At 35.2% G+C, this 144179-nt stretch overlaps 8 protein-coding genes and 3 pseudogenes across 12 annotated transcripts in view; all 11 read left to right on the top strand.

The window, feature by feature from the left end:
* The first annotated feature begins 15078 nt into the window (after nucleotides 1-15078).
* Nucleotides 15079-22787, top strand: LOC18040212 (disease resistance protein At4g27190). Its single transcript, XM_006432939.2, is given in 6 exon segments — nucleotides 15079-17923; nucleotides 18666-18755; nucleotides 19477-19914; nucleotides 20247-21068; nucleotides 21070-22495; nucleotides 22599-22787. Coding segments are annotated over 5 exon segments (5127 nt in total). The 5' UTR covers nucleotides 15079-15517; the 3' UTR covers nucleotides 22441-22495; nucleotides 22599-22787.
* Nucleotides 22788-29743: 6956 nt separating this feature from the next.
* On the top strand, nucleotides 29744-37531 carry LOC18040211 (probable disease resistance protein At4g27220). 4 transcript variants are annotated; one of them, XM_024183905.1, is made up of 8 exons: nucleotides 29744-32652; nucleotides 33388-33477; nucleotides 34451-34885; nucleotides 34956-35390; nucleotides 35619-36122; nucleotides 36714-36980; nucleotides 37099-37221; nucleotides 37312-37531. In XM_024183905.1, exons 1-7 carry the CDS (start codon nucleotides 30271-30273, stop codon nucleotides 37201-37203), a joined length of 4218 nt encoding a protein of 1405 aa, XP_024039673.1. In that variant the 5' UTR covers nucleotides 29744-30270; the 3' UTR covers nucleotides 37204-37221; nucleotides 37312-37531. The 4 variants fall into 4 exon arrangements, 1 of the variants encoding a protein (XP_024039673.1); XR_002905298.1 differs by lacking the exons at nucleotides 36714-36980; nucleotides 37099-37221 and adding an exon at nucleotides 36499-36603 and having other exon boundaries at nucleotides 35619-36389; nucleotides 37312-37440; XR_002905299.1 differs by lacking the exons at nucleotides 37099-37221; nucleotides 37312-37531 and adding an exon at nucleotides 36502-36603 and having other exon boundaries at nucleotides 35619-36389; nucleotides 36694-36802.
* A 1366-nt stretch (nucleotides 37532-38897) lies between these two features.
* LOC112098234 lies at nucleotides 38898-43385 on the top strand (annotated as a pseudogene).
* Nucleotides 39287-41490, top strand: LOC112098137 (zeta-carotene desaturase, chloroplastic/chromoplastic-like). Its single transcript, XM_024183757.1, has 7 exons — nucleotides 39287-39416; nucleotides 39956-40056; nucleotides 40389-40523; nucleotides 40790-40862; nucleotides 40998-41071; nucleotides 41239-41325; nucleotides 41428-41490. Exons 1-7 carry the CDS (start codon nucleotides 39287-39289, stop codon nucleotides 41488-41490), a joined length of 663 nt encoding a protein of 220 aa, XP_024039525.1.
* An 18942-nt stretch (nucleotides 43386-62327) lies between the features above and the next one.
* LOC18040758 (probable disease resistance protein At4g27220) lies at nucleotides 62328-90358 on the top strand. Its single transcript, XM_006432937.2, has 7 exons — nucleotides 62328-64907; nucleotides 65637-65726; nucleotides 66352-66786; nucleotides 66965-67240; nucleotides 88336-88836; nucleotides 88949-90204; nucleotides 90319-90358. Exons 1-6 carry the CDS (start codon nucleotides 62523-62525, stop codon nucleotides 90179-90181), a joined length of 4920 nt encoding a protein of 1639 aa, XP_006433000.2. The 5' UTR covers nucleotides 62328-62522; the 3' UTR covers nucleotides 90182-90204; nucleotides 90319-90358.
* Nucleotides 80746-85671, top strand: LOC18040756 (disease resistance protein At4g27190). The gene is made up of 2 exons (XM_006432935.2): nucleotides 80746-80831; nucleotides 83136-85671. The coding sequence occupies exon 2, from the start codon at nucleotides 83174-83176 to the stop codon at nucleotides 85568-85570; it is 2397 nt and encodes a 798-aa protein (XP_006432998.1). The 5' UTR covers nucleotides 80746-80831; nucleotides 83136-83173; the 3' UTR covers nucleotides 85571-85671.
* A 12686-nt stretch (nucleotides 90359-103044) lies between the features above and the next one.
* Nucleotides 103045-104940, top strand: LOC112098136 (zeta-carotene desaturase, chloroplastic/chromoplastic-like). Its single transcript, XM_024183756.1, has 3 exons — nucleotides 103045-103174; nucleotides 103681-103805; nucleotides 104791-104940. Exons 1-3 carry the CDS (start codon nucleotides 103045-103047, stop codon nucleotides 104938-104940), a joined length of 405 nt encoding a protein of 134 aa, XP_024039524.1.
* Nucleotides 104941-105930: 990 nt separating this feature from the next.
* Nucleotides 105931-107975, top strand: LOC112098232 (annotated as a pseudogene).
* Nucleotides 107976-119837: 11862 nt separating this feature from the next.
* LOC18040755 (importin subunit alpha-1a) lies at nucleotides 119838-130896 on the top strand. 2 transcript variants are annotated; one of them, XM_024183903.1, is made up of 6 exons: nucleotides 119838-122271; nucleotides 122976-123065; nucleotides 124046-124480; nucleotides 128523-129293; nucleotides 129406-130765; nucleotides 130859-130896. In XM_024183903.1, exons 1-5 carry the CDS (start codon nucleotides 119845-119847, stop codon nucleotides 130708-130710), a joined length of 5028 nt encoding a protein of 1675 aa, XP_024039671.1. In that variant the 5' UTR covers nucleotides 119838-119844; the 3' UTR covers nucleotides 130711-130765; nucleotides 130859-130896. The 2 variants fall into 2 exon arrangements, with proteins under 2 accessions (XP_024039671.1, XP_024039672.1); XM_024183904.1 differs by lacking the exons at nucleotides 119838-122271; nucleotides 122976-123065; nucleotides 124046-124480 and adding an exon at nucleotides 128163-128212.
* Nucleotides 130897-134369: 3473 nt separating this feature from the next.
* On the top strand, nucleotides 134370-138307 carry LOC112098235 (annotated as a pseudogene).
* LOC112098233 (zeta-carotene desaturase, chloroplastic/chromoplastic-like) overlaps nucleotides 137020-144179 on the top strand; it is a 57801-nt gene continuing 50641 nt past the window's right edge. Inside the window, exon 1 of the mRNA XM_024183911.1 lies at nucleotides 137020-137048. The gene's annotated coding sequence lies outside the window, so the exon portion shown is untranslated. The remainder of the gene's footprint in view (nucleotides 137049-144179) is intronic.

Raw genomic sequence — 144179 nt, 5'->3', positions numbered from 1 at the left:
CCCTTTGTTAACTTCAATCTTCTGAACTCAACAACTCTACTAATCCACATCTGTTCATTTGTTGTAATCTCCACTATTTAAAATAGGTCAAACAACCTATACATATATGGTTAAAAAATGCTAAGTCAAGTCTTAAAATATTTTGAAAAATAGTGTTTGTGGATACAAAATTTATTTCCATACCTACAGCCGATATTATGCTTCGCATGATGAATTCGATCGAGCCTATATTAGTTAGTAATGATGCTCTTTTGATATCAAATGATGCGAAGTCATGGTACTCACTCACTCTGAATTCAAATTGGTTTAATTATCATTAATTTAATTATCTTGTATCATCATCATCATCATCAACAACAACTATAAAAATAAGAATAATAACTATAACAATATTTTAATTGAGAACAAAAGTGAAATTATGAAATTTCGGTGAGGTACAATTGAGAGTTTAAATAATGAGAACTTGATTTCCAACACTTCCCATGAAAAATAAAGTTCTTGTTTTTTAATTTCAAAAATATGTAGGCTTCATATATTTTATTTTCATTTTAGTAAATAAACAGTATCAATCATTCTTATTCTGAATTTTGATTTTTCAAAATGAGGAGCAATATATTAATTTTAATGAAGAAAAACTAACAATTCTTTATAGTTTTGGTGGGTTATATAATTCAATTTTTTAAAAAATGTGAGAGAAGATGCTGTTAATTTCACGAAACAAGTTGCTCACTAGTCGCTATAAGGGAGACTGTTGTCATTATTAATTATAGCTATCTTGGAAAGCAAGTTGTAAGGGTATTACAAGTTTGAAAATGCCGACAGCACTTGCAAGTTGAAGCCGCGTAACTCTATCAACTGTTGAAGGAATAGAACTTTGTTTCATTATTTGTACTTTTTTTAAAATTTTTTAAAAGGGAATGCAGATTCAATAACGATGACAAGTTTGAAAATTGGGTGATCAATAAGTCTGTTCCCACTCAATAATGATTTGCTTTTATAGTTGACCGGGACGACAAAAGCTCAAGGGTGTGGGATCCAGCTCTTAACAGGGAAGTAATATAGCCACTCGGTCTTTGGCCGAGTGGTGAGAGCTGCTGCAGCAGTTCGAACCCCCACAATGCATGTGGGGTGTTTTCTTCTTCAAATAAAATTGAGTGAAGGCAGTCTGCTTCCTTGCCCCAGTGCGAGGAGTAGACATCCCTCGAATATTTGAGAGGGTTAAAATCTGGGCAGCGCTCCATTAGCTTTGATGTATGTTGGTCCCAGTTATAGTCTGATTTGTATATATCAGTTATATTCTCATGTAATATGAGTTGTGTTTGGGAGAAATACGTCGACGAGACCAGGCATGGTGAGCAGGTATCTGATGGCAGAGTTCTGCGGACCGGTGTGTTCCGTAAAAGCCTGGTGCGCGGGGGAACAGGAGCAGAAATATCTTGTTCGTCCACGAGCACGTCATCCGCGAGGCCAACTTCCTGTGAGAGGTATAAGGTCATTTCGGCTAGAGGCCGAGTGGCGAGGAGACCCGGCCGACGACAGTTGACAAGACATGCTCTCCAGCTCGAGAATCTAGGCGCGACAGCCACGCTTTCCCCAGACCCATGACGTAACACGCAAGATCTCACAGAATCACGACAGCCACGCTTTCCCCAGAACCGTGGCGTAACACGCAAGATCCCACCTTTGCCCATAACGCAGCAGTCAGAGTCCCATACCGTCTGGCAAAAAGCGGAAAACTGGGATTCAGAGGCAGCCTACAAAAAGGTAGCGAACGAAGGTAAAGGGGTTGGCAATTTTTTGAGATAAAAGAGAGACTAAAGAAATTCTAGAGGGAGAGAACGGACCTAAAGGCCATAAGATTTGTGGCAAGTGTTCCCCAAACCTGGATATCTGACTTGAGCGTCGGAGGGTTTGCGCCGGGAAAACAACCGGCGTACTCTGACTTGTCTGTGTGCGCAGGAACCTCTGGAGAAGGAGCCTTACGAGGAGACTTCCTGGTCGTGGTGAAGTTGATCGAGTAGAGATCCTGGTCGTAGAATGAGGAGAACCAGAATCTCGCATCAACATTTTGGCACCGTCTGTGGGGACCTTACAAAAAAGCTTCTGTAGATAGCAAGAAAAGGAGTGAAGCAAGTGAAAAGTAATGGAGATAGGAGGAAATAGTGCACAAGGGGGTGATGTGAGGCTTAACGATCCCGTGACGCTGAGGGAGATAGTCAGTGAAGCACGGGAAAAAGTCATGTTCGACCGGATGGAACGGATGGAAAAGCAGATGGAGACCTTGACAACCATCCTGCATGAGCTGCGGAGCGAGCGAAGGGTGGCCCAAGAGGGAAGGTTGAGAGGCGGAGGGGTGGCACCAGGTCCCGATGGTGCGAGGAGAAGTCAAACCACCGGGGGATATGGTGGGGAGAGAGGTAACGTACCTCTGCGGGGAGAATCCCATAGAGAAAGAGAGCAGTCCCCGGCAAGACAGATTTCTGACGAGGCCGACGGGGTGGTGAATGCGGAGGAAACAAAGTTGAGGCAACACTTGCATGATGTAGAGCAAGAGCGCGATCAAGTTGAGGCACGTGACCCTGGTCGTGCAGGGCAGCTGGAGGAGGAAGTGCGCAGACTAGCGCAGATAATTGACGACATGCAAGGAAGGAACAGAGCCCCTGGTTGGAGGATAATGCTGGACGGAGAATCACCGCTCGCAGCAGAGATCATGAGGGCGGTTATTCCGAGAGATTTCCGCCTCCCAGACCTCAGATACTCGGGAAGAACTGATCCGCTGGTGCACATAGAGCGCTTCAACGACATAACTGGGGTACAAGGATTATCTCAGTCCCAAAGGTGCAGGGTGTTCCCACTATCCCTTGAGGGACGTGCACGAGAATGGTACATGAAACTTCCTCGGGGCAGCATTAAAACCTTCGAGCAGATGTGCCAGGAATTCGCCGAGCAGTTTAGTGGGGCAATGGCACCAGAGGATGACATGATGGAGCTGAAAAGCATGAAACAGGGGGAGCAAGAAACCCTTCGGGAATTCATCAAGAGGTTTCATCGGGCTGTCCTCGACTTGGGAGCCTTCAACCACCCTCAGGCGTTAAGGGGGTTGAAAGAAGGGGTGAAGATAGGAAGGCTGTGGTACAATTTGAGAAGCCCAGCTATTCAAACGTACGCAGCCGCATACGAGCAGGCTAAGAGAGACATCGAGATTGAAGAGGAGAAGGCCGCACGGATTAAAACAGATCAGTTAGAAGGGTTGGGGAGGAAAGAGAAGAAAGCATTACCGGGGAATGGGCCGATCAGGAGGAGGGACCACCAGGCCTCCGGTAGTGGAGCAGGAGGTCGGGTAACTGCTTACCAGCCTCATCAGCGGCCACCACAGTATCAGCGCAGCGGGGCGCAACCTCCTCGTTCCCCAGCTAGGGAGCCTTGGAGAAGGCATGATTCAGCATCTAGTGGTCTTCATCAATATTCCCACGGTAGCAGAGCGAGCAGACCAGAAGTACTTCCACCGCCCACAACTCAGAGCGGGGCAAATAGAGAAAGACCAGTGCACCTGATCGACCAGAACCAGGACTATGGGCGGTACACTTCCTTGAAGATGTCCCTGGATGAGGTGTACGAGGCCATAAAGGATCGAGGGCTGCTGCACCTCCCTACACCAATAACAAAGCTACCCAACAGGAGGGATAGATGACGTTATTGTAAGTTCCACGACACCCATGGCCATACCACAGCAGAGTGTAGAGATCTCAAGACCCAGGTCGAAGATCTGGTGAGAAATCGGTACCTGGACGAGTTTGTGGATGGGACTTTCCCGATGGTGGCCACAACAGGTGAAGGGGAGCAGAGCGATAGAAACTTGAGGCGCGAGCAGCCCGCAGTAAGGGTGATAGCTGGGGGCCCAACATTGGCCGGAGATTCCAACAGATCGAGGAAAAATTATGCTAGGTACGCCATGACCAGTAAAGAGGTACTCTTCAACACCCCAGCAGCCAAACGAGCAAGGGTCAGGCAAGTGCCAATCATATGGACGGATGAGGATGAGGAAGGGATTCTATACCCCCACGAGGATGCTTTAGTCATCAAGGCTACCGTCGCTAGCAAGAAGTTTGACCGGATACTGATTGACACAGGGAGCTCAGTTGATGTGTTATTTAAGTCAACCCTGGAAGAGATGGGAATAGCCGACCGGAAGTTGGAATACACCAATACCTCCTTGAAGGGGTTCGGAGGAGGGAAGCTGGTCCCTCTGGGCGTGGTCGAACTGCCTATCACAATTGGGAGTTCCCCGACAGAAAGGACAATGATACTGGACTTTGTCGTGGTGGATGAGGAAGGTCCTTACCAGATGATCCTAGGTCGGCCATTTTTAAGGATGAGCAAAGCGGTGTTGTCCAACCATTATCTGGCTCTGAAGTACCGGGTGAATGGGGTAGTAGGAGTGGTACGAGGAGACCAGAGGATCGCAAGAAGCTGCTACTCCTCGGCAGCAAGGGAAGCAATGCAGATAACATCCCTCGATACCCGAGTGGAAAACAAGAATGGCAGGCAAGAACCTGTAGAGGATCTGGAAACAGTGAGCCTGGGACCAGAGAACCCGGGAAAGACGATCAGAATCGGGTCGAAACTTAAGGGGGAGCAAAAGCAGGAGTTGGTGAAATGCTTACAGGCTCATGCTGATGTGTTTGCTTGGACACATGAAGACATGCCAGGGATTGACCCTGAGGTAGCATGTCATAAGCTGGCAATAAAGAAAGGTGCTCGGGCAGTAAGGCAGAAGAGGAGGTGCTTCAACCAGGAGAGGTATGAGGCTATAAATGGCGAGGTGGAGAAGCTCCTGAGAGCAGGGTTCATTCGGGAAGTCAGTTACCCTGAGTGGATATCGAATGTGGTGTTGGTAAAGAAGGCAAACGGCAAGTGGAGGATGTGTGTGGATTTCACAGACCTCAATAAGGCATGCCCGAAAGACAGCTTCCCTTTGCCAAAGATCGATCAGCTAGTAGATTCAACGGCTGGGCATGGCCTGCTTAGCTTCATGGACGCGTTCTCGGGATACAACCAGATCCCCATGCACGAGCAGGATGAGGAGAGCACGGCTTTCATCACTAACCAAGGTCTGTTCTGTTACAGGGTAATGCCATTCGGTCTCAAAAATGCCGGGGCCACCTATCAAAGGCTGGTGGACAAAGTCTTTAAGCCATTGATTGGGAGAACCATGGAGGTGTACGTGGATGACATGATCACCAAGTCCAAAATCCCGAAGGAACATGTCAGACACCTCGAGGAGACATTCGAGCTTTTGAGGAAGTATAAGATGAAGCTCAACCCGGAGAAGTGTGCTTTTGGGGTCGAGTCAGGGAAATTCCTTGGATTCATGGTGAGCCATAGGGGGATTGAAGCAAATCCCGAGAAAATCCAGGCGATTGTGCAGATGACGTCTCCTCGTAACCTGAAGGAGATGCAGAGCCTCACGGGGAGGTTGGCGGCGTTGAGCAGATTCATATCCAAGGCTACAGATAAGTGTCAGCCATTCTTTCAAGTGATAAGGAGGGGAAAGAAAACAGAATGGACCCCAGAATGCGAGGAAGCCTTCCAGAACTTGAAACAATACTTGCAGCAAGCTCCGCTGCTGTCCACACCGAGGGATGGGGACAAGTTATATCTGTATTTGGCGGTATCGGATCGGGCCGCCAGTTCTATTTTGGTGAGAGAGGAAGAAGGAGTGCAGTATCTGATATACTACACCAGCAAGGCCCTCCTCGACGCTGAGACCAGATACCCACCGCTGGAGAAATGGGCACTCGCCCTTGTGGTTGCCGCTCGGAAGTTGAGGCCATATTTTCAAGCATTCCCGGTCACGGTAATAACAAACCAGCCATTGCGTCAAACTCTGCACAAGCCAGATGCTTCTGGTCGGCTCGTCAAGTGGGCTGTAGAGCTGAGCGAGTTCGACATAGACTATAAACCCCGCGCAGCGATAAAGGCCCAGGCAATGGCCGATTTCGTAGCTGAATTCACAGAACCCGAAGTATGCTTAGATCAACAAGATGCAGTTATAGGCAGTGATGAAACTCAAGTATGGCAGATGTCTGTGGATGGGTCGTCAGGGGAGCGAGGTTCAGGAGCAGGGATTGTCTTGGGAGGCCCAGAGGGGGAGGAGATCTCTTATGCTGTAAAGTTGGAATTTACAGCCACAAATAACCAGGCAGAGTATGAAGCCTTGATAGCAGGTCTGGAATTGGCTAAGGCCGTGAAAGCAGACAGAGTTAAGATCAGAACTGATTCCCAGCTGGTTGCGAATCATGTCAATGAAAGATTCCAACCAAGAGAGGAGAAGATGGAGCAGTACCTGAAGATAGTCAAGCAGATGATGGGGAAATTCGAAGCAGTGGAGGTGATACAAATCCCTAGGGAGCAGAATAGTCGAGCAGACATTTTGGCTAGGATGGCAGCAGTAGCCGACCCAAAAATGCCAAAGTCGGTCCCTCTCGAGGTGAAGTCCAGTCCAAGTATCGAGCAGAATTGGGGGGTGTTGCGGATAGAACAAAAATGCTCGTGGAGGGACCCGATAGTTTCATTCCTTAGAGACGGGGTATTACCATCAGATAAGCTGCGAGCTCGGAAGATCAGAGCCCAGGCCTCGAGATACACGATGATTGATGGGGTACTGTATCGGCGAGGATACACACTACCGTTCCTTCGGTGTTTGGATGAGGACGACGCGGATTACGTACTGAGAGAAGTACATGAAGGAATTTGCGGAAATCATTCTGGCGGGAGGTCCCTGGCCCACAAGGTTCTAAGGCAGGGATATTTCTGGCCGACAATGCACCGGGATGCGCAAGAGAAGACCAGGAGTTGTGTAAGCTGCCAGAGTTTTGCAAATTTCTCTAACCAACCACCAGAGAAGCTCACCTCTATGGCCTCCCCTTGGCCATTCGCTCAATGGGGAATTGATCTGATCGGCCCATTGCCAAAGGGACGAGGAGCAGCAACACATGCAATAGTTGCTATAGATTACTTCACGAAGTGGATAGAGGTAGAAGCCCTTAGCAGGATCACAGAGAAGAAAACAACAGACTTCGTGTGGAGAAACCTGGTCTGTCGATACGGGATCCCTTATGCCTTGGTAACGGATAATGGCAGGCAGTTCGATAATCACAGCTTCAGGGATTTCTGCCAGAACCTCGGGATACAGCTGAAGTATTGCTCGCCTGCTCACCCTCAATCGAATGGACAAGTAGAAGCAGCCAACAAGACCATCAAGAGGCTTTTGAAAACCAGGCTTGGAGCAAAAAAAGGTGCTTGGGTTGACGAGCTGTCAGGTGTGCTATGGGCGTACAGAACAACCCACAAAACCGCAACTGGGGAGACACCGTTCGCTTTGGCTTTCGGACATGAAGCGGTCGTGCCGGCTGAGATAGGAACGACCACACACCGGACAGATCATTTCAATGAGCAGGAGAACGACGAGCAGATATGTTTGAATCTTGATCTGCTAACGGAAAGGAGGGAGCAAGCAGCCGAGCGATCAGTCATTTACCAACAGAGGGTTGCTCGGCATTATAACCAGAAGGTGAACATACGGCAATTCAGGGTCGGGGACTGGGTACTGAGAAGAGTGAATCAGAGCACCAAAGATTCGACTCAAGGAGTGCTGGGACCGAATTGGGAAGGGCCATATAGAGTCAAGCAGATAGCGGGACCCGGAGCTTACCAGCTGGTTCGCACGGACGGCCACGAGGTGAAACGCCCATGGAACGCAGCACACCTCCAAAAATACTTCCAGTAATACTTGTTCACATTTGAAAGTTACTTTTGCTCACATTCATTATCGTTTATCTTGCACGCTTTATGTCCAAGCAATTTTATGTAAGTCGAACACTGTCATTAATGGAACGTCGAGGAATTTCATTCGCGTGAAACCGAAAAATCTAAGGCATGCAAAGGCTCGACAAAGTCTCAAAGCCTGTCTTATGGCGAGACAGGAGCCCAGCATGCCAGGATCTGCTCGGCCACGAGAAGGCAGCAGAATCCCAAGCCTTGAAGAATCTAAGGCATGCAAAGGCTCGACAAAGTCTCAAAGCCTGTCTTATGGCGAGACAGGAGCCCAGCATGCCAGGATCTGCTCGGCCACGAGAAGGCAGCAGAATCCCAAGCCTTGAAGAATCTAAGGCATGCAAAGGCTCGACAAAGTCTCAAAGCCTGTCTTATGGCGAGACAGAAGCCAAGCATGCCAGGATCTGCTCGGCCACGAGAAGGCAGCAGAATCCCAAGCCTTGAAAAATCCAAGGCATACAAAGGCTCGACAAAGTCTCAAATCCTATTTATGGCGAGACAGAAGCCGAGCATGCCAGGATCTGCTCGGCCAAGAGAAGGCAGCAGAATCCCCGAGCATCCGAATATTTTCTAAGGCATACAAAGGCTCGTCAAGTTTCAAAACCTGTTTTATGGTGAAACAGAAGCCAAGCGTGCCAGGATCTGCTCGACCACGTGAAGGCGAGCAGACTCCAAAGCATTCAAAGCCTGTATATGGCAAAACTAGAAGCCAAACTCGCCAGGATCTACCCGACCACGCGAAGGCGAGCAGAATCCCAGGCGTCGGAATATTTTCTAAGATGTATGGCAAAACCATACGCCGAGCCAGATCCTGCTCGATCAGACAAAGGCGAGCAGAGTTTCAGACGAAAAATAACTATGATAACAACATAAGAAAGTAATCAACAACATTTTTATTAATGTGTTAATGGCTAACAGAGGAGATAAATTTCATTAACGTTGTTCATTACAATACAAAAGAAATATGTCAAAAAGATGGTGGATCAGCGAGCCGAGCAGCATCGGTTGGCTGGACCTCCTCAGGTGCAGGGGGGTATCACCGGTTGCGTCCGGGGGGGTGCTCGCCTCGCCCCCGTCAGCAGGGGCTGCATGAGGAGGAGAGTTATCCTCCTCAATCACGATCGGCTCTACCTCTTCAGCACCTTCCTTGGCCGCCTCCTCGTCCATATGTTGAGCAACACCAGCTGCAAGGTCATCCATCTTCAGATCCGGGTGCTGCTTCCCGAGGACGGCCATGATGCAACGGTAGGAATGCCGAAGTCCCTGGTCGTACTGGTTGTCGGCCTCCCCCTCCAAGTTCTCGACCTGGGCTCGGTGGGAGTCGCGGAGAGATTCGAGCTGAGCCTCATACATAGCCTTCTGCCTTTGCAGATCCTCCTTGACCTTGGTAAGCTCCTCTTCAAGGGTAATGGCTTTTGCTTGAGCAAGTGATTCTTGCTCTACCAGCTTCAGGTTCTCGAGATTCAGCTCCCCTGCTTTCTTCTCGGCAACGTCAGCTCTGGTCGTCGCCGATTGAATATCCTCCTTCATCTTCCGGTCGTAACGGCCGACCTTAGCCTTGTAATAGGTGGTCATGCAGCTGAGGTGGAAAGCGCTATGCTGCATGGCCCCCACCAGCTCACCCAGGGTGCAGCCGTCAAAGTCCTCCAGGTCCTTCTTGCTCACGAGTTTAGATAACTCATTGAGGTAGGGGACCAGGTGTTCCGCTCGGCTGTCAGGTAAGCGAGGTCGAGGCCCGACAGGAGGCGAAGAGGAAGCAGGATCTGTGGCTGCTCCACTGGCTTCCCCGACTTTTACAGGAGCGGGAGGTAAAATCTTCAAGGGTGGGACCTGCTGCACGATGTTGGCCCGCTTTGCAGTAGGGGCATCCTTACTCTGGTCCCTCTTCGTGGTCGGAGGTCGAGAACGTTTTCGGGTCAGAGCCCCAATCACAGCGTCCTCCATCCTATGGCCGGGAAGTATCAGGCGAGACTCGAGCAAGTTATATGTGGTTAACAGCTCTCGGCTCGAGCAGGAATTGACTAGCACAGCCTCGACCCGTTTGAGCTGTCCCGGTTTGAGTGAGAAGTGGACACCCCAAGAAACTACAACACAAACAGACACTGGGTTAGAGACAAACCAATAAAACAAGAACAATTATGGATACAAGACATCTGAAGCGAGCAGGCAACCTGGGACCGTGAAACGGGGTGAGACCCGATAATCCTTCCCATCAACCTGTGCAACCTGACCCCAGGGACCCCCTGCGAAGAAGAACTTCCTCTTCCAATTCCCACCACCACCAGTAGGGAGATCGGTTATGGGTTTCCTGGTCTTGGTACTTGATTGGAAGTAATACCAGCCGGCGTCTTTTGGGCTGCTTTTCAGCTGGTACAGGTGCATCACCTCGTCGACCGTGGGCTCGCTTTGGCAGCATCTGTCCCACAGTATGAACAGACCAGAGAGCACTCTCCAACCGTTTGGGTTCAACTGACCAGGAGATAGATTCAACCCGCTAAGTATCCGGGCAAAGTAAGGTTGCAAGGGACACCTCAGCCCGTACTTAAAGCTATCCAGATACAGGGTAACATATCCCCTAGGAGGTCGGCTAGGAGAATCCTTCTTTCCTGGGACCTTGAGAAGTATTTCACCAGGAATGCTATACCTCAGCCGGAGGTCGTCGAGCTCATTAAACGTGGTCGTGCACGTCATATAATCGATAGCGTAATCCTGCGATAGGGCTCTACCTCCTATCGTACTCCTCACTTCGGGTCGCGGCGCTCCTGATGGAGACGCCTCACCAGAATCATCTCCTCGACCCTCACTCAGGGTGTTCTCCGATCCAGAAGACCCCTCCTCATCGTTTTTTTCGCTCGAGGAGGTCGTTTGGGGAGACATCCTCCTAGCGCTAGTACCAACACTGGATCTAGTGGGCTCTAAGGGGATCCCGGGGTCAAAAGCAGGATCGGTGAGCAGACTAGGCAGGAAGTCCAACTCATCGTCGTCAACCTCAACGACCTTCTCTTTGCCTTTCGACATTCCCTAAGTTCTAACCACAACACCACCAACTACTACCCAAACAGAAGAGAAGAGAAATTATCTACAACTATCCGAGACCAAGGAGATAGAAGAAATACCTGAAGTAATGGTTCAGTCGGTGAAAGTCAGAGATGGAGGCTTTTATGCCGGAACTGCTTTGCCGGAGAGACGGAGACGGAGTGAATAATGAATATGCCGTTCGAGAAGATTTGGTTTTCCTAATGAGGACGGATTCTTGGGTTGCCAGCATTTAACAGCGCCGAATCCCGAGAGTCTCATAACCGTCGGTTTGAAATTCAAATGGAGGGGGGGATTTCTGTCACGTCACCTCGTCCGCAATTAAATGCGACATGACTCTTGGCAGCCTTTTCCCATCCCACGCGAGCGAGTACTGTCGAGTTTCTACTGCTGGTCCACTACATTACCCAACACCAGAAACTGGGGGACCGGTGTTTGGGAGAAATACGTCGACGAGACCAGGCATGGTGAGCAGGTATCTGATGGCAGAGTTCTGCGGACCGGTGTGTTCCGTAAAAGCCTGGTGCGCGGGGGAACAGGAGCAGAAATATCCTGTTCGTCCACGAGCACGTCATCCGCGAGGCCAACTTCCTGTGAGAGGCATAAGGTCATTTCGGCTAGAGGCCGAGTGGTGAGGAGACCCGGCCGACGACAGTTGGCAAGACATGCTCTCCAGCTCGAGAATCTAGGCGCGACAGCCACGCTTTCCCCAGACCCATGACGTAACATGCAAGATCTCACAGAATCACGACAGCCACGCTTTCCCCAGAACCGTGGCGTAACACGCAAGATCCCACCTTTGCCCATAACGCAGCAGTCAGAGTCCCATACCGTCTGGCAAAAAGCGGAAAACTGGGATTCAGAGGCAGCCTACAAAAAGGTAGCGAACGAAGGTAAAGGGGTTGGCAATTTTTTGAGATAAAAGAGAGACTAAAGAAATTCTAGAGGGAGAGAACGGACCTAAAGGCCATAAGATTTGTGGCAAGTGTTCCCCAAACCTGGATATCTGACTTGAGCGTCGGAGGGTTTGCGCCGGGAAAACAACCGGCGTACTCTGACTTGTCTGTGTGCGCAGGAACCTCTGGAGAAGGAGCCTTACGAGCAGACTTCCTGGTCGTGGTGAAGTTGATCGAGTAGAGATCCTGGTCGTAGAATGAGGAGAACCAGAATCTCGCATCAACAAGTTGTAATCTGAGCAATAGTCTCATGTAATCAAAAAAAAAAAAAAACAGGGAAGTAATATGAGGTGGGCGTTTGGATTGGGTTAAATTTTTTTTTTTGTTTTAACTTTTAAAAATTATATATATATATATAAACTCACACACACCACGTTACCTCCCTGCTCCCTCTTCTCCTTTCTCACACCCTCGGTCGACGGTCTCACTCAGCCCCACACGGTCACGATTTGACACTTAGTTTATACTTATATTTGGATTTTGTAGTGGGTTTATTGCTAACTTGCTCTTGGGTGTTGTTATTAATTAAATTGGATATTTTAAATTAATTAATTAATAATTGTTCAATTATTTGGAGTGGGTTTGTTGTTGTTGATTGATAATTGAACAATTAGAGGTTGTTCGTGACAAATTGGAGAGGGTTTGTTACTGTTGACTGATAATTGAACAATTGGAGATTGTTATAATTAAATTGGAGTGGGTTTGTTGCTGTTGACTGATAATTGAACAATTTGAGACTGTTATTAATTAAATTGGAGTGGGTTTTTGCTGTTATTATAAATTAAATTGGAGATTGTTAATTAATTAATTAATTAATTTGTGTTTTTTTAATTTAGAATATGGCAATATGCTGAATTGTTGATTCATAGTTGTTATTATTATTATTGTTGTTGTTATTATTGTTATTGTTATTGTTGAAATGTTGTTAAAGATGGTTTGTAGTTGATATTTGTTGTTAAGGATGTTTGGAATTTAGATTTTTAGATTTTAAGTGGTTGTTGGTAGAATTTTTGGATTAAATTGTTCCAACCCGTTTTAAACCGAACTAACCCAAAATTTTAGATTGAATTATTCTAATCCGAATTAACCCGAACCGAAATTTTAACCTGAATTACTACCCAGTCCGATCCGAATTATGAACCCGAACTGAACCAAACCGAATTAAATTTGGTTCGGTTCGGTTGGGGTTGGTGTTTTCAACCCGATTGGGTTCAATTCTCCAATCCGATTGGGTTGAAACCTAAACCGAAACCCGATTGCCCACTCCTACTTCAAAGATCTCCTAATAGAATCACTTTGAAAATACACCCTTAGCCTTTCCTTATTTTCGTCTTCCGATTTCGAGGACGCTTCACTCTTTTGAAATTTCCCTAGATCAAGAAACCCTTAATTTTCTTTACTTCAATCTTCTGAACTCAACATACTACTAATTCACATATGTTTGTTTGTAATCTCCACTATTTAAAAGAGATCAAACAAACTATATCTACATAGTTAAAAAATATTTAGTTAAGTCTTAAGATATAATATTTTGAAAAATAGTGTTTGTAGATAAAAAAAAAATTATTATCAGGCCTATTGATTGAGCCTATATGAGTTAGTAATGATGCTCCTTTGATCACGAAGGGTAAAAGCCCACGTAGTCCCTGTATTTTAAGATTAATATCCATTTAGTTCTTATATTTTAAAAAATACCTTGAAACATCCCTGCCGTTAAAGTATTGATACCCCTACCATTACTTTTTATTTCTTTTGGCTTACTTTTACAATATTATCCTTTTATAATATTTTTTTGTTTGGACATTAATAAAAAGAAAATAATTAAATTACCAATTTAACCCTAAAAAATAAAAAATTATATTAATTTTTAATTGTCAAAAATTAAATTGTTACTTTTTATTTCTTTTGGCTTACTTTTACAATATTACCCTTTTATAATAATTTTTTTTGTTTGGACATTAATAAAAAGAAAATAATTAAATTACCAATTTAACCCTAAAAAAATTATATTAATTTTTAATTATCAAAAATTGTATGCAAACTAACAAGTGAGCAAATGGTGCTTGCAAAAAACTTAATATAATTTTTATTTTATTTTATAGGGTTAAATTGATAATTTAATTATTTTTTTTTAATGTCCAAACAAAAAAATTATTATAAAAGGGTAATATTGTAAAAGTAAGCCAAAAGAAATAAAAAGTAACGGTAGGGGTATCAATACTTTAACGACATGGATGTTTCAGGGTATTTTTAAAAATATAGGGACTAAACGGACACTAATCTTAAAATACAGGGACTAAATGAGCTTTTACCCGATCACGAATGATGCAAAGTCATGGTATCAACTCACTCTGAGATCCGATTGGTTTAATATGTGAGAAAAGAAGGACATTATAGTATATATAGCTTAAGGGTCTACTGTGCTGGTTAAAAAATTTAAGCCAATACTTTAGCATTTATTAGAGAAGAAGTATGAGTCTTCACTATAAAGGAGAAATATGGAAACATAATATAATATAAGGTTTCGTAATTTTGTAGCAATAAAGTATAGGATATAATATTTGTTATACTAAGTTATTATTTCCCAATAACTTAAAGATTATTTTAATTTAAAGTTTTGACTTAAAATTTTCACACAAATTTATAATCATTGATCTTCAAATTCAATAAAAGAGAATGCAGATGAGTTGGCAACTTGAAAAATAAAAGAATAATAATTCTAATTTAAAAGATGATAAGGCAAGTAATGGTAAAAGCTCTGTTTTTTTTTTTTTTAATTTAACTTCAAAATATACCATATCTACTTTGTTTACCATCACAAGTAATCGCATACATTAACAAATAATCACAATTTATTTTTTGAATTAGTGATATGTATATATGTATATTCAAAGGTCATTAGTAATTAAAAAAATAAATAAATATTTATATAAGATATTTATTGAAAATTAATTACATTTATTTTATGATGAAATAGTCTAAATATCTACCTTAAAACATTTATTTTTGAGGAGGATATATAAATCTCCTTAAGAAACTGCAGCCCAGCACTCCCTTTGCTCTTGAATTTTATTCTCCAAGTATATATATCCACCGTTGGATTTCTATATGCTAATCCAACGGACACCGGTTACCGGCCTTCAAGCTATAAGGCATAGGCTAAGATGATTAGTTCCAAAAGACATGGCCCACAAATAAAAAGTAAAAGAAGGCCACAAACAATAATTCAGCGAAAGTTCAATTATTCCTTCGCTATTGACATCAGTTTTTAACATCAGTCTTTCGTTGCATTCATTCATTTTCAATCAACAACCGCTTTCCTTACTTCCGTCTGTCGATCACAAACACACTTTGCTTCTGTTTATTGCGTTTATTGTTGTTTTGTTATTCAGCATCTGCCATCAACTCTTTTGAATTTTCCACCTTCTGATCTCAACAATAATACTTGGCCTCTGTTTGTTGTAATCTTAAGTCTTGTTATTTGGTTTTCCTCTGTTCTCTATCTAGTTGTGTCCAGCTGTGCCGCTGTCTCGGTTTTATTCTCCATCCACTCTTTCTATTTTTTTCCTCTGTTCTCTATCTTGTTGTGGTCACTTGTGTTCAATCACTCAGTGTGCTTCCTAAATAGTCAATTGTTTTTCAAAAATTCAGAAAAAGAGAGATAGAGAGACAGGGACAAAGGACTGAAGATGGCTGAAATCATTCTTACTATTGTTGTAGAAGTTGTGAAGTGCTTGGCTCCTCCCGCATATCGCAAAATTAGCTATTTGCGTGAGAGTAAGTACACGACCAACTTACAGAATCTCAAGGCAGAAGTTGACGATCTGAAGTCTGAGAGGGAGTCATTGTTGAGGCAGGTTGATGAGGCTGAACGAAACGGGGAAGAAAGTGAAGAGAACGTTAGGAATTGGCTTGAAGGGGCCAACAAAGTCATTGAAGAGGCAGATAAATTTACAGAAGATGAAGCCGCTGCAAGTAAGCGTTGTTTCGGGGGATTATGTCCTAATTTGAAGACCCGCCGTCGACTTAGCAAGGAAGCAGAGAGGCAGAAGGAGGCTGTTGTCAAAGTCCGAGGAGATCGAAGATTTGATAGAATTTCCTACCGTACTGCTCCAAAGGATATTCGGCTTATCCCTAACAAAGACTACGAGGCCTTTCTATCAAGAACGCCCATTCTGAATGAAATAATGGATGCATTAAAAAATCCCAATGTCAACATGCTTGGGATTTATGGAATGGGCGGAATCGGAAAGACGAACCTGGCGGAAGAAGTTGCTAGGAAAGTCAAGAGTGAACTCTTTTATCAAGTGGTTCTTGTTGAGGTATCCCATAATAAAAACATACGAGAGATTCAAGGAGAAATAGCAGATAAATTAGGCCTGAAGTTTCATGAGGAAAGTGAATCAGGAAGGGCAAACAGCTTATTTAAACGTATAGAAGCAGAGAAGAAGATCCTGATAATTTTAGACAACATTTGGGAAAATCTTGATTTGCGGGTTGTCGGAATTCCTCATGGAGATGGTCATAAAGGTTGTAAAGTATTGCTGACGGCCAGAAGTCTAGATGTATTGTCTAGGAAGATGGATTCTCGACCAAATTTCTCAATTGGTGTTTTAAACGAAGAAGAAGCTTGGAATCTATTCAAGAAGATGGCAGGTGATTATATTGAAGGCAGTGAATTCCAATCGGTAGCAAGGGGTGTGGCAAAGGGATGTGCAGGTCTACCACTTTCCATTGTGACGGTTGCAAGGGCATTAAGGAACAAGAGCATACAGGAATGGAAGGATGCATTGGAAAAACTAGGAAGGCCTTCTTCATCGAATTTTAAGGATGTACAGCCAGATGCATATGAAGCCATAAAGTGGAGTTACGACAAATTGGTAGGGGAGGAGCTGAAGAACATCTTTTTGCTAATAGGATATACAGCCATAGCATCTATTGACGAACTGTTAATGTTTGGTATGGGATTGACTTTATTTCAAGGTGTGAATAAGATGGAAGCAGCACGAAATCGAGTACATACATTGGTGCACCAGCTCAAAGATTCTTGTTTGTTGCTTGACCATATAAGCCAGAAGAAAGAGTTGTTTTCTATGCATGATGTAGTTCGCGATGTCGCCGTATCAATTGCATCTACTGAACGAAATGTGTTTACTGCTACAAATGAGCAGGTTGATGGTTGCAGGGAATGGTCAGACGGAAGTGCAATAAAGCATTGCACTTCAATCGTCTTACATGGTATCAAGACTAATTTGCTTCCTGAAGTACTGGAATGTCCTCAACTCGAACTTCTTTTTATACGTGCTGATCGTCGTGAATCTTCATCATTAACAATGCCAAACAACTTTTTCGAGAGGATGATCGAGGTCAGAGTTGTAAACTTGACTGGCATGTTTCTACGGTCACTGCCTTCATCACTTGGTCTCCTGTCAAACCTTCGAACACTGAGTTTGTGTCGCTGCAACTTGCGTGATCTAAGTGTTGTAGGAGACTTGAAGAAACTAGAAATCCTTTGCTTAAGAGGTTCTAAAATTAAGAAGTTGCCGGTAGAAGTAGGTGAATTGACTTGGCTAAAGTTGCTTGATTTGAGAGAATGTTGGAACCTAAAAGTTATTCCGCCAAATATACTGTCAAAATTATCCCATTTAGAAGAACTATATATAGGTGGTAATAGCTTTGATGAATGGGAGTGGGAGGTGGAGGTGGAAGGGGTTAAGAATGCAAGCCTTGAGGAGTTGAAGCATTTGCCCAACTTGACCTCTTTGGAATTAGACATCCGTGACGTCAGCACTCTGCCCAGAGGCCTGATCTTGGAGAAGCTGGAAAGGTACAGAATAAGCATTGGACATGGAGGTTGGTTTCGGGAGAGAACCAACTTTTGGTGTCGTGAATTCAGAGTCGAGCTATATGACAAGATTCGCTTGAAGGATTCGCTGATCGTGCAACTGCAGAGAATTGAATTCCTTCGCTTATGTGGATTGCAAGAGCAAGATGTCGATTATTTTCGTAATGAATTAGTCAAAGTGGGCTCTTCCCATCTCAAGCGTCTCGAGATGAGGGGTTCACGCCTCGCCCTCAGTTCGCCAGAGTCAGAGGTATGATCATTCCTAATTTAAATAATTGGTGTGAGAGGGTTCTTTTCACCTGGGATTCTAATATCGTTTTGTCAATTTATACATTAGACTAAAGCTAGAAATTTCTAGTGCATCACAGTAATTAATTTTGAAAAGTCTTCAAATATTATATTATTCTCATTTTCAAAGCAACCAATTTTGGAAAAAAAATCTTTAATGTTTGCAATTTAATTAATATTTTAATCTTTTAGCTTCAGAATCTTACCATTTTAATTTAAAGAAAAAACCATAATTGCCCTCATATTGCACGAGCTTCATGCTTTGTAATATCCTTCTTCTCTTTTCTCTCAACAAAAAATGAAAAAAAGAAAAAGAAAAAAAAAAGTGAAGTTAACTGTCTTATATATTTTCAGTCCTCCTACAACCACCCAAGTTTGAATCATGGGAGAGTAAGGGACTAAAAAAATGAATTTGGGCTTTGTATGCTCCTTTACCTTTTAAAAAAAATATAAAGAGAACATTCATTATTTATCAAAATTAAATCCATAATTGCAAGTCTAATTTTTCATATTTAATTTTTATTTTTAAATTAACTCAATTAAATTTTTATTTAAAAAATCTTAATCATGGAATCCGAAATATCAAATTTGGATTTAGTGCTAAGTTTATTATACTAATTTTTAAACATCTTGTATCTATGCATTAAGATTGTGTTCACAATTAAGTTTACACTCTTAAATCAAGACACCTGCAATGTCAACAGAGACAAGAGGAATCAGCTAATGATTTGCAGTCACATGAAATCATTTTGGAGGACAATGTCCAAATTTCTAATACGCTTTTCCCTGAGAAGGTCAGTTATTAATAAGTCAATCGTCTTATTAATTCTCTATAATTTTTGTTTTTTTTTCTTTGTTATATTCCTGTTTGATAACAAATATGGCAAAGAGTGATTAATAATTATATTTCACAATTATTCTAAATTTTTCATCCGATGTATAGTAGGGTGTAACAAATACATTCTTAGAGAAAGAAAAGGTACTCTAACACAATAAGTGAATTAATAATAATTATTATTATAAACATCATGTTATGGAATACTAAATATGTTGTAATCACTGAATATATTATATATATATATATATAAATATGTTGTAATCACTGAATAAACATCGTGATATCTGCTTATTGATTGTTGATGAGACTCTTCTCGCCTAATTTGCAAGGGGGAATTATGTGATTTCCTTTGAAAATATTCCAAATTTTTATATAATCGAGGTGCCAGTAGTTAAATCCCCGAGAACTGCTCGCGCTGGATAGTAGGTCCTATTGCGAATCAACCAAAATTTAATATTACAAAATTCGTTACAATCAAAGAATATTTTCAATATGAATTATATTAGCCGCCGTCTAAATCTATACATTTAGTAAGGAATAATTTGGAAAACTTGATTAACGGTTGTTTGTATGAAAAACTGAAAAGAACTATAACCAGAGAAAGAGTAATTTTATTGATTTGTCGATCAACAGAAATGATTGTTGCTTGTAATTAACAAGTTAATTTTTTGATCGAGCAGGTTCCGTTACTAGAGTTAGAGAAGTTGGAGTTGGTGTCAATAAATGTTGAGAGGATTTGGCAAAACCAAGTTACAGTCATGTCTTGTGGTATTCAGAATTTAACACACTTGACCCTGTGGGACTGTGAGAATTTAAGATGTCTATTTTCATCTGCTACTGTTAGTAGCTTGGTTCGACTCCAACGCATTGAGATAGTCAGATGTCCCGTCTTGGAAGAGTTAATAGTCGTGGACAACCAAGAAGAAATGAAGAATAATATTGTAACGTTTCCCCAGTTGCAATATCTGAGGATGTCTGGTCTTGAAAAGTTCACAAGCTTCTGCACTGGAGATCTTGATATTCTTGAATTTCCATCCTTGAAAGGATTAATGATATCTGGATGTCGTGAATTGATGGCGAGATACAAAAGAACTACTAATATCTTGATGGAAAGGGTACGTACAAGAATTTTATAATCAATTTTTCAATTCTTATGTATGTACCGTGAGAGTTTATATCATAAAGCTTTAGAGTTATATTGCCTTTGCCTTTATCGCTTGGTTTCTTACTAAAAGTCAAATTGTCAGCAACGTAACTCTCTTACAGATTAGTGTATAGTATTCATTCATAATTATTCTAGATGTTAGGCGTATTATTATTACTATTTTTTTTAAGTTTAAGATTTATTGAATAAAATATATTTTATAAATTAGTGGTAACTTATATTTCTCATCAATTGATTCATCTTGCATTTTTTTTTTTTTTTGGGTTCTGATTGATCTCCCAGGTATTTCCTAATTTGGAAGAGTTGAATATTGATGCAGAGCACTTAGTAACAAATAAATATCTATTTTCTGAAGGCTTGCTTTGCAAACTAAAATATCTTTATGTGACGTTGGGTGATGAGCGGACTATTTTATCACTTGGTGACTTCCTCCAGAGACTTCACACAATGAAAGTCCTCCAAATACGAGGATATAGTGCCCCGTTGGTGTATGAGAAGGTTGAAAATGGGATGTGGGTAGAAATAAGAGAAGCAAACAGGCTTTATCCTATGGAGCACATTTTGATAGAGGAGTCCTCTGTTGCGAACAACTTGGTTATTCTACGTGTAGTGGGGTGTGACCGTTTGGTCAATCTAGTGCCATCATCGACATCCTTTCAGAATCTTACAAATTTGGTGGTATCGCATTGCAACAACTTGAAAATCGTATTAACATCCTCAATTGCAAAGACTCTGGTGCGACTTAGATATATGGAGATAGCATCATGCTATATGATAACAGAAATAGTACTGGTGGATGATGTTGTAGCAAAAGATGAGGTTATTAGTTTCAGAGAATTGAAGGAGTTGAAGCTTTTACACTTAAAAAGTCTGACAAGCTTCTGCTCTGGCAATTGTGCTTTCAAGTTCCCATCTTTGGAAAGATTAGTGGTGGATGATTGCCCCGATATGAAGATTTTCTCTGAAGGAAAATTAAGTACGCCCAAATTACACAAAGTGCAGGGGCGGGGTAAAGCATGTTGGGCTTGGAAGGACGACCTTAACACAACCATACGAAAGGTATATATTTCTCAACAATCAGCTTTTTCCCTCTCTTGCTTTTTCTCCACTTTCACTCTCACTCCAAATCCCTAACTTAATTTCCTCCTCTTGCTCCTGCTCCTAAAATAAGTAGGCGAGTTTACCCGGGATGGTTGCTGGGGTTTGGTCAGATGACAGCGGCCTACAGCTGGAAGCAACTACTCAGTTCAGCAAACTGCTTTCGATTGCGAGGAGTCCACAAATTGATAAAGTCATACAATCTGGCGTTGTCCAGCGCTTTGTTGAGTTTCTTATGAGGGAAGACTATCCGCAACTTCAGTATGAGGCTGCTTGGGCTCTTTCAAACATTGCTTTTGGAAATTCAGAGAACATTAAGGTGGTGATTGACCACGGTGCCGTTCCAATATTCGTGAAGCTGCTTGCTTCCCCAAGTGATGATGTCCGCGAGCAGGCTGTTTGGGCATTGGGAAATGTTGCTGGTGACTCATCTGGATGCCGTGATCTTGTGCTTAGTGAAGGAGCTTTGATTCCATTGCTGGCAGAGTTAAATAAGCATGCTAAGCTTTCAATGCTGAGAATTGCCGCAACGACATTGTCTAATTTATGCAAGGGCAAGCCAGAACCACCATTTGATCAGGTAAGGCCAGCTCTTCCGGCGCTTGCACAGCTTATTCGTTCAAACAATGAAGAGGTCTTGACTGATGCCTGCTGGGCACTCTCCTGTCTTTCTGATGGTACGAATGACAATGTTCAAGCTGTGATCGAGGCAGGTGTCTGTCCACGACTTGTTGAGCTCCTTGGTCACTCATCATCCTCAGTGCTCACTCCTGCCCTGCGGACTATTGGAAATATTGTGACGGGGGATGATTTCCAGGCTCAGTATATAATTAACTGTGGTGCACTGCCATACCTTTTGGGCCTGTTGATCCATAATCATGGAAAACGCATTAAGAAGGATGCATGCAGGACTATTTCAAATATCGCATGTGGAAACAGGGAACAGATTCAGGCGGTAATTGATTCCGGCTTAATTGGTCCCACTGTCAATCTACTTCAAAATGCTGAATTTGATACAAAGAAGGACGCCGCTTGGGCAATTTCGAATGCCACCAAGTTTGGCACTCATGAGCAAATCAAGTACCTCGTGAAAGAGGGGTGTATAAAACCATTGTGTGATCTGCTTCTATGCGCTGATCCAATGATCGTCACTGTTTGCTTAGAAGGATTAGAGAACATTTTGAAGGTCGGGTTAGCTGAAATGAATACGGGTACCGCCGTTGGAGATTTTAATCAATATGCCCAGTTGGTTGAGGAGGCTGAGGGATTAGAAAAGATTGAAAATCTACGAAGTCATGACGACAACGGGATCTCTGAGAAGGCAGTAGAGATTCTCGAGACATACTGGTCTAGCCGTGTGATTGGAAGAGGACGATGATACAAAGGAGGAAGATGCAAAAGGCAGAGACAACTAGTAGTAATTATTAACAAAGGTCTATTACTATTACTATTACTATTATTATTATTATTATTTGGAATCGGCTTTCAGACCGTAAAACAACACTCATCTTATTTCTTTTTTTTTTATGATTTCAGATTTAATGGTGGAAGATTCATGCATGCTTGTGTGCCCCTCTCGTGTTAAGTGTATTGTGGATTGCTGCTGTGTTTCGACACAGTTAATGATGAAACTCCTCATCAAATGATCTTTAATCATTCTAATCATGCTTTTTTTTTTTTTAATGGAGATCGTTGAGTATTTTAGTATATAGTAATAAAATTCATTGAAGCATTACATTCAATATAATATCATTTTCTGATACTAGAAATGTGTCTTACCAAAGTGTGTGTATTTAATGCTTAATTTGGGTACATATGAAAATTTATGTAAACATAAATGAGATCGTATATAAATAGAAAGCGAAAAAAGTTGTTCAAACATACAAGTACAAAGTTTTTGAAAGCATTGGTTACAGAGTAAAATATATATATAAGAAATTTATATTATATTGATGTACGTAATATAATACTAGTCAAATTTTGAAAATCTTAATTTACTTATAATCTTTTCTAATTTGGTATGCACAAAACGATTTTTATTATAAAACCAACCTTTAATTTGCAATTGTGAACCATGGATCTCATTCAATTATTATATATAAATTTTTTTATTACGATTCGCCAATTTTAAAATGAATATGTACGTATCAAATATTATTAGACGAAAGCAGGCACGAAGGGTACATTGTTTCATTATCACAGGCATTTTGTGCCGTTGTTTTTTTTTTTTTTTGAGAAGGAAATAAACGATTTCAAAGCAAAGATGATAACACAGATTCGACTTCCACTGGAATTGGTTCCAGCCATACAACAGTTTCATTGTTCCTTAGAGCTAACTTAGCTAAGGAATGGGCATGAGTATTACATGATCTAGGAGTGTGATAGCAGTTGAAATTCTGGAAATCCTTGCTAAGACTTTGAATTTCTGAGATCACCCACATAACCTCTGTCCTACTGCCCTCTTTGTTGTTAATTAACTTCACTTCTTGACAATCTGACTCCACCATTATGCATTGAAAAGCTGCACTTTTTGCCACCACTAACCCCCATTCAACAGCTTCAGCTTCTGCAGTCTTTACATCCCCTGTAAATAGAGTGGATTTCACAACAGCCACTTTAACTTTGTTGCATGAGTCTCTAATAACAACCCCCAGGCCGGCCTTTTGCCTTTCAAAATTAACAGCAGCATCAACATTAACTTTGAATGTGCCGTTGTTAAAAGTGTTCACTTTCACATTTCGGAAAATTTGGCAGAGTTTCTGCTAGCAAATAAATGTACTCATAAAGTTTAATTTTGCGTGTAAATTAGTTGGTTGAAAATATTGCATGACCCAGGCGTGTATTATTTTTATTATTTTTTTAATTTTATTAAGGCCAATCATTTTATACCATATAATTAAGTTTATATAAAATATTTTCTTCAAAAGAATTGTGAATCTGTCATCATCACTTGCATCCTTGGACTTCTCTCTTGACTATAGTCAATAGTCCAATGTCACGTGAATGTCCTCAGAAAACTTGAGAAAGTATCGTACTATCCTCACTCAACCTCGAACGATTGAGTTATATAAGTGTTCAAAGTAATTATATAATGTTGACTTATAATATATTGTCCAATTAAAGTTTCTTTCTATTTTAAAGACTTGCAGATTGGTCCCCATTTTCCCCAATTGATAACTAGATTTGAACGGCAAAATACTACAACGAGATGGGAAGACGACACGAATAGTCTAATGGCTCAATAAAGACGGTTTAAATGGCGGTTTAATGGACACAGATTTTTTTTATGCTGTATGAGGTTGACGACATTGATGGACTGACTGGGGTTGGTTTATACACTTACTTCTGGGTTAAGAGTATTGCTCGGTGAGAGTGTAGAAATTGATGCCTTTGATCATTTTTTTGTAGTTTTCTTGAAGGAAATATTGGAATCTATGGCCACCATCCAAAACACTTAAATATGATGTGAGAGAGAAAAGCAAAGAGCCAACTTGGAACATAAACACACAAACAAGAGATCTTGTGAATTCAACCGGAATAACCGGTCACTTTAACAGTCTTTATTGCAAGCATGTCAGAATTTAATTGACTGTATGTCATGTCACAAGGAATCATGCATACACCAGCTGCATAGTAGAAAGATCCAACAGTTAAATATGATGTGAGAGAGAAAAGCAAAGAGCCAGAAACGGACAGAGCGTCGTCATCATTCGTGTTTGACGTAATGAGGACAATCCGAGAGGAAATTTACTTTTGGTAAAAGGAAATTCATGTTTAACTAGATGTTTGAAAGTGAGGCGAATACCGTTTATTTATACTTTTTCTTTTTTTCTTTTTCATTAACTTTGGATTTGCTTTTCACTTCAAAATATCTACCCTATGTACCTCTATAAAAGAAATGACAAAAGATATGAATGACCCACGCCACATATTTTTGTCTCGTTTAATTTTTTTTCTTTATATTTTCTTTTGTATTCACTTTTTCTTTTTCTCTTCCTTCTCCGTTAACTTTTAAGAATTTTCATACATTAATAATTTTTTAATATAAAAATAAATAATAGAATATTGAAATTTAATGGACTTTTACCCAACCATCAATTATATTAAATGTACGTTATGGACACCCCCCCTAACTTTAGATTTTGTAAATAAAAGCACATGTGGGTGTCCTAACTTTCGGCGCTTTGGCGGGCCTCAGGTACTTTGCAGAATGAGTCTGGATATTTTTTCAAAACAATTAAAAAAAAAGAAAAAAAGAAAAGGCAATTGCTGTGAAATTAGCGATGATCAGTTGAGCCCTTCACGGCCAATATCCAAAAATCTTCTTAATAACAAAAATTTAAAGGAAAAAAAATGAGTTAATGAATCGTTTACTTAATAATTTATTTTGAGAATATAAAATAAATATTTATTATAATAAAAATATTTAAAATATATAAGAAAAATATTTTATTATTAATTTTTTATTCAAACCAAAACATATATTTTTTCATTTTTATTACTTAAATTTTTATTTAATTTTCATTGATATAATTTAATTAATTTATAATAAACACGAATAAAAAATATATTTTAAAATAAGGATAATCCTATAAGAATTGTGAGGAGAATCATTAGTTATTATTAAAGTAGTAACAATGTAATTTTTAATCGGTAATTAGAATTGGTTGGAATCAGAATCAAATGGAATTAGAATAGAATAAAATAAAATAAAAAATAAAAATCAGAATAAATTATTTACTTTACCTGTAAAAATTAGAATCGAAATGACATATATTATTATTGATATGGTTACTTTATCTTGAAATAAAAAATGAATTGTTATAAGTTATTAAAATGACATTAGTTAATTATTGTTGTTGTTTGTTATAATAATTGTGATTATTATTATTTAAAATAATTATTTAATAATAATAATAATTGATGATCAATCATTTTCATTTTAAATTTTAATTTTTTAATATAAAGAGTAATTTATTAATTTTTATAAGGAAAGACTCCTTATACTTTGGTGGGTTATATAATATAATTTTTTTTTTAAATGTGGGAGAAGATGCAGTTAACTTTTGCTCGGTGGGAGTAATGTTGTCAATTGTCATGATTAATTATAGCATGTGATCATTTTTTATAATTTTTTTTTTTAGAATTGTTGGTAATTTTGTTCCTCACTCGCTCGCTACTACAGTGATGAACTACTGCTAAGAAATGCCGTTTCTCTCCTGCTTGTGATAAAAAAATTAGCTTTGTGAAATAAGATCAAAATTCTAAACTTTCACCTGAACGAGCAAAAGGCAAAGGTGTTCACGTGGGGGGAGAGAAAAGAGAAACGCGTAAAAAATGTGAAAAGAGAAAGTCTTCACGTGGAGTGGGGCCGAGACAAACTGTATGCCGTTTCTCTCGGCATTCTCGCTGAGTAGCATTTTCCATCTTCGAAAGCAAGTTGAAGGGTCTTACATGTCTGAAAATGCCGACAATTTTGTTTCATTATTTGCAATTTTTTTTTTTTTTTCACTTTTGCAAAGGGGAACGCAGATTCAATGAGGATCACAAATTTAAAAATTTGGTGATCAATAAGTCGGACTGTTCACACTCAATCATAAAGTTATTATTATTAACAACAATAAAAAGTATTATAATTAATTAATATATTAACAATAATTAATAGTAACTTTTTAGTTTAATGGTTAATAATAATTAACAATAATATTAATAATAATTATTTTTTGGAATAATAATAATAATAATCACAATAATTAAAAATATAAAATAATAATTATGATAAAAATTAATTAATGATTTTATAGTAATTTATTATAATTTAACTCATTCCAATTTTGATTCTAAGACGAGATAAACACATTAATGACCATACAACTTATTTCAATTACCATTTATATAGTTCCAGTAAATAACTTATTTTGATTTTAATTTCTCATTTTGATTTCACCTCATTTCGATTCTCGTTTAGTGAACGCACTATAAAATTATAAAAGGTTCATATATTTTTTCTCGTTTCTTCTTCCTTTCTCTTACTCTCTCTTTATGATGAGTCTAATGGTGGTTTTAATTGTCGATAAAGGTTACTGATGAAGAGAAATTAATAGTGGAGAGGAATGTATTCTATGGGAATTTATTTTTTATTTTGTCATGAAAGTATTAATTATTGTGATATGATATTATAAAGAAGATGAATGGTTATATCCTTAAAAATTTTGTTGAGGATGAGTGGTGGAAGATGAGATACCGTAATTCCTCAAAAGAAGAAAGTATTTTTTTTTGTTTTAATTTAAGGATGTCTTTGTCTTTTTATTAATATTAGAGTGGTATGATAATTAATATATCATGGTTGTAAATATAAATTCTTTTGATACTACAAAAAAATAGTAAATGAACAAGAGTGTAAGGAAACAAATTAAATTTTTATATAATATGTAAGCAGAAATGTTTATAATACTTATAAATAAATAGTAAATAATATCGAGTACAAGGGGCTCAGCAAACGTTTACAGCAATTGAGTCAGAAAAGACAAAACCTGTTGTACAGTGATAACATAGGCGGACCCCTATCATAAATTATATTAAATGTACGTTATGGTCCCCTAACTTTAGATTTTGTAATTAGAAGCACATGTGGGTGTCCCATCTTTTAGCCATTTGGCCTCGGATACTTCGCTGAATGAGTCTGGATATTTTTCAAAACAATTTGGGGAGAAAGAAAAGGGCAATTGCTGTAAAATTAGCGATCAGTTGAGCCCTTCACGTTCAATATCCAAAAATCTTCTTAATAACAAAAATTTAAAGGAAAAAATAGTAAATGAATCATTTGTTTGATAATTTATCTTGAGAATATTAAATATAAAAATTTATAATTTATAATATTTATTAAATTTTTTTATAAAATATAAGATAATACAGTGTAATTAAAAAAAAAAGACAAATTCAGTGGTATCTTGCAAGTAGAAGGGTCTTCCAAGTCTGAAAATGCCGACAGCACTTGCAGTCAAGGAACAGAATTTTGTTTCGTTATTTGCCCTTTTTTTTTTTACTTTTGTAAAGGGGAATGCAGATTCAGTAGGGATCACAAGTTTGAAAATTTGGTGGTTAATAAGTCTGTTCACACTCAATAATAATTTGTCTTATGGTTGATTGGAGGACAAAGGCATAAGAGTATGGGACCCAGCTCTTGACGGAAGTAATCTTCAAAGATCTCTGAACTCTCAATAATTCACTTTGAAAATACATCCTTACCCTTTCCTTAATTTTCTTAACTTCAATCTTCTGAACTCAAGCGTCACTACTAATTCGCATCTGTTCTGTTGTAATCTCCACTATTTAAAAGACATCAAACAAACTGTACATATATGGTTAAAAGATATTTAGTTAAGTTTAAAGATATAATATTTTCAAAAATAATGTTTGTAGATAAAAAAATTTATTATCATGCCTATTGATCGAATCTATATTAATTAGTAATGATGCTCCTTTGATGGCAAATGCAAACTCATGGTATCAACTTACTCTGAGATCAGATTGGTTTAATCTGTGAGAGAATAGGGATATTATAATATATATAGCTTAAGGGTCGACTGTGTTGGTTAAAAAATTTAAGTTAATACTTTAACATTTATTAAAAAAGAAGTATGGTCTTCACTATAAAGGAGAAATATGAAAACATAATATAATATAAGGTTTCGTAATTTTGTAGCAATAAAGTATAGGATATTTTTTTTTTTTGAAAGGAAAGTGTAACTAGGAGAACAAGTACAGCAGATGGGTTGGGCAAGTTTCCAACCAAATAGTAGGTTACACAACTTTTAAAGCAAAACCAGCTAAAGTATGAGCAATACTATTACAGCTTCTGGGGGTATGTTGACAAGTGACTTGGTTCAGACGTTTCAGCCTTTCATGAACTTCCGAGATAGTCCAAAAAATCTCCACCTTGCTACTCTTCTTTTTTGTGATTAAATTCACCACGTCTTGGCAATCTGATTCAATAATCAGTGGGATGCATGCTGCATTTTCTGCAATTTCCAGCCCCCAATTTGCTGCTTCAGCTTCTGCATATTATAGGATATAATATTTGTTATACTAAGTTATTATTTCTCAATAATTTAAAGATTATTTTAATTTAAAGTTTTGACTTAAAATTTTTACACAATTTTATAATCATTGATCTTCAAATTCAATAAAAAAGAATGCGGATGAGTTGGCAACTTGAAAAATAAAAGAATAATAATTCTAATTTAAAAGATGATAAGGCAAGTAATGGTAAAAGCTCTGTTTTTTTTTTAATTTAACTTCAAAATATACCATATCTACTTTGTTTACCATCACAAGTAATCGCATACATTAACAAATAATCACAATTTATTTTTTGAATTAGTGATATGTATATATGTATATTTAAAGGTCATTAGTAATTAAAAAAATAAATATATATTTATATAAGATATTTATTGAAAATTAATTACATTTATTTTATGATAAAATAGTCTAAATATCTACCTTAAAACATTTATTTTTGAGGAGGACATATAAATCTCCTTAAGAAACTGCAGCCCAGCACTCGCTTTGCTCTTGAATTTTGTTCTCCAAGTATATATATCCACCGTTGGATTTCTATATGCTAATCCAACGGACACCGGTTTACCGGCCTTAAAGCTATAAGGGATAACCTAAGATGATTAGTTCCAAAAGACATGACCCACAAATAAAAAGTAAAAGAAGGCCACAAACAATAATTAAGCGAAAGTTCAATTATTCCTTCGCTATTGACATCAATTTTCAATATCAGTCTTTCCTTGCATTCATTCATTTTCAATCAACAACCGCTTTCGTTACTTCCGTCTGTCGATCACAAACACACTTTGCTTCTGTTTATTGCGTTCATTGTTGTCTTGTTATTCAGCATCTGCCATCAACTCTTTTGAATTTTCCGTCTTCTGATCTCAACAATACTTGGCCTCTGTTTGTTGTAATCTTAAGTCTTGTTATTTGGTTTTCCTCTGTTCTCTATCTAGTTGTGTCCAGCTGTGCCGCTGTCTCTGTTTTATTCTCCATCCACTCTTTGTATTTTTTTGCCTTTTTATTTTGTTCCATCTTGTTGTGGTCACTTGTGTTCAATCACTCAGTGTGCTTCCCAAATAGTCAATTGTTTTTCAAAACTTCAGAAAAAGAGAGATAGAGAGACAAGGACAAAGGATTGAAGATGGCTGAAATCATTCTTACTGTTGTTGTGGAAGTTGTGAAGTGCTTGGCTCCTCCCGCATATCGCGAAATTAGCTATTTGCGTGAGAGTAAGTACACGAGCAACTTACAGAATCTCAAGACTGAAGTTGACAATCTGAAGTATGAGAGGGAGTCATTGTTGAGGCAGGTTAATGAGGCTGAACTAAACGGGGAAAAGATTTATGAGAACGTTGAGAATTGGCTTGCAGGGGCGAACAATGTCATTGTTGAGGCAGAGAAAGTTACAGACAAAGCCACTGCAAGTGAGCGTTGTTTCGGGGGATTATGTCCTAATTTGAAGACCCGCCGTGAACTTAGCAAGGATGCAGGGAGGCAGAAGGAGGCTGTTGTCAAAGTCCGAGGAGATGGAAAATTTGATAGAATTTCCTACCGTACTGCTCCAGAGGATATTCGGCTTATCCCTAACAAAGACTACGAGCCCTTTGAATCAAGATTGTCCACTTTGAGGAGTATACTCAGTGCACTAGAAGATCGCGATGTCAACATGCTTGGGATTTATGGAATGGGCGGAATCGGAAAGACGACGCTGGCCGAAGAAGTTGCTAGGAAAGTCAAGAGTGACAAACTCTTTGATCAGGTGGTTTTTGTGGAGGTGTCTCAGAAGCAAGACATACGAAAGATTCAAGGAGTAATCGCAGATAAATTAGGCCTGAAGTTGCATGAGGAAAGTAATGAAGGAAGGGCAGGCAGGTTATGTGAAGGTATAAAAAAAGTGAAGAAGATCCTGATAGTTTTAGACAACATTTGGGAAAATCTTAATTTGGGGAATGTCCGAATTCCTCTTGGAGATGGTTGTAAAGTATTGTTGACGGCCAGAAGTCTAAATGTATTGTCTGAGAAGATGGATTGTCGAACAAATTTCCCAGTTGGTGTTTTAAACGAAGAAGAAGCTTGGAGTCTATTCAAGAAGATGGCAGGTGATTATGTTGAAGGTAGTGAATTGGAAGAGGTGGCAAGGAATGTGGCAAAGGAATGTGCAGGTCTACCAGTTTCCATTGTGACGGTTGCAAGGGCATTAAGGAGCAAGAGCATACGTGAATGGAAGGATGCATTGGAACAGCTAAGAAGGCCTTCTTCATCGAATTTTAAGGATGTACAGCCAGCCGCATTTAAAGCTATCGAGTTGAGCTACAATAAACTAGGAAGGGATGATCTCAAGAACATCTTTTTGCTAATAGGATATACAGCCATAGCATCTATTGATGACTTGTTAATGTGTGGTATGGGATTGGGTTTATTTCAAGGTGTGAATAAGATTGAAGAAGCACGAAATCGAGTACATACATTGGTGCGCACACTCAAAGCTTCTTGTATGTTGCTTGACCATGAAAGCTTCTTGGATGAAGAGTTGTTTTCTATGCATGATGTAGTTCGCGATGTCGCCATATCAATTGCATCTACTGAACGAAATGTGTTTACTGCTACAGATGAGCAGGTTGATGGTTGCAGGGAATGGTCAGACGGAAGTGCAATAAAGCATTGCACTTCAATCGTCTTACATGATATCAAGACTAATTTGCTTCCTGAAGTACTGGAATGTCCTCAACTCGAAATTCTTTTTCTACGTGGTGGTGGTCGTGAACCTTCATCATTAACAATTCCAAACAACTTTTTCGAGAGGATGATCGAGGTCAGAGTTGTAAACTTGACTTACATGTATCTACAGTCACTGCCTTCATCACTTGGTCTCCTGTCAAACCTTCGAACACTGAGTTTGTGTTACTGCGGCTTGCCTGATCTAAGTGTTGTAGGAGACTTGAAGAAACTAGAAATCCTTCGCTTAAGAGGTTCTACAATTAAGAAGTTGCCGGTACAAGTAGGTGAATTGACTTGGCTAAAGTTGCTTGATTTGAGGGATTGTTGCTATCTAGAAGTTATTCCACCAAATATACTGTCAAAATTATCACATTTAGAAGAACTATATATAGATCAAAGCTTTCGTTACTGGGAGATGGAGGTGGGAGGGGTTAAGAATGCAAGCCTTGAGGAGTTGAAGCATTTGCCCAACTTGACCTCTTTGGAATTACACGTCTATGACGTCAGCACTCTGCCCAGAGGCCTGCTCTTGGAGAAGCTGGAAAGGTACAGCATACGCATTGGAGATGATGAGGAGAGCAACGGCAGTTGGTGTCGTGAATTCAGTCTCGACCTCAATGACAAGATTTGCTTGAAGGATTCGCTGATCGTGCAACTGCAGAGAATTGAAGACCTTGAATTACGTGGATTGCAAGAGCAAGATGTCGATTATATTCGTAATGAATTAGTCAAAGTGGGCTCTTCCCATCTCAAGCGTCTCCGTATGAGGGGTTTAGACCCCGCCCTCAGTTCGGCAGAGTCAGAGGTATGATCATTCCTAATTTAAATAATTGGTATGAGAGGGTTCTTTTCACCTGGGATTCTAATATCGTTTTGTCAATTTATACATTAGACTAAAGCTAGAAATTTCTAGTGCATCTATCACAGTAATTTATTTTGAAAAGTCTTCAAATATTAATATTATTCTCATTTTCAAAGCAACCATTTGAAAAAAAAAATCTTTAATGTTTGCAATTTAATTAATATTTTAATCTTTTAGCTTCAAAATCTTACCATTTTAATTTAAAGAAAAAACCATCATTGCCCTTATATTGCACGAGCTTCATGCTTTGTAATATCCTTCTTCTCTTTTCTCTCAAAAAAAAAAAAAAAAAAAAAGTGAAGTTAACTGTCTTATATATTTTCAGTCCTCCTACAACCACCCAAGTTTGAATCATGGGACAGTAAGGGACTAAAAAAATGAATTTGGGCTTTGTACGCTCTTTTACCTTTTAAAAAAAAATATTAAGAGAACATTCATTATTTATCAAAATTAAATCCATAATTGCAAGTCTAATTTTTCATATTTAATTTTTATTTTTAAATTAACTCTATTAAATTTTCATTTAAAAAAAATCTTAATCATGGAATCCAAAATATCAAATTCAGATTTAGTGCTAAGTTTATTGTACTAATTTTTAAAGATCTTGTATCTATGCATTAAGGTTGTGCTCACAATTAAGCTTACACTCTAAAATCAATACACCTGCAATGTTAGCAGAGACAGGAGGAATCAGCTAATGATTTGCGGTCACATGAAATCATTTTGGAGGACAATGTCCAAATTTCTAATACACTTTTCACTGAGAAGGTCAGTTATTGATAAGTCAATCGTCTTATTAATTCTCTATAATTTTTGTTTTTTTTTCTTTGTTATATTCCTGTTTGGTAGCAATTCTGTCAAAGATTGATTAATAATTATATTTCACAATTATTCTAAATTTTTCATCCGTAGTATAGTAGGGTGTAACAAATTCATTCTTAGAGAAAGAAAAGGTTCTTGACACAATAAGTGAATTAATAATAATTATTATTATAAACATCATGTTATGGAATACTAAATATGTTGTAATCACTGAATATTATATATATATATAGAATAATAAGTTGATTGAAATTATGGTTAGTCATTTTCTTTAATATACGTCATTAGAATACATATAAATTATATTAGCCGTCGTCTAAATCTATACTAAATATGTTGTTCACTTTATAATATAAATTTTTTAAAAGATCTCAGTGAGGGATGCTCTAAGATAATGTGTCCACTCCTGCATGAGCGGAAATCACGTTGATTCTCTAGCATCTGAGGAAATCATGATGATCTGCCAAACGTGATATCTGCTGATTGATTGTTGATGAGACTCTTCTCGCCTAATTTCTTAGAATTATATGTGAACCCGCGGCAATTGATGATAATTACTATTTGCAAGGGGGAATTATGTGATTTCCTTTGAAAATATTCCAAATTTTTATATAATCGAGGTGCCAGTAGTTAAATCCCCGAGAACTGCTCGCGCTGGATTGTAGGTCCTATTGCGAATCAACCAAAATTTAATATTACAAAATTCGTTACAATCAAAGAATATTTACAATATGAATTATATTAGCCGCCGTCTAAATCTATACATTTAGTAAGGAATAATTTGGAAAACTTGATTAACGGTTGTTTGTATGAAAAACTGAAAAGAACTATAACCAGAGAAAGAGTAATTTTATTGATTTGTCCATCAACAGAAATCATTGTTGCTTGTAATTAACGAGTTAATTTTTTGATCGAGCAGGTTCGGTTACCAGAGTTAGAGAAGTTGGAGTTGCATTCAATAAATGTTGAGAGGATTTGGCAAAACCAAGTTACAGTCATGTCTTGTGGTATTCAGAATTTAACACACTTGACCTTGTGGGACTGTGAGAATTTAAGATGTCTATTTTCATCTGCTACTGTTAGTAGCTTGGTTCGACTCCAACGCATTGGGATAGTCAGATGTCCTGTCTTGGAAGAGTTAATAGTCGTGGACAACCAAGAAGAAATGAAGAATAATATTGTAACGTTTCCCCAGTTGCAATATCTGAAGATGTCTCATCTTGAAAAGTTCACAAGCTTCTGCACTGGAGATCTTGATATTCTTGAATTTCCATCCTTGAAAGAATTATGGATATCTGCATGTCATGAATTCATGGCGAGATACAAAAGAACTACTAATATCTTGACAGAAAGGGTACGTACAAGAATTTTATAATCAATGATCGTTTACTTGCAATTAACAAGTTAATTTTTTGATCGAGCAGGATCGGTTACCAGAGTTAGAGAAGTTGACGTTGGATTCAATAAATGTTGAGAGGATTTGGCCGATCCAAGTTACAGTCATGTCTTGTGGTATTCAGAATTTAACGCGCTTGACCCTGCACCGATGTATGAATTTAAGATGTCTATTTTCATCTTCTACTGTTAGTAGCTTTGTTCGACTCCAAAGCATTGAGATAGCCGGATGTCCTGTCCTGGAAGAGTTAATAGTCGTGGACAACCAAGAAGAAATGAAGAATAATATTGTAACGTTTCCCCAGTTGCAATATCTGAGGATGTCTGGTCTTGAAAAGTTCACAAGCTTCTGCACTGGAGATCTTGATATTCTTGAATTTCCATCCTTGAAAGAATTAATGATATCTGGATGTCCTGAATTCATGGCGAGATACAAAAGAACTACTAATATCTTGACGGAAAGGGTACGTACAAGAATTTTATAATCAAATTTTCAATTCTTAAGTATGTACTGTGAATTTTATTCATTCATAATTATTCTAGATGTTAGGCGTATTATTATTACTATTTTTTTTAAGGTTAAGATTTATTGAATAAAATATATTTTATAAATTAGTGGTAACTTATATTTCTCATCAATTGATTCATCTTGTATTTTTTTTTTTTTTTTGGGGTTCTGATTGATCTCCCAGGTATTCCCTAATTTGGAAGAGTTGGATATTGATGCAGAGCACTTAGTAACAAATAAATATCTATTTTCTGAAGGCTTGCTTTGCAAACTAAAATATCTTTATGTGACATTGGGTGATGAGCGGACTATTTTATCACTTTTTGACTTCCTCCAGAGACTTCACACGATGAAAGTCCTCCAAATAGGAGGATATGGTGCTTGGTTGCTGTATGAGAAGGTTGAAAATGGGATGGGGGTAGAAATAAGAGAAGCAAAATATCCACTGGAACACATTTTGATAGAGGAGTCCTCTGTTACGAACAACTTGGTTATTCTACGTGTAATGGGGTGTGACCGTTTGGTCAATCTAGTGCCATCCTCGACATCCTTTCAGAATCTTGCAAATCTGGTGGTATCGTGTTGCGAAGGCTTGAAAATCGTATTAACACCCTCAATTGCAAAGACTCTGGTGCGACTTAGATATATGGAGATAGAATCATGCGATGAGATAACAGAAATAGTACTGGTGGATGATGTTGTAGCACAAGAGGAGGTTATTACTTTCAGAGAATTGAAGGAGTTGAAGCTTTTACACTTAAAAAACCTGACAAGCTTCTGCTCTGGCAATTGTGCTTTCAAGTTCCCATTTTTGGAAAGATTAGTGGTGGATAATTGCCCCAATATGAAGATTTTCTCTGAAGGAAAATTAAGTACACCCAAATTACACAAAGTGCAGCGGCGGGGTGAAGCATGTTGGGATTGGAAGGACGACCTTAACACAACCATACGAAAGGTATATATTTCTCAACAATTAGCTTTTTTCCTCTCTTGTTTTTTCTCCACTTTCACTCTCACTCCAAATCCCTAACTCAATTTCCTCCTCCTGCTCCTGCTCCTAAAAGAAGTAGGCGAGTTTTTGGTCAGATGACAGCGGCTTGGAAGAGGACGATGATACAGAGAAGGAAGATGGACAAGGCAGTGACCACTAGTAGTAACTATTAACAAAGGTCTATTATTATTATTATTATTAGTATTTCGAATCGGCTTTTAGACGGTAAAACAACCCTCATCTTGTTTCTTTCATTTTATGATTTCAGGTTTAACAGAAATAGTACTGGTGGATGATGTTGTAGCAAAAGATGAGGTTATTACTTTCAGAGAATTGAAAGAGTTGAAGCTTTTACACTTAAAAAGTCTGACAAGCTTCTGCTCTGGCAATTGTGCTTTCAATTTCCTATCTTTGGAAAGATTAGTGGTGGATGATTGCCCCGATATGAAGATTTTCTCTGCAGGAAAATTAAGTACACCCAAATTACACAAAGTGCAGCGGCTGGGTGAAGCATGTTGGGATTGGAAGGACGACCTTAACACAACCATACGAAAGGTATATATTTCTCAACAATCAGCTTTTTCGCTCTCTTGCTTTTTCTCCACCTTCACTCTCACTCCAAATCCCTAACTTAATTTCCTCCTCCTGCTCCTGCTCCTGCTCCTAAAACAAGGAGGCGAGTTTTCCCAGGATGGTTGCTGGGGTTTGGTCAGATGACAGCGGCTTGGAAGAGGACGATGATACAGAGAAGGAAGATGGACAAGGCAGTGACCACTAGTAGTAACTATTAACAAAGGTCTATTATTATTATTATTATTAGTATTTCGAATCGGCTTTTAGACGGTAAAACAACCCTCATCTTGTTTCTTTCATTTTATGATTTCAGGTTTAATGGTGGAAGATTCATGCATGATTGTCGTGTTAAGTGTATTGTGGATTGCTGTTGTGTTTCGACACAGTCAATGATGAAACTCGTCATTAAATGAACTTTAATCATTCTAATCATGCAATTTTTTTTTTTTTTAATGAAGATCGTTGAGTATTTTAGTATATAGTAATAAAATTCATTGAAGCACTACATTCAATATAATATCATTGTCTGATACTAGAAATTCAATGTCCATGATAACTATACTACTACAACAACTTTACAATATTTGGTGAAAAATTATGATGAGTGACGTTGCTGGTCTTAGATAAAGGATTGTATTTGTATAAGAAATTATTAAGATTAATTATTACACGAGTCTTAACAAAGTGTCTGTGTATTTAATACTTAATTTGGGTAGATATGAAAATTTATGTAAACATAAATGATACCGTATATAAATAGAATGCAAAAAAAAATTGTTCAAACATACAAATATAAAGTTTTTGAAAGCATTGGTTACAGAAAAAAAAATATATATAACAAATTTATATTATATTGATGTACGTAATATAACATAAAGATTTTTATTATAAAACCAACTGTTAATTTGAAATTCAATGTCCATGATATTATATTGATGTACGTATCAAATACTATTAGACGAAAGCAGGCACGAAAGGTGCGGCCAACCCATGTAAGTTTTTGTTTTGTTGCGGATTTTAAAATTTTACGCTTTACAACTATCTGTCGCGTAAATCAAAACAAAGAAGAAAACAAATTCTAACAAAAACTTATCACATGCATTTTGTGCCGTTGTTAAAAGTGTTCACTTTCACATTTCGGAAAATTTGGCAGAGTTTCTGCTAGCAAATAAATGTACTCATAAAGTTTAATTTTGCGTGTAAATTATTTGGTTGAAAATATTGCATGATCCAGGCGTGTATTATTTTTTAATTTATTGAGGCCAATCATTTTATACCATATAATTAAGTTTATATAAAATATTTTCTTCAAAAGAATTGTGAATCTATCATCATCACTTACATCCTTGGACTTCTCTCTAACTATAGTCAATAGTCCAATGTCACATGAATGTCCTCAGAAAACTTGAGAAAGTATCGTACTATCCTTACTCAACCTCGAGTAAAATTACTTTGATTGTCAAGTACTCGACTTACTCTATAATAACTTCTTTAGCTTAATCCATCTTTTTTTTTTTGACAGTTAATTAACAGAAATTTCATTTCTTTACAAACCCGTTATTATGCATGATTTACTTTTAAATTAAAAGGAGAGAAATATTATAGCGTATGTGGTAGGGGATCTATCAAGAATAACTTAAAAATCTGTGGTAAATACTTATGAACATTTACAAAGGTAAATTTCGATTCTCTATTGTAGACTTGAACTCTGCAGTTTGGCCATCCAGCCAATGCCACTTTTTAGTACAAAATTACAAAAGCCTCATTTAAGCCGAAACAAGAAACGGTCGGCCCAAAAATATGTGACAACACAACATCGTCATCTTTCAGCTGCCTTGTACAAAGATAAGGATGTCGTTTAAATAAATAAATAAAATTATTTGATAATAAATTAATTAATCACCCAAAGAAAATATTACTTATCATTCCCTCTCTTTAAAATTTAGTTGGTTGCTCTGGTCACTCCACTTTGGTATCGTTAGTGACAAAGTCACCAACATTTTGTGCTCTTCACGAGTACTACTGTTGTGTATTAATGAAAAGGGCAAAAAAAGAAAAAAAAAAAAACAAACAAAGAAGCACTTGGCCAACCACACCGAAACAGTTCCCTGACAAAACTCTCTTCCTTAGCATCTTGTTAGATTCTTAGTTAAATTTTGTTGATGTTGACAAATCTTTGTTGATATGAAAGAAAAACACTTTGTTATTGAAGCAAAAGAGAGCTCCGCTCGGTTGAGCTGAATTGAGTTCCAATTGAATTTCTTTGATTTCAGCTCAGGATTTGCAATATGGGTTCTTCAGTTCTGTTTCCTGCAACTTCAGTTACTGGCGTTAGATGGTCTCGGGTTCAAGTGAAGGGTCCAAGATTCCGTGTACGGGCTTCTTTGGACACTAATGTTTCTGATATGAGCGTTAAGGGTAAATTCCACTTCTTTTTGTTTTATTTGATTTGCTTGTTTGCCAAGCATTGATCTTTTGGCTTTTCTGGTTTCTGGGTATTTTGTTTTATGTTGCTTGGTGGATTTTTATGCGTTTATTGCTGGAAGCTCTTTTGGGTTTGTAGTGTTTGCCAATTATGAATTTTTGAGGGAATTGATGGAGAATTGGCGGTGCACTTGAACAATTTTGGATTGAATTTGTGGCAGAATTGTTTATGGATTGGAGTTAAAGATAAAGATAACGTTTAAAATCTGGCTTTGGAGTGTTATTGAGTGGCTTGCGTAGCCTCTAGTGGAAATTTTATTGAAGGAATTGAAAGAACAGACCGAGTATTTTGTATTCTTGAAATTTATTGGGAATTGAAATGCTTCCGCAATTCTGCTTTGCGTCACTTTTTGGATACATGTCATGTTTAGGAATTTAGTACTTTCAAACACATATATATTTCCATTATCGCTGTGGATAATTGGATGGTATACTTGGCAGCTCCCAAGGGTTTGTTTAATTGTTTCCACCAGAACCGGAACATTATAGAGGACCAAAGCTGAAAGTGGCTATTATTGGAGCTGGGCTTGCAGGCATGTCAACAGCAGTGGAATTGTTGGATCAAGGCCATGAGGTTTTGCTCATTTAGATTTCAATCTTCTTAATGCTTTCATTGGCCACTGACGTACATTTTTCCCTAAAATGTTTCACTTTTACCATTCATCCTCTTGCCTAAACTCAAAATTTCAAGTAAATAGGCTTCTAACCTCAATTTTTTCAAAGTAAATAGCAGAAGCTTTTATCAGCATTTCGGAAAAAATATCAGCAGTCATAATTTTTCTTAGGAGTTGGCATTATTTCAATTCACAAACTTTATTTCATTTTGAATTAGTATGTGTTTTTCTGATTTTGTTGATGGTGAAAGAAATTAGAAGTTCCTTTTTTTTAAATTTTCCTTTCTTCCAGGTGGATATATATGAGTTGAGGTCTTTTATTGGTGGTAAAGTGGCTTCATTTGTCGGTAAACATGGAAACCATATTGAAATCAGCCTGCACATTTTCTTTGGATGCTGCAATAATCTGTTCCGATTGACAAAAAAGGTAAAGCTTGCTTAGTTGTGGATATGCGTGTTTGAATGATTATAAAAGCACAGAAGCCATGCAAAAGAATTACGATTTGAGATTCTTGAAACAAGAACTATCATTCCTCTTGACCATATCATTTGTAGCGATGATAACTGATAATAGCTTAGGGTTGTAAGAAAATCCGAAAATGTTGTTCAAATAACATGATGGATCAGAATCATAGATCCTCTTTAACTGGAACATGTGTTTATGATCTGATAGTTTTTCATGGATGTCGACAGGTCGGTGCGGACGAAAATTTACTCATGAAGGATCATACTCATAAATTTGTAAATAAGGGTGGTGAAATTGGTGGTACAGTTATTTCTTGATCACTTAAAACAACTAATAGTTATGCTTGATGGTTTGACATCACCTTCTATTGGTTTATGGATTGTCTAATTCAATAATAACTCTGATTTGATTCATGATTTTGATTTTCAACTCCAGAACTTGATTTCCGGTTTCCGATTGGAGCTCCATTACATGGGATTCGTGCATTTTTGTCTACAAATCAGCTTAAGGTAGTGCATACGGATTTATGCTCGATTTTGATTTTGTTGATGTTATCTTTTGCACTGTGATTGCAAAGCAGTATGACGAGGCAGTACTCCTTTTTTCATGTTGAAGCTTCTTGCCTCTTTTGGATTCTCTTTTGATGTACTTTGCCTCGTATATTGCTCAAGTGCAGACTTATGATAAATCAAGAAATGCTATTGCTCTTGCGCTGAGTCCTGTTGTAAAGGCACTTCTTGATCCTGATGGAGCCTTGTTTGTTGTTTGTTGAATTTCAACAAACAACATATTTTCTTGTTTGTTGAATTTCAATCCCTGTTCCTACAAATTTTTATTTTACCTCAAACTTCATTTCTTCTTACAGATAAGCTTCTCTGATTGGTTTTTGTCCAAGGGTGGTACATGGATGAGTATCCAAAGAATGTAAGATCCTGTTGCGTTTGCCCTTGGGTTTATTGATTGTGATAACATCATTGCTCGTTGTATGCATACTATATTTGCACTGTTTGCAACTAAGACCGAGGCTTCCCTATTGCAGATGCTCAAGGGTTCTCCGGATGTTTATTTGAGTGGGCCAATAAGAAAATATATCACAGATAAAGGGGGCAGGTACGTTTGTATTTACAGGTTCACACCATTGTAGTGATTTGTTAATCCTGTTTGTTTTCTCCGATGATCAATTGATTTTCCCAACCTTGGAATCTGTTCTTGTGAGAACAGGTTCCATCTTAGGTGGGGATGCAGAGAGATGCATTATGATAAATCTGCTAACGGGGAAACATTTGTCAAAGGACTTGCCATGTCTAAGGTAAATTGTTTCACATATCGCTCTTATTTATTTTTTACGCATCTATTAATGTTCGCTCTGACGGAGGCATGGAGCTAATGCAATGACCTGATATTTGTAAATTTGTTGTTTATATCATCTGTTAGAAGCATTGACTTTGAGTTTATTCTTTAATGCTTGCTGTCAAACACAAGATGCTCTGTGAAGGCCTAAGAAATCAGCTTTCACTTCACTCCCCTTTACTAATGCATTGAAGAAATTTCCATTTTTTAACGGATCCTTGTATTGAACATGTAGGCAATTGAGGCAAGCTGTGGGGTTAGATAACCTTTTATATACTCCAGATGCAGATTTCTCTTGCTTTGCAGATCTAGCACTCACTTCACCAGAATACTACTACAGAGAAGGGCAAGGTTCATTTCTCCAGTAAGAAACATTTCTTATCCTCGTCATTTTTAGTTATTTTTTGTGCATGGAATCTGATTGACTTCCTTTTGCCAAGTGTCTTTGTATTCCATCTTGCTTCCTATAACCATATTATCTTTCAGATGCGTTTTGACGCCTGGAGATCCTTATATGCCCTTACCAAATGATGAAATCATAAGGAGAGTGGCAAAGCAGGTTAGTAGTGTTCAGTGACACCTTCAATTCATATAATACATATTAGGTTACGCTTTTTTGCTTTTCTTATCCTAGATGTTTATCTCACGTTTTTTAGTGACCTGAGTACCACAAACGGTCATGCAACTTTCTGGATAATATACATGAATCCATACTATCCATTCACGGTTCCTTTTATTAGGTTTTAGCTCTAATTCCATCATCCCAAGGTTTAGAAGTTATTTGGTTATCTGTCGTCAAAATCCGGCAATCTTTGTGAGGTGAGGGACCTGGTAAAGACCCCTTCAGACCTGATCAAAAGATACCAATGAAGAACTTCTTCCTCGCCAGCTCATATACAAAACAGGTAACTGTATATAATTGTTTCATTCCAAATATTGAAAAAAAAAAAGAGATGTCTTCTAAATGGTTTCACTCTCACAGGATTACATAGATAGTATGGAAGGAGCAACTTTGTCTGGCAGACGAGCCTCAGGCTACATATGCAATGCCGGGGAAGAATTAGTAGCACTGAGGAAGCAGCTTGCTGCCTTTGAATCTCTAGAACAAATGGAAGCTCCAACTACCGCTAATGATGAACTAAGTCTTGTCTGATCACAATCTGTTTGAGGTGTTGCGGCAGGAGTAAGGTTTTTCCACATCTAAACGCCCTTCACTTTTACAGGATTACATAGATAATATAGAATGAGCAACTTGTTGCCTTAATTTGAATCTCAAGAACAAATGGAAAATCCAGCTTTTACTGATGAACTAAGTAAATGGTTGGGATGGTGGGGCTGGAGTAATGTTTTCCAATATCTATGTAATTCCAATGAGATAATCAATTTTCATAAAATTCATTATTAAGTTAATGGACAGGAGGCCTAACCAACTATGTATGACTATTTCTCTTATGAGACAGCAATTTTTGCTGTTGTTTTCATCTCATCATATGTACATCTGCTGCATGAAAAAGTGGGATACATAAAAGACATGAACAAAACCCCAGGAGTCTAAGCTACAAATGGGCAGGGTATCTCCGACCAGCTTCACAGCATTATAATGACTGCTCCCTTTGTCTGTCCGTGTATTTTTCCCAATTCCTACAAAACAAAATGAAACCCAAGGCCCTCGTTCCCATGCCTTTTGAATTCTATTTCTTGAAATACCTCAGTTTAACTTATAAAATACTAATTCATAAATTAAAATTAATCTTTTTCTCATTAAATTTCACCCTGAAAAGAGTATTTCTTTCAAGTTTTTGTTTATAATGCATGCAAATTTTAAAATTTTAAATTATTTTGTTCTTATTACATAATTTTTATCCCCATAATTCTTAATTCTTAAAATTTTTCAAAAAAATATTTTCCATTAAAATTTAAATTATAAATATAAATTATGAAACTGGAGGGGTGTAAAAAAAAAATTAAAAGGATAGCTTATTTAAGTGTTTAATTGATTTTTTTTATTTGAATGAAATAAAAAATTAATTTATCTTCAATTATTTAAGTAATTTCAATTAAAAAAGAATTTTATAAGGAATTTACACCCAGAGATAGCAGTTTTTGACATTGGGGCCGGCATCCTTATTGTAAGGACAATCTCAGAAATAGAAGGGGTAACAAACACATTTCACCCTTAGCAAAAAGGGTTACAAGTTACTAAGAATATATGTGATAAATATTAATATAAAATGGGAATTAATGAAAAAGCAATGTATAACATCCCAAATTGGTTTTTTTTTTTTTCCTGGGGATCAATGACATAGTTAATAAAATAATATTATTCAAGTGTTTATCAGCTAATTAAATTATCAAACGTAGATTACAAAACATACAAAAAATGGTCTAACATTATGAATCATCTAATAATTAAAACATTTATTACATGTAACCCGACATGTAAGTTTGCGATTCTTTGATGGTTTATTGTTCTTGATTCATTAATCACTGTGTGGTGTGCGATCTTGGGGAATCTAGATCAGCTTAGATCTGGTCTTAGGTTCAACAGATTAATACTAATGACATTGGCACGGTAGAGTAAGCTATTATTAAAATATCTGACCTTGCTAAGTTACATAATAATAGAACTTATATCAATTTAAGAGCTGTTTCAAAGCTACTTGTAGTTTAAAAACTAATTATTTTTGTGTTCATGTAAGTTACATTACTATGTAACTTAGTCACACCCTAGTTTCATAGATTACATATTAATTACCTCTTGTTCAACTAAATTTATGATACTTTTTCGTTAAATAGAATTTACAAACTTAGTCAACTTTCATTATTGATAATAGCGTTTCCGTTATATGAATGAGTACATTACGGAACATTTGCAACCTATAATGACAAAAAAGTGTTGTAACATGCGTAGAAGGACTTGTCGTACTGGAATTGATACATTAAGCTTCATGGTTATTAATAGAGTTCATTGAACTGCAGCTGAGAGTGAAAACAACAATTGTAGAACCCACAAAAATAGCAAAGAAAGGAAAATTTTGAAATTAAGATGCAAACCTTGTTGTCAATCACTTTTCTCCATTTTACGCTTCTTCTTTTTTAATAATTTGCTGGAAATTAATGTCAAAATATGAATAGTTGAGAGGAAAAAAATTGCAGGAAAAAAATTGATAAGAATCACACGTGAGTTTTGATGTCTATTTATGTAAACGTTAATTAAAACAAAGTCTTAGTTATTTAATTTCATTAATGACACATGCCAATAAATCATTAAAAGTTTAAGACGACCAGAAGAAAAAATGCCTAGGACATGATTTGAATCCAATAATAATTATTTGGAACAATGCTTTGTTGCTAAGAAAAAAAAAAACTATGTTGCATTAAAGATTAAGATAAAATAATTTTTTTAAATTAATCATAATAGTACTTTAATCTTTACACTTTTAAGATAATTTTGTATAATCCCAGCACTACATAAATATATGTATTAGTTTCTTGAAATTATGTCTATCTTTTTTATCATTGTCAGCATATTGTATTTGACATAGTTCATTAATTAATTATCATATATCTGTACTTTATATCACTTGCACTAAAGATAACTGAGTCAAAATAATAATTTTTATAATTTTACCTTTATTAAGCTATAGCCTCTTTACAGAAACAAATTTAATTTGGCTCTAATATTATGATTATAGAAAAGTTTTACTGTATTATTTGATCAAAAGAATGTGGCATAAGGGCGAGAAAATAACCATAAAATTGGAAAAATTATATGATATTTTAATGTTAAGTGAAAAATTAACAATATATGTATATATTTTTTATCGTCATTGCCTGACACGCGTCATTTAAATTATACAAATAGTAATAATACCGCTTGTCAAGCTGGGGCCCGCACAGGTATGACCAAACCAAGAGAAAACAAATGTAAATTTCTCTCATTTTCCCGCCTTCCCGCCTCTCAATCACTAAAAATGCTTTCGTTTTGCAAGTGTGTGTGAGCTTCAGCTTCAGAGGGAAGAAGCTCTGTGGCAGAGCGACTGAAAATGGACAATGTAGATTATAGAAATGGACACTCCAGACAAGAAACAGATCGCTGTCGCTCCTGTTTCCAAAGTTTGAGGTCAATCTCCCTATTTAATTTTTTTAATTTTTTTTAATTCAGTTCGAAGAGAACGATTCAGCTTATGGGGTTGTAATTTGGATTTGAGCCTTTTTTTTCCTGATATTTCATCTGGGCATTTGTTATTTTTCATTTTTGGTGCTGTTTTGCAAATTGGGTTCTGAGGTACTAGTGCTTTGCGTGACAAATAGCTTTGGTAAATTGCTCCAATTCTGTTTAGCGTTCGCGTTTTGTGGTGTTGATTTAATAGAATATTTTGGAATATGATGATTTTAGCTCAGGGATTTGTTCCTCTGTCCATATGTTGTTTACAGAAAACAAAGGCCCTAGTAATATGAATTGTTTCTAGCATGCTATGCATAGATAATAATAATATTAGCCTCTTTAGAAAGATAACAATTTGTTGGACTTGAAAATTTGACATGTGTATGAAAATACAATCTCTGACAATTCACAGGTGGCACTTGTTAAATCATGTTTAAACCCATGTCACAAACCCCTTAAATTGTGCATAGGGGTGGCAATCAAACCCGGACCCGGATCGGACCCGGATTGAACCCGGAAAATCCGGTCCGGGTTCAACCCGCACCGGCATAGTTTTTATCCGGAATCCGGATCAGTTTTTGACAACCCGCATTTTTCCGGTCCGGATCCGGTTTCAGGTGAACCCGCAAATCCGGAACCCGGACCCGGATATTATTTATTTTAATATTAATTTTGATCCGTAAATCCGTAATTATAAATAGAAAAAAAAAAAACGAAAACAAAAGTGAACCCTAGAATCTAGATCTCTCTCGTCTCGTTCCTCTAATCCTCTCTCGAAATTTCTCCTTCAACCTAAAAAAAATTACTGTAAATCTGTAATTTCTCCTTTCAATCTCTCAAGTCTCATCCGTAAACCGTAATCCGTTCCTCTCTCAATCTCTCTCACCCGTGAGCCGTGACTCATTGCTCATCTCAGTCCTCCATCGTCACTTAATCTCTCTCACTCTCTCTGCAACTCTCCTGTAATCTCTTCTTCAGATCAGATCAGATCCTTCGCGTCGTGGCTTGTCATCACCTTCACGGCGAGGCTTTGTTCGTTTCATCACTCGTCTGATCTCTCACTCTGTCGCGGCCAGCAAAAGGGGTTGAAATCCACCTCAGTCTCGCTGCTGTGTTCTGTGTTCATCAGCATATACTTCAGTTGCCGCTGTGAATATTTGTGAGTCTCGGCTTTTCTCTTTACAATTTATGCTCTATTACACTTTGATTTTCCCTCTTTGCAATTTTTGTGCTGTTATGCTTTGAGCTTGTATTGCTGCTGGCACAATTTGATTTTTCCTCATACATTGTTTTCTTTGTATATGACATATGAGAGCACTTGACTAATTATAAGCTTTTTGTTTTTCTGAATTATTTGCCTCTTTTTGTTCTTTGTTTTTCTGGCACAAGGAGAAATTGTTGTCTAAAACAGAACAGTTGCCATTTTTCTTCTGCCGCGTATTGTTGGTTTTGTGCATTAAGAGTTGGTTAGTGAGTAAGCTTAGAATTGAATTTGAAGTATAATTAGCCAAAGGGCTGCTGCCTATGGCTAGCTGCATGAATGGTAGTTCTGAGCCTGACTAGCATTAATACTCTGTTTGGCTTGCTTCTGCTTTCTCTCACTGAAATTGGGTTCGACCTTGTCCTGTGCTTTTACTACTTGTGTATACTGAGTTGCTTGAAGAGTAATGACTCTTTCCAGTTAGTATTGTACACTCCTGATCCTTTTCCTCGATTAGAAATTTAGAATAATCTGCCAATGCAGTAAGAATTGTTTAGGATATCTGCAAATTTGTCGCAGGCACTTTTTTGAGTCTGCAAAAGAAGTCTAATATCGGTTAACACAGTAAATCATACTAATCTGTATCAGAATTCTGTAGAGATAGATTAAATATACTAGCTATCTCTAAGGTTGCATAAAAACTTGATAACATACCTTTGCTTAAAAGACCCATTAACATTGAGTTTTCAAATCAAATATGTTCTGTGTTCTGTGCTCTGTGTTCTGTGTTCTGTTTTGCTCTCTTTGTAATTTTAATATCTATACTTTGTGACTTTAATAGCTAAACTCTGTGATTTTTAGTATCTATACTTTGTTATGCTTCAATTTTATTATTTATAGTTTATTTTTTGAATTATTTTTATTGTTGCTGTTAATAGAATAGAAATGGTATCTCTAAAATATTATTTATAGCTTTTACGGTTAAACATAGCATATAAATTGGAAGAAGTTGCTGGAATTAATTATATCTTGACATAATTTTTGTAGAGTGAAAATTTGATATGGAAAATGAACAAAGAATCGACTTGGACGCCTCTGAAAAAAGTGATGAAAGTGTTTGTGTGAGAGTTAGGACAGAATTAGAAAATAATAACGATACAGCTGTTGAATTAGAACCAAATTCAACAGCAGCAGTTCAGGGGAATAGTCGTGGCCGTAGCCGTGGCCGTAGGGGTAATACTAATTCTGTCACTTCACAAAAACGAGATAGTGGTGGTAGAGTAGTCTCTGATGCTTGGAATCATTTCAAAAAAGTTAAGTTGGGTGAGGAAGTTCAGGCAATTTGCAATTACTGTGGGTTAGTTATGCAAGGACATTATTCGAGGGGTACTAATCACTTAATAAACCATGCTAAACGTTGTCCTAGAAGGTCATTTAAGAATGTACAGCAAATGCACCTATCCTTTTCTTCTAAAGTTGATGGAAGCACTTCACTTAGTAATTTTAGTTCTGAGTCAAAATGGGATATGGCTACAGTAAAGCTTTTTATAGCTAGAATGATTGTATTACATGAGCTCCCATTGGCATTTGTTGAGTATGTTGGGTTTTATGACTTGTTGAAGCTACTCCAACCTTCTATTGAGACTATTAGTAGAAACACCATCAAAGCTGAAATTTTGAGGCTTTATGATGTTGAAAAGAAAAAGACAATGGGTATTTTGGAAGCTTGTGAGAGTAGAATCGCAATTACTACTGATATGTGGACTGCTAGTAACCAAAAAAAAGGATACATGGTTATTACGGCACATTACATTGATAGTTCATGGGTGTTGCGAAGTCGTATTATGAGGTAATATTCTTGAAACTTTTTTTTCTGGTTTAAGCATAAATTAATGTCCTGTCTAATATTTTAATTATTTTTTCACATTATTAGGTTTATATATGTGCCAGCTCCACATAGTGCTGAGGTAATGTGTAATGAGTTATATGATTGTTTGATGGATTGGAATATAGATAGAAAATTGTCCTCTGTAACTGCTGATAACTGTGCTGCAAATGATTCTATGATTGCCTTGTTGTTGGGGAAATTTTCTACTAGTTCAATGATTATGGGTGGCAAATTCTTTCACATGCGTTGTTGTGCTCATATATTGAACTTGATAGTTAGAGATGGTTTGTCAGTGATACAAAAGGGAGTTGAGAAAATTAGAGATAGTGTTCATTATTGGACAGCAACACCAGCTAGAGTTGAAAAATTTGAGAATGCAAAAAAACAATTAGGTATTAAGGAAACCAAAAACTTAGTACTTGATTGTAAAACTAGATGGAACTCTACTTACTTGATGCTTAGTACTGCATTGCTGTATAAAAATGTATTTGATCGTTTAAAGGAACGTGAGAGAAATTATACATCTTTACCTAGTGAGTCAGAGTGGAATTTGTCAAAGCTTATGTGTGAGTATTTAAAAAGCTTTTATAAGTTGACAGAACTTTTTTCGGGGACACAATATCCGACATCTAATTTATTTTTTGCCAAGATTTGTGAAATTAGATTGTCAATGAATGCATGGTTGCAATCACCAATTGAGGGGATAAAAAATATGGCTACTAGGATGATTGCAAAGTATGAAAAGTATTGGGATGTTATTCATGGAGTTCTTGCAGTGGGGACTATGTTAGATCCTAGGCGTAAAATGTTATTGATTAACTTTTTATTTCCTAAAATATATGGGGAAAGAGCTGAATCTGAAATTGAAAGAGTGCGTAAGTTATTTGTTGATTTAGTACATGAGTATGAAGTAAATCATCTATCAAATTCAAGTGGGGGGGTTAATGGTGCCAATTCTCAAGCTGCTGGAGGAGAGGACTCTAATATGTTAGATTTAGATTTGGATGAAATGGCTGATGAGTGGGCATTATTTAGAAATGAAAACACGCAAAATACTCATTCCAAATCAGAATTAGAGTTTTATCTTGAGGAGTGTACTTTGCCTTCAACTAGTCAATTTGACATTTTATCATGGTGGAAGAATAATCAAGGCAAATATCCTATACTTGCAAAGATTGCAAGGGACTTTTTGGCCATTCCTGTATCAACAATTGCTTCAGAGTCTGCTTTTAGCACTGGAGGTAGACATTTGAGCCCTCATCGTAGTAGACTTCACCCATCCACAGTAGAGGCATTAGTGTGCACTCAAAATTGGTTTTGGCTTGAACAAAACTTAAAAGGTATGAAAATTTTATTTATTAGAATCAAATTATTTGTTGTATTGTTCTTATTATCAATTTGTCACTAATTGGTTGTCTTGTTCATTATGTTTATGATTTACACATTTTTTGTAAATGGAATTCCAGAGGAAGCAATACTTTCTGCAGAGCATTTGATTGATGAAAGTTTGATGAGTGAACAACAGTCCAATGAAGTGCATGATTCAGAGTTTAGTCTTTAGTACTGGTGGGCAGTGGCTGGAAATTTGAGCACTGGTGGGCAGTGCCGCAGTGGCTGGAAATTTGAGCACTGGTGGGCTGTGGGCAGTGGCTGGAAATATGAGCACTAGTGGGCGGTGGCTGGAAATTTGAGCATTGGTGGGCTGTGGGCAGTGGCTAGAAATCTGAGCACTAGTGGGCAGTGGCTGGAAATTTCAGCTTTAAATTATAGAATTATGTTATGAATTTGTATTTGTGGATGTTTATTACTTTAAAACTTTGAATTTTAGATTTTATATTGTGTATTTGTGTTGTATTTGTTTTAGAAGCTGGATGTGTTATTATGTTCTGTTATTTGGCCCTGTGTCCAGCAAATTTTGATGAACCAAAGTTAAACAATTTGGTTCTAGTGGGCTGGTGGTTCTGGATGTGTTTATATGTTCTGTTTTTTTGCCCTATGTCCGGCAAATTTTGATGAACCAAAGTTAAACAATTTGGTTCTAGTAGTCTAGTGATGTCACTGATGTGTTATATGTTCTTTTATTTTGCCTTTTATCCATCAAATTTTATTGAACCAATTCTAGGAAGAATTGTGTAGTGTGTTGTTGGGGAAAAGATTAAAACATTAAACCCCATCCCCTGTGCCTTGTTAAAATAAGTTATATGGTCTCTAAAAAAAAAAAAATAAGCAATCCGGGTTCAAAACCCGGAATCCGGAAACCCGGATTTTTCCGGGTTGAACCCGGACCGGACCCGGATTAAAAAAACCCGGGTTTAATGCGGGTCCGGTTATGAAAATTTCGTGTCCGGGTCCGGATCCGGAACAGCCAAACCCGGACCCGGACCCGGACCCGGAAATTGCCATCCCTAATTGTGCATGCGGTGATTTTGAGATGGGTTATTTTGCTTTTCTTTTATCTGCTTGGTTATTGGTCTTATTTTCTCTTAGTGATTTGTTGAGCTCTGCTGTTTCTACTTCAGATTTCTTGTCGTGATCATTTGCCACTGACAAAGTTTTTAAGACTCTATGTTAGATTAAAAATGATGCTTGTCAACGTGCAGGATTCTCCAGTCTTTAATTATATCAGCAGTCTTTCACCCATTGAACAAGTCAAGTCCATACGCAATGATCGCTCATTCAACTCAGTGAATTTTACTTCGCCTTCTTCTTTATTTGCTTGACCAAAGATCGGTTACCGTCGGGAGTCTAGATTTTCACGTTGCAGGTAAAACTAATTACCCATTCTTGCTTTACTATACTCAGTTGAAAAGTGCATCATTCTTTAATAACAATTTGTGTCCTCTACCGTATGTTGTCTTTATCATTAGTAATCAATCCCCAGATATATTGAAGCCTGAGCTCCCTTTACATGGAAAAGAAAACAAGAAAAGCATAGGGAATTCAGAAGCTGTTCAACTGTCTGGTGATTGCACTGGAAAACTGGATTGCGTTACTCCAAGGAGTTCAGCGAGAGAGGTTATCTCTAAACTGCTTGATGAAACATTAGAATTAGCTATTGAGTTACCAATAACAGTTAAGGCCACAACTACGATGCACCTGCTCTATTGATAGACCGTGTGGAATTAAATGTATGCAAAAAAACAATAACCACAGAGTTTTAATAAATGTACAATCAACGGTGGACATTGAATACGAAAATTGAGGGGAACCGGGAGAGGCAAGAGGTGGTGGCCCAGTTGATGTTGCAACGAGAAAGAAGAAAATGCGCCAGTCATGTTGAAGTGAATTCTGGAGAAACGTTAAAAAGCAGCAAAAGTGAACCCGAAAAAAAGGGTAAGGACACGAAAGAGCTCTTTAACTATTCTTCACGTACATTATAGCAAACTTAACGGAGGAAAAAAAAAAAAAGGAAAGAGCTTTGCGGTGCGAATAAATTTGGCAAAATATGTGATGGATAAAGATTAACGTTATGATTACAATTTAAATGGTGATGCAGAAATGAGAATGTAAGGGAACATAAGGTAAGAGAGGGAACAAAATTATCCAATAAAGAGGTAATTGTAAATTTTTTATGAAAAATAATGTGATGATAAAGATTAAGGTAGGATTATTAGTACTCTAAATATTATTTTGAACATTCTATTATTTTTCACGTTTATAATTTAATTATAAAAAAATTAAACTTTACTTTGTACACTAATTAAAATTCAAAAATATCCTTACTTAAACTTTTTAAGTTACTTAACTTTATTTATTTAAAAAAAAACTAATAAAATTATTCAACACTCTATTTTTAAGAGATTTAGCATATACTCACAATAATATAATTAAAAATTAAGTTATAAAAAAATAATTTAACATAATTTTCGTTACTAATTTTTCATTTAATTTATTTTCAATATTGAATTTTACACCCAAAATAACTTGTGATGAGAACATAACAATAGAAAATGTTCCATAAATACTACCCAAAAAAAAAAAGAGAGAGAGAGAAGGAGAAGAAGAAGAAGAATGGCCAAAGCCCCCCCCCCCCCCCTCCCCCCAAAAAAAATCTTGTGCAATACTTTTGTTTTATTTTATTTTTAAAAGTATTACACATATTTTGTATTTAATTTTTTCTCAAAGTTAATTTCCTTATTATTCATCTACATATTTATTAAGATGTTGGAAATAAAAATTTTTATATTTAAGTCATGAGAATAATAAATTAAATTAGGATTGTGCTATATAAGTGTTCAAAGTAATTATATAATATTGACTTATAATATATTGTCCAATAACTTATATAATAAATATTTTTATAATATATATTCTTATTGAAATTAGAATATTTAAAATCATTTTTAAGATACAAATAGCTCCACCTTAAATATTAATGCTGCTGGGTCCACCACTGTGAACATAGTGCCCAATTAAAGTTCCTATCTATTTTAAAGACTTGCAGATTGGTCCCCATTTTCCCCAATTGATAACTAGATTTGAACGGCAAAATACTACAACGAGATGGGAAGATGACACGAATAGTCTAATGGCTCAATAAAGACGGTTTAATGGACACGGATTTTTTTTATATTGTATGAGGTTGACGACATTGATGGACTGATTGGGGTTGGTTTATACACTTTCTTCTGGGTTAAGAGTATTGCTCGGTGAGAGTGTAGAAATTGATGCCTTTGATAATTTTTTGTAGTTTTCGTGAAGGAAATATTGGAATCTATGGCCTCCATCCAAAACAAAACGTTTTGCTTTTTTTTTTTTTCTGTTACATAAATTTTTTCATTGATTTTCCAATTAAAACGCATTTTCTTAAACAAATTAAAAAAAAAACTTAAATTTTGGTTAAAATAATTCAAAATTAAATTAAATTTTTTTTCACAAATTCATTTTATTCTTATTTAATTAATTAAATAACTTGTTTTATTAGGAACTTTTCGTTCAAAATTTGTGACAGCGATCGTACCAGTGACATATATTATAAAACCTGTAACATTATTGAGCATCAGTTGCGATAATATCAGACTAATTAGAGAACTCGTAACAAAGAGTACACAACTTGGAACATAAACACACAAACAAGAGTTCTTGTGAATTCAACCGGAATAACCGGTCACTTTACAGTCTTTATTGCACGCATGTCAGAATTTAATTGGCTATATGTCATGTCACAAGGATTCATGCATACAACAGTTAAATATGATCGTGGTACACCAGTCAATGGCCCCCCGACTTTGGGGCACTATTTTTGGGCGCGACTGTGCCCGTGACTCCCCGTGGGCACAACGAGGCCTCTCGCAAAGCCTCGCCCCATTCAGAGCCCGGCGAATGAACTTCGCCCGTGCCCCCCACCACCTTAGGGGCACTATTTTTGGGTGCGGCTATGCCCACGACTCCCCGCGGGCACACTGAGGCCCCTTACGAAGCCTCACCCCACGCGCGCGCACAAGCCTGGCCTGACTTCCTCGCGCGAGCTTGGGCTACTTGCCTTGGTGGCGAGCGCGCACTGCCTTGCCCGACTAGGAGCTGCTTGCCTCGAGAGCGTGGGCAGTTTACCGCGCGACTGCCTACTGTATGCCCCGCGCGAGCGCCCATCCTTGCCCGCGAGCATGTGCTGCTGGCATGCGAGGCTGGGCTGCATCCCCGAGGTCCCTCGCAAAGCCTCGCCCCATTCCGAGTCCGGCGGACGAACTTCGCCCTCACCCCCCACCAAGGCGACACTCACCAATCTGAAACAAAAACAGAAATAAATCAGCAACAAGCACATTAATCATTGATCAACAATCTTTACACTACTCATTAAGCCCAACTACAAGCCAGATTTCAACACTAAAAATACCTAAAATTAAAAAAACATAGCCAGATTCTTAAGAAGTGAACGTACAAGGAAGCTGAAGAAGTAAGGATGTAACACTTCACGTGAAATATACAACTTATCACGTCAAGTTCGTAACTCTCCGGGACACCTCGGACCCACCGGGGAGTGGGGAAAGGGCCGCGGAGGATGAATTGTGCGGCGGCGCCCCCCACCAAGGCTATAGCCCACCCGTCTCGGGGCCTTTTTTCGTTGGGGCCTTTGCTACCCCAACCTTCGGGCGCTTATTTTTGGGCCCCGAAGGGCAGGGTGCCCACGACTCCCCGCAGGCACACTGAGGCCCCTCGCAAAGCCTCGCCCCATTCCGAGTCCGGCGGACGAACTTCGCCCATGCCCCCCACCAAGGCTAAAGCCCACCCGTCTCGGGGCCTTTTTCCGCTAGTGCGTTAGCGGGTTTTGATCGCCAGCGGGGGGTAAGATCGGGGTTGTTTTTACCGGTTTTGGCCGTAACTCATGATCGAGGCATCTGATTGTGGTTCCGTTTCGTCCAATGGGACCAGCGGGCCTCGGGAATCGAGATGAAAAGAGGCACGATGAAAGCGGTAAACTCACCCGCCAAGTCAATTGCAGGAATTGCACAAGGCGTGCACTTAACACTCAGTACGTGGAGCGGAAAGCTTGATTTCTCCATCGTCCTCATGGATGACTTCAAGATGGTCCTCGGCCGCCGACTCCCTGCGGGCTCGCCGAGGTCCCTCGCAAAACCTCGCCCCATTCCAAGTCCGGCAGACGAACTTCGCTTGCGTCCCCCACCAAGACTATAGCCCACCCGACTCGGGCCCCCTGGGGCCTTTTTGGCACCGTGACTCCTCGCGGGCACACCGAGGCCCCTCGCAAAGTCTCGCCCCATTCTGAGTCCGGCATACGAGCATCGCCCGCGCACCCGAGGGCTCTCGTTTAGCCTCGCTTCATTCCGAGTCCGGCAGACGAACTTCGCCCGCGCCCCCCACCAAGGCTATAGCCCACCCGTTTCGGGGCCCCTGGGGCTTTTTTAGCACCCGACCTTGAGGCAGTATAGCCCACCCGTCTCGGGGCCCCTAGGGGCCTTTTCGGCACCCTGACCTTGGGGCACTATTTTTGGGTGCGGCTGTGCCCGCGACTCCCCGCGGGTGCACCGAGGCCCCTCGCAAAGTCTCGTCCGAAACGGGTGGGCTATAGCCTTGGTGGGGGGCGCGTGCGAAGTTCGTCCGCCGGACTCGGTATAGGGGGAGGCTTTGCGAGGGGCCTCAGTGTGCCCGCCGGAAGTTGCGGGCACGGCCGCGCTGGCGGACGAACTTCGCCCGCGCCCCCCACCAAGGCTATAGCACACCCGTCTCGGGGCACTGAGGCCTTTTTATCACCCCGACCTTGGGGCGTTATTTTGGGGTGCGGCTGTGCCCGCGACTCCCCGCGGGCACACCGAGGCCCCTCGCAAAGCCTCGCCCGCCAATATCCCATTTTTGACCTTATGAAATTCCTCCCTGTTTCCACACTCACCATTCTCAAAATTATGTCTTATGGCTACTGCCTCATATGCCTGGAGCTGCTCTATTATAAGCTTGTTTTGTGCGCGAGAGTGGGCAACCACTTGTCGCGCGCGCTGCCCTACTTGCGACTGGGCGTGGGCAGCCTCGTGCGTGAGCATACTCTACGTTGCCGCGCGAGCAAGGGCAGCCTCACACGCGAGCGTACGACCTTCGGACGCTTATTTTTGGGCAGCGCTCAGCCGACGACTCCCCGCGGGCACACCGAGGCCCCTCGCAAAGTCTCGCCCAAATTTACTTTTGGTAAAAAGAAATTCATATTGAACTAGATGTTTGAATGAATATCGTTCATTTATACTTTTTCTTTTTCTTTTCATTAACTTTAGACTTTGTAATTAGATGCACACGTGGGTGTCCCACCTTTTGGCATTTTGGCCTCGGATACTTTGCCGAGTGAGTCTAAATATTTTGATGTAAGCAATTGCTACCTACCATTTCAAAATAATTAGGAAAAAAAGAAGAAAAAAAAGGTAATTGCTGTGAAATTAACAATCAGTTGAGCCTTCACGCTCAATATTCTGTCCTTTTAGTTGACTGAGACGACAAAGATTCGAGGGTGTGATCCACAGCATATTGAAATATCTTCTAAAATTTCTTAAAATTAATTATTTTTCTTCTTATATTTTAAAATAAGAGATTTTTTTATTTTTCTCTATTAAAATTATTATATATTACTTACTACCTTACAATTTTCATTATATCTAAAAATCCTCCTAGTAACAAAAATTTAAAGAAAAAAAATGAGTAAATGAGTCATTTACTCAAAATTCATCTTAAGAATATAAAATGTACATTTATTATATGAAAAACATTTAAAAATAACAAAAAATATAAGAAAAATATTTTTATTTTCAATCTTTTATTCACACCAAAACATATTATTCTATTTTAATTTTTATTGATATGATTTAATTAATTTATAATAAATATGAATAAAAATATACTTACAAATAAGGATAATACTATAAAATTATACTACCAAGAAAGTTATTAGTTTTATAAAAATAATAAGGAATTAGTGGTATATTTATTAATTTTGAGTAGATGCGAGGCTAACATTCTCTAGTTATCTCTTTAAAAATTTATTATAAGTTTCTTGATGTTACAATATTAAACAATCTAATACATTTTTTTGGAGGGCAAATCAATCTGTTGTGTGAATAGAAAAAGGAAAAATTGAAAAATTAATGAATTATAACAGTAATTTTGAAATAAAAACTTTGATAGTTAACAAAATATTTATTAACATAAATCATTGATCTTTAAATTCAATAATAGAGAACATGGATGAGTTGGCTACCATCCGTTGGCTACTTAAAAATAAAAGAATAGTAACTCTAATTTTAAAAGATGATAAGGCAAGCAACAGTAAAAGCTCTGCTTGTCACTTCAAAATATCCACCCCATGTACCTCTAAAAAAGAAATGACAAAAGATATGAATGACCCACGCCACAGATTTTTGTCTCGTTTAATTTTTTTTCTTTATATTTTCTTTTGTATTTACTTTTGAAAAAAGCGAATTCAGATTGAACCACGTGTTTGAAACTTAGGTGAATACAGTTCATTTACACTTTTTCTTTTTCTTTTCCTTCTCCATTAACTTTTAAGAATTTTTCTACATTACTAATTTTTTAATATAAAAATAAGTAGTAGAATAATAAAATTTAATGGGTCAATCAAAGAATTTTACCTAATTATAAATTATATTAAATTTAAGTTTCGGACACCCACCCTAACTTTAGATTTTGTAAATAAAAGCACATGTGGGTGTCCTATCTTTCGGCGCTTTGGCCTCGGGTACTTTGCAGAATGAGTCTGGATATTTTTTCAAAATAATTAAAAAAAGAAAAATATATTTTCTTCATAATAAAAATATTAAAAAATAAGAAAAATATTTTATTATTAATTTTTTATTCAAACGGAAACATATATTTTCTCATTTTTATTACTTAAATTTTTATTTAATTTTCATTGGTATAATTTAATTAATTTATAATAAATATAAATAAAAAAAGTATTTTAAAATAAAGATAATACTATAAGAATTATGATTATGATGTGAAAATCATAATAAATTATTTATTTTACCTGTAAGAATCATAATCGAAATGACCTGTATTATTATTAATATGTTTATTTTGTCTTGAAATAAAAAATAAATTGTTATAAGTTATGAAAATGACATTAGTTCATTATTGTCGTTGTTTGTTATAATAATTGAGATTATTATTATTCAAAATAATTATTTAATAATAATAATATAATAGGATAGTAGTAGTAGTAATAATAATAATAATAATAATAATAAGAACAACAACGATAATATTAATGATTATTATTGTAGCTGTTAAAATTATAGTTATATTTTCATTATTATTATTAATTTTATTATCAACTATTATCATCATCATCAACAAAAACAACAGCAACTACTACAAAAATAAGAATAATAACCATAATAATAACATAATAATATTTTAATTAAAGATAAAAGTGAACTTATAAATTTTTGTGAGGTAAAATTGAGAGTTTAAGGAATAAGAACTTGATTTCCAACACTCCCCATAAGAAATTAAGTTCTTATTCTTTAATTCTAAAAATAGATAAACTTCATAAATTTTATTTTTATTTTAAGAAATGAACATCGCCCATCATTCTCATTTTAAATTTTAATTTCTCAATATAAAGAGTAATTTATTAATTTTAATAAGAAAAGACTCTTTATACTTTTGGTGGGTTATATAATACAATTTTTTTTTTAAAAATGTGGGAGAAGATGCTGTTAACTTTTGCTCGGTGGGAGTAATGTTGTCAAAGTGTCATGATTAATTATAGCATGTGATCATTTTTTATAATTATTTTTTGAGAATTGTTGGTAATTTTGTTCCTCACTCGCTCGCTACTACAGTGATGAACTACTGCTAAGAAATGCCGTTTCTCTCCTGCTTGTGATAAAAAAATTAGCTCTGTGAAATAAGATCAAAATTCTAAACTGACTTTCACGTGAACGAGCAAAAGGCAAAAGTGTTCACGTGGGGGAGAGAAAAGAGAAACGCGTAAAAAATATCGAGTACAAGGGGAGTGGGGCTTTTCAAAAAAAAAAAAAGGGAAGTGGGGCCGAGAGGTTTGTTTTAACAAGTAAGCAAAAATTTTTATAATACTTATAAATAAATAGTAAATAATATCGAGTACAAGGGGCTCAACAAACTTTTACAGCAATTGAGTCAGAAAAGACCAAACCTGTTGTACAGTGGTAACATAAGTGGACTCCTATCATAAATTATATTAAATGTAAGTTATGGTCCCCCTAACTTTAGATTTTTTAATTCGGTTATTTTTGGCCACCCCCCACATGTTTTGACAAATTTTACCGTAAACCCACTTATTTCAACAATTATCACCGCGCACCCATTCCGTTAAATTCAGCCGTTTATTTTAACCATTCTGACAATTATTTTGTGAAATGGTGATTTTGTCCCCAATTTGAATTTCAAATCATTAAATTTCAAAAATGCCACCAGTCACTGTTAATATGCATTTTAAAAAATAAAAACTGATGCTGAATCACACAACACCAACTCATTAAATTTCAGTATGCTTGGCGGATTGCTGTTACTGCAGCCTCCTTCGGTGCTGTGGTTTAGAGGGCTTCCAGGTCCACCAGATGATTCACTTAAGTTTCCATGTGATGGTGGGCTTCCAATTGCTGATGCTTCTAGGATGAATTTTGGCATAGAAGAAGACAATGGTTTTGGTTGCATCCATGATCTTGACTCCTTCCAGCCTTCAGCCAAAAAACTACCAATGATAACTTGTAATACAATGGTGTCATAAGACGCTACCATGTCAAAACCTCTTACTCTAGATGGGGATATAAGAACATCAACTCCAACACATAATATTTTCCCTCCATATTTGCTTTGATTTATGCTCTTGGATGGTACGATTTGCAGAGATGGAGTTGTTTTTTCAGAAATGATGTTGTTCTTTTACTTCTCCTTGTTCTCTTTCTTCTGTGTAAACAGTTTAACTTGATTTTTTATTCATTTATTGTACAATATCCATTTTACCCTTGATTGGTTAAACTAAACGGCTGAATTTAACAGAATGGGTGCACACTGATGATTGTTGAAACAAATGGGTACACAATATGATTTGTCAAAACATGTGGGGTAGCGAAAAATAACCCTTTTTAATTAGAAGCACATGTGGGTGTCCCATCTTTTAGCCCTTTGGCCTTGGATACTTCGCTGAATGAGACTAGATATTTTTCAAAACAATTAGGGGAGAAAGAAAAGGGCAATTGCTGCAAAATTAGCGATCAGTGGAGCCCTTCACGCTTAATATCCAAAAATCTTCTTAATAACAAAAATTTAAAAGAAAAAATAATAAATGAATCATTTGTTTGATAATTTATTTTGAGAATATTAAATATAAAAATTTATAATTTATAATATTTATTAAATTTTTTATAAAATATAAGATAATATAGTGTAATTTAAAAAAAAAAAGACAAATTCAGTGGTATCTTGCAAGTAGAAGGGTCTTACAAGTCTGAAAATGCCGACAGCACTTGCAGTCAAGGAACAGAATTTTGTTTCGTTATTTGCACTTTTTTTTTTTACTTTTGTAAAGGGGAATGCAGATTCAATAAGGATCACAAGTTTGAAAATTTGGTGGTTAATGTCTGCTCACACTCAATAATAATTTGTCTTATGGTTGACTGGAGGACAAAGGGTTAAGAGTATAGGACCCAGCTCTTGACGGAAGTAATCTTCAAAGATCTCTCAATAATTCACTTTGAAAATACATCCTTACCCTTTCCTTAATTTTCTTAACTTCAATCTTCTAAACTCAGCGTCACTGCTAATTCGCATCTGTTCTGTTGTAATCTCCAATATTTAAAAGAGATCAAACAAACTGTACATATATGGTTAAAAGATATTTTGTTAAGTCTAAAGATATAATATTTTGAAAAATAGTGTTTGATCTGTGAGGGAAGAGGGACATTATAGCATATATAGGCTTAAGGGTTTACTGTGCTGGTTAAAAAGTTTAAGCCAATACTTTAACATCTACTAGAGAAAAAGTATGAGTCTTCACTATAAAGGAGAAATATGGAAACATAATATAATATAAGGTTTTGTAATCTTGTAGCAATAAAGTATATGATATAATATTTGTTATATTAAGTTATTATTTTTTAATAACTTAATGATTATTTTAATTTAAAATTTTGGCTTAAAATTTTCACACAAATTTATAATCATTGATCTTCAAATTCAATAAAAGAAAATGCGTATGAGTTGGCAACTTGAAAAATAAAAGAATAATAACTTTAATTTAAAAGATGATAAGGCAAGCAATGGTAAAAGCTCTGTTTTTTCTTTTGTTTTTTTTTTTCTACTTCAAAATATACCATATCTACCTTGTTTACCATCACAAGTAATCATATACATTAACAAATAATCACAATTTATTTTTTGAATTAGTAATATGTATCGTATATTCAAAGGCCATCAGTAATTAAAAAAATAAATAAATATTGATATCACATATTTATGAAAATTAATTACATTTATTTTATGATGAAATAGTCTAAATACCTACCTTAAAATATTTATTTTTGAGGATGATATATAAATCTCCTTAAGAAACTGCAGCCCAGCACTCGCTTTGCTCTTGAATTTTATTCTCCAAGTATATATATCCACCTCGGCCTCTGTTTGTTGTAATCTTAAGTCTTGTTATTTGGTTTTCCTCTGTTCTCTATCTAATTGTGTCTAGCTGTGACGCTGTCTCTGTTTTATTCTCCATCCACTCTTTGTATTTTTTTTCCTTTGTATTTTGTTCCATCTTGTTGTGGTCACTTGTGTTCCATCTTGTTGCGGTCACTTGTTGAATTGTTTTTCCAAAATTCAGAAAAAGAGAGATAGAGAGACAAGGACAAAGGACTGAAGATGGCTGAAATCATTCTTACTATTGTTTTAGAAGTTGTAAAGTGCTTGGCTCCTCCCGCATATCGCCAAATTAGCTATTTGCGTGAGAGTAAGTACACGAGCAACTTACAGAATCTCAACACTGAAGTTGCGAAACTAAAGTCTGAGAGGGTGAGTACAGAGCACCAGGTTGATGAGGCTAAAAGAAAAGGAGAAGAGATTGAAGAGAACGTTGAGAATTGGCTTGCAACGGCCAACAGTGTCATTGAAGAGGCAGATAAATTTACAGAAGATGAAGCCACTGCAAATAAGCGTTGTTTCAAGGGGTCATGTCCTAATTTGAAGACCCGCCCTCGACTTAGCAAGGAAGCAGAGAGGCAGAAGGAGGCTGTTGTCAAAGTCCGGGACGCTAGACCAGTTAATAGTATTTCCTACAGCATCATTCCGGAGGATACCTTGCTTATGCCTAACAAAGACTTCGAGGCCTTTGAATCAAGAACGTCCATTCTGAATGAAATAATTGATGCATTAAAAAATCCCAATGTCAACATGCTTTTGATTTATGGAATGGGCGGAATCGGAAAGACGACGCTAGCTAAAGAAGTTGCTAGAAAAGCAGAGAGTGACAAGCTTTTCGATCAGGTGGTTTTTTCTGAGGTGTCTGAGAGTCGAGACGTAAGAAAGCTTCAAGGAGAAATCGCGGATAAACTAGGTCTAAAATTTGATGAGGAGAGTGAATCGGGTAGGGCAAGAAGACTCTATGATCGACTGAAGAAAGAGAAGAGGATCCTTGTAATCTTGGATAATATTTGGGAAAATCTTGATTTGTTGGATGTCGGAATTCCTCACGGAGATGATCACATGGGATGTAAAGTGCTGTTCACGGCGAGGAGTGAAGAAGTATTGTCTGGAGAGATGGAGTCTCGAAAAAATTTCCCAGTTGGATTTTTAAAAGAAGATGAAGCTTGGAGTCTATTCACGAAGATGGCAGGTGATTATGTTGAAGGTAATGAATTGAAAGAGGTAGCAAGGGATGTGGCAAAGGAATGTGCAGGTCTACCAGTTTCCATTGTGACGGTTGCAAGGGCATTAAGGAACAAGAGCATACGTGAATGGAAGGATGCATTGGAACAGCTAAGAAGGCCTTCTTCATCGAATTTTAAGGATGTACAGCCAGCCGCATTTAAAGCTATCGAGTTGAGCTACAATAAACTAGGAAGGGATGATCTCAAGAACATCTTTTTGCTAATAGGATATACAGCCATAGCATCTATTGAAGACTTGTTAATGTGTGGTATGGGATTGGGTTTATTTCAAGGTGTGAATAAGATTGAAGTAGCACGAAATCGAGTACATACATTGGTGCGCACACTCAAAGCTTCTTGTATGTTGCTTGACCATATAAGCCAGAAGAAAGAGTTGTTTTCTATGCATGATGTAGTTCGCGATGTCGCCAGATCAATTGCATCTACTGAACGAAATGTGTTTACTGCTACAAATGAGCAGGTTGATGGTTGCAGGGAATGGTCGGACGGAAGTGCAATAAAGCATTGCACTTCAATCGTCTTACATGATATCAACACTAATTTGCTTCCTAAAGTACTGGAATGTCCTCAGCTCGAACTTCTTTTTATAAGTGATGATCCTTGGGAATATTCACGAGTAACAATTCCAGACAACTTTTTCAAGAGCATGATCGAGGTCAGAGTTGTAAACTTGACTAACATGGATCTACGGTCATTGCCTTCATCACTTGGTCTCCTGTCAAACCTTCGAACACTGAGTTTGTGTTGGTGCTACCTGCCTGATCTAAGTGTTGTAGGAGACTTGAAGAAACTAGAAATCCTTTGCCTAAGAGATTCTGATATTAAGAAGTTGCCGGTAGAAGTAGGTGAATTGACTTGGCTAAAGTTGCTTGATTTGAGACATTGTGAGGACCTAGAAGTTATTCCACCAAATATACTGTCAAAATTATCCCGTTTAGAAGAACTATATATAGGTCAAAGCTTTGCTGCTTGGGAGGTGGAGGTGGAAGAAGGGGTTAAGAATGCAAGCCTTGAGGAGTTGAAGCATTTGCCCAACTTGACCTCTTTGGAATTACGCGCCCGTGACGTCAGCACTCTGCCCAGAGGCCTGCTCTTGGAGAAGCTGGAAAGGTACAGCATACGCATTGGAGATGATGGCTATTGGGAGAGCACCGGCATTGGGTGTCGTGAATTCAGTCTCGAGCTAAATAACAAGATTTGCTTGAAGGATTCGCTGATCGTGCAACTGCAGAGAATTGAAGACCTTGAGTTATGGCGATTGCAAGAGCAAGATGTCGATTATTTTCGTAATGAATTAGTCAAAGTGGGCTCTTCCCATCTCAAGCGTCTCTGGCTCGCCCTCAATCCGGCAGAGTCAAAGGTATGATCATTCCTAATTTAAATAATTGGTATGAGAGGGTTCTTTTCACCTGGGATTCGAATATCGTTTTGTCAATTTATACATTAGACTAAAGCTAGAAATTTCTAGTGCATCACAGTAATTAATTTTGAAAAGTCTTCAAATATTATATTATTCTCATTTTAAAAGCAACCATTTGCAAAAAAAATCTTTAATGTTTGCAATTTAATTAATATTTTAATCTTTTAGCTTCAGAATCTTACCATTTTAATTTAAAGAAAAAACCATAATTGCCCTTATATTGCACGAGCTTCATGCTTTGTAATATCCTTCTTCTCTTTTCTCTCAACAAAAAAAAAAAGAAAAAAAAAGTGAAGTTAACTGTCTTATATATTTGCAGTCCTCCTACAACCACCCAAGTTTGAATCATGGGAGAGTAAAGGACTTAAAAAAATGAATTTGGGCTTTGTACGCTCTTTTACCTTTTAAAAAAAATATAAAGAGAACATTCATTATTTATTAAAATTAAATCCATAATTGCAAGTTTATTTTTCATATTTAATTTTTATTTTTAAATTAACTCTATTAAATTTTTATTTAAAAAATCTTAATCATGGAATCCAAAATATCAAATTTGGATTTAGTGCTAAGTTTCTTATACTAATTTTTAAAGATCTTGTATCTATGCATTAAGATTGTGCTCACAATTAAGTTTACACTCTAAAATCAAGATACCTGCAATGTCAACAGAGACAAGAGGAATCAGCTAATGATTTGCAGTCACATGAAATCATTTTGGAGGACAATGTCCAAATTTATAATACACTTTTCCCTGAGAAGGTCAGTTATTAATAAGTCAATCGTCTTATTAATTCTCTATAATTTTTGTTTTTTTTCTTTGTTATATTCCTGTTTGGTAACAAATATGGCAAAGAGTGATTAATAATTATATTTCACAATTATTCTAAATTTTTCATCCGAAGTATAGTAGGGTGTAACAAATACATTCTTAGAGAAAGAAAAGATACTCTGACACAATAAGTGAATTAATAATAATTATTATTATAAACATCATGTTATGGAATACTAAATATGTTGTAATCGCTGAATATTATATATATATATATATATATATATAGACTAATAAGTTGATTGAAATTATGGTTAATCATTTTCTTTAATATACGTCATTAGAATACATATAAATTATATTAGCCGCCGTCTAAATTTTTATATAATCGAGGTGCCAGTAGTTAAATCCCCGAGAACTGCTCGCGCTGGATAGTAGGTCCTATTGCGAATCAACCAAAATTTAGTAAGGAATAATTTGGAAAACTTGATTAACGGTTGTTTGTATGAAAAACTGAAAAGAACTATAAACAGAGAAAGAGTAATTTTATTGATTTGTCCATCAACAGAAATCATTGTTGCTTGTAATTAACAAGTTAATTTTTTGATCGTGCAGGTTGCATTACCAAATTTGGAGGAGTTGATGTTGTATTCAATAAATGTTGAGAGGATTTGGCTGAACCAAGTTGCAGTCATGTCTTGTGGTATTCAGAATTTAACGCGCTTGACCCTGTACAGCTGTATGAATTTAAGATGTCTATTTTCATCTTGTACAGTTAGTAGCTTTGTTCGACTCCAACACATTATGATAGTCAAATGTCCTGTCCTGGAAGAGTTAATAGTCGTGGACAACCAAGAAGAAATGAAGAATAATATTGTAACGTTTCCCCAGTTGCAATCTCTGAGGATGTCTGATCTTGAAAAGTTCACAAGCTTCTGCACTGGAGATCTTGATAATCTTGAATTTCCATCCTTGAAAGAATTAGGGATATCTGGATGTCCTGAATTCATGGCGAGATGCAAAAGAACTACTAATATCTTGACGGAAAGGGTACGTACAAGAGTTTTATAATCAATTTTTCAATTCTTATGTATGTACTGTGAAAGTTTATCTTGTATTTATTGATTTATTGAATAAAATATATTGTATAAATTAGTGGTAACTTATAATTCTCATCAACTGATTCATCTTGTATTTTTTTTTTTTTTGGTTCTGATCGATCTCCCAGGTATTCCCTAATTTGGAAGAGTTGAAAGTTGATGCAAAGTACATAGGAACAAATAAATATCTATTTTTTGAAGACTTGCTTTGCAAACTAAAATATCTTTTTGTGGAGTTGGTTGATGAGCCGACTATTGTATCACTTGATGACTTCCTCCAGAGACTTCACACAATGAAAGTCCTCCAAATACAAGGATATGGTGGCCGGTCGCCGAAAGAGAAGGTTGAAAATGGTATGGCAGTAGAAATAAGTGAAGCAAATAATTGTTATCATCTGGAGAACATTTTGATAAGGGAGTCCTCTGTTACGAACAACTTGGTTATTCTACGTGTAAAGGGGTGTGACCGTTTGGTCAATCTAGTGCCATCGTCGACATCCTTTCAGAATCTTACAAATCTGGTGGTATTCAGTTGCGAAAGATTGAAAATCGTATTAACATCCTCAATTGCAAAGTCTCTGGTGCGACTTAGATATATGAAGATAAAATCATGCGTTATGATAACAGAAATAGTATTGGTGGATGATGTTGTGGCAAAAGATGAGGTTATTACTTTCAGAGAATTGAAGGAGTTGAAGCTTTTAGACTTAAAAAGTTTGACAAGCTTCTGCTCTGGCAATTGTGCTTTCAAGTTCCCATCTTTGGAAATATTAGTGGTGGATGATTGCCCCGATATGAAGATTTTCTCTGAAGGAAATTTAAGTACACCCAAATTACACGAAGTGCAGCGGCGGAGTGAAGCACGTTGGGCTTGGAAGGGCGACCTTAACACAACCATACAAAAGGTATACATATTTCTCAACAATCAGCTTTTTCCCTATCACTCCAAATCCCTAACTTAATTTCCTCCTCCTGCTCCTGCTCCTGCTCCTAAAACAAGTAGGTGATTTTTCCCATGGTTGCTGGGGTTTGGTCAGATGACAGCGGCTTGGAAGAGGACGATAATACAGAGAAGGAAGATGGACAAGGCAGTGACCACTAGTAGTAACTATTAACAAAGGTCTATTATTATTATTATTTCGAATCGGCTTTCAGACCGTAAAACAACACTCACCTTGTTTCTTTCATTTTATGATTTCAGGTTTAATGGTGGAAGATTCATGCATGCTTGTGTGCGCCTCTCGTGTTGAGTGTATTGTGGATTGCTGTTCTGTTTCGACACAGTCAATGATGAAACTCGTCATTAAATGAACTTTAATCATTCTAATCATGCAATTTCTTTTTTTTTTTTTTAATGAAGATCGTTGAGTATTTTAGTATATAGTAATAAAATTCATTGAAGCATTACATTCAATATAATATCATTGTCTGATACTAGAAATGTGTCTTACCAGAGTGTGTGTATTTAATACTTAATTTGGGTACATATGAAAATTTATGTAAACATAAATAATATCGTATATAAATAGAAAGCGAAAAAAAGTTGTTCAAACATACAAGTATAAAATTTTTGAAAGCATTAGTTACAGAATAACATATATAAATATAACAAATTTATATTATATTGATGTACGTAATATAGTACTAGTCAAATTTTGAAAATCTTAATTTACTTATAATCTTTTCTAATTTGGTATGCACAAAACGATTTTTATTATAAAACCAACCTTTAATTTGCAATTGTGAACCATGGATCTCATTCAATTATTATGTATAAATTTTTTACTACGATTCGTCACATGTTTTCTGAAAACTTATCAAAACAATCTTTACAACTATCTCTCGCGTAAATCAAAACAAAGGAGAAAACAAATTCCGAGAAAAACTTATCACATGTTTTCTGAAAACTTTCACTTATAGTTTCTAATAATATTAGTTTAAGGATGGCACATTGTTTCATTATCACAGGCATTTTGTGCCGCTGTTAAAAGTGTTCACTTTCACATTTCGGAAAATTTGGCAGAGTTTCTGCTAGCAAATAAATGTACTCATAAAGTTTTAATTTTGCGTGTAAATTAGTTGGTTGAAAATATTGCATGACCCAGGCGTGTATTATTTTTATTATTTTTTAATTTTATTAAGGCCAATCATTTTATACCATATAATTAAGTTTATATAAAATATTTTCTTCAAAAGAATTCTGAATCTATCATCATCACTTACATCCTTGGACTTCTCTCTAACTATAATCAATAGTCCAATGTCACATGAATGTCCTCAGAAAACTTGAGAAAGTATCGTACTATCCTTACTCAACCTCGAGTAAATTACTTTGATTGTCAAGTACTCGACTTACTCTATATTAACTTCTTTCGCATAATCCTTTTTTTTTATTTTGTCAGTTAATTACCGAAAATTTCATTTCTTTACAAGTGCGTTATTATGCATGATTTACTTTTAAATTAAAAGGAGAGAAATATTATAGCGTATGTGGTAGGGGATCTATCAAGAATAACTTAAAAATCTGTGGTAAATACTTATGAACATTTACAAAGGAAAATTTCGATTCTCTATTGTACACTTGAACTCTGCTGTTTGGCCATCCAGCCAATGCCTTGAGTGACATAAGAAAAGAGAGCTTAAAATTCATATTGCTGCATGGTAAACCACTTTTTAGTTTTTTCCCCCACACATTTTCGCACTCATATTGAAGATTTTTATATGTTTATTTTAAGTGGATCCATCATATTTAGATGTGGCACTTTGGGTTTGGATTCTTTTATTTCAATATGGGTTCTTCACTTCTGTTTCCTGCAACTTCAGTTACTGGTGTTTGTTGGTCTCGGGTTCAAGTGAAGGTTCCAAGATTCTGTGTACGGGCTTCTTTGGATACTAACGTTTCTGATATGAGTGTTAATGGTAAATTTCTCTTCTTTTTGTTTTATTTGATTTGATTTGTTTGTTTACCAAGTATTGATCTTTTGGGTTTTCTGGTTTCTGGTGGGATTTTTATGCGTTTATTGCTGGGAGCTCTTTTTGTTCTGTAGTGTTTGCTAGTTATGAATTTTTGAGGCTATTGAAGGAGAATTTGGCATTTTACTTGAATAATTTTTAATTGAATTTGTGGCAGAATGGTTCATGGATTGTACTTATAGATCAAGATAACGTTTAAAATCTGACTTTGGAGTGTTATTGAGTGGCTTGCGTGCTCTCTCGTGGAAATTTTCTTAAAGGAACTCAAGAACAGACCAAGTATTTTGTATTCTTGAAATTTATTGGGAAATGAAATGCTTATGCAATTGTGCTTTGTATTTTTTTCGGGAGACATTTGATATTTAGTACTTTCAAACATGTATGTTTTTCCAATATCGCTGTGGATAATTGAATGGTATACTTGGCAGCTCCCAAGTGTTTGTTTCCACCAGAACCGGAACATTATAGAGGACCAAAGCTGAAAGTGGCTATTATTGGAGTTGGGCTTGCAGGCATGTCAACAGCAGTGGAATTGTTGGATCAAGGGCCTCAAGGCCATGAGGTTTTGCTCATTTAGATTTCAATCTTTTGAATGTTTCATTGGCCTATCAAGTATTTACTTTTCCCCTAAAATGTCTCACTTTTACCATTCATCCTCTTGCCTAAACTCAAAATTTGAAGTTACTCAATTTTTTCGAAGTAAATAGCAGAAGCTTTTATCAGCAGTTCAGAAAAATGAATAGCAGTTATCATTTTCTTTAGAGCAGGCATTATTTCAATTCACAAAGTTTATTTTATTTTGAATTAGTATGTGTTTCACTGATTTTGTTGATGGTGAAAGAAATTAGAAGATTTCTTCTCTCCCCCCCCCCCCCCTTCTTTCCAGGTGGATATATATGAGTCAAGGCCTTTCATTGGTAGTAAAGTGGGTTCATTTATTGTGGAAACCATATTGAAATGGGTTCATTCTCAAGATTTGCCTTATACCGTGAAAATAATCTATGTTAATTGTAACATTACATAAGAACCCGCCCAAAATTATGTAGATTAATCAATATATTACTCTAGTTTTGTTAAATATAAGTACAAATATTGCTAATATTTTAGATATATTCAATGTTTAATCTTATTGAAGATTCCAACTGGAGTGGTAAACCGAAGAAAGAGGCTAAAAGTCTGTCTGTGCCCTTTGGAGGGGCACACTACTTGTGAGAATACTTTTTATATGTTAAAAGGATAATTTATTGTCACGTATCCCTAATTGCTATGCACAAAAATATTAATAAAATTGGAGAAATGTGTATGGGCCATAGCTAGTCCATCAAGGTAAAGCTAGCTAGTAAATTTTTAAGTAAAAAATTTTAGTCTCAATTTAGACTAGGTTAAGAATAAATTCATTATATTAATTTATTTATAGTTCTTGTCTTCAAGGAACTTCCTTTTATAGAGTAAATAATAGATCGGATCCTCTTCCAATCTTCTTAGACTTTGAAAAATTTATTGACATGTGTTATTAATGGCTAATATTTAATTTTAATTAATTTTTACTTAAAAAAGACATCTAAACTCACATGTGACTCTTGTCAATTTTTTTTTTTAGGCAAATTCTTTCCCTTTCGACACACATCTCGCCTATAATAATACAGCAGAAAATGCAGCAGCTAAATAATTTAATTGTTTCATAGTAGTTAAAGAATTCAAGATCACATTTATTTTTATTTTTCCCAAAACATCAACTATAAAACCTAAAAAAACAACAAACAGCAGTTGCAAACCCAAAAAGAGAATAGAACAGAAACTATAAACTCAAAAAAATTGTAGCAATAGAATTATATGCCCAGTAATAGCAGTTTATAAAGTAGCAACACTAATTTAGTTCATTGAATTGCAACTTAGAGTGAAAACAACAATTATAGAAACCACAAAAACATCAAAGAAAGGAAAATTTTGAAATTAAGATGCAAACCTTGTTGTCAATCACTTTTTTCCAATTTGTGCTCCTTTTTTTTAAATAATTTGCTGGAAATTAGTGTCAAAATATAAAGAATTAAGAGGAAAAGAATTTGTAAGAAAAAATTTAACAAGAGTCACACATGAGTTTTGATGTCTATTTAGGTAAAAAATAATTAAAACAAAATCTTAGCCATTTAATTTCATTAATGACACATGTCAATAGATCCTTAAGATTATATTTGGGAGGTACGATTAAGTGTAGAATTGGACTTATTACTGGGATAAAATATTAATACCATATTTAGCATGCTCACTTGTATTGGATTAATCGACTAAATTCAAATTTTAATCCTAAATTCATGGGATTGCTAATCCTAATTTTTATGTGTGTTTAGTTAGAACTAGATAATGTGAAAAAAATATTTGTGTATTTATAGTATCTTCCATAATTTATTATACCATTTTATTTATAAATTAAAAATTATTTAATTATTTACTGTTTTTAATTAATTGATTTCTTTTTTATTCATGATTTACTTAAATTTTATTAATTAATTTATTATTTGAATAATTTTATTTATTTTATTCAATGAAATGATATCTCTCATTTGAAATAGAGTAATAATATAATCACAAATTTTTGTACAAACTGATGTGGCATGATAAAATTGGTTGAATTAAATATATCTTGGGCCCACATGATTTATTTTTATTATTTTATATTTTCATTCAATAAATGAATTAATGCCAAATCAGTTTGTACAAGAATTTGTGGTTGTATCATCACTCTTTGAAATAACCTATAATTTAAATAATTTATATTTCTTTATTATAATTATGACTACCCAATTGCTATTTTTAATTAATTATAATATTTCTTGTTAAATATCTATAAATAGTTGATATTTAAATTCAAATATTAATGTAAATACTATTTAATTTTATGTAAATTTAATTTAACATAATCTAATCCAATACCATACCAAACATAAGTCAGCACTATATATAATCCAATCTAATCTAATCCATTCTAAGTTAGTCCAATCATAATAGTTTGTCCAATCTAATCTTACGTGCCAAACATACCCTAAAAGTTTATGAGGATTAGTAGAGAAAATGCCTAGGGCAGGATCTAGATCCAATAATAATTATTTGGAACAATACTTTGTTGCCAGGGAAAAAAAATTACTATGTTGCATTAAAGGTTAATAATAAAATATTTTTTTAAATTAATTAAAACAATACTTTACTCTTTACACTTTTAAGATAACTTTGTATAATCGCAGCACTACAAAAACATATGTATTAATTTTATGAAATTATGTCTATCTTTTTTATCATAGTCCATATATTGTATTTGACATAATTTATTAATTAATTATTATATATTTACTCTTTAGATAATTAAGTCAAAATAATATTTTTTACAATTTTACTTTATTAAGCTATAACCTCTTTGTAGAAACAAAGTTAATTGGGTTCTAATATCATGATTATAGAAAAGTTTTACCGTATTATTTTATCAAAAGAATGTGGCGGCGAGAAAATGACCATAAAATTATATGATATTCCAATGTTAAGTGAAAAATTAACGATATATTTTTATTTTATCATCATTTCGTGACAATTGGAGTTTTGCACCACTTTTTCTATCGTCGTTGCATGACACGCGTCCTTCAAATAATGCAAATAGTAATGATAACGCTTGTCAACCTGGGGGGCCCGCACATGTATGACCAAACGAAGAAAAAACAAAAGCAAATTTCGCTCGTTTTCCCGCCTTCCCGCCTCTCAATCAATCAAATGCTTTCGTTTTGCAAGTGTGTGGCGAGTTTCAGCTTCGGAGTGAAGAGGCTTTGTGGCGGAGCGACTGAAAACGGACAAAGTAGATTATAGAAATGGACACTCCAGACAAGAAACAGATCACTGTCGCTTCTGTTTCCAAGTTTGAGGTCAATCTCAGCTTATGGGGTTGTAGTTTGTATTTGAGCATTTTTTCCTGATTTTGCATCTGGGCATTTGTTATTTTTCATTTTTGTTGCTTTTTTGCAAATTGGGTTCTGAGGTACTAGTGCTTTGTGTGACAAATAGCTTTCTTAAATTGCTCCAATTCTGTTTAGCGTTACGGTTTTGTAGTGTTGATTGGGTAGAATATTTTGGAATATGATGATTTCAGCTCATGGATTTGTTCCTCTGTACATATGTTGTGTACAGCAAACAAAGGCCCTAATAATATGATTTGTTTATAGCATGCTATGCATAGTTAATATCTTCAGAAAGATAACAATTCGTTGGACTTGAAAATTTGACATGTGTATGAAAATTCAATCTGAGAATTCACTGGTGGCACTTGTTAAATCATGCTTAAACCCATGTCACAACCCCCTTAAATTGTGCATGTGGTGATTTGAGATGGATTATTTTGCTTTTCTTTCATCTGCTTGGTTACTGGTGTTATTTTCTCTTAGTGATTTGTTGAGCTCTGCTGTTTGTACTTCAGATTTGTTGTCGTGATCATTTGCCACTGACCAGGTTTTTAAGACTCTATGTTAGATTAAAAATGATGCTTGTCAACATGCAGGATTCACCAGTCTTTAATTATATCAGCAATGATCGCTCATTCAACTCAGTGAATTTTACTTCGCCTTCGTCTTTATTTGCTTCACCCAAGATCGGTTACCTTCGGGAGTGTAGATTTTCGCTTAGCAGGTAAAACTAATTACCCATTCTTGCTTTACCGTACTCAGTTGAAAAATGAAAAGTGCATCGTTGTTTAATAACAATTTGTGTCCTCTACAGCATGTTGTCTTTATCATTAGTAATCAATCCCCAGATATATTGAAGCCTGAGCTCCCTTTACATGGAAAAGAAAACAAGAAAAGCAAAGGGAATTCAGGAGCTGTTCAACTGTTTGATGATTGCACTGGAAAACTGGATTGTGTTACTCCAGGGAGTTCAGCGAGAGAGTTTATCTCTAAACTGCTTGAGGAAACATTGGAATTAGCTATTGAGTTGCCAATAACAGTTAAATGTGATGGTGGTACCCCAGTTAGAAACGAGGTGTCTCGTGATGTGAAAGAGAAAAGCAGAGAGCCAGAAACGGACAGAGCGTCGTCATCATTCGTTCAATGTAATGAGGACAATCCGGGAGCAGCAGACTATTTTGAGAACAAAACAAATTTGCGTAAAATCTGTCGAATTGAGCAAAGTGAAGAAGTAGCTGGATGCGACTGGGTGTCATTGGTTTCTGATGCTGTTCTAAACTCAAATTTGTCCATTGTTGAGAATAACTCTGAAGATCAGGATGAGAAAACAGTAGATACTGGAGCAATATCTTTTATCTCAACTGTCCTACAGCTCCCACAAGACGAGATAACGCCAAGTGAGCATGATAAAAATTTGGGCATTTTGAAAATTAAATGAGGGTAGTTTAGTCAGTCAAAAGAACAAAATTCTGATTCTGAACCCTTTTTTTTTTTAATTAGAACCCCAGTTTGATTCCAATTTCCTTTCCGAATTTGCAAGTAATCACCGAATGATTCGATTTCTGAGAATCTTGACAAAGGTTATAAAAGGCCATTTAAAAATTTCAAATGCCCATGAGAAGTCACAACTTACCGAATCAAACATGGGCTTGCTAGGTCCATTTCCAAGCTAAAAGTTCCCTCCCATCACAATCATCGGCCCAATCAACTACATGCACATCCTCCCCTTTGGAAGCAGACAGGGGGATTCAGTCCAAAATATCGGCCTTAAAATTCAAACCTTTTGATTGAAACAAAACATGGATGATAGGGGTTCATCAATTTTCTCATTATCTCCTTTATGTAACGAACCTTTTTCCATGCATTAGCTTCTATCAACTTCAATGGCTGCTTGCTTCTAGCAATGATTGAACGACTTGGTTGGCTAACTTTATCATTAACATTATCTTGTATAGTTTTTAAGGAGAGATTTCATGACCACTTGAGCTTCTTTAAATATCTCAATTATTGACTTATTTCTTTCTTTCTTGCCAGCTTTAAAATGCTATCTTGTATTGCATTACAAACAAATCCATTAATCAACTCAAAATATTTGCTCATTTTGCCAGAATCTCTAACTTTCATATATCGACCATTGGTCCACAAGCATTGGTGGCTTGTGAATTGAATATTCTGTGTTTTTTAATCAAAACTGTCTTTTTCTTTTTTTCCCTTCCCCATGTGAATTAGCAAAGAAAACAAAATGGTCCTTTTTCCCCTCCCCTTGTCCTACAGCCAATACCGTTCATTTATACTTTTTCTTTTTTCTTTTTCATTAACTTTAGATTTTGTAATTAGATGCACATGTGGGTGTCCCATCTTTTGGCGTTTTGGCCTCGGATACTTTGCCGAGTGAGTCTAGATATTTTGATGTAAGCAATTGCTACCTAGTACCTACCATTTCAAATGATGCAAGCTCATGGTAGTGGATTTTAAAATAAGGATAATAGTATAAGAATTACGATTATGATGTCAAGAGAATTATTAGTTATTATTAAAACAGTAATGATGCATTTTCTAATCGATAATCGGAATAAACTGGAATCAGAATAGACTTGTGATTATTATTATTCAAAATAATTATCTAATAATAATAATAATTTTAACAATAATAATATTAATGATTATTATTGTTGTTAAAATTATAGTTATTATTTTCATTATTATTATTATTATTTATTGTTGTTGTTGTTGTTCAAATTATTATCATCATTATCATATCATTATTATTATTATCATTATCATTATCATTATTATTATCATTAATTTTATTATCATGTATCATCATAATCATCATCATCAACAACAACAACTACAAAAATAAGAATAATAACTGTAATAATATTTTAATTGAGAACAAAAGTGAAATTATGAAATTTTGGTAAGGTACAATTGAGAGTTTAAATAATGAGAACTTGATTCTCAACACTCCTCATGAAAAGTTCTTATTTTTTAATTTAAAAAATATATAGGCTCCATATATTTTATTTTTATTCTCATTTTCATTTTAGTAAATAAACAGTATCAATTATTCTTATTCTGAATTTTGATTTTTTAATATGAGGAACAGTATATTAATTTTAATGAAGAATAACAATTCTTTATAGTTTTGGTGGGTTATATAATTCAATTTTTAAAAAAAAATGTGAGAGAAGATGCCGTTAATTAAAACTCTGTTGCCGACTCTAGAGGAGCGGACTCTGTTGCTCTTCGTTACTTGTAACAAGTTTCCAAGCTGATACGAATACGATGATTGCCATGCTTGTGAGTTTGATGTGGAGGAGCGCTAACCGATTTGACCGGTATCCTATAATGTCCACGTGTGAAGCTATTGAATGTCTGATCACTTTCCTTTGAATCCAACGGTTACTTCGGATAAGAACAAAAAAGAACGTCTAATATGGTGCAACTTTTGTACCGCAAACGTGGCCGTCTTCGGTTGTCATTATTAATTATAGCTATCTTGGAAAGCAAGTTGAAGGGTCTCACAAGTTTGAAAATGCCGACAGCACTTGCAAGTTGAAGCCGCGTAACTCTATCAAGGATCAGAATTTTGTTTCATTATTTGCAGTTTTCCTTTCTTTTTCTTTTTTTTTTTTCAAAAGGGATTGCAGATTCAATGAAGATCACAAGTTTGAAAATTTGGTGATTTATAACTCGGAATATTCACACTCAATAATAACGTGTCTTTATAGTTGACTGGGACGACAAAGGCTCAAGAGTGTGGGATCCAGCTCTTAACGAAAGTAATCTTCAAAGATCTTTCAATAGAATCACTTCGAAAATACACCATTACCCTTTTCTTATTTTCGTCTTGATTTAGAAGACGCTTCACTCTTTTGAAATTTCCCTAAATCAAGAAACCCTTTATTTTTTTAACTTCAATCTTCTGAACTCAACATCACTACTAATTCGCATCTGTTTTGTTGTAATCTCCACTATTTAATCGAACTATACATATATGGTTAAAAAATATTTAGTTAAGTCTAAAGATATAATATTTTGAAAAAATAATGTTCGTAGATAAAAAAAAATTATTATCATCCCTATTGATCGAGCCTATATTAGTTAGTAAGGATACTCCTTTGAAGCAAACTTACTCTGAGATCATATTGGCTTTAATCTGTGAGGGAAGAGGGACATTATAGTATATATAGCTTAAGGGTCTACTGTGCTGGTTAAAAAGTTTAAGCCAATGCTTTAGCATTTACTAGAGAATAAGTATGAGTCTTCACTATAAAGGAGAAATATGAAAACTTTATATAATATAAGGTTTCGGAATTTTTGCAGCACTAAAGGAAAGGATATAATATTTGTTATACTAAATTATATTTTCCAATAATTAGAAAAAAAAAAAGAAAGAAAAAAGGCAATTGCTGTGAAATTAACAATCACTTGAGCCCTTCGCGCTCAATTTTCGGAGAAGTCTATGTTACAGCTCCTAACAGTGGCCAATGGGGAACTTCCACGGGTGCTAGAGGACAAAGAAAGAGGTCCCAATGCAAGGTGATGGAAATGGGAAAGTTCGAAGCTGTTACTTGCAGCTTCTGCACCTTAGCCATGCCCTCAATATTCTGTCCTTTTAGTTTGACTGAGATGACAAAGACTCGAGTTTGTGGTCCACCGCGTATTGAAATATCTTCTAAAATGTCTTGAAATTAATTATTTTTCTCCTTATATTTTAAAATAAGAGATTTTTTACTTTTCTCTATTAAAATTATTATATATTACTTACTACCTTACAAATTTCATTATATCTAAAAATCCTCCTAATAACAAAAATTAAAAGAAAAAGTTGAGCATATAAAATATACATTTATTATAAGAAAAAATTTAAAAATAACAAAAAATATAAGAAAAATATTTTTATTTTCAATTTTTTATTCACACCAAAATATATTTTTTTAATTTTTAGTACTTCAATTTTTATTTCAATTTTCATTGATATGATTTAATTAATTTATAATAAATATGAATAAAAATATACTTACAAACAAGGATGATACTGTAAAATTATGCTGCCAAGAAAGTTATTAGTTGTTATAAAAATAATCAAGAGTTAATGATATATATTAATTTTGAGTAGATGGGAGACTGACATTCTCTATTTATCTCTTTAAAAATTTATTATAAGTTTCTTGAAGTTACAATATTAAACAATATAATACATTTTTTGGAGGGCAAATCAATCTGTTGTGTGGAAAGAAAAAGGAAAATTTGAAAAATTAATGAACTATAGCACTAATTTTGAAATAAAAACTTTGATAATTCAATTTTTTAAAAATATATGAGAGAAAAGAAGTTGTTAATTTCATCAAACAAGTTGCTCACTATTAGGTAGCACTGTTGTAATTATTCGTTATAGTTGTCATAGAAAGCTTGAAGGGTCACAAGTTTGAAAATGCGGATAGGATTTTTTTTGATTATGTGCATTCCCAGAGAACAACGGGATGGGAATGCAGATTCAAATGGGAATCTAGATGAAGTTAAATTAATGTTAATCTTTTATTGTTTTTCAAATGAGAATACAGATTCAATAAGGATCACGAGTTTGAAAATTTGGTGATCAATTGTGTCCTTTCACGCTCAAAATTAATTTGTCTTTATAGCTGACTGACTGAGACGACGAAGACTCAAGTGTGGGATCCAGCTCTTAACGAAAGTAATCTTTAAAGTTCTCTCAACAGATTCATTTTGAAAGTATAACCTTACCCTTTCCTTATTTCGTCTTTTGATCTCGAAGACACTTCGCTCTTTCGAATTTTCTCTAGATAAAGAAACCCTTTGTTAACTTCAATCTTCTGAACTCAACAACTCTACAAATCCACATCTGTTCATTTGTTGTAATCTCCACTATTTAAAATAGGTCAAACAACCTATACATATATGGTTAAAAAATGCTAAGTCAAGTCTTAAAATATTTTGAAAAATAGTGTTTGTGGATACAAAATTTATTTCCATACCTACAGCCGATAATATACTTCGCATGATGAATTCGATCGAGCCTATATTAGTTAGTTATGATGCTCCTTTGATATCAAATAATGCGAAGTAATGGTACTCACTCACTCTGAATTCAAATTGGTTTAATTATCATTAATTTTATTATCTTGTATCATCATCATCAACATTTATAAGAATAATAACTATAATAATATTTTAATTGAGAACAAAAGTGAAATTATGAAATTTCGGTGAGGTGCAATTGAGAGTTTAAATAATGGTACAATTGAGAGTTTAAATAATGAGAACTTGATTCCCAACACTCCTCATGAAAAATAAAGTTCTTTTTTTTTATTTCAAAAATATGTAGGCTTCATATATTTTATTTTCATTTTAGTAAATAAAGAGTATCAATCATTCTTATTCTGAATTTTGATTTTTCAATATGAGGAGCAATCTATTAATTTTAATGAAGAAAAACTAACAATTCTTTTATAGTTTTGGTGGGTTTTATAATTCAATTTTTTTTTTTTAAATGTGAGAGAAGATGCCGTTAATTTCACGAAACAAGTTGCTCACTAGTCACTACAAGGGAGATTGTTGTCATTATTAATTATAGCTATCTTGGAAAGCAAGTTGAAGGGTATTGCAAGTTTGAAAATGCCGACAGCACTTGCAAGTTGAAGCCGCGTAACTCTATCAACTGTTGAAGGAACAACACTTTGTTTCATTATTTGTACTTTTTTAAAAAATTTTAAAAGGGAATGCAGATTCAATAAGGATGACAAGTTTGAAAATTGGGTGATCAATAATTCTGTTCACATTCAATAATGATTTGTTTTGATAGTTGACTAGGACGACAAAGGCTCAAGAGTGTGGGATTCATCTCTTAACACGGAAGTAATCTGAGGTGCGCGTTTGGATTGGGTTAAATTTTTTTTTTTTTAAGTTTTGGCTTTTAAAAATTATATATATATATAAACTCACACACACCATGTTACCTCCCAGCTCCCTCTTCTCCCTTCTCACACCCTCGGTCGACGGTCTCACTCAGCCCCACACGGTCACGCTTTGCCGACGCTGTAGCTTCCCACCGATCAAGGTTTGACACTTAGTTTACACTGATATTTGGATTTTGTAGTGGGTTTATTGCTGACTTGCTCCTGGGTGTTGTTATTAATTAAATTGGGTATTTTTAATTAATTAATTAATAATTGTTCAATTATTTGGAGTGTGTTTGTTGTTGTTGACTGATAATTAAACAATTAGAGGCTGTTCGTGACAAATTGGAGATGATTTGTTGCTGTTAACTGATAATTGAACAATTGGAGATTGTTATGATTAAATTAGATTGGGTTTGTTGCTGTTGACTGATAATTAAACAATTGGAGACTGTTATTAATTAAATTGGAGAGGATTTTTGTTGTTATTATAAATTAAATTGGAGATTGTTAATTAATTAATTAATTAAATAATTTGTGTGTTTTTTTAAATTTAGAATATGGCAATATGTTGAATTGCTGATTCATAGTTGTTGGTATTATTATTATTATTGTTGTTGTTGTTATTATTGCTATTGTTATTGTTGAAATGTTGTAAAGGATGGTTTGTAGTTGATATTTGTTGTTAAGGATGTTTGGAATTGAGATTTTTAGATTTTAAGTGGTTGTTGGTAGAATTTTTGGATTAAATAGTTCCAACCCGTTTTAAACCGAACTAACCCAAAATTTTAGATTGAATTATTCTAACCCAAATTAACCCGAATCGAAATTTTAACATGAATTATCAACCCAGTCCGATCCGAATTATGAACCCGAACTGAATTAAATTTGGTTCGGTTTAGTTTGGATTGGCGTTTTCAACCCGATTGAGTTTAATTCTCAAACCCGATTGGGTTAAAACCCAAACCGAAATTTGAACAACCCGAACCAAAACCCGACTTGCCCACCCCTACTTCAAAGATCTCTTAATAGAATCACTTTGAAAATACACCCTTACCCTTTCCTTATTTTCGTCTTCCGATTTCGAGGACGCTTCACTCATTTGAAATTTCTCTAGATCAAGAAACCCTTAATTTTTTTAACTTCAAGCTTCTGAACTCAACATCACTACTAATTCACATATGTTTGTTTGTAATCTCCACTATTTAAAAGAGATCAAACAAACTATATCTACATAGTTAAAAAATATTTAGTTAAGTCTTAAGATATAATATTTTGAAAAACAGCGTTTGTAGATAAAAAAAAAAATTATTATCATGCCTATTGATGGAGCCTATATTAGTTAGTAATGATACTCCTTTGATCACAAATGATGCGAAGTCATGGTATCAACTCACTCTGAGATCAGATTGGTTTACTCTGTGAGAGAAGAGGGACATTATAGTATATATAGCTTAAGGGTCTACTATGCTGGTTAAAAAATTTAAGCCAATACTTTAGCATTTATTAGATAAGAAGTATGAGTCTTCACTATAAAGGAGAAATATGGAAACATAATATAATATAAGGTTTCGTAATTTTTGTTTTTGAAACTATAAGGTTTCGTAATTTTGTAGCAATAAAGTATAGGATATAATATTTGTTATACTAAGTTATTATTTCCCTATAACTTAAAGATTATTTTAATTTAAAGTTTTGACTTAAAATTTTCACAAAAATTTATAATCATTGATCTTTAAATTCAATAAAAGAATACACTGATGAGTTGGCAACTTGAAAAATAAAAGAATAATAACTCTAATTTAAAAGATGATAAGGCAAGTAACGGTAAAAGTTCTGTTTTTTTTTTTTTTAATTTAACTTCAAAATATACCATATCTACTTTGTTTACCATCACAAGTAATCGCATACATTAACAAATAATCACAATTTATTTTTTGAATAAATAAACAAAAGAGTTGATGGCAGATGCTGAATAACATGACCCACAAATAAACAACATTTTTTGGACAAGATTAGTTCCAAAAGACATGACCCACAAATAAACAGTAAAAGAAGCCACAAACAATAATTCAGCGAAAGTTCAATTATTCCTTGACATCAATTTTTAACATCAGTCTTTCTTTGCATTCATTCATTTTCAATCAACAACCGCTTTCCTTACTTCCGTCTGTCGATCACAAACACACTTTGCTTCTGTTTATTGTGTTCATTGTTGTTCTGTTATTCAGCATCTGCCATCAACTCTTTGGAATTTTCCATCTTCTGATCTCAACAATAATACTTGGCCTCTGTTTGTTGTAATCTTAAGTCTTGTTATTTGGTTTTCCTCTGTTCTCTATCTAGTTGTGTCTAGCTGTGCCGCTGTCTCTGTTTTATTCTCCATCCACTCTTTGTATTTTTTTCCTTTTTATTTTGTTCCATCTTGTTGTGGTCACTTGTTGAATTGTTTTTCCAAAATTCAGAAAAAGAGAGATAGAGAGACAAGGACAAAGGACTGAAGATGGCTGAAATCATTCTTACTATTGCTTTAGAAGTTGCAAAGTGCTTGGCTCCTCACGCATATCGCCAAATTAGCTATTTGCGTGAGAGTAAGTACACGAGCAACTTACAGAATCTCAACACTGAAGTTGTGAAACTAAAGTCTGAGAGGGTGAATACAGAGCACCAGGTTGATGAGGCTAAAAGAAAAGGAGAAGAGATTGAAGAGAACGTTGAGAATTGGCTTGCAACGGCCAACAGTGTCATTGAAGAGGCAGATAAATTTACAGAAGATGAAGCCACTGCAAATAAGCGTTGTTTCAAGGGGTTATGTCCTAATTTGAAGACCCGCCCTCGACTTAGCAAGGAAGCAGAGAGGCAGAAGGAGGCTGTTGTCAAAGTCCTGGACGCTAGACCAGTTAATAGTATTTCCTACAGCATCATTCCGGAGGATACCTTGCTTATGCCTAACAAAGACTTCGAGGCCTTTGAATCAAGAACGTCCATTCTGAATGAAATAATTGATGCATTAAAAAATCCCAATGTCAACATGCTTTTGATTTATGGAATGGGCGGAATCGGAAAGACGACGCTAGCTAAAGAAGTTGCTAGAAAAGCAGAGAGTGACAAGCTTTTCGATCAGGTGGTTTTTTCTGAGGTGTCTGAGAGTCGAGACGTAAGAAAGCTTCAAGGAGAAATCGCGGATAAACTAGGTCTAAAATTTGATGAGGAGAGTGAATCGGGTAGGGCAAGAAGACTCTATGATCGACTGAAGAAAGAGAAGAGGATCCTTGTAATCTTGGATAATATTTGGGAAAATCTTGATTTGTTGGATGTCGGAATTCCTCACGGAGATGATCACATGGGATGTAAAGTGCTGTTCACGGCAAGGAGTGAAGAAGTATTGTCTGGAGAGATGGAGTCTCGAAAAAATTTCCCAGTTGGATTTTTAAAAGAAGATGAAGCTTGGAGTCTATTCACGAAGATGGCAGGTGATTATGTTGAAGATAATGAATTGAAAGAGGTAGCAAGGGATGTGGCAAAGGAATGTGCAGGTCTACCAGTTTCCATTGTGACGGTTGCAAGGGCATTAAGGAGCAAGAGCATACGTGAATGGAAGGATGCATTGGAACAGCTAAGAAGGCCTTCTTCATCGAATTTTAAGGATGTACAGCCAGCCGCATTTAAAGCTATCGAGTTGAGCTACAATAAACTAGGAAGGGATGATCTCAAGAACATCTTTTTGCTAATAGGATATACAGCCATAGCATCTATTGATGACTTGTTAATGTGTGGTATGGGATTGGGTTTATTTCAAGGTGTGAATAAGATTGAAGTAGCACGAAATCGAGTACATACATTGGTGCGCACACTCAAAGCTTCTTGTATGTTGCTTGACCATATAAGCCAGAAGAAAGAGTTGTTTTCTATGCATGATGTAGTTCGCGATGTCGCCGTATCAATTGCATCTACTGAACGAAATGTGTTTACTGCTACAAATGAGCAGGTTGATGGTTGCAGGGAATGGTCAGATGGAAGTGCAATAAAGCATTGCACTTCAATCGTCTTACATGGTATCAAGAATAATTTGCTTCCTGAAGTACTGGAATGTCCTCAGCTCGAACTTCTTTTTATACGTGCTGATCGTTGGGAATTTTCATCATTAACAATTCCAAACAACTTTTTCGAGAGGATGATGCAGGTCAGAGTTGTCAACTTGACTGGCATGTTTCTACGGTCACTGCCTTCATCACTTGGTCTCCTGTCAAACCTTCGAACACTGAGTTTGTGCGGCTTCATCTTGCCCGATATAAGTGTTGTAGGAGGCTTGAAGAAACTAGAAATCCTTTGCTTAAGAGGTTCTTATATTAAGAAGTTGCCGGTAGAAGTAGGTGAATTGACTTGGCTAAAGTTGCTTGATTTGAGGGATTGTTGCTATCTAGAAGTTATTCCACCAAATATACTGTCAAAATTATCACATTTAGAAGAACTATATATAGATCAAAGCTTTCGTTACTGGGAGATGGAGGTGGGAGGGGTTAAGAATGCAAGCCTTGAGGAGTTGAAGCATTTGCCCAACTTGACCTCTTTGGAATTACACGTCTATGACGTCAGCACTCTGCCCAGAGGCCTGCTCTTGGAGAAGCTGGAAAGGTACAGCATACGCATTGGAGATGATGAGGAGAGCAACGGCAGTTGGTGTCGTGAATTCAGTCTCGACCTCAATGACAAGATTTGCTTGAAGGATTCGCTGATCGTGCAACTGCAGAGAATTGAAGACCTTGAATTACGTGGATTGCAAGAGCAAGATGTCGATTATATTCGTAATGAATTAGTCAAAGTGGGCTCTTCCCATCTCAAGCGTCTCCGTATGAGGGGTTTAGACCCCGCCCTCAGTTCGGCAGAGTCAGAGGTATGATCATTCCTAATTTAAATAATTGGTATGAGAGGGTTCTTTTCACCTGGGATTCTAATATCGTTTTGTCAATTTATACATTAGACTAAAGCTAGAAATTTCTAGTGCATCACAGTAATTAATTTTGAAAAGTCTTCAAACATTATATTATTCTCATTTTCAAAGCAACCAATTTTGGAAAAAAAATCTTTAATGTTTGCAATTTAATTAATATTTTAATCTTTTAGCTTCAGAATCTTACCATTTTAATTTAAAGAAAAAACCATAATTGCCCTTATATTGCACGAGCTTCGTGCTTTGTAATATCCTTCTTCTCTTTTCTCTCTCAAAAAAAAAAAAAAGTGAAGTTAACTGTCTTACATATTTTCAGTCCCCCTACAACCACCCAAGTTTGAATCATGGGAGAGTAAGGGACTAAAAAAATGAATTTGGGCTTTGTACGCTGTTTTACCTTTAAAAAAAAATATAAAGAGAACATTCATTATTTATCAAAATTAAATCCATAATTGCAAATCTAATTTTTCATATTTAATTTTTATTTTTAAATTAACTATATTAAATTTTTATTTAAAAAATCTTAATCATGGAATCCGAAATATCAAATTTAGATTTTGTGCTAAGTTTATTATACTAATTTTTAGAGATCTTGTATCTATGCATTAAGATTGTGCTCACAATTAAGTTTACACTCAATGTCAACAGAGACAACAGGAATCAGCTAATGATTTGCAGTCACATGAAATCATTTTGGAGGACAATATCCAAATTTCTAATACGCTTTTCACTGGGAAGGTCAGTTATTAATACGTCAATGGTCTCATTAATTCTCTATAATTTTTGTTTCTTTTCTTTGTTATATTCTTCTTTGGTCGCAAATATGGCAAAGAGTGATTAATAATTATATTTCACAATGATTCTAAATTTTTCATCCGTAGTATAGTAGGGTGTAACAAATTCATTCTTAGAGAAAGAAAATGTTCTTGACACAATAAGTGAATTAATAATAATTATTATTATAAACTTCATGTTATGGAATACTAAATATGTTGTAATCACTGAATATATTATATATTATATATATATATATAGACTAATAAGTTGATTGAAATTATGGTTAGTCATTTTCTTTAATATACGTCATTAGAATACATATAAATTATATTAGCCGCCGTCTAAATCTATACTTAATATGTTGTTCACTTTATAATATAAATTTTTTAAAAGATCTCAGTGAGGGATGCTCTAAGATAATGTGTCCACTCCTGCTCCTGCATGAGCGGAAATCACGTTGATTCTCTAGCATATGAGGAAATCATGATGATCTGCCAAACGTGATATCTGCTGATTGATTGTTGATGAGACTCTTCTCGCCTAATTTCTTAGAATTATATGTCAACCCGTGGCAATTAATGATAATTACTATTTGCAAGGGGAAATTATGTGATTTCCTTTGAAAATATTCCAAATTTTTATATAATCGAGGTGCCAGTAGTTAAATCCCAAGGAACTGCTCCCGCTGGATAGTAGGTCCTATTGCGAATCAACCAAAATTTAATATTACAAAATTCGTTACAATCAAAGAATATTTGCAATATGAATTATATTAGCCGCCGTCTAAATCTATACATTTAGTAAGGAATAATTTGGAAAACTTGATTAACGGTTGTTTGTATGAAAAACTGAAAAGAACTATAACCAGAGAAAGAGTAATTTTATTGATTTGTCCATCAACAGAAATCATTGTTGCTTGTAATTAACGAGTTAATTTTTTGATCGAGCAGGTTCGGTTACCAGAGTTAGAGAAGTTGCATTTGCTTTCAATAAATGTTGAAAGGATTTGGCAAAACCAAGTTGCAGTCATGTCTTGTGGTATTCAGAATTTAACGCGCTTGACCCTGTCCTGCTGTATGAATTTAAGATGTCTATTTTCATCTTCTACCGTTAGTAGCTTTGTTCAACTCCAATGCATTGAGATAGTCGGATGTCCTGTCTTGGAAGAGTTAATAGTTATGGACAACCAAGAAGAAAGGAAGAAAAATATTGTAATGTTTCCTCAGTTGCAATATCTGAAGATGTCTGATCTTGAAAAGTTCACAAGCTTCTGCACTGGAGATCTTGATATTCTTGAATTTCCATCCTTGAAAGAATTACGGATATCTAAATGTCCTGAATTCATGGTGAGAACTACTAGTATCTTCACGGAAAGGGTAGGTACAAGAATTTTATAATCAATTTTTCAATTCTTATGTATGCACTGTGAGAGTTTATATCATAGAGTTTAGAGTTATATTGCCTTTGCCTTCATCGCTTGGTTTCTTACTAAAACTCAAATTGTCAGCAACGTAACTCTCTTACGGATTAGTGTATAGTATTCATTCATAATTATTCTAGATGTTAGGCATACTATTATTACTATTTTTTTTAAAGGTTAAGATTTATTGAATAAAATATATTGTATAAATTAGTGGTAACTTATATTTCTTATCAATTGATTCATCTTGTATTTCTTTTTTTTCTTTTTTTTGGGGTTGTGATCGATCTCCCAGGTATTCCCTAATTTGGAAAAGTTGAAAGTTGATGCAAAGCACGTAGTGACAAATAAATATCACTTGGGTGATGAGCGGACGATTTTATCACTTGGTGACTTCCTCCAGAGACTTCACACAATGAAAGTCCTCCAAATAGGAGGATATAGTGCCTCGTTGCCGTATGAGAAGGTTGAAAATGGGATGTGGGTAGAAATAAGAGAAGCATTTCATCTGGAGCACATTTTGATAAGGGAGTCCTCTGTTACGAACAACTTGGTTATTCTACGTGTAAAGGGGTGTGACCATTTAGTCAATCTAGTGCCACCGTCGACATCCTTTCAGAATCTTACAAATATGGTGGTATCGCGTTGCAACAACTTGAAAATCGTATTAACATCCTTAATTGCAAAGACTCTGGTGCGACTTAGATATATGAAGATAAAATCATGCGATAGGATAACAGAAATAGTACAGGGGGATGATGTTGTAGCAAAAGATGAGGTTATTACTTTCAGAGAATTGAAGGAGTTGAAGCTTGTAGACTTAGAACGCCTGACAAGCTTCTGCTCTGGCAATTGTGCTTTCAAGTTCCCATCTTTAGAAAGATTAGTGGTGGATGATTGCCCCGATATGAAGATTTTCTCTGAAGGAAAATTAAGTACACCCAAATTACACAAAGTGGAGCGGCATGGTGAAGCATGTTGGGCTTGGAAGGACGACCTTAACACAACCATACAAAAGGTACATATTTCTCAACAATAAGCTTTTTCCCTCTCTTGCTTTTTCTCCACCTTCACTCTCACTCTAAATCCCTAACTTAATTTCCTCCTCCTGCTCCTGCTCCTAAAATAAGTTGGTGAGTTTACCTGGGATGCTTGCTGGGGTTTGGTCAGATGACAGTGGCTTGCAGCTGGAAGCAACTACTTGGTTCCGAAAACTGCTCCTACCACCAAGTGAGAAAGTCATACAATCTGGCGTTGTCGCGCGCTTTGTTGAGTTTCTTACTAGGGAAGACAATCCGCAGCTTCAGTTGGAAGCTGCTCGGGCTCTTACAAACATTGCTTCTGAGAATACTAATGTGGTGATCGACGGCGGTGCTGTTCCAATATTTGTGAAGCTACTTTCTTCTCCAAGTGATGATGTCCGAGAGAAGGCTGTTTGGGCACTGGGAAATATTGCTCGTAGCTCACCTAGAGACCGTGATCTTGTGCTCAGTGAAAAAGCTTTGATTCCGTTGCTGGCACAGTTAAATAAGCATGCTAAGCCTTCAATGCTAAGAAATGCCACAAAGACATTGTCTCGTTTTTGCCAGGGCAAGCCAGAGCCACCATTTGATCAGGTGAGGCCAGCTCTTCCTGCGCTTGCACAACTTGTTCATTCAAATGACAACGATGTCTTGAGATATGCCTGCGAGGCACTATCCTGTCTATCTGATGGTACGAATGACAAAATTCAAGCTGTGATCGAGGCAGATGTCTGTCCACGACTTGTTAAGCTCCTTCTTCATCCATTACCCTTCCCCTTCGGGCTCACTCCTCCCCTGTGGACTGTCAGATATATTGTGAAGGGAGATGGTTTCCTGACTCAGTGTACAGGCATTGCGAAAGAGGCATGCAGGACTATTTCAAATATTACAGCTGGTAACAGGGAACAGATTCAGGTGGTAATTGATGCTGGCGTAATTGGTCCCCTTGTCGATCTGCTTCAAAATGCTGAATTTTTTACAAAGAAGGAGGCCGCTCGGGCAATTTCAAATGCCATCTCAGGTGGTACTCATGAGCAAATCAAGTACCTCGTGAGAAAGGGGTGTATAAAACCATTGTGTGATCTCCTTCTATACGCTGATCCAGAGATCGTCACTATTTGCTTAAAAGGATTAGAGAACATTTTGAAGGTCGGGGAAGCTGAAATGAATACGGGTACCGCCAATAGATATTTTAATCATTATGCACGGTTGGTGGAGGCGGCTGAGGGATTCAAAAAGATTGAAGATCTCAAAAGACATGACAGCAATGGGATCTGTGAGAAGGCAGTAAAGATTCTCGAGATATACTGGTCTTGCGGTGTGATTGGAAGAGGACGATGATACAGAGGAGGAAGATGCACAAGGTAGTGACAACTAGTATTAATTATTAACAAAGGTCTATTATTATTATTATTTTTTCTCGAATCGGCTTTCAGACAAACAACACTCATCTTGTTTCTTTCATTTTATGATTTCAGGTTTAATGGTGGAAGATTCATCATGCATGTTTGTGTGCGCCTCTCGTGTTAAATGTATTCTGGATTGCTGCTGTGTTTGGACACAGTCAATGATGAAACTCGTCATTAGATGAACTTTAATCATTCTAATCATGCAATTTTTTTTTTTTTAATGAAGATGGTTGAGTATTGTAGTATATAGTAATAAAATTCATTGAAGCGTTATATTCAACATAAATATCATTGTACAATACTAGAAATTCATCGTCCACGATAACTATACTACTACAACAGTGAAAGGAATCGCAGTATTTTTCTTTTAAAAAAAATAATTTTTATTAGTTATTCGTGAAAACCAATAGTTTTACAATATTTAGTGATAAATTATAATGGGTGACGTTGCTGGTGTTAAATAGAGGATTGTATAAGAATTATTAAGATTAATTATACATGTGCCCTAACAAAGTGTTTGTGTATTTAATGCTTAATTTGGGTACATATGAAAATTTATGTAAACATAAATGATACCGTATATAAATAGAAAGCAAAAAAACTGTTCAAACAAGTATAAAGTTTTTCAAAGCACTGGATTATATATATATATATATATATATATATATAACAAATTTATATTATATTGACGTACACAATATAATACGAGTCAAATTTTGAAAATCTTAATTCACTTATAACTTTTTTTAATTTGGTATGTACATAAAGATTTTTATTATAAAACCAACCGTTAATTTGCAATTGTGAACCATGGATCTCATTCAATTATTATATATAAATTTTTTTATTACGATTCGTCAATTTTAAAATGAATATGTATGTATCAAATACTATTAGACGAAAGCATGCACGAACCACAAGGTGCACCCAACCCATGTAAATTTTTGTTTTGTTACGGATTTTAAAATTTTACACTTAAATCAAAACAAAGAAGAAAACAAATTCCGAGAAAAACTTATCACATGTTTTCCAAAAACTTTCACTTGTAGTTTGTAATGATATTAGTTTAAGGATGGCACATTGTTTCATTATCACAGGCATTTTGTGCCATTGTTTTTTTTTTTTTTTAAACCACCAGAGTGGTGGGGTTAGACGGAACCCTTACCTATAATATAAATCTGAAAATGAATTAGATACAAAGGAGGGGATATAAGCCAAAACCTCCTAGAGAAAATGAGATATAAGAAAAAGATAAAATCCTAACGTTTGACATGGGGGATTGCGTGGGCATCTAAGTAAAGAATACCAGATAAGCCTTTGGGAAGCTCTCGAGGAGATAAGAAACATCAGCTAGTCCGATGAGTGCGTGCCCAGTTGGCTAGAACATCAGCAGCATAAGTAGCCTCGCGAAGAACATGTCTCACCTGAATGGGGAATGACGTTACCAGACGGCACACCCAGCGCAGAGAATAAAAACATTCCCATCGAACAGGACCCTGAGGTGTGAATCCATGACATCACTATAGCCGAGTCTGACTCAACCTCGAGCACTGAGTACCCAAGCTGAATGGCAAGCTCCAAACCCTCGCACACCACCATGAGCTCAGCATATAAGATCGGCTTGTAAACCAAAAAGGATCCAAAAGCCGTTAAAACCACGCCCCGGTGATCCCGAAGAATACCCCCGGAAGCAGCCATCCCAAGGTTGCCCCTAGAGCAACCATCCACAGTCAGCTTAGCCACCCCTGAAGTTGGCCTCATCCAAGCAACTAGACGAATCGACCTCCTACGGGGAGCCGTCACTCGCAAGCTCTCCGCAATACGAGAACCCAAGACTCCCCTCAGTTGGGGAGGCTTGAATCCAAAAGCAGAACTAGCAAGCCTGAGATCAGAGTCGACCTGAAAGATAACCGCATCAGTGGAGAAAGATTGTGAATGAAACCAGAAAGCATTTAGGGCCTTCCAAATTTGCCACAAAATGAAGTAAGGCAGAAGGACCCGATGATGATTCTGAGAAGGGGCACAATGTTTCCAAAATAAAAGCAAAGTACGGGGAGACAGAAAATAAAGCTCACGCATCCCCATGATCCGCTAGTAATGAACCCAAATATGATGGGCCCGCGGGCAATCCATAAAAAGTTGCCGAGAAGTCTCAGCAACCCGCTGACAAATACATCGAGAAACCATGTAGAAACCCCTCAAGTATAAGGCATCATCAGTAGCTAGGAATCCGTGAAGTAGCTGCCAGAGAAAAAAGGAAACTCGTGACAGGATATGCCTCTACCAAATCATCGAGAAAAGCTCATCCCTCGGCCTCGAGCACCGTACAAGCTCCCAAGCAGTCCGCAAGTTAAACGTGCCATCGGGGGCAAGGTCCCAACGAATCAGGTCTGGATTCCCACTAGAAATAGGCACTAATAGGATCTGCTCAACAATAGATGAAGGCAAGACATCCTTTAGTTTGCCTTTGTCCCAGATTGTACCCTGCCAAAAGAACTAGACCGACACCGACAAAGCCGTTGTAGGGTTATAAAAAAATAAAGGGCAAGAACTCAGCCAACAATCATATCAGAAGCTACAATCTCCACTCCTAACGAGCCAACGCACATGAGGTTTAGTCGTGCAACGAATCTTATAAAGGTGTCTCCATAAAGGAGAGGCAAGATAGCGAAACTGGATAAGGCTTGGTTGCGTAGATCTGCAATACTTAGACTTCATATAGGAACTCTGCTAACAAAACCGCCACCAAAGTTTAATCTCAAAAGCCTCCGCCATATCATCAAAAGATCGTATATCGAGGCCACCCTCGTCAACTGGATAATAAACCTTTGGCCATCTACACTAGTGGATCCGGTGTCTTCCCTCAAAATCACCGCATAGGAATCGGGTGAATAATCGCTCTAGGCGTTAAACTACCGTTATAAAAGGACGGAGGACGTGAAATAAGTGCAGGGCCATAGAGGATAACACATGGCGAATGAGGACGAGATTCCCACCAAAGGAAAGCAGACGGTTAGCCCAGCCAGAAATCTTATCCTTGACCTTCCGGACCATGTCATCAAAATAGGAGATCTTGAGGTGCCCTGTAAAGATCAGGCACCCAAGATAAGTAAACGGAAGCTGACGTCACTGAAAGCACAGAGTGAACAATGGCCTGGCGGGAGGTCGAAGCTGGCTTCCCAATGTAGAAGTTACTCTTGTCCTCGCTAATCAACTGCCCTGAGATCGCCTTATAATGGTGTAAGAAATCCACAAGCCACTGTAAGTTAGATCGGCTCTCATTTGCAAAAATAACAATACCATCCGCAAAACTCAAGTGGGAGATAGAAGTAGGTGCAGTATAACAATACCGAACAGAGGGATATTGAGAATACAAATGATCTAAGCCTGGAGATAAAAATTCTGCAGCAATAATAAATAAGCAAAGGGAAAGGGGATCACCCTGCTAAAGACCACTCTGGGACTGGAAATATATGTTACTGACCCCGTTCATAAGCACTGAAAACTAAGGACCGTAAATCGCTCGCCAAATCAAAGCAATCCAACGCTTCGAGAACTTAAAACAGTGAATCATCTTAATAATAAAAGGCCATGACATACGTCGTATGCCTGCGCCATATCTAATTTCAGAACCACATTGTTCCCTCGAGTATGGCGATTGAGATCGTGAACGAACTCCTGAGCCAGGAGCATGTTATCATGAATCACTCGACCAGGAATAAAACCACTCTAAGTAGGAGAAATAATGTGAGGCAGGAGATGGGACAAGCAACTTAGTAAGGACCTTGTTGCTCACATTACAAAGACTAATTGGACGGAAATCAGCCCAAGAAGCCGGAGAAGCCTTCTTAGGCAGAAAGACCAATAAAGTACTTTGGAAACCTCTGGGCATGCCGAACCTCTAAAATAATCGAGGACAACATTTAACAAGTCATGGCAAATGATGTCCCAACACGACTGATAGAATCTGCTACAAAAACCATCCGGTCCAGGAGCACTATCTGGATCAATAAAAAATACCGCATGTCTAATCTCATCCATATACGGCTCTCTACATAACTCTACATCATCCTCTACAGACACAAGAGATGGAATAACTTCGAAGTCCGTCTGCTGAAATTGACTGGCATCTCCCGTTAATAAATCTTGAAAATAATCGACATCATAATCTACAATGGCGGAGGGCTCAGAAATCCACTCTGAGAAACAATCAACTCGAATCCTGTGAATATAAAACAACTGGCGCTTTTTCCGGATCATCGCATGGAAAAAATAGGTATTAGTATTGCCCTCTCGAACCCATCGAACACAGGACTGCTGACGCAAAAAAAAATCTCCTCACGAAGCAAAGCATGCTGCAACCAGGCCCTGGCCTCAGAAAAATTAGCTCTGTAATCGGCGGAGCCAGAAATATCATACAATCTCTCCTTCTGAGCCACGTCCTCCTCTGCTTGTTGGACCCGATAAAAAACGTTACCAAAGACATTTTTGTTCCAAGCTTTTGGGCAGAACTTTAACCGAGTGAGTTTTTGTTGAAAGGCTCTCATTCCAAAACCAACCACCGGAGCACCCCAAGACTGCCGCACAGTATCAAGAAAACCTGGATGCATGAGCCACACATGAAGAAATTTAAACCGTAAAGGTCCTTTAACAGCGTCCCGATCACCAAAAAAAAAGCAAAGGAGAATGATATGAGGCAGTACGATTCAGATGAGAGACCCGAAATACTGAGAAGAAAGCATACTAGTGAGTGTTGCAGACCACCCTATCAAGCTGCCTCCATGGGCGCCCATTAGTCCAAGTAAAAGGACTGCCAACAAAGCTAGCATCCTCCTACCCACAATCAAGCAACGCTAAATTAAAGGCATCAATAGCTCCCCGAGTCTGTAGATGCCAGCCAGAAATCTCCGAGACCGCCTGAATCATATTAAAATCTCCCCCCACGATTCAAGGTAGGTCATGACTATCCACAAAGGTCTTAAGAGCATCCCATAAATTCTCTCGCACATCCATATAACAACTAGAGTACACATATGAAACTTACACAGGATCAGGAAAAAAAGAGTGACTAACCCGATAATAAATCACCTTGCCCATGTCATGCAAAAGCTCCACCGAGAAAGGTGCGGACCAGAAAACCCAAATCTTCCCAGATTGGGAAGATAAAGCATGATCCATCCCAAGTCGCACCCGAAGAGCCTCTAAACGATCAACGGAAATAAATGGCTCCAACACACAAATCAAAGACAATCGATGTAATCGAACTAATTTCCGCAGGGGAAGCCCCCTAATATTCCAGATAAGAGAATTAATCATGGGGGGTGGGAATTTTGTGCCATTGTTAAAAGTGTTCATTTTCACACTTCGGAAAATTTTTGCGGAGTTTTTGCTAGCAAATAAATGTACCATAATGTTCTCACTCATAAGGTTTAATTTTGCGTGTAAATTAGTTGGTTGAAAATATTGCATGACCCAGGCGTGTATTATTTTTATTATTTTTTAATTTTATTAAGGCCAATCATTTTATACCATATAATTAAGTTTATATAAAATATTTTCTTCAAAAGAATTGTGAATCTATCATCATCACTTACATCCTAGGACTTCTCTCTAACTATAGTCAATAGTCCAATGTTACATGAATGTCCTCGGAAAACTTGGGAAAGTATCCTACTATCCTTACTCAACCTCGAGTAAAATTACTTTAATTGTCAAGTACTCGACTTACTCTATATTAACTTCTTTCGCTTAATCCATCTTTTTTTTTTCAGATAATTACTGGAAATTTCATTTCTTTACAAATCCGTTATTATGCATTATTTACTTTTAAATAGAAGAGAAATATTATAGCAAATATGGTAGGGGATCTATCAAGTATAACTAAAAAATCTATGCTAAATACTTACGAACATATACAAAGGAAAATTTCGATTCTTTATTGTAGACTTGAACTCTAGTGTTTGGCGATCTAGGCAATGCCTTGGATGACATAAGAAAAGAGAGCTTAAACTTTGTATTGTTGCATGGTAAACCACTTTTTAGCCCACACATTTTGGTATTCATATATTTTAAATAGGTCCATCATATTTAGAGGTGACAATTTAGATTAGGATGTGTTTATTTGATTCAAGTTAAATAGGTTTGAATTTTAAAAAAAAAATTGATTCATTAACAAATAAGTGAATTCAATTCAATTCGTTAAATAAATGAATTGAATTCAAGTTTGCGGTCACTAATTCGTTTTTATTTTGTAGGTTGTTAATTTTATGATTTTTTTTCTATTTTACTTTGCTTGATTTTTGTTATTAATTATTATTATTTTTTAAACAAATCCACATTTGATTGATTTATTATTAATTTTACATAAATAAATTAAACAAATTGTAAATGAATCTAAATTCAATTCAATTCATTTAATTTTGTATAATAAACGAATTAAATAGACATCCAATTAATAAATGAATTGAATCCAAATCCTAAGAGTATGATTTGTTTGATAACATACCGAATTCGAAGCCATTAAATTTTAACCAAATTTATTTACATTTCTATTCATTTATTTGTTTTATCATGATATTATGAACTTAGATATCAATACTGTCACATTCTAAAGTCCACATTTTCTTTGGTGTAATTTAGGACAAAATACTCAGTAAAAAAAAGGGCACAAAAATACAAAAGCCTCATTTAAGCCGGAACTGGAAACGGTCGGCCCAAAAATACGTGACAACACAACATCGCTGTCTTTCCTCAACCTTGTCCAACGATAAGGACATCGTTTAAAGGCTAAAGCTACAATGCCGGGCATTGAGGCCCGGCATTGTGCTGGCTTGTAAATGCAGTCGTTGGATTCAAGTAAAATGAATCCAACGGCTGACATTGAAAAGAAATAAAAAAAAAAACAAAAAAAGGGCAACCGAAGCAACCAGTTCCCAAAGGCTGCAAAATTTATATTTTTATAATTTAGGTGTTTCAACCGTGCCCAATCTCTCTCAATTTCTTGCCTCTCTCTCAGAAATCACAAATTTCTCTCAAATTTCTCTCTTCGATTTCTTGACTAATCAAATAAAATCGAAGCCACATCTCGCGCACACAATCCAATCCATTAACTTGTTGCTTTCATCTTGAGCTGTTCGCTTCCGATCCAGCTGTTTTCGTCGCTACCGTCGTTGCCTCCTTTTTCATTCGACTTTGTTTCCTGCACAAGTTAAGGATGGGCGGCTTTACTGGTCTCACGCTTGTGTCTTTATCCTCATGGGTACGTCCCCATTATCTGTGGCTTAAACATCTAGTTCTTAAAGTTTACTATAAGTTTGCTGGTACTGTTAAGTGATTGAAACTATTGTTGCAGCTTTCACCCAATTTTCTGTTTATTGTTTCATTTTTTCTACTTTTATCATTCTGGTAGCTTTTCTGTTCTTGAATGAAGCATCTTTAATTGGTACCTCCTAGCTTGCTTGTACCCCATCTAGCTTTGGCTTCTATCGAAAGCTTTTTTGCTTTTGTTGCATTCTATCATGTTTGATTTAAATACCCACTTTTGCTTATTTTTCATGGTGTTGTTGTTTTCATTTTAAAGTTTGTGCCTTTTTTTTTTGGGAGGTTGGTAATATTGTGGAATTGTATTTGATTTATAAGGTGATCCAGTTGATGGTATATTTTCTTTGGTTAACTAAATCTAGAAAATTAACTTTTGTGATCTTGGGTTGTGTTTGAATGCGACAAGATGGTGGGTGCTGTTTGCATGTGTCGATAGGAGCTCTCTTTTATGTTTGATTGATGAGAAAATGCAGGAAGAAGATAAAATGAATTTGGGATTTTAATAGTAAATTATTTCTATTGTGTATCTGATTTAATTATGGAAGAATTGGCACTTTGCAGGTTGCTGGTTTTGTTGTTGTCTCTGTTTTATGTTGCTCATCAACTGTTATGGTGGCTATTCTAACAAATATTCCTAGAAATGGTTCTAGGGTGTAACATGGATAACAAAGTTGTTATGTATCTTGTTTAGTTTGTGTGCTTCCTGTCAAACCTCAATTTATCATTCTGTTGGCAGCTTCTCATCACTGGAGTCTTAAGAAAATCAGTGGAGTGAAGCCATTAGGTTTGCTGAATTTGTACTACTTTATAGGTATTTTACTTGACTATCATATATCAAACCAATCTTGTTTCAGATACTAATTTGTGTAAAAATTTGGGATTTATAGCTTAATTTCTAGCAAGTGGTCAGTATGTTAGCTTTGACTCTTTATGAATTTTATTTCTTTTCTTTCGTAGCTTTATCTGGCAATGGAAGATTTTGCTGTTAGATTTTTTTTCTAGTTTTAGGCAGTTTTCTTGCTATTTTAGGGGGTTTTTTCTACTGTTTCTAGGCATGTTTACTATTGTTTTTGGATTTTTTAATGCTTTTTAAAGCACTTTTCACTGCTATTTTAGGGTATTTTTTATAAATTTATTGCTGCTTTGAGCATCTTTTTATGCCATTTTTGGGTTTTTTTTAATTGTTGTTTCTTGTTTATATTTGTTGTTTTGGTGCTTTTTTCTGCCATTTTTTTAGTGTAATTTGCTGTTGCTTCTTATTATGATTGATGGCTGTTTTTTCTTATTGACTAACTTGAAAATTTTAATTATTTCCAGGGGAGAATTCAGTTGGAGTGTTTTATTGGAAACTTTTTGATATTAGGACAATCTTTGGTTTACAAACTTTGATGAAATTATTATTAGTTTGTAACTCAATTCGACAATGCTTTTAGTTTTTGGGAGATTCTACTTATATGAATTTTGTTTTTCTATTTGTAGCTTATTTTTATAAATGAGTGCTCTTCATTGTCATTATTTTGTTTTTCATTAACAAATTTCTTTTAAAATAAGTGTACTAAAATTTGTTTTCACAAAAAAAGAGAAGAAAAGAAAAAAGTGTCATAGAATTTAATCCAAAATGATTGAAGATACACTAGGTTCTAAAATATTTGTTGATGTTGAATTCTCGTCGAGCTGTGAAGCGACCAGACAACCACGCCAACACTTAAATTAGTAGTTGTTGGGGAGTCGGTTTGTACTTCTATCTTTCTTATCGAATAGGCTCTTGGGACCTCAAGCTCTTTCTCCAAGGATGCTTGCGTTCATAACAACTAGTTAGGGGATGTCGGAGATTTTTCTAACATAAACCCTCCAATGCTCAACTCATCGGGGAAGACTTTCCTCAAGGAGTCGCCTTAGGCCGACTGAGGGGTGCACGTTCTACTTATGTGTACTTGGTCACGTTATTTTTACCCCCAAACAATACCCTCAAATGTTACATGAATTTGTTGCAATCTTTAGGATTGGGGATGTTATTGGTGATATTCAAATATTATGTTGTGAACTTTGGATGTTTAGTAGATGGATTTACTCTAGTAAGTTGTAATTTTATTGAAATTGACCATATTACTTGGAAGATTTTGCCTTAATTTTTCTTAGAAAATGATCATATTGATGTTGCCTTTTCTTTCTACCACATTTTCTTTTTATCTCTCAATTTTTTTGTCTTGCTGTATATTTTCATTCATAAAAGATTGTAAATTTCAATTGAATTCAAAATTTTCATGACTTAGTAATTTAAAATATCCACCATGATTAGATTCTCTAAAAAAATAAAAATAAAATGAAATGCACCTAAAAAAATATTATACAACAAATAAGAATAGACATTATCACTTGAATTATCAAATTATTTTCAAAACTATTATCTGACTAAAATAAGGAAAAAAGGTTGGATTAGATATGTAATTTTATTATAATTAACTAGATTTTTCTTTTCAAATCACAAGTTCTTTCCAAAGCCATCATTTTATCAATCATATAAAAAATAGTTAGACTATTAAACTTATGTGTGTAATTTCTTGAAAACATTTGTAATTTGTGTACCAATTTAATTAGATATATTCCTAAATATATTTATTGGGTAAAAGTTGCATTTAATTTAATTTTAATATATTTTCATTTGTTTCTTAATAGATTGGCTTAATTAAACTTAATTAATAATAAAAAATTTGAAAAAAATAAGTTTAGTTATAAATTATCACTTGATTTGTCAAGGAATTTTGAAATGCACTCTCATTTTATAATTAGTTATTTTATATAAACCTACCCTACAATATTTTACGTCAAACATGCAACCTATCACGTAAAGTATGCAACTTTGATGTCAAATATAAAACAAGCGAGAATATTCGGAAATATTCTTTATTTTGGCTTGATTCAAGACATGCAACATCTAATGTCAAACATGCAACCGTGACGTCCAACATGCAACAATAGACGTAAAACATGAAACCCGCAACAAGTCACGTTAAATATGCAATTTATCACGTAAATTATGCAACTTTGACGTCAAACATGAAACGGACGAGAATATTCGGGAATATTCTTTATTTTGGCTTTATTCAAAACATGCAACATCATATGTCAAACATGAAATCCAACCGTCGAACATGCAACAACTTACGTTAAATATAAAACTTGCAACACTTCACGCGAAATATGCAACTTATCACGTAAAGTTCGCAACTTCGACGTCAAATATGAAACAGACGAGAATATTCGGGAATATTCTTTATTTTGGCTTTATTCAAGACATGCAATAGCTTACGTCAAACATGCAACCGTGACGTCCGACATGCAACAACGGACGTTAAACATGCAACCTGCAACACTGCACGTGAAATATGCAACTTATCACGTAAAGTTTGCAACTTCGACGTCAAACATGAAACGGATGAGAATATTCGAGAATATTCTTTATTTTGGCTTTATTCAAGACATGCAACAGCTTACGTCAAACATGAAATCCAACCGTCGAACATACAACAACTGACGTTAAATATGAAACTTGCAACACTTCACGCGAAATATGCAACTTATTACGTAAAGTTTGCAACTTCGACGTCAAACATGAAACGGACGAGAATATTCGAGAATATTCTTTATTTTGGCTTTATCCAAAACATGCAACATCGAACGTCAAACATGCAAGCAGGACGTCCGACATGCAATAACGGACGTTAAACATGCAACCTGCAACACTGCACGTGAAATATGCAACTTATCACGTAAAGTTTGCAACTTCGACGTCAAACATGAAACAGACGAGAATATTCGAGAATATTCTTTATTTTGACTTTATTCAAGACATGCAACAGCTTACATCAAACATGAAATCCGACCGTCGAACATGCAACAACTAACGTTAAATATGAAACTTGCAACACTTCACGAGAAATATGCAACTTATCACGTAAAGTTCGCAACTTCGACATCAAACATGAAACAGACGAGAATATTCGGGAATATTCTTTATTTTGGCTTTATTCAAGACATGCAACAGCTTACGTCAAACATGCAACCGTGACGTTCGACATGCAACAACGGACGTTAAACATGCAACCTGTAACACTGCACGTGAAATATGCAACTTATCACGTAAAGTTTGCAACTTTGAAGTCAAACATGAAACGGACGAGAATATTTGGGAATATTCTTTATTTTGGTTTTATTCAAAACATGCAACATCGTATGTCAAACATGAAATCCAACCGTCGAACATGCAACAACTGACGTTAAATATGAAACTTGCAACACTTCACGCGAAATATGCAACTTATCACGTAAAGTTCGCAACTTCGACGTCAAACATGAAACGGACGAGAATATTCGGGAATATTCTTTATTTTGTCTTTATTCAAGACATGCAACAGCTTACGTCAAACATGCAACCGTGACGTCCGACATGCAACAACGGACGTTAAACATGAAACTTACAACACTTCACGCGAAATATACAACTTATCACGTAAAGTTCGCAACTTCGACGTCAAACATGAAACGGACGAGAATATTCGAGAATATTCTTTATTTTGGCTTTATTCAACACATGCAACATCTTACGTCAAACATGCAATCGAGACATCGGACATGCAACAACTGACGTTAAACCTGAAATACTATTTTTTTCATTTTCAATTTCTTTATTTTTTGCCATTTTATTTAATTATATTATATTGTATTATAGGGTTTGTATTATATTATTTAATTTCTTTATCTTTTGCTATTAATTATATTATAAAAAATTATTTTTGACATTTTATTTAATTTTTTTATTTTTATATTATATTTTTAATATATTTTTTAAAAAAATATGGTGCAACCGGTTTGTTAACTGGCTGCACCAAGTCTTTGGCTGCCAGATGGCAGCCAAAGACAGCCGGGCTCTCTTTTTGAGAGCCCGGCATGGTGCCGGCTACAATGCCAACGGCATTGTAGCCAAACCCTCGTTTAAATAAATAAATGCAATTGCTTGATAATACATTAATTAATCACCCAATTAAAATATTGCTTGTCATTCCCTCTCTTTAAAATTTAGTTGGTTGCTTTGGTCGCTCCATCCATTATCGTTAGTGACAAAGTCACCAACATTTTGTGCTCTTCGCGAGTACTAATGTTGTGTATTAATGAAAAGGGCCAAAATGATAAAAAAAAAAAAAAAAAAAAACAAACAAACAAACAAAAAAGCACTTGGCCAACCTCTCCGAAACAGTTCCCTGACAAAACTCTCTTCCTTAGCATCTTGTTAGATTCTTAAACTCAAAGGTGCCCTCTTTTATTATTTTAGTTTCTTAGTTAAATTTTGTTGATGTTGACAAATCTTTGTTGATATAAAAGAAAAACACTTTGTTATTGAAGCAAAAGAGAGCTCAGCTGGGTTGAGTTGAATTGAGTTCCAATTGAATTTCTTGATTTCAGCTCAGGATTTGCAATATGGGTTCTTCACTTCTGCTTCCTGCAACTTCAGTTACTGGCGTTAAATGGTCTCGGGTTCAAGTGAAGGGTCCACGATTCCACGTACGGGCTTCTTTGGACACGAATGTTTCTGATATGAGCGTTAATGGTAAATTTCTCTTCTTTTTGTTTTATTTGATTTGCTTGTTTGCCAAGCATTGATCTTTTGGCTTTTCTGGTTTCTAGGTATTTTGTTTTATGTTGTTTGGCGGATTTTTATGCGTTTATTGCTGGAAGCTCTTTTTGGTTTGCAGTGTTTGGCAATTATGAATTTTTGAGGGAATTGATGGAGAATTGGCGGTGCAGTTGAACAATTTTGGATTGAATTTGTGGCAGAATTGTTTATGGATTGGAGTTAAAGATAAAGATAACGTTTAAAATCTGGCTTTGGCGTGTTATTGAGTGGCTTGCGTAGCCTCTAGTGGAAATTTTATTAAAGGAATTGAAGAACAGACCGAGTATTTTGTATTCTTGAAATTTATTGGGAATTGAAATGCTTACTCAATTCTGCTTTGTGTCTCTTTTTGGATACATTTCATGTTTAGGAATTTAGTACCTTTAAACAAATATATATTTCCATTATCACTGTGGATAATTGGATGGTATACTTGGCAGCTCCCAAGGGTTTGTTTCTACCAGAACCGGAACATTATAGAGGACCAAAGCTGAAAGTGGCTATTATTGGAGCTGGGCTTGCAGGCATGTCAACAGCAGTGGAATTGTTGGATCATGGCCACGAGGTTTTGCTCATTTAGTTTTCAATCTTCTGAATGCTTTCATTGGCCTCTGAAGTACATTTTTCCCTAATATGTTTCAGTTTTACCATTCATCCTCTTGCCTAAACTCAAAAATTTCAAGTAAATTGGCTTCTAACCTCAATTTTTTCAAAGTAAATAGCAGAGGCTTTTATCAGCGTTTCGGAAAAAATATCAGCAGTCATAATTTTTCTTAGGAGTTGGCATTATTTCAATTCACAAACTTTATTTCATTTTGAACTAGTATGTGTTATTCTGATTTTGTTGATGGTGTAAGAAATTAGAAGAATTTTTATTCCTTTTTGTTAATTGTGAACCTGAATTAAGAGCTTACGGAGAAGATGACTTTGTCGTGTCTAGGATTAATCAAGTAACGACAAAGCAATCAGACAGATAATGCTGTGCATATGACAACCATATCCTGTCACACGAATAGCTTAAGTAATGCACGTGAATTGCACGAGCATCTACGGATTCAAGCTTTAGTTAAACGGCAGCAGCAAGTGTCGTTTCTAATTAAAAGGCTGTTATCAACGGTTAGCCTTGGCGGGAACTTTCTGGGTTTGTTTCAACAAACCCAGAACAAGAGCTGGCAAGCAGCACACTTATCTGGATCCTTCGAGAGCTGTATATAAGGTCTCCAAGGCCAAGTTTAGATAACCAACGTTCTTTGTAACAAACTCTCTAAGTCTTGTAATCTGTTAAGCATCAAAGAAAAGCTATGGCTTCTGTTTCTCAAGAGGATGTAGGCTACCCAGCCGAACCTCTATAATTCTCCTTGTGTCCGGTTTATTCTATGCTTTTAATCTCTATTTCTGTCTAAACACTCTTGCTTTATTTCTGATTACTATCTTGGGTATTCATTCTTGTTTCAATAAGATCAGTGTGTGGAGATTTCTTGGGGAAAGAATTAAGTTTAATCAAACATAATTCTCAACACTTTTTTTTTTTAACTTTTCCTTTCTTCCAGGTGGATATATATGAGTCGAGGTCTTTTATTGGTGGTAAAGTGGGTTCATTTGTCGATAAACGTGAAAACCATATTGAAATGGGCCTGCACGTTTTCTTTGGATGCTACAATAATCTCTTCCGATTGATGAAAATGGTAAAGCTTGCTTAGTTGTGGATATGCGTATTTGAATGATTATAAAAGCACACAAGCCATGCAAAAGAATTATGATTTGAGATACTTGAAACAAGAACTATCATTCCTCTTGACCATATCATTTGTAGTGATGATAACTGATTATAGCTTAGGGTTGTACCACTACAACTGATTATAGCTTAGGGTTGTACCAAAATTCGAAAATGTTGTTCAAATAACATGATGGATCAGAATCATAGATCCTCTTTAACTGGAGCCTGTGTTTATGATCTGATAGTTTTTCAAGCATTTCGACAGGTAGGTGTGGACAAAAATTTACTCATGAAGGATCATACTCATACATTTGTAAATAAGGGTGGTGAAATTGGTGGTATGGTTATTTCTTGATCACTTAAAACTACTAATAGTTTTGCTTGGTGGGTAGTTATGCTTGATGGTTTGACATCACCTTCTATTGGTTTATGGATTGTCAAATTCAATAATAACTCTGATTTGGTTCATGATTTTGATTTTCAACTCCAGAACTTGATTTCCGGTTTCTGATTGGAGCTCCGTTACATGGGATTCGCACATTTTTGTCTACAAATCAGCTTAAGGTAGTGCATATGGATTTTTGGTCGATTTTGATTTGTTGATGTTATCTTTTGCACTGTGATTGCAAAGCAGTATGATGAGGCAGTACTCCTTTTTTCATGTTGAAGCTTCTTGCCTCTTTTGGATTCTCTTTTGATGTACTTTGCCTGGTATATTGCTCAAGTGCAGACTTAAGATAAAGCAAGAAATGCTCTTGCTCTTGCTCTGAGTCCTGTTGTAAAGGCACTTGTTGATCCTGATGGAGCCTTGAAGGACATATGAGATTTGGATAGTGTAAGAATGATATCATATTTCCTTGTCTGTTGAATTTCAATCCCTGTTCCTACAAATTGTTATTTTACCTAAAACTTCATTTCTTCTTACACATAAGCTTCTCTGATTGGTTTTTGTCCAAGGGTGGTACACGGACAAGTATCCAAAGAATGTGGGATCCTGTTGCGTATGCCCTTGGGTTTATTGATTGTGATAACATCAGTGCTCATTGTACGCTTACCATACTTGCACTATTTGCGACTAAGACCGAGGCTTCCCTATTGCTGATGCTCGGGTTCTCCGGATGTTTATTTGAGTGGGCCCATAAGAAAATATATCACAGAAAAAGGGGGCAGGTACGTTTGTATTTACGGGTTCACACCATTGTAGTGATTTGTTAATCTTATTTGTTTTCTCCTATGATGAACTGATTTTCCCAACCTTGGGATCTGTTCTTGTGAGAACAGGTTCCATCTTAGGTGGGGATGCAGAGAGATACTTTATGATAAATCTGCTAACGGGGAAACATTTGTTAAAGCACTTGCCATGTCTAAGGTAAATTGTTTCACATGTGGCTCTAATTATTTTTTTATGCATCTACTAATATTCCCTCTGATGGAGGCATGGAGCTAATGCAATGACCTGACATTTGTAAATTTGTTGTTTATATCATCTGTAAGAAGCAGCTTCTTTGAGTTTATTCTTTTATGCTTACTGTCTTTCAAGTTCTCATTCTATTTCAGGCCACTGACAAGAAGGTTGTGCAAGCTGATGCAAATGTTGCAGGTTTATGGTTAAATCTTTGTTATTTATTTCTACTTCTACATTTTTTTTTAACTCCTGAATCATTTAGTTGAACGATTTTTCTTTATTCAACTTCTTATTTAATGGCAGCATGTGATGTCCCTGGAATTAAAAGATTGCTTTCATCATTGTGGAGGCTGGAGGGAAATGAAATTTTTCAACAATATTTATGAGCTCGTTGGAGTTCATGTTGTCACAGTGCAGCTTAGATACAATGGTTGGGTTACTGAGTTGCAAGACCTAGAACGGTCAAGGTGATGCTCTAATCTTTTGTGAGGTTACCGGAATTCAAACACAAGATGCTCTGTGAAGGCTTAAGAAATCCGCTTTCACTTCACTTCCCTTCACTAATGCATTGAAGAAATTTCCATTTTTTAATAGATCCTTGTTTTGAACATGTAGGCAATTGAGGCAAGCTGTGGGGTTAGATAACCTTTTATATACTCCAGATGCAGATTTCTCTTGCTTTGCAGATCTAGCACTTACTTCACCAGAAGACTACTATAGAGAAGGCTCCGGTGTGAAAAATTTCTTATCGTCGTCATTATTAGTTATTTTTTGTGCATGGAATCTGATTGACTTCCTTTTGCCAAGTGTCTTTGTATTCCATGTTGTTTACTATAACCATATTATCTTTCAGACGCGTTTTGACGCCTGGAGATCCTTATATGCCCTTACCAAATGATGAAATCATAAGGAGAGTGGCAAAGCAGGTTGGTAGCGTTCAGTGACACCTTCAATTCATATAATACGTATTAGGTTATGCTTTTTTGCTTTTCTTATCCTAGATGTTTATCTCACGTTTTTTAGTGACCTGAGTACCACAAAAGGTCATGCAACTTTCTGGATAATATACATGAGTCCATACTATCCATTCACGGTTCCTTTTATTAGGTTTTAGCTCCATTTCCATCATCCCAAGGTTTGGAAGTTATTTGGTCATCTTTCGTCAAAATCGGGCAATCTATGTGCGGTGAGGGACCTGGTAAAGACCCCTTCAGACGTGATCAAAAGACACCAGTGAAGAACTTCTTCCTCACCGGCTCATATGCAAAACAGGTAACTGTATATAATTGTTTCATTCTAAATATTGGAAAGAAAGAGATACGTCTTCTAAATGGTTTCACTCTCACTGGATTACATAGATAGTATGGAAGGAGCAACTTTGTCTGGTAGACAAGCCTCAGGCTACATATGCAATGCCGGGGAAGAATTAGTAGCACTGAGGAAGCAGCTTGCTGCCTTTAAATCTCTAGAACAAATGGAAGCTCCAACTACTACTAATGATGAACTAAGTCTTGTCTGATCACAATCTGTTTGAGGTGTTGCGGCAGGAGTAAGGTTTTTCCACATCTAAACGCCCTTCACTTTTACAGGATTACATAGATAATATAGAATGAGCAACTTGTTGCCTTAATTTGAATCTCAAGAACAAATGGAAAATCCAGCTTTTACTGATGAACTAAGTAAATGGTTGGCATGGTGGGGCTGGAGTAATGATTTCCAATATCTATGTAATTCCAATGAGATAATCAATTTTCGTAAAATTCATTATTAAGTTAATGGACTGGAGGCCTAACCAACTATGTATGACTATTTCTCTTATGAGACAGCAATTTTTGCTGTTGTTTTCATCTCATCATATGTACATCTGCTGCATGAGAAAGTGGGATACAGAAAAGACATGAACAAAACCCCAGGAGTCTAAGCTACAAATGGGCAGGGAATCTCCGACAAGCTCCGCAGCATTATAATGACTGTTCCCTTTGTCTGTCCGTGTATTTTTCCCAATCCATACAAAACAAAAGGAAACCCAATGCCCTTGTTCCCATGCCTTTTGAATTCTATTTCTTAAAATACCTCTGTTTAATTTATAAAATACTGATCCATAAATGAAAATTAATCTTTTTCTGATTAAATCTCACCCTGAAAAGAGTATTTCTTTCAAGTTTTTGTTCATAATACATGCAAATTTTAAAATTTTAAATTATTTTGTTCTTATTACATAATTTTTATCCCCATAATTCTTAATTCTTAAAATTTTTCAAAAAAATATTTTCCATTAAAATTTAAATTATAAATATAAATTATGAAACTGGATGGGTGTAAAAAAAAAAATTAAAAGGATAGCTTATTTAAGTGTTTAATTATTTTTTTTTATTTGAATGAAATAAAAAATTAATTTATCTTCAATTATTTAAGTAATTTCAATTAAAAAAGAATTTTATAAGGAATTTACACCTAGAGATAGCAGTTTTTGACATTGGGGCCGGCATCCTTATTGTAAGGACAATCTCAGAAATAGAAGGGGTAACAAACACATTTCACCCTTAGCAAAAAGGGTTACAAGTTGCTAAGAATATATGTGATAAATATTAATCTAAAATGGGAAGTAATGAAAAAGTAATGTATAACATCCCAAATTGGGTTTTTTTTTTTTTTTTTTCCTGGGGATCAATGACATAGCTAATGAAATAATATTATTCAAATGTTTATCAGCTAATTAAATTATCAAACGTAGATTACAAAACATACAAAAAATGGTCTAACATTATGAATCATCTAATAATTAAAACATTTATTACATGTAACCCGACATGTAAGTTTGCGATTCTTTGATGGTTTATTGTTCTTGATTCATTAATCACTGTGTGGTGTGCGATCTTGGGGAATCTAGATCAGCTTAGATCTGGTCTTAGGCTCAACAGATTAATACTAATGACATTGGCACGGTAGAGTAAGCTATTGCCATAGCATCTCCCGGGGATGACAGTATGTATTGGCTAATCCAATTGCATCATTCACATGAAACAATAGTGATGTGCTATTATTAAAATACCTGACCTTGCTAAGTTACATAATAATAAAACTTATATCAATTTAAGAGCAGTTCCAAAATTACTTGTAGTTTAAAAACTAATTATTTTTGTGTTCATGTAAGTTACATTACTATGTAACTTAGTCACACCCTAGTTTCATAGATTACATATTGATTACCTCTTGTTCAACTAAATTTATGTTACTTTTTCGTTAAATAGAATTTACAAACTTAGTCAACTTTCATTATTGATAATAGCGTTTCCGTTATATGAATGAGTACATTACGGAACATTTGCAACCTATAATGACCAAAAAGTGTTGTAACATGCGTAGAAGGACTTCTCGTACTGGAATTGATACATTAAGCTTCATGGTTATTAATAGAGTTCATTGAACTGCAGCTGAGAGTGAAAACAACAATTGTAGAACTCACAAAAATAGCAAAGAAAGGAAAATTTTGAAATTAAGATGCAAACCTTGTTGTCAATCACTTTTCTCCATTTTACGCTTCTTTTTTTTTTTAATAATTTGCTGGAAATTAATGTCAAAATATGAATAGTTGAGAGGAAAAGAATTTGCAGGAAAAAATTGATAAGAATCACACTTGAGTTTTGATGTCTATTTATGTAAACGTTAATTAAAACAAAGTCTTAGTTATTTAATTTCATTAATGATTGACACATCCCAATAAATCATTAAAAGTTTAAGACGACTAGAAGAAAAAATGCCTAGGACATGATTTGAATCCAATAATTATTATTTGAAACAATGCTTTGTTGTTAAGAAAAGAAAAAGCTATGTTGCATTAAAGATTAAGATAAAATAATTTTTTTATAAATTAATCAGAATAATACTTTACTCTTTACACTTTTAAGATAATTTTGTATAATCCCAGCACTACATAAATACATAGTTTCTTGAAATTATGTCTATCTTTTTTTATCATTGTTAGCATATTGTATTTGACATAGTTCATTAATTAATTATCATATATTTGTACTTTATATCACTTGCACTAAAGATAACTGAGTCAAAATAATATTTTTTTTATAATTTTACCTTTATTAAGCTATAGCCTCTTTACAGAAATAAAGTTAATTTGGCTCTAATATTATGATTATAGAAAAGTTTTACTGTATTATTTGATCAAAAGAATGTGGCATAAGGGCGAGAAAATAACCATAAAATTGGAAAAATTATATGATATTTCAATGTTAAGTGAAAAATTAACAATATATATATATTTTTTATCGTCATTGCGTGACACGCGTCATGTAAATTATACAAATAGTAATAATACCGCTTGTCAAGCTGGGGCCCGCACAAGTATGACCAAACCAAGAGAAAACAAATGCAAATTTCTCTCATTTTCCCGCCTTCCCGCCTCTCAATCAATAAAAAATGCTTTCGTTTTGCGAGTGTGTGTGAGCTTCAGCTTCAGAGGGAAGAAGCTCTGTGGCAGAGCAACTGAAAACGGACAAAGTAGATTATAGAAATGGACACTCCAGACAAGAAACAGATCGCTGTCGCTTCTGTTTCCAAAGTTTGAGGTCAATCTCCCCATTTTAATTTTTTTATTTATTTTTAATTCAGTTCGAAGAGAACGACTCAACTTATGGGGTTGTAATTTGGATTTGAGCATTTTTTTTTTCCTGATTTTTCATCTGGGCATTTGTTATTTTTCATTTTTGGTGCTTTTTTGCAAATTGGGTTCTGAGGTACTAGTGCTTTGCGTGACAAATAGCTTTGGTAAATTGCTCCAATTCTGTTTAGCGTTCGCGTTTTGTGGTGCTGATTTAATAGAATATTTTGGAATATGATGATTTTAGCTCAGGCATTTGTTCCTCTGTCCATATGTTGTGTACACAAAACAAAGGCCCAGTAATATGAATTGTTTATAGCATGCTATGCATAGATAATAATAATATTAGCCTCTTTAGAAAGATAACAATTTGTTGGACTTGAAAATTTGACATGTGTAGGGGTGGGCAAAGTCGGTTTGGATCGGTTTGAGACATATTCTCAAACCGATCCAAACTTATCGGTTTGAAATATTTTCAAACCGATATCAACTTAAAAATTTTTCAAACCGAACCGATCCAAACCGACTGGATCGGTTTGGATCGGTTTGGATTCTCAGTTTGAGTTTATTAGCTAAAAGCCCACTTTTTTTATTATTTTACCTAAATTATTTGTTATTTTTTTGTGTCCGTAATCCAAATTGATACCTCTTTTATATTATTCATATCTACTTTGACATCTACATAACAATTTAAAGATACATCCATACAAGTTTACGGTATAATACATCCTAATAAAGAAGTTCTTAACATATTCATTCAAAACAAACTCACAAAATTAAAATAAACTTGAACAACATTTGACAATTAAAATATTGTGCATCTTGTCCGTCAAAACTTATGGCCTAATTAGTTTTGATTTGTCAAAATCTGCATAAAATGATAAATATAATTAGTTAGATTGCTTAACTTAAAATATAATGTAATTATATAATATTTTTGGATTGGATCGGTTTGAATCGGTTTGGAATCATTCCAAACCGAAATCCAAACCGAGTGATGTCGGTTTGCAATCCAATAAACCGAAACCAGTTTTTTTACTAATGAAACCGATCCAAACCGACCAAATGGTCGGTTTGGATCGGTTTGGATCGGTTCGGTTAAAATATGCCCACCCCTAGACATGTGTATGAAAATACAATCTCTGACAATTCACAGGTGGCACTTGTTAAATCATGCTTAAACCCATGTCACAAACCCCTTAAATTGTGCATGTGGTGATTTGAGATGGGTTATTTTGCTTTTCTTTTATCTGCTTGGTTATTGGTCTTATTTTCTCTTAGTGATTTGTTGAGCTCTGCTGTTTCTACTTTAGATTTCTTGTCGTGATCATTTGCCACTGACAAGAAAATAAACTTTACTTTGTATACTGTTTAAAAATTTAAAAATATCCTTACTTAAATTTTTTAAGTTATTTAACTTTATTTGTTTAAAAAACTAATAAAATTATTCAACACTCGATTTTTAAGAGATCTAACATATACTAATAATATAATTAAAAATTAAGTTAAAAAATAATTTAACATAATTTTAGTTACTAATTTTTTTATTTAATTTATTTTCAATGTTGAATTTTACACCCAAAATAACTTGCAATGAGAACATAACAATAGAAAATGTTCCATAAATACTACAAAAAAAAAAAAAGAGAGAGAGAAGGAGAAGAAGAAGAATGGCCAAAGCCCCCCCCCCCCCAAAAAAAATTATCTTGTGCAATACTTTTGTTTATTTTTTTTGAAAGTATTACACATATTTTGTATTTAATTTTTTCTCAAAGTTAATTTCCTTATTATTCATCTACATATTAATTAAGAAGTTGGAAATAAAAATTTTTATATTTAAGTTATGAGAATAATAAATTGAATTAGGATTGGGCTATATAAGTGTTCAAAGTAATTATATAATGTTGACTTATAATATATTGTCCAGTAACTTATATGATAAGTAATTTTGTAATATATATTTTTATTAAAATTAGAATGTGTAAAATTATTTTTAAAGCACAAATAGCTGCTGCTGGGTCTGCCACCGTGAACATAGTGCCCAATTAAAGTTTCTTTCTATTTTAAAGACTTGCAGATTGGTCCCCATTTTCCCCAATTGATAACTAGTTTTGAACGGCAAAATACTACAACGAGACGGGAAGATGATACGAATAGTCTAATGGCTCAATAAAGACGGTTTAATGGACACATATTTTTTTTATGCTGTATGAGGTTGACGACATTGATGGACTGATTGGGGTTGGTTTATACACTTTCTTCTGGGTTAAGAGTATTGCTCGGTGAGAGTGTAGAAATTGATGCCTTTGATAATTTTTTTGTAGTTTTCGTGAAGGAAATATTGGAATCTATGGCCTCCATCCAAAACAAAGCGTTTTGCTTTTTTTTTTTACATAATTTTTTCATTGATTTTCCAATTAAAACAAGACAATTACAACGCATTTTCTTAAACAAATTAAAAAAAAAAACTTAAATTTTGGTCAAAATAATTCAAAATTAAATTTAAATTTTTTTTCACAAATTCATTTTATTCTTATTTAATTAATTAAATAACTTATTTTATTGGGAACTTTTCGTTCTAAATTTGTGCCTCAAAAGTTTACCACTTGAGACAGCGATCGTACCAGTTACATAGATTATAAAACCTGTAACATTATTGAGCACTAACCGACTCTAGAGGAGCGGACCCTGTTGCTCTTAGTCACTTGTAACAAGTTTCCAAGCTGATACGATGATAGCCATGCTTGTGAGTTTGATTGAGGAGGAGCACTAACCGATTTGACCGGTATCCTATAATGTCCACGTGTGAAGCTATTGAATGTCTGATCACTTTCCTTTGAATCCAACGGTTACTTCGGATAAGAACAAAAAAGAACGTCTAATATGGTGCAACTTTTGTACCGCAAACGTAGCCGTCTTCGGTTGTCATTATTAATTATAGCCATCTTGGAAAGCAAGTTGAAGGGTCATACAAGTTTGAAAATGCCGACAGCACTTGCAAGTTGAAGCCGCGTAACTCTATCAAGGAACAGAATTTTGTTTCATTATTTGCAGTTTTCCCCTTTTTTTTTTTTTTTTTTCAAAAGGGATTGCAGATTCAACGAAGATCACAAGTTTGAAAATTTGGTGATCTATAAGTCGGAATGTTCACACTCAATAATAATGTATCTTTATAGTTGACTGAGACGACAAAGGCTCAAGAGTGTGGAATACAGCTCTTAACGAAAGTAATCTTTAAAGATCTTTCAATAGAATCACTTTGAAAATACACCCTTACCCTTTCTTTTTTTTCGTCATGATCTAAAAGACGCTTCACTCTTTTGAAATTTCCCTAGATCAAGAAACCCTTTATTTTTTTAACTTCAATCTTCTGAAATCAACATCACAACTAATTCGCATATGTTTTGTTGTAATGTCCACTATTTAATCAAACTATACATATATGGTTAAAAAATATTTAGTTATGTCTAAAGATATAATATTTTGAAAAAATAATGTTCGTAGATAAAAAAATTATTGTCATCTCTATTGATCGAGCCTATATTAGTTAGTAATGATACTCCTTTGATGCAAACTTACTATGAGATAGATTGGTTTAATCTGTGAGGGAAGAGAGACATTATAGTATATATAGCTTAAGGGTCTACTGTGCTGGTTAAAAAGTTTAAGCCAATGCTTTAGCGTTTACTAGAGAAGAAGTATGAGTCTTCACTATAAAGGAGAAATATGGAAACATAATATAATATAAGGTTTTGTAATTTTTTAGCAATAAAGTATAGGATATAATATTTGTTATACTAAGTTCTTATTTCCCAATAATTAGAAAAAAAGAAAAAAGGCAATTGCTGTGAAATGAACAATCACTTGAGCCCTTCGCGGTCAATATTCGGAGAAGTCTATGTTACAGCTTCTGTAAGTAACAGTAGCCAATGGGGAACTTCCACGGCTGCTAGAGGAGAGAGAAAGAGGTCCCAAACTCCCAATGCAAGGTGATGGAAATGGGAAAGTTCGAAGCTGTTACTTGTAGCTTCTGCACGTTAGCCATGCCCTCAATATTCTGTCCTTTTAGTTTGACTGAGATGACAAAGACTCGAGTTTGTGGTCCACCGCATATTGAAATATCTTCTAAAATGTCTTGAAATTAATTATTTTTCTCCTTGTATTTTAAAATAAGAGATTTTTTACTTTTCTCTATTAAAATTATTATATATTACTTACTACTTTACAATTTTCATTATATCTAAAAATCCTCCTAATAACAAAAATTTAAAGAAAAAGTTGAGCACATAAAATATACATTTATTATAAGAAAAATTTAAAAATAACAAAAAATATAAGAAAAATATTTTTATTTTCAATTTTTTATTCACACCAAAACATATTTTTTTAATTTGTAGTACTTCAATTTTTATTTCAATTTTCATTGATATGATTTAATTAATTTATAATAAATATGAATAAAAATATACTTACTAACAAGGATGATACTGTAAAATTATGCTGCAAAAAAAGTTATTAGTTTTTATAAAAATAATCAAGAGTTAATGATATATATTAATTTTGAGTAGATGGGAGACTGATATTCTCTATTTATCTCTTTAAAAATTTATTATAAGTTTCTTGAAGTTACAATATTAAACAATATAATACATTTTTTGGAGGGCAAATCAATCTGTTGTGTGGAAAGAAAAAGGAAAATTTGAAAAATTAATGAACTATAGCACTAATTTTGAAATAAAAACTTTGATAATTTAATTTTTTTTAAAATACATGAGAGAAAAGAAGCTGTTAATTTCATCAAACAAGTTCTCACTATTAGGTAGCATTGTTGTAATTATTCATTATAGTTGTCATAGAAAGCTTGAAGGGTCACGAGTTTGAAAATGCGGATAGGATTTTGTTTGATTATGTGCATTCCCAGAGAACAAGGGAATGGGAATGCAGATTCAAATGGGAATTTAGATGAAGTTAAATTAATGTTAATCTTTTATTGTTTTTCAAATGGGAATGTAGATTCAATAAGGATCACTAGTTTGAAAATTTGGTGATCAATTGTGTCCTTTCACACTCAAAATTAATTTGTCCTTATAGTTGACTGACTGAGACGACGAAGACTCAAGTGTGGGATCCAGCTCTTAACGGAAGTAATCTTTAAAGTTCTCTCAACAGATTCATTTTGAAAGTATAACCTTACCCTTTCCTTATTTCGTCTTTTGATCTCGAAGACACTTCGCTCTTTCGAATTTTCTCTAGATAAAGAAACCCTTTGTTAACTTCAATCTTCTGAACTCAACAACTCTACAAATCCACATCTGTTCATTTGTTGTAATCTCCACTATTTAAAATAGGTCAAACAACCTATACATATATGGTTAAAAAATGCTAAGTCAAGTCTTAAAATATTTTGAAAAATAGTGTTTGTGGATACAAAATTTATTTCCATACCTACAGCCGATAATATACTTCGCATAATGAATTCGATCGAGCCTATATTAGTTAGTAATGATGCTCCTTTGATATCAAATGATGCGAAGTAATGGTACTCACTCACTCTGAATTCAAATTGGTTTAATTATCATTAATTTTATTATCTTGTATCATCATCATCATCATTATCACCATCATCATCAACAACAACTATAAAAATAAGAATAATAACTACAATAATATTTTAATTGAGAACAAAAGTGAAATTATGAAATTTCGATGAAGTACAATTGAGAGTTTAAATAATGAGAACTTGATTCCCAACACTCCCCGTAGAAAATAAAGTTCTTATTTTTTAATTTAAAAAATATGTAGGCTTCATATATTTTATTTTCATTTTAGTAAATAAAAAGTATCAATCATTCTTATTCTGAATTTTGATTTTTCAATATGAGGAGCAATATATTAATTTTAATGAAGAAAAACTAACAATTCTTTTATAGTTTTGGTGGGTTATATAATTCAATTTTTTTTTAAAATGCGAGAGAAGATGCCGTTAATTTCACGAAACAAGTTGCTCACTAGTCGCTATAGGGGAGACTATTGTCATTATTAATTATAGCTATCTTGGAAAGCAAGTTGTAAGGGTATTACAAGTTTGAAAATGCCGACTGGACTTGCAAGTTGAAGCCGCGTAACTCTATCAACTGTTGAAGGAACATAACTTTGTTTCATTATTTGTACTTTTTTAAATTTTATTAAAAGGGAACGCAGATTCAATAAGGATGACAAGTTTGAAAATTTGGTGATCAATAAGTCTGTTCACACTCAATAATGATTTGTTTTTATAGTTGACTGGAACGACAAAGGCTCAAGAGTGTGGGATTCAGCTCTTAACGGAAGTAATCTAGGTGTGCGTTTGGATTGAGTTAAATTTTTTTTTTTAAGTTTTAGCTTTTAATATATATATATAAACTCACACACACCACGTTACCTCCCTGCTCCCTCTTCTCCCTTCACACACCCTCGGTCGACGGTCTCACTCAGCCCCACATGGTCACGCTTTGCCGACGTTGTAGCTTCCCACCGATCAAGGTTTGACACTTAGTTTATACTGATATTTGGATTTTGGAGTGGGTTTATTGCTGACTTGCTCTTGGGTGTTGTTATTAATTAAATTGGATATTTTTAATTAATTAATTAACAATTGTTCAATTATTTGGAGTGAGTTTGTTGTTGTTGACTGAAAATTAAACAATTAGAGGCTGTTCGTGACAAATTGGAGAGGATTTGTTGTTGTTGACTGATAATTGAACAATTGGAGATTGTTATAATTATATTGGAGTGGGTTTGTTGCTATTGACTGATAATTGAATAATTGGAGACTGATATTAATTAAATTGGGGAGGATTTTTGCTGTTATTATAAATTAAATTGGAGATTGTTAATTAATTAATTTGTGTTTTTTTTTTAAATTTAGAATATGGCAATATGCTGAATTGCTAATTCATAGTTGTTATTATTATTGTTGTTGTTGTTGTTATTATTGTTATTGTTATTGTTGAAATATTGTTAATGATGGTTTGTAGTTGATATTTGTTATTAAGGATGTTTGGAATTAAGATTTTTGGATTTTAAGTGGTTGTTGGTAGAATTTTTGGATTAAATTGTTTCAATCCGTTTTAAACCGAACTAACCTGATTTGCCCACCCCTACTTCAAAGATCTACTAATAGAATTACTTTGAAAATACACCCTTACCCTTTCCTTATTTTTCGTCTTCCGATTTTGAGGACGCTTCACTCTTTTGAAATTTCCCTAGATCAAGAAACCCTTAATTTTCTTAACTTCAATCTTCTGAACTCAACATCACTACTAATTCGCATCCGTTTGTTTGTAATCTCCACTATTTAAAAGAGATCAAACAACCTATATCTACATAGTTAAAAAATATTTAGTTAGTCTTAAGATAAAATATTTTGAAAAATAGTGTTTGTAGATAAAAAAAAATTATTATCATGCCTATTGATCGAGCCTATATTAGTTAGTAATGATGCTCCTTTGATCACGAATGATGCAAAGTCATGGTATCAACTCACTCTGAGATCAGATTGGTTTAATCTGTGAGAGAAGAGGGACATTATAGTATATATAGCTTAAGGGTCTACTGTGCCGGTTAAAAAATTTAAGCCAATACTTTAGCATTTATTAGAGAAGAAGTACGAGTCTTCACTATAAAGGAGAAATATGGAAACATAATATAATATAAGGTTTCGTAATTTTGTAGCAATAAAGTATAGGATATAATATTTGTTATACTAAGGTATTATTTCCCAATAACTTAAAGATTATTTTAATTTAAAGTTTTGACTTAAAATTTTCACACAAATTTATAATCATTGATCTTCAAATTCAATACAAGAGAATGCGGATGAGTTGGCAACTTGAAAAATAAAAGAATAATAATTCTAATTTAAAAGATGATAAGGCAAGTAATGGTAAAAGCTCTGTTTTTTTTTTTTTTAATTTAACTTCAAAATATACCATATCTACTTTGTTTACCATCACAAGTAATCGCATATATTAACAAATAATCACAATTTATTTTTGAATTAGTGATATGTATATATGTATATTCAAAGGTCATTAGTAATTAAAAAAATAAATAAATATTTATATAAGATATTTATTGAAAATTAATTACATTCATTTTATGATGAAATAGTCTAAATATCTACCTTAAAACATTTATTTTTGAGGAGGATATATAAATCTCCTTAAGAAACTGCAGCCCAGCACTCCCTTTGCTCTTGAATTTTATTCCCAAGGATATATATCCACCGTTGGATTTCTATATGCTTATCCAACGGACACCGGTTACTGGCCTTAAAGCTGTAAAGCATAAGCTAAGATGATTAGTTCCAAAAGACATGACCCACAAATAAAAAGTAAAACAAGGCCACAAACAATAATTAAGCGAAAGTTCAATTATTCCTTCGCTATTGACGTCAATTTTCAATATCAGTCTTTCCTTGCATTCATTCATTTTCAATCGACAACCGCTTTTCCTTACTTCCGTCTGTCGATCACAACCACACTTTGCTTCTGTTTATTGCGTTCATTGTTGTTCTGTTATTCAGCATCTGTCATCAACTCTTTTGAATTTTCCATCTTCTGATCTCAACAATACTTGGCCTCTGTTTGTTGTAATCTTAAGTCTTGTTATTTGGTTTTCCTCTGTTCTCTATCTAGTTGTGTCCAGCTGTGCCGCTGTCTCTGTTTTATTCTCCATCCACTCTTTCTATTTTTTTCCTTTTAATTTTGTTCCATCTTGTTGTGGTCACTTGTGTTCAATCACTCAGTGTGCTTCCTAACTGGATCAATTGTTTTTCACAAATTCAGAAAAAAGAGAGATAGAGAGACAAGGACAAAGGATTGAAGATGGCTGAAATCATTCTTACTATTGTTGTAGAAGTTGTGAAGTGCTTGGCTCCTCCCGCATATCGCCAAATTAGCTATTTGCGTGAGAGTAAGTACACGAGCATCTTAGACAATCTCAAGACTGAAGTTGACAATCTGAAGTCTGAGAAGGTTAGTATAGAGCACCGGGTTGCTGAGGCTAAAACAAAAGGGGAAGCGATTGAAGAGAACGTTGAGAATTGGCTCGAAGGGGCAAATGATGTCATTGTTAAGGCAGATAAATTTACAGACGATGAAGCCATTGAAAATAAGCGTTGTTTCAAGGGGTTAATACCTAATTTGAAGACCCGCCGTCGACTTAGCAAGGAAGCAGAGAGGCAGAAGGAGGCTGTTGTCAAAGTCCTGGACGCTAGAAGATTTGATAGAATTTCCTACCGTACTGCTCCAGAGGATATTCGGCTTATCCCTAACAAAGACTACGAGCCCTTTGAATCAAGAATGTCCACTTTGAGGAGTATACTCAGTGCACTAGAAGATCGCGATGTCAACATGCTTGGGATTTATGGAATGGGTGGCATCGGAAAGACGATGCTGGCCGAAGAAGTTGCTAGGAAAGTCAAGAGTGACAAACTCTTTGATCAGGTGGTTTTTGTTGAGGTGTCTCAGAATCAAGACATACGAAAGATTCAAGGAGTAATCGCAGATAAATTAGGCCTGAAGTTGCATGAGGAAAGTGATGAAGGAAGGGCAGGCAGCTTATATGAAGGTATAAAAAAAGTGAAGAAGATCCTGATAGTTTTAGACAACATTTGGGAAAATCTTAATTTGGGGAGTGTCCGAATTCCTCTTGGAGATGGTTGTAAAGTATTGTTGACGGCCAGAAGTCTAAATGTATTGTCTGAGAAGATGGATTGTCGAACAAATTTCTCAATTGGTGTTTTAAACAAAGAAGAAGCTTGGAATCTATTCAAGAAGATGGCAGGTGATTATATTGAAGGTAGTGAATTCCAATCGGTAGCAAGGGATGTGGCAAAGGGATGTGCAGGTCTGCCAGTTTCCATTGTGACGGTTGCAAGGGCATTAAGGAACAAGAACATACAGGAATGGAAGGATGCATTGGAAAAACTAGGAAGGCCCTCTTCATCGAATTTTAAGCATGTACAGCCAGATGCATATAAAGCCATAAAGTTGAGTTACGACAAATTGGTAGGGGAGGAGCTGAAGAACATCTTTTTGCTAATAGGATATACAGCCATAGCATCTATTGACGAACTGTTAATGTGTGGTATGGGATTGAGTTTATTTCAAGGTGTGAATAAGATGGAAGCAGCACGAAATCGAGTACATACATTGGTGCGCACACTCAAAGCTTCTTGTATGTTGCTTGACCATATAAGCCAGAAGAAAGAGTTGTTTTCTATGCATGATGTAGTTCGCGATGTCGCCATATCAATTGCATCTACTGAACGAAATGTGTTTACTGCTACAAATGAGCAGGTTGATGGTTGCAGGGAATGGTCAGACGGAAGTGCAATAAAGCATTGCACTTCAATCGTCATACATGATATCAAGCCTAATTTGCTTCCTAAAGTACTGGAATGTCCTCAGCTCGAACTTCTTTTTATTAGTGATGATCCTTGCGAAACCTCACCAGTAACAATTCCAGACAACCTTTTCAAGAGCATGATCGAGGTCAGAGTTGTAAACTTGACTTACATACGGTCACTGCCTCCATCACTTGGTCTCCTGTCAAACCTTCGAACACTGAGTTTGTGTCGCTGCAGTTTGCCTGATATAAGTGTTGTAGGAGACTTGAAGAAACTAGAAATCCTTTGCTTAAGAGGTTCTTATATTAAGAAGTTGCCGGTAGAAGTAGGTGAATTGACTTGGCTAAAGTTGCTTGATTTGAGAGATTGTTTTGCACTAAAAGTTATTCCACCAAATATACTGTCAAAATTATCCCATTTAGAAGAACTATATATAGCTAGTGAACTCTTTGACTTTGCCGATTGGGAGGTGGAGGTGGAAGGGGTTAAGAATGCAAGCCTTGAGGAGTTGAAGCATTTACCCAACTTGACCTCTTTGGAATTACACGTCTATGACGTCGGCACTCTGCCCAGAGGCCTGCTCTTGGAGAAGCTGGAAAGGTACAGCATACATATCATCCGCATTGGAGATGATGAGGATGAGGATGAGGATGAGGGTTGGGAATATTGGGAGAGCACTGGCATTTGGTGTCGTGAATTCAGACTCGAGCTAAATGACAAGATTCGCTTGAAGGATTCGCTGATCGTGCAACTGCAGAGAATTGAAGACCTTGAATTACGTAGATTGCAAGAGCAAGATGTCGATTATTTTCGTAACGAGTTAGTCAAAGTAGGCTCTTCCCATCTCAAGCGTCTCCGTATGAGGGGTTCACGCCTCGCCCTCAGTCCGGCAGAGTCAGAGGTATGATCATTCCTAATTTAAGAAAATGGTATGAGAGGGTTCTTTTCACCTGGGATTCTAATATCGTTTTGTCAATTTATACATTAGACTAAAGCTATAAATTTCTAGTGCATCACAGTAATTAATTTTGAAAAAGTCTTCAAATATTATATTATTCTCATTTTCAAAGCAACCAATTTTGGAAAAAAAATCTTTAATGTTTGCAATTTAATTAATATTTTAATCTTTTAGCTTCAGAATCTTACCATTTTAATTTAAAGAAAAAACCATAATTGCCCTTATATTGCACGAGCTTCATGCTTTGTAATATCCTTCTTCTCTTTTCTCTCAACAAAAAAAGAAAAAAAAGAAAAAGAAAAAAAAAGTGAAGTTTGAATCATGGGAGAGTAAGGGACTAAAAAAATGAATTTGGGTTTTGTACGCTCTTTTACCTTTTAAAAAAATATATAAAGAGAACATTCATTATTTATCAAAATTAAATCCATAATTGCAAGTTTATTTTTCATATTTAATTTTTATTTTTAAATTAACTCTATTAAATTTTTATTTAAAAAATCTTAATCATGGAATCCGAAATATCAAATTTGGATTTAGTGCTAAGTTTATTATACTAATTTTTAAACATCTTGTATCTATGCATTAATTAAGATTGTGTTCACAATTAAGTTTACACTCTTAAATCAAGACACCTGCAATGTCAACAGAGACAAGAGGAATCAGCTAATGATTTGCAGTCACATGAAATCATTTTGGAGGACAATGTCCAAATTTCTAATACGCTTTTCCCTGAGAAGGTCAGTTATTAATAAGTCAATCGTCTTATTAATTCTCTATAATTTTTGTTTTTTTTCTTTGTTATATTCCTGTTTGGTAACAAATATGGCAAAGAGTGATTAATAATTATATTTCACAATTATTCTAAATTTTTCATCCGAAGTATAGTGGGGTGTAACAAATACATTCTTAGAGAAAGAAAAGGTACTCTGACACAATAAGTGAATTAATAATAATTATTATTATAAACATCATGTTATGGAATACTAAATATGTTGTAATCGCTGAATATATATTATATATATATATATATAGACTAATAAGTTGATTGAAATTATGGTTAGTCATTTTCTTTAATATACATCATTAGAACACATATAAATTATATTAGCCGCCGTCTAAATCTATACTAAATATGTTGTTCACTTTATAATATAAATTTTTTAAAAGATCTCAGTGAGGGATGCTCTAAGATAATGTGTCCACTCCTGCATGAGCGGAAATCACGTTGATTCTCTAGCATCTGAGGAAATCATGATGATCTGCCAAACGTGATATCTGCTGATTGATTGTTGATGAGACTCTTCTCGCCTAATTTCTTAGAATTATATGTGAACCCGCGGCAATTAATGATAATTACTATTTGCAAGGGGCAATTATGTGATTTCCTTTGAAAATATTCCAAATTTTTATATAATCGAGGTGCCAGTAGTTAAATCCCGAGAACTGCTCGCGCTGGACACTAGGTCCTATTGTTAATCAACCAAAATTTAATATTACAAAATTCGTTACAATCAAAAAATATTTGCAATATGAATTATATTAGCCGCCGTCTAAATCTATACATTTAGTAAGGAATAATTTGGAAAACTTGATTAACGGTTGTTTGTATGAAAAACTGAAAAGAACTATAACCAGAGAAAGAGTAATTTTATTGATTTGTCCATCAACAGAAATCATTGTTGCTTGTAATTAACAAGTTAATTTTTTGATCGTGCAGGTTGCATTACCAGAGTTAGAGAAGTTGGAGTTGGTGTCAATAAATGTTGAGAGGATTTGGCCGAGCCAAGTTACAGTCATGTCTTGTGGTAATCAGAATTTAACACGCTTGATCCTGCACGGATGTATGAATTTAAGATGTCTATTTTCATCTTCTACTGTTAGTAGCTTTGTTCGACTCCAAAGCATTGAGATAAGTAAATGTCCTGTCCTGGAAGAGTTAATAGTCGTGGACAACCAAGAAGAAAGGAAGAATAATATTGTAATGTTTCCTCAGTTGCAATATCTGGAGATGTCTGATCTTGAAAAGATCACAAGCTTCTGCACTGGAGATCTTGATATTCTTGAATTTCCATCCTTGAAAGAATTATGGATATCTGCATGTCCTGAATTCATGGCGAGATACAAAAGAACTACTAATATCTTGACGGAAAGGGTACGTACAAGAATTTTATAATCATTTTTTCAATTCTTATGTATGTACTGTGAAAGTTTAAATCATAAAGCTTAAGAGTTATATTGCTATTAAATTTTATTATTTTAATTATTATTATTTATGATTATTATTGTCATTATTATTATTATTAAAATTTATTACTTTTATTATTTTAATTGCTATTATACTGTAATTAATTCATTATTATTAATATTTATCTTGTTATGATTAAAATTAATGTTATTATTAAAATATATTAACTTTTTTATTTTCATTATTATTAATTAATGTTGTTATTATTTTTATTAATAATATTATTATTAAAACTTATTAATAATAATTATTATTATCATTATTAATATTATTATTTCAGTTAATTTTGTTGTTGTTGTTATTATTATTGTTGTTAAATTTTATTAATTTTTTGTTTTAATTAACATTATTTTCATAATTATTATTTTTAGTTTTATTATTATTATTATTGTTTTAATTATAATAGATACAAATAATATTAGGGACACAATTATCAAAGGGCATTTTAATAACTTATAATAGTTTATTCCAATTATAAAAAAAAGTAAACACATCAATGGGAATGTTGTTCATTCCGATTCCTTATTATGATTCTAGCTCATTTCGATTCTTATTTAATAAACGCACCATTAGAATGTGTTTAGAACACAGTATTGTATATTGTTATAATATTGTTCACATTAATTTATTACTTACCTATGTTTGGAAGTTTTAAAAGTTAGATTGTGGTCAATTATATAATTCACTACAATGTGCTAAAATTTTTCTTAATTGAAATATTAAAAATATATTTTTATTATATTTTTATTTTTACTATAATAATTAAAATATTAAAAATAAATTATATTATAATATTATTTTATTATATCATATTATATTTATATATTAATAATTAATATAAAATAATAATTAAATATAATTTTTAATAAATTTACATAATGAGAGTAGATCTAGAAATGATAGTAATAATTAAAAAAATATGAAATATTTATTAATTTGTGGAATAAATAAACGTATTTATCTTTTTGAAGTTAGGATGCAAACATAAACTTTATTTTATATTTAACAAGTTGTGACTCTTATAAACTAGTATTGAATCATGCATTGTAATTACATAATATCAATAATAAAAGTCCTCTTAAATTTCCTACTTCTTATTCATATCATTTAACAACTAAGCCAATAAATAAAAAAATAATAATTATGTTTTTTCCTGACATTTCAGAAAACAAGAGGGATTACAATGAAAATAACCTAAATAAATACACTCTGCCGTTAGATTTGCTTTTACCATTCTTGTCTTGGATCCAATGGCTAAATTACAAAATGACAAAAGAAGTGGTATGTTGCAACTGTTGCAACATAGGCGGAACCTCATTATTTATCAAAATTAAATCCATAATTGCAAGTTTATTTTTCACATTTAATTTTTATTTTTAAATTAACTCTATTAAATTTTTATTTAAAAAATCTTAATCATGGAATCCAAAATATCAAATTTGGATTTAGTGCTAAGTTGATTGTACTCATTTTTAAAGATTTTATATCTATGCATTAAGATTGTGCTCACAATTAAGTTTACGCTCTAAAATCAAGACATCTGCAATGTAAAACAGAGACAAGTGCATTAATTAAGATTGTGTTCACAATTAAGTTTACACTCTTAAATCAAGACACCTGCAATGTCAACAGAGACAAGAGGAATCAGCTAATGATTTGCAGTCACATGAAATCATTTTGGAGGACAATGTCCAAATTTCTAATACGCTTTTCCCTGAGAAGGTCAGTTATTAATAAGTCAATCGTCTTATTAATTCTCTATAATTTTTGTTTTTTTTCTTTGTTATATTCCTGTTTGGTAACAAATATGGCAAAGAGTGATTAATAATTATATTTCACAATTATTCTAAATTTTTCATCCGAAGTATAGTGGGGTGTAACAAATACATTCTTAGAGAAAGAAAAGGTACTCTGACACAATAAGTGAATTAATAATAATTATTATTATAAACATCATGTTATGGAATACTAAATATGTTGTAATCGCTGAATATATATTATATATATATATATAGACTAATAAGTTGATTGAAATTATGGTTAGTCATTTTCTTTAATATACGTCATTAGAATACATATAACTTATATTAGCCGCCGTCTAAATCTATACTAAATATGTTGTTCACTTTATAATATAAATTTTTTAAAAGATCTCAGTGAGGTATGCTCTAAGATAATGTGTCCACTCCTGCATGAGCGGAAATCACTTTGATTCTCTAGCATCTGAGGAAATCATGATGATCTGCCAAACGTGATATCTGCTGATTGATTGTTGATGAGACTCTTCTCGCCTAATTTCTTAGAATTATATGTGAACCCGCGGCAATTAATGAAATTACTATTTGCAAGGGGGAATTATGTGATTTCCTTTGAAAATATTCCAAATTTTTATATAATCGAGGTGCCAGTAGTTAAATCCCGAGAACTGCTCGCGCTGGACAGTAGGTCCTATTGTTAATCAACCAAAATTTAATATTACAAAATTCGTTACAATCAAAAAATATTTGCAATATGAATTATATTAGCCGCCGTCTAAATCTATACATTTAGTAAGGAATAATTTGGAAAACTTGATTAACGGTTGTTTGTATGAAAAACTGAAAAGAACTATAACCAGAGAAAGAGTAATTTTATTGATTTGTCCATCAACAGAAATCATTGTTGCTTGTAATTAACAAGTTAATTTTTTGATCGTGCAGGTTGCATTACCAGAGTTAGAGAAGTTGGAGTTGGTGTCAATAAATGTTGAGAGGATTTGGCCGAGCCAAGTTACAGTCATGTCTTGTGGTATTCAGAATTTAACACACTTGGACCTGCACGGATGTATGAATTTAAGATGTCTATTTTCATCTTCTACTGTTAGTAGCTTTGTTCGACTCCAAAGCATTGAGATAAGTAAATGTCCTGTCCTGGAAGAGTTAATAGTCTTGGACAACCAAGAAGAAAGGAAGAAAAATATTGTAATGTTTCCTCAGTTGCAATATCTGGGGATGTCTGATCTTGAAAAGATCACAAGCTTCTGCACTGGAGATCTTGATATTCTTGAATTTCCATCCTTGAAAGAATTATGGATATATGCATGTCCTGAATTCATGGCGAGATACAAAAGAACTACTAGTATCTTCACGGAAAGGGTACGTACAAGAATTTTATAATCAATGATCGTTTACTTGCAATTAACAAGTTAATTTTTTGTTCGAGCAGGTTCGGTTACCAGAGTTAGAGAAGTTGACGTTGGATTCAATAAATGTTGGGAGGATTCGGCTGAGCCCAGTTACAGTCATGTCTTGTGGTAATCAGAATTTAACACGCTTGATCCTACACGGATGTATGAATTTAAGATGTCTATTTTCATCTTCTACTGTTAGTAGCTTTGTTCGACTCCAAAGCATTGAGATAAGTAAATGTCCTGTCCTGGAAGAGTTAATAGTCGTGGACAACCAAGAAGAAAGGAAGAATAATATTGTAATGTTTCCTCTGTTGCAATATCTGGAGATGTCTGATCTTGAAAAGATCACAAGCTTCTGCACTGGAGATCTTGATATTCTTGAATTTCCATCCTTGAAAGAATTATGGATATCTGCATGTCCTGAATTCATGGCGAGATACAAAAGAACTACTAGTATCTTCACGGAAAGGGTACGTACAAGAATTTTATAATCAATTTTTCAATTCTTATTCTGTGAGAGTTTATATCATAGAGTTTAGAGTTATATTGCCTTTGCCTTTATCGCTTGGTTTCTTACTAAAAGTCAAATTGTTAGCAACGTAACTCTCTTACAGATTAGTGTATAGTATTCATTCATAATTATTCTAGATTAGTGTATAGTATTCATTCATAATTATTCTAATTTATAAAATATATTTTATAAATTAGTGGTAACTTATAATTCTCATCAATTGATTCATCTTGTATTTTTTTTTTTTTGGGCTCTGATCAATCTCCCAGGTATTCCCTAATTTGGAAGAGTTGAAAGTTGATGCAAAGCACGTAGTAACAAATAAATATCTATTTTCTGAAGACTTGCTTTGCAAACTAAAATATATTTTTGTGGAGTTGGATGATGAGCGGACTATTTTATCGCTTGGTGACTTCCTCCAGAGACTTCACACAATGAAACTCCTCCAAATAGGAGGACTTGATGCTTGGTTGCCGGAAGAGAAGGTTGAAAATGGGATGAGGGTAGAAATAATAGAAGCAAAATATCAACTGGAGCACATTTTGATAGAGGAGTCCTCTGTTACGAACAACTTGGTTATTCTACGTGTAAAGGGGTGTGACCGTTTGGTCAATCTAGTGCCATCGTCGACATCCTTTCAGAATCTTACAAATCTGGTGGTATCGCGTTGCAACAACTTGAAAATCGTAATAACATCCTCAGTTGCAAAGACTCTGGTGAGACTTAGATATATGGAGATAGCATCATGCGATAAGATAAAAGAAATAGTACTGGGGGATGATGTTGTAGCACAAGATGAGGTTATTACTTTCAGAGAATTGAAGGAGTTGAAGCTTTTACTCTTAGAAAGTCTGACAAGCTTCTGCTCTGGCAATTGTGCTTTCAATTTCCCATCTTTGGAAAGATTAGTGGTGGATGATTGCCCCGATATGAAGATTTTCTCTGAAGGAAAATTAAGTACACCCAAATTACACAAAGTGGAGCGGCGGGGTGAAGCATGTTGGGATTGGAAGGACGACCTTAACACAACCATACGAAAGGTATATATTTCTCAACAATCAACTTTTTCCCTCTCTTGCTTTTTCTCCACCTTCACTCTCACTCCAAATCCCTAACTTAATTTCCTCCTCCTGCTCCTGCTCCTAAAACAAGTACGCGAGTTTTCACAGGATGGTTGCTGGGGTTTGGTCAGATGACAGCGGCTTGCAGCTGGAAGCAACTACTTGGTTCCGAAATCTACTTTCGATTGAGAGGAGTCCACAAATTGATGAAGTCATACAATCTGGCGTTGTCCCGCGCTTTGTTGAGTTTCTTATGAGGGTAGACTATCCGCAACTTCATTTTCAGGCTGCTTGGGCTCTTACAAACATTGCTTCTGGAACTTCAGAGAACACTAAGGTGGTGATTGACGACGGTGCTGTTCCAATATTTGTGAAACTACTTGCTTCTCCAAGTGAGGATGTCCGCGAGCAGGCTGTTTGGGCAATGGGAAATATTGGTGGTGACTCACTTGGATGCCGTAATCTTGTGCTTCGCGAAGAAGCTTTGATTCCAGTGCTGGAGCAATTAAAGGACCACACTAAGCTTTCAATGCTGAGAACTGCCACATGGACATTGTCTAATTTATGCAGGGGCATGCCACAGCCACCATTTGATCAGGTAAGGCCAGCTCTCCCGGCGCTTGCACAGCTTATTCGTTCAAACGATGAAGAGGTCTTGACATATGCCTGTTGGACACTCGCGTATCTTGCTGATGGTACGAATGACAAAATTCAAGCTGTGATCGAGGCAGGTGTCTGTCCACGACTTGTTGAGCTCCTTGGTCACTCATCATCCTCAGTGCTTGCCCCTGCCCTGGGGACTGTTGGAAATATTGTGACGGGAGATGATTTCCAGACTCAGTATATAATTAACTGTGGTGCACTGCCATACTTTTTGGACATTTTAGTCCATAATCATGAAGAGATCATCAAGAAGAAGATTAGCTGGATTATTTCAAATATTACAGCTGGAAACAGGGAGCAGATTCAGGCGGTAATTGATTCCGGCTTAATTGGTCCCATTGTCAATCTACTTCAAAATGCTGAATTTGATACAAAGAAGGAGGCTGCTTGGGCAATTTCGAATGCCAGCTCGCGTGGCACTCATGATCAAATCAAGTACCTCGTGAGAACGGGGTGTATAAAACCATTGTGTGGTCTCCTTCAATGTGCTGATCCAAAGATCGTCACTGTTTGCTTAGAAGGATTAGAGAACATTTTGAAGGTCGGGGTAGCTGAAATGAATACGGGTACCGCCGTTGGAGATTTTAATCAATATGCCCAGTTGGTTGAGGAGGCTGAGGGATTAGAAAAGATTGAAAATCTACGAAGTCGTGACGTCAACGGGATCTCTGAGAAGGCAGTAAAGATTCTCGAGACATACTGGTCTAGCCGTGTGATTGGAAGAGGACGATGATACAAAGGAGGAAGATGCAAAAGGCAGAGACAACTAGTAGTAATTATTAACAAAGGTTTATTACTATTACTATTATTATTATTAATTGGAATCGGCTTTCAGACCGTAAAACAACACTCATCTTGTTTCTTTTATTTTATGATTTCAGGTTTAATGGTGGAAGATTCATGCATGCTTGTGTGCCCCTCTCCTGTTAAGTGTATTGTGGATTGCTGCTGTGTTTCGACACAGTTAATGATGAAACTCCTCATCAAATGATCTTTAATCATTCTAATCATGCAATTTCTTTTCTTTTTTTAATGGAGATCGTTGAGTATTTTAGTATATAGTAATAAAATTCATTGAAGCATTACATTCAATATAATATCATTGTCTGATACTAGAAATTAATGTGTCTTACCAAAGTGTGTGTATTTAATGCTTAATTTGGGTACATATGAAAATTTATGTAAACATAAATGATATCGTATATAAATAGAAAACGAAAAAAGTTGTTCAAACATATAAGTATAAAGTTTTTGAAAGCATTGGTTACAGAATAAAATATATATATAACAAATTTATATTTTATTGATGAACGTAATATAATACTAGTCAAATTTTGAAAATCTTAATTTACTTATAATCTTTTCTAATTTGGTATGCACAAAAAGATTTTTATTATAAAACCAACCTTTAATTTGCAATTGTGAACCATGGATCTCATTCAATTCTTATATATAAATTTTTTATTACGATTCGTCAATTATTCTAATTTGGTATGCACATGGTGCGCCCAACCCATGTAAGTTTTTGTTTTGTTACGGATTTTAAAATTTTACGCTTTACAACTATCTCTCGCGTAAATCAAAACAAAGGAGAAAACTTATCACGTGCGTGTTTTCTGAAAACTTTCACTTATAGTTTCTAATAATATTAGTTTAAGGATGGCACATTGTTTCATTATCACAGGCATTTTGTGCCGTTGTTAATAGTTTCTAATAATATTATATATATTTATAATAATTTTTTAATTATATATATTTATATATAATTAAAAAATTATTATAAATTTAATTAAAAAAATTATAAATGTGACATTACATAGTTACATAAACACTATAACATATCTTAGCCATTACCCAATAATAATATAAAATAAAAAATAATTAAATAATCAAATATACAAATATAACTTGTAGACATTGTAAAACAAAATAAAAGCAAAGTCACACACATTAGCAAAAGCAAAGTAACATAACGCCAAATCACCAACAATTTGCAAAGTCACCCAAAAGTAAAGTAACATGACGCTAAGTCACAAATAATTTGCAAACAAAAAACCCTAAGCTTCCCCGCCATGACACACACTAGCAACATTCAATACTGGTTGGATACACTCTCGACACGGATTTGAAGGACATCGGCCGCGCGATTACAGCGAGAGCAAGCCATCTTCTTTCCCAAGTCCACCGAGCCACTTCACATTCACTGGTTCCAGCTGAACAATTTCATTATCACAACCTTCAAGATTGCCACTCGACGACTTCTCCTAGTTCCCATCGTGGACGGCTCCGTAATCACCACTTTTCGACAAGCGCAACAGCCCTGGTAAAGGATTAGACTGTGTTTGGTTTCCGAAGCTTCGTCATTTCAATTAATTGTGGCTTTATTTCAATAATTAATTTCGGTGTTATATTAACGTATTATTGTAACTTTATTTGAACAATTAAGCTTGGTGTATTATATTTTGAAACTTTGAACGTATTATTGTAGCTTTATTTGAATAATTAGTCTCGATGTGTTATATTTTAAAATTTTAAATGTATTTTTTTAGCTTTATTTAAACAATTAATTTATTTAAATTTTATTCAATTTTAAATTTAATTGGTAGCAAAATTATTTTTATATTAGATTTTTTTTTTATTTCATTAGTTGGAGAGAACTAAAAATTTTTAATTCGAAAACTAATGCGCAAAATGGTGGATTGGATATGGATTGAGTCAAATCCGCATCCGATCCGCAGACTTATGGATTGGATATGGATTGAGTCAAATTCGCATCCGATCTGCAGATGTATGGATTGGATTTGAATTGAATTATATCAATCTGTGGATTGGATTGGATTGAAAAATTATAATCCGTAAAATTATGGATCAGATATAGATTGATGTCTAATCTGTAAAATCCGATCCGCGAACACCCCTATTGTCAAGTACTCGACTTAACTCTATATTAACTTCTTTCGCTTAATCCATCCTTTTTTTTTGACAGTTAATTACCAGAAATTTCATTTCTTTACAAACCCGTTATTATGCATGATTTACTTTTAAATTAAAAGAAGAGAAATATTATAGCGTATGTGGTAGGGGATCTATCAAGAATAACTTAAAAATCTATGCTAAATACTTACGAACATTTACAAAGGAAAATTTCGATTCTCTATTGTAGACTTGAACTCTGCTGTTTGGCCATCCAGCCAATGCCTTGGGTGACATAAGAAAAGAGAGCTTAAAATTCTTATTGCTGCATGGTAAACCACTTTTTAGCCCACACATTTTGGTATTCATATATTTTAAGTAGGTCCATCATATTTAGAGATGGCAATTTAGGTTAGGATTTGTTTATTAGATTCAAATTAAATAGGTCTGAATTTTAAAAAAATAATTCATTAACAAATAAGTGAATTCAATTCAATTCATTAAATAAATGAATCGAATCCGAGTTTGGGGTCACTAATTTGTTTGTATTTTGTAGGTTGTTAATTTTATGATTTTTTATATTTTATTTTACTTTATTTTTTTTATTAATTATTATTATTTTTTAAACAAATCCACATTTGATTGATTTATTATTAATTTTGCATAAATGAATTAAACAAATTGTAAACGAATCCAAATTCAACTCAATTTGTTTAAGTTTTTACAATAAACGAATTAAATAGATATCCATTAAATAAATGAATTGAGTTTGAATCTTAAAATTATGATTCGCTTGATAACACATCGAATTCAAATCCATTAAATTTTAACTAAATTCATTTACGATTCGATTCATTTATTCGTTTTATCACTCCCATAGATATTATGAACTTAGATATCAATACTGTCACATTATAAATTCCGCTTAAGAGGTTATGAGTGTCAGCAGATCTTTTAACAATTACACTTTTTCTTTGGCGTAATTTAGCACAAAATACTCAGTTAAAAAACAGCACAAAATTACAAAAGCCTCATTTAAGCCGAAACAAGAAACGGTCGGCCCAAAAATATGTGACAACACAACATCGTCGTCTTTCATCAGCCTTGTACAAAGATAAGGATGTCGTTTAATTAAATAAATAAAATTATTTGATAATAAATTAATTAATCACCCAAAGAAAATATTACTTATCACTCCCTCTCTTTAAAATTTAGTTGGTTGCTCTGGTCACTCCACTTTGGTATCGTTAGTGACAAAGTCACCAACATTTTGTGCTCTTCACGAGTACTACTGTTGTGTATTAATGAAAAGGGCCAAAAAAGAAGAAAAAAACAAAGAACCACTTGGCCAACCTCTCCGAAACAGTTCCCTGACAAAACTCTCTTCCTTAGCATCTTGTTAGATTCTTAAACTCAAAGATACCTCATTATTTTAGTTTCTTAGTTAAATTTTGTTGATGTTGACAAATCTTTGTTGATATGAAAGAAAAATACTTTGTTATTGAAGCAAAAGAGAGCGCCGCTCGGTTGAGCTGAATTGAGTTCCAATTGAATTTCTTTGATTTCAGCTCAGGATTTGCAATATGGGTTCTTCAGTTCTGTTTCCTGCAACTTCAGTTACTGGCGTTACATGGTCTCGGGTTCAAGTGAAGGGTCCAAGATTCCGTGTACGGGCTTCTTTGGACGCTAATGTTTCTGATATGAGCGTTAATGGTAAATTTCTCTTCTTTTTGTTTTATTTGATTTGCTTGTTTGCCAAGCATTGATCTTTTGGCTTTTCTGGTTTCTGGGTATTTTGTTTTCTGTTGCTTGGTGGATTTTTATGCGTTTATTGCTGGAAGCTCTTTTGGGTTTGTAGTGTTTGCCAATTATGAATTTTTGAGGGAATTGACGGAGAATTGGCGGTGCACTTGAACAATTTTGGATTGAATTTGTGGCAGAATTGTTTATGGATTGGAGTTAAAGATAAAGATAACGTTTAAAATCTGGCTTTGGAGTGTTATTGAGTGGCTTCCGTAGCCTCTAGTGGAAATTTTATTAAAGGAATTGAGGAACAGACCGAGTATTTTGTATTCTTAAAATTTATTGGGAATTGAAATGCTTTCACAATTCTGCTTTGTGTCTCTCTTTGGATACATTTCATGTTTAGGAATTTAGTACCTTTAAACACATATATATTTCCATTATCGCTGTGGATAATTGGATGGTATACTTGGCAGCTCCCAAGGGTTTGTTTCTACCAGAACCGGAACATTATAGAGGACCAAAGCTGAGAGTGGCTATTATTGGAGCTGGGCTTGCAGGCATGTCAACAGCAGTGGATTTGTTGGATCAAGGCCACGGGGTTTTGCTCATTTAGATTTCAATCTTCTGAATGCTTTCATTGGCCTCTGACGTACATTTTTCCCTAAAATGTTTCACTTTTACCATTCATCCTCTTGCCTAAACTCAAAATTTCAAGTAAATAGGCTTCTAACCTCAATTTTTTCGAAGTAAATAGCAGAAGCTTTTATCAGCATTTCGGAAAAAATATCAGCAGTCATAATTTTTCTTAGGAGTTGGCATTATTTCAATTCACAAACTTTATTTCATTTTGAATTAGTATGTGTTTTTCTGATTTTGTTGATGGTGAAAGAAATTAGAAGAATTTTTATTCCTTTTTTTTAAACTTTTCCTTTCTTCCAGGTGGATATATATGAGTTGAGGTCTTTTATTGGTGGTAAAGTGGCTTCATTTGTCTGTAAACGTGGAAACCATATTGAAATCAGCCTGCACGTTTTCTTTGGATGCTACAATAATCTGTTCCGATTGACAAAAAAGGTAAAGCTTGCTTAGTTGTGGATATGCGTGTTTGAATGATTATAAAAGCACAGAAGCCATGCAAAAGAATTACGATTTGAGATTCTTGAAACAAGAACTATCATTCCTCTTGACCATATCATTTGTAGCGATGATAACTGATAAAAGCTTAGGGTTGTAAGAAAATCCGAATATGTTGTTCAAATAACATGATGGATCAGAATCATAGATCCTCTTTAACTGGAACCTGTGTTTATGATCTGATAGTTTTTCATGGATGTCGACAGGTCGGTGCGGACGAAAATTTACTCATGAAGGATCATACTCATAAATTTGTAAATAAGGGTGGTGAAATTGGTGGTATAGTTATTTCTTGATCACTTAAAACAACTAATAGTTATGCTTGATGGTTTGACATCACCTTCTATTGGTTTATGGATTGTCTAATTCAATAACAACTCTGATTTGATTCATGATTTTGATTTTCAACTCCAGAACTTGATTTCCGGTTTCCGATTAGAGCTCCATTACATGGGATTCATGCATTTTTGTCTACAAATCAGCTTAAGGTAGTGCATACGGATTTATGCTCGATTTTGATTTTGTTGATGTTATCTTTTGCACTGTGATTGCAAAGCAGTATGACGAGGCAGTACTCCTTTTTTCATGTTGAAGCTTCTTGCCTCTTTTGGATTCTCTTTTGATGTACTTTGCCTCGTATATTGCTCAAGTGCAGACTTATGATAAATCAAGAAATGCTATTGCTCTTGCGCTGAGTCCTGTTGTAAAGGCACTTCTTGAATTTCAAGTGCAGACTTATGATAAATCAAGAAATGCTATTGCTCTTGTTTGTTGAATTTCAATCCCTGTTCCTACAAATTTTTATTTTACCTAAAACTTCATTTCTTCTTACAGATAAGCTTCTCTGATTGGTTTTTGTCCAAGGGTGGTACATGGATGAGTATCCAAAGAATGTAAGATTCTGTTGCGTTTGCCCTTGGGTTTATTGATTGTGATAACATCATTGCTCGTTGTATGCATACTATATTTGCACTGTTTGCGACTAAGACCGAGGCTTCCCTATTACAGATGCTCAAGGGTTCTCCGGATGTTTATTTGATTGGGCCAATAAGAAAATATATCGCAAATAAAGGGGGCAGGTACATTTGTATTTACGGGTTCACACCATTGTAGTGATTTGTTAATCCTGTTTGTTTTCTCCGATGATCAATTGATTTTCCCAACCTTGGAGTCTGTTCTTGTGAGAACAGGTTCCATCTTAGGTGGGGATGCAGAGAGATGCATTATGATAAATTTGCTAACGGGGAAACATTTGTCAAAGGACTTGCCATGTCTAAGGTAAATTGTTTCACATATGGCTCTTATTTTTTTTTTACGCATCTATTAATGTTCGCTCTGATGGAGGCATGGAGCTAATGCAATGACCTGATATTTGTAAATTTGTTGTTTATATCATCTGTTAGAAGCACTGACTTTGAGTTTATTCTTTAGTGCTTGCTGTCAAACACAAGATGCTCTGTGAAGGCCTAAGAAATCAGCTTTCACTTCACTCCCCTTTACTAATGCATTGAAGAAATTTCCATTTTTTAACGGATCCTTGTATTGAACATGTAGGCAATAGAAGCAAGCTGTGGGGCTAGATAACCTTTTATATACTCCAGATGCAGATTTCCCTTGCTTTGCAGATCTAGCACTCACTTCACCAGAATACTACTACAGAGAAGGGCAAGGTTCATTTCTCCAGTAAGAAACATTTCTTATCCTCGTCATTATTAGTTATTTTTTGTGCATGGAATCTGATTGACTTCCTTTTGCCAAGTGTCTTTGTATTCCATCTTGCTTCCTATAACCATATTATCTTTCAGATGCGTTTTGACGCCTGGAGATCCTTATATGCCCTTATCAAATGATGAAATCATAAGGAGAGTGGCAAAGCAGGTTAGTAGTGTTCAGTGACACCTTCAATTCATATAATACGTATTAGGTTATGCTTTTTTGCTTTTCTTATCCTAGATGTTTATCTCACGTTTTTTAGTGACCTGAGTACCACAAAAGGTCATGCAACTTTCTGGATAATATACATGAATCCATACTATCCATTCACGGTTCCTTTTATTAGGTTTTAGCTCTATTTCCATCATCCCAAGGTTTAGAAGTTATTTGGTTATCTGTCGTCAAAATCCGGCAATCTTTGTGAGGTGAGGGACCTGGTAAAGACCCCTTCAGACCTGATCAAAAGATACCAGTGAAGAACTTCTTCCTCGCCAGCTCATATACAAAACAGGTAACTGTATATAATTGTTTCATTCCAAATATTGGAAAAAAAGAGATATGTCTTCTAAATGGTTTCACTCTCACAGGATTACATAGATAGTATGGAAGGAGCAACTTTGTCTGGTAGACAAGCCTCAGGCTACACATGCAATGCCGGGGAAGAATTAGTAGCACTGGGGAAGCAGCTTGCTGCCTTTGAATCTCTAGAACAAATGGAAGCTCCAACTAGAAGAAAAAATGCCTAGGACATGATTTGAATCCAATAATAATTATTTTAAATTAATCAGAATAATACTTTACACTTTTAAGATGATTTTGTATAATCCCAGCACTACATAAATATATGTATTAGTTTCTTGAAATTATGTCTATCTTTTTTATCATTGTCAGCATATTGTATTTGACATAGTTCATTAATTAATTATCATATATTTATACTTTATATCACTTACACTAAAGATAACTGAGTCAAAATAATAATTTTTATAATTTTACCTTTATTAAGCTATAGCCTCTTTACATAAATAAAGCTAATTTGGCTTTAATATTATGATTATAGAAAAGTTTTACTGTATTATTTGATCAAAAGAATGTGGCATAAGGGCGAGAAAATAACCATAAAATTGGAAAAATTATATGATATTTCAATGTTAAGTGAAAAATTAACAATATATATATATATTTTTTATCGTCATTGCGTGACACGCGTCATGTAAATTATACAAATAATAATAATACCGCTTGTCAAGCTGGGGCCCGCACAGGTATGACCAAACCAAGAGAAAACAAATGCAAATTTCTCTCATTTTCCCGCCTTCCCGCCTCTCAATCAATAAAAAATGCTTTCGTTTTGCAAGTGTGTGTGAGCTTCAGCTTCAGAGGGAAGAAGCTCTGTGGCAGAGCGACTGAAAGCGGACAAAGTAGATTATAGAAATGGACACTCCAGACAAGAAACAGATCGCTGTCGCTTCTGTTTCCAAAGTTTGAGGTCAATCTCCCTATTTAATTTTTTTTTAATTCAGTTCGAAGAGAACAACTCAGCTTATGGGGTTGTAATTTGGATTTGAGCATTTTTTTTTTTCCTGATTTTTCATCTGGGCATTTGTTATTTTTCATTTTTGGTGCTTTTTTGCAAATTGGGTTCTGAGGTACTAGTGCTTTGCGTGACAAATAGCTTTGGTAAATTGCTCCAATTCTGTTTAGCGTTCGCGTTTTGTGGTGTTGATTTAATAGAATATTTTAGAATATGATGATTTTAGCTCAGGGATTTGTTCCTCTGTCCATATGTTGTGTACAGAATATGAATTGTTTATAGCATGCTATGCATAGATAATAATAATATTAGCCTCTTTAGAAAGATAACAATTTGTTGGACTTGAAAATTTGACATGTGTATGAAAATACAATCTCTGACAATTCACAGGTGGCACTTGTTAAATCATGTTTAAACCCATGTCACAACCCCCTTATATTGTTGACTTATATTTAAGTTATGAGAATAATAAATTGAATTAGGATTGGGCTATATAAGTGTTCAAAGTAATTATATAATGTTGACTTATAATATATTATCCAGTAACTTATATGATAAGTAATTTTGTAATATATATTTTTATTAAAATTAGAGTGTAAAATAATTTTTAAAGCACAAATAGCTGCTGCTGTGTCCACTACCGTGAACATAGTGCCCAATTAAAGTTTCTTTCTATTTTAAAGACTTGCAGATTGGTCCCCATTTTCCACAATTGATAACTAGATTTGAACGGTAAAATGCTACAACGAGATGGGAAGATGACACCAATAGTCTAATGACTCAATAAAGTCAGTTTAAATGGCGGTTTAATACCAACAAAGTGTTGGCTCCTCTGGCAACTGGAGCCCCCTTAAGTGGTTTGACTGGGTTTGCTCCCCAGTTCGAGTCGCAGAGAAGTCGCATTTGTTGGGAGCACTAGCCACAACGTGCGAGCGGGGAGCTATAGTCTGGGTTGTGGTACGGGCTTAAAGGTGCCTCCCACAGTTGGGGCCCTACCAGGATACCTCGTGGTTTAACCAAAAAAAAAAAATGGCGGTTTAATGGACACATATTTTTTTTATGCTGTATGAGGTTGACGACATTGATGGACTGATTGGGGTTGGTTTATACACTTCCTTCTGGGTTAAGGTAGCGTTTATTTTTTGGATTGGATTGGGAATCCTGAGGAGTGGGAATCCTAGGATTGAGAGTGTGGAGTGGGAGTGAGAGTAGGTTGTTTACTTACACTTGAATAGAAGTATGGAATGGAGATCAGAATTCAATTTATGTGTTTACTTTGTCTTGGATTGGGAGTAAATAGTTTCAAATTACAATTTTATCCTTATTTAAAGAATTATAGTTTTTAATTACAAAACTAATAAAAAATATATTTAATGAATAATATTTATTTTATTATATTTGTAAATTTATTATAATTATTAATATTCTTAATTATGAACAATAAATTATTAATTTTAATTTTAATATAAAATGAAATGTTATTTTATTTTATTTAATATAATTATATTAAATTTATTATTATATAAAATAATAAAATAATATTATTTAGTACAAAATTAATATTTTCTTAGAATAAACTATTTATTATTATTAATATTAAATAAATATAGTACTATTATTTTTAAAATAAATATAATAATATTATATTTATTAATTCTCTATTAATATAATAATATTATTTTAAAATAATTTTAACTTAGAATCAATGTAAATTATTATTTAGTTAAATATAATATTATTATTCAAATAAATATAATAATATTATTCAAATAAATATAATATTATTTATTTTATTTTATTAATTATAAAACATAAAATTAAAAAAAAGGGTAGAAATGGGAGAGGTGGGGGTGGATTCCCACTCCCACCTCCCCCAATCGGAGTCCCACTCCCACTCCCCACTTCAAAAATGGATGGGGCCCACGGAGTGAGATTCCTAATCCCTCCCCATTTTGAGTAAGTAAACGCTGGAGTGGGAGGAATCCACACTCCTCACTCCCACTCCAGCAAGTAAACACAGCATAAGAGTATTGCTCGGTGAGAGTGTAGAAATTGATGCCTTTGATAATTTTTTTGTAGTTTTCGTTAAGGAAATATTGGAATCTATGGCCTCCATCCAAAACAAAGCGTTTTGCTTTTTTTTTTTTTTACATAATTTTTTCATTGATTTTCCAATTAAAACAAGACAATTACAACACATTTTCTTAAACAAATTAAAAAAAAAAACTTAAATTTTGGTCAAAATAATTCAAAATTAAATTTAAAATTTTTTTACAAATTCATTTTATTCTTATTTAATTAATTAAATAACTTATTTTATTGGAAACTTTTCGTTCTAAATTTGTGCCTCAAAAGTTTACCACTTGAGACAGCGATCGTACCAGTTACATAGATTATAAAACCTGTAACATTATTGAGCACTAACCGACTCTAGAGGAGCGGACCCTGTTGCTCTTCGTCACTTGTAACAAGTTTCCAAGCTGATACGATGATAGCCATGCTTGTGAGTTTGATGTGGAGGAGCACTAACCGATTTGACCGGTATCCTATAATGTCCACGTGTGAAGCTATTGAATGTCTGATCACTTTCCTTTGAATCCAACGGTTACTTCGGATAAGAACAAAAAAGAACTAGGGATGGCAAAATCCTCCACGGGTTGGGGCCCCATGGAGCCCCACCCCAAATGGGGAAATTTTTTAATAATTTTTGGGGAATGGGGTGGGGAGTGGGAGAAAAGTAATCCCCAAATTGTTAACGGGGTGGGGTTTGGTATTGCACTCCCCACCCCACCCCCACCCCAATCCCCATTATATATAAATATGTTTTTAATTCTTATTTAATAATTTGTATTTTATCAACTATAATGTCAATTAATAATTTTTTTTTAATTTTTATGTAATATAAATAGAATATGAATAAAAGAAAATTCTACAATATTTTTCAACTTTAAAACATTAATATATTTTCTTTTCTCTTTTAAGGTGCTGCTTTCTTTAAATATTTTTCACTTTTAATATCATTTTAAGATATTGTTTCAAATTTTTAGAGATTTTTTTTTAAAATTAAATACTTTATAATATTGTGATGATTTTATCTTAAGTCTCTAATTTTTAATTTACTGAAATCATATTTTTATATTTACTATAAAATATGTAAATGGGGAATGGGGTGGGGATGGGGGAATCATTCCCCACGTGGGGATTCCCCATCCCCAACCCACTAAATTTATTGGGGAATGGGGTGGGGAATGGAGGCAAAAAATTTTAATGGGGTGGGGAATGGGGTAGGCATCCCCACCCCCACCCCGCCCCATTGCCATCCCTAAAAAGAACGTCTAATATGGTGCAACTTTTGTACCGCAAACGTAGCCGTCTTCGGTTGTCATTATTGATTATAGCTATCTTGGAAAGCAAGTTGAAGGGTCTTACAAGTTTGAAAATGCCGACAGCACTTGCAAGTTGAAGCCGCGTAACTCTATCAAGGAACAGAATTTTGTTTCATTATTTGCAGTTTTCCTTTTTTTTTTTTTTTTTTTTCAAAAGGGATTGCAGATTCAACGAAGATCATAAGTTTGAAAATTTGGTGATCTATAAGTCGCAATGTTCATACTCAATAATAATGTGTCTTTATAGTTGACTGGGACGACAAAGGCTCAAGAGTGTGGGATCCTGCTCTTAACGAAAGTAATCTTCAAAGATCTTTCAATAGAATCACTTTGAAAATACACCCTTACCCTTTCCTTATTTTCGTCTTGATCTAGAAGACGCTTCACTCTTTTGAAATTTCCCTTGATCAAGAAACCTTTAATTTTTTTAACTTCAATCTTCTGAACTCAACATCACAACTAATTCGCATATGTTTTGTTGTAATCTCCACTATTTAATCCAACTATACATATATGGTTAAAAAATATTTAGTTAATGCTAGGAAATTGGTGGGTGAAGCAGACACGCAGATAAAATAAAATTGGAAGAAAATAAAGAACAAGCACACTAGAGGACACCAGAAATTACGTGGTTCGGCTTTTAGCCTACATCCACGGGCGAAGACAGAAGGAAATATTTTACTAGTGAAAAGGAGTTACAAGTATTGTAGTATTTTAGCTCACTTCCCAAAACTCCAATACACCCAAACTCTCAAAATCACTATAACAAGAGCTTATAAATTCAAGCTCTCTAAACTCTCTCTCAACTGCTAAATTACTCTCAGAATGGAATACTTAAGCTCTTCATTTGCACTTCTATTTATAGCAAAATGATGGCTAAGAAAGTCAAAACCGTGTTCCTCATTTTCTTCTTCAAACATTTCTTTTTCCATTTTCCTCTTCAAGCATTTCGGCCCATTTTCAACATTTCTAGAAGAGGGCCCATTTTCAACATTTCTAGAAGAGTGGTGCCCCATATTCAACATTTCTCCCACTTGGAGATTAGATTGAAAAACAATCAATCTCCACACCGTCCTTTCTGCTTCGCCATAATCATGTTGCCTACGTTTCTGCTAGGCCACAAGATGATCTACTCCAGACAAACTTATCAGTATTTATCGGCTTGGTCAAAACATCTGCTAGATTCTCCTTCGTATGGATTTTCTGTAAATCCACACTTCCATCTTCCACTACTTCTCGAACGAAATGATACTGAACTCCTATGTGCTTTGTCCTGGAATGAAAGGCTGGATTCCTTGCAATGTGCAAGGCACTCTGACTGTCACAAAACACAAGAATTTTCTGTTGTTTGTGCCCGAGCTCCTCCAATAATCTTTGTATCCAAATAGCTTCCTTGCAAGCTTGTGTAGCTGCCATGTACTATGCTTCTGTTGTAGATAAAGCCACAACTGTCTGCAGTTTCGAAACCCAGCTTACAGCTGCTCCCGCAAGTGTAAACACATAACCAGTAGTGGATTTCCTTTTATCAAGGTCTCCTGTAAAATCTGAATCCACATAGTCCCTGACAGTAAACTCTGATCCTCCATAACATAATGCAACATCTGAGGTTCCTCTGATGTATCTCAGAATCATCTTCACAGCTATCCAATGCTCTCCACCAGGATTCACCATGTATCGACTGACTGCTCCCACTGCTTGTGCAATGTCCGGTCTTGTACATATCATAGCGAATATCAAACTTCCCACTGCTGATGCATACGGTACTCGAGACATCTC

Source organism: Citrus clementina, unplaced genomic scaffold (genome assembly GCF_000493195.1).
Source record: "Citrus clementina cultivar Clemenules unplaced genomic scaffold, Citrus_clementina_v1.0 scaffold_5, whole genome shotgun sequence".
NCBI lineage: Eukaryota > Viridiplantae > Streptophyta > Magnoliopsida > Sapindales > Rutaceae > Citrus > Citrus x clementina.
This window is presented reverse-complemented; position numbering and strand designations above follow the sequence as displayed.

Coding starts and splice junctions, on each gene's coding strand:
- LOC18040756 (XM_006432935.2), top strand. CDS start 83,174: ATGGCTGAAATCATTCTTACTATTGCTTTAGAAGTTGCAAAGTGCTTG.
- LOC112098137 (XM_024183757.1), top strand. CDS start 39,287: ATGGGTTCTTCAGTTCTGTTTCCTGCAACTTCAGTTACTGGCGTTAGA. Junction 40,057..40,388: donor TGTTGGATCAAGGCCATGAG/GTTTTGCTCATT, acceptor CCTTTCTTCCAG/GTGGATATATATGAGTTGAG. Junction 41,072..41,238: donor TGTCTACAAATCAGCTTAAG/GTAGTGCATACG, acceptor GCTCAAGTGCAG/ACTTATGATAAATCAAGAAA.
- LOC112098136 (XM_024183756.1), top strand. CDS start 103,045: ATGGGTTCTTCACTTCTGCTTCCTGCAACTTCAGTTACTGGCGTTAAA. Junction 103,175..103,680: donor TTCTGATATGAGCGTTAATG/GTAAATTTCTCT, acceptor TATACTTGGCAG/CTCCCAAGGGTTTGTTTCTA. Junction 103,806..104,790: donor TGTTGGATCATGGCCACGAG/GTTTTGCTCATT, acceptor CCTTTCTTCCAG/GTGGATATATATGAGTCGAG.
- LOC18040755 (XM_024183903.1), top strand. CDS start 119,845: ATGGCTGAAATCATTCTTACTATTGTTGTAGAAGTTGTGAAGTGCTTG. Junction 122,272..122,975: donor TCAGTCCGGCAGAGTCAGAG/GTATGATCATTC, acceptor CAATGTCAACAG/AGACAAGAGGAATCAGCTAA. Junction 123,066..124,045: donor ATACGCTTTTCCCTGAGAAG/GTCAGTTATTAA, acceptor TTGATCGTGCAG/GTTGCATTACCAGAGTTAGA.
- LOC18040211 (XM_024183905.1), top strand. CDS start 30,271: ATGGCTGAAATCATTCTTACTGTTGTTGTGGAAGTTGTGAAGTGCTTG. Junction 34,886..34,955: donor CTAATATCTTGACAGAAAGG/GTACGTACAAGA, acceptor TTGATCGAGCAG/GATCGGTTACCAGAGTTAGA. Junction 35,391..35,618: donor CTAATATCTTGACGGAAAGG/GTACGTACAAGA, acceptor TTGATCTCCCAG/GTATTCCCTAATTTGGAAGA.
- LOC18040758 (XM_006432937.2), top strand. CDS start 62,523: ATGGCTGAAATCATTCTTACTATTGTTTTAGAAGTTGTAAAGTGCTTG. Junction 65,727..66,351: donor ATACACTTTTCCCTGAGAAG/GTCAGTTATTAA, acceptor TTGATCGTGCAG/GTTGCATTACCAAATTTGGA. Junction 66,787..66,964: donor CTAATATCTTGACGGAAAGG/GTACGTACAAGA, acceptor TCGATCTCCCAG/GTATTCCCTAATTTGGAAGA.